A 123,091-nucleotide genomic window follows, 5' to 3' on the forward strand; every position below is an offset into this window, starting at 1 on the left:
ACAACAGCTGCCCATTGCATATACAGACTGGAAGGTCAGGATTTTTAGGGACCTTGTGACCCTAATGGCAGATTTAGAACATGACCTTTCTAATTCCCCTAAAGTGAATGCCATCCAAACTATTCCAGGGGAACAGGTCAATGCTAAAGAAGGGTAAAACTGCAGCACAATCCTATGTTCAAAAGGGCCACTGTTATTATTGTGGGGGAATAGGACACTGGCAGAAAGATTGCCATAAAAAGAAGCGTGGTCAGAACCTTTGTCAAAAGAAGAAAGTTTAGCTTCTGGAGTTACAGGTCAGGCTTGGTTACACTTGTCTGAACCATTAGAGATACACTGTGGCCCTCATACATTGTTAGTGCCTTTGTGGGTGGGTGCAGATATCCACATCTCCTATTTTAGGTATAGATATAATTACTTGGTTTGCATCTAATCTTACAATTTTACCAAATTCTGTGACATGGTTATTAGCTACCATTACTTTGTCTACCAGTAAAGAATGAATCAAAAGTTCCAGCAACTCACCTATATGGCCAATTCCAAAAGGGGATTCATTTCATCTGGTTGTACATTATCATGAAGCCAACAATTCCCAGCAATAACAATGATCAAGACTGCCACAAGGCCTTCATAATTCACCTACTGTTTATCATCAAATCCTATGTAGACAATTAGCCTCAGCTGATGCTTCAACACTGACTAGTACGGTACTACAATATCCATCCATCCATCCATCCATTATCTTCCGCTTCTCCAGGGATCGGGTCACGGGGGCAGCATCCTAAGCAATAAGGCCCAGACCTCCCTTTCCGCAGCCACTTCCACTAGCTCTCCAAGGGGGATTCTGAGGCGCTCCCAGGCCAGCTGGGTGATATAGTCACGCCAGCGTGTCCTGGGTCTTCCCCGGGGTCTCCTCCCAGGTCGACTTGCCTGTGTCACCTCCCGAGGGAGGCATCCAGGAGGCATCCTAATCAGATGCCCGAACCACCTCAGCTGGCTCCTCTCGACGTGAAGAAACAGCTGACAAAGGGCAGCCCTGACGGAGTCCAACTCTCAATAGGAACGAGTCTGACTTACTGCCGGCTATGCAAACCAAACTCCAGCTTTGTTTGTACAGGGCCTGAATGGCTCGTAGCAAAGAGCCATGAACCCCGTACTCCCGAAGCACCTCCCACAGAATACCTTGGCGAACACAGTCGAATGCCTTCTCCAGATCTACAAAGCACATGTGGACTGGTTGGGCAAACTCCCATGAACCCTCCAGAATTCAGGAGAGAGTGAAGAGTTGGTCCAGTGTTCCACAACCAGGGCGGAACCCGCACTGCTCCTCCTGGATCCGAGGTTCGACTATAAGCTGGACTCTCTTCTCCAGTACCCCTGCATAGACCTTACCAGGGAGGCTGAGGAGTGTGATTCCCCTGTAGTTGGAACACACCCTCTGGTCCCCCTTTTTAAAAAGAGGCACCACCACCCCAGTCTGCCAACCCAGTGGCACTGCCCCCGATGCCCACGCAATGTTGAAAAGGCGTGTCAGCCAAGACAGCCCCACAACATCCAGAGCCTTGAGGAACTCAAGCCAGATCTCATCCACCCCTGGAGCCTTGCCACCAAGGAGCTTCTTAACTACCTTAGCGACTTCGGCCTCAGTAATGGACAAGCCTATTCCCATGTCCCCAGACTCTGCCTCCTCACTGGAGAATGTGTCGGTGGGATTGAGAAGGTCCTCAAAGTATTTCTTACACTGCCCAATGACGTCTTCAGTTGAAGTCAGCAACACACCATCTCCACTATATACAGTGCATAGTGGCACACTGCTTTCCCCTTCTGAGTCGCCTGACAGTTTGCCAGAATCTTTTCGGAGCTGACTTAAAGTCACTTTCCAAGGCCTCACCAAACTCCTCCCACATATGGGTTTTTGCCTTGGCAACGACTGAAGCCACAGATCGCTTGGCCTGTCGATACCTGCCAGCTGCCTCTGGTGTCCCACAGGCCAACCATGCCCGGTAGGACTCCTTCTTCAGCTTGACGGCATCTCTCACCTGGGGTGTCCACCACTGGATTCGAGGATTACCGCCCCGACAGGCACCAACTACCTTACGGCCACAACTACAGTAAGCCACTTCAACTATGGAGGAATGAAACATTGTTTGTAATTCTGAGTCAATGTCCCCCACCTCCCCCGACCCCCTGATCTGGGCCTAGAGTGTCCTGGTTCCATGTGCACTTATGGACATCCTTGTGTTCAAAGATGGTGTTCGTGATGGACAAACTGGTTTGCACAGAAGTCCAAAAACTGAACACCACTCGGGTTCAGATCAGAGAGGCCATTCCTCCCAATCACACCCCTCCAGGTCTCGCTATCATTGCCCACGTGAGTCTCCAGGAGGAGCACTTTCAAGCACCCTTCCCAAGGACTCTAGGAAGGCCGGGTACTCTGAACTGCTGTTCGGTACATAAGCACAGACAGCTGTCAGGACCCGTTCCCCAACCCGAAGGCGTGGGGAAGCTACCCTCTCGTCCACCGGAGAAAACCCCAACATACAGGCACCAGGTCGAGGGGCTATGAGAAAGCCCACACCTGCCCACCGCCTCTCACCATGGGCAACTCCAGAAAAGTCCAGCCCCTCTCAAGGAGATTGGACCCAGAACCCAAGCTGTATGTTGAGGTGAGCCCGACTATATCTATATCTCGCGCACCAACTCAGGCTCCTTCCCCACCAGTGAGGTAACATTCCAAGTTCCAAAAGCCAGTTTCAGCAACCGAGGATCAGAACGTCAGGGCAGGGTACACAAGTCCTGTTTTTGTCTTTTCATAGGGGTTATTATGGATATTATTGTCTGACCTGTCACCTAGGACCAGTTTGCCATGGGAGACCCTACCAGGAGCTTTTGCTTCAGACAACATAGCTCCTAGGATCATTCAAGCATGCAAACCCCTCCACCACGATAAGGTGGTGATCCATGGAGAGGGGTACTACAATATACTGATGACATTTTGATAGCTTCCCAAATACACATGAACATGAATGTGATTTGCTAGTTTTGATAGATTACATTCAATAGGACACAAAACCTCTTTTAAAAAAGCCCAGATTAATCAATCCTCTGTACAGTATATGGGACAACTGGTTTTACAGGCTCAGAGGTTTGCCTGACCAGTTTGTTGCTGTGCGTGCCATCTCAACACCTCTCACTCTAGCACAGTTGCGCTCCTTTCTGTGACTGTGCAATTACTGACGGCCTTGAATTGAACATTATGCATACACCACTCAGCCACTATATGATCTTACAAAATTAGAACATCAGAAGTGTGTATTTCAGCTAAATGATGATCAGTTGCATGCTTTTCATTCTCTTAAAACTGTTCTTTGCAAGGCTGCAGCACTAGGCCTAGTGAAAATGTGTAACGGGGAGCAAGGAGGCAGACGCACATGCTGAGATAAGCGAGATTTATTATGGGCAAATCCAGAGTCATCCAGAGTCTAAATGGTGCAGGTTCAAATAGCCATTATGGAGAGCAGGAGAGACATCCATCCATTTTCCAAGCCGCTTCTCCGACATGGTCGCGGGGGGGTGCTGGAGCCTATCCCAGCAGTCATCGGGCGGAAGGCAGGATACACCCTGGACAGGTTGCCAGTCCATTGCAGGGCAGACAGATACATACAGTCACTCACACCTAGGGGCAATTTAGCATGTCCAGTTGGCCTGACTGCATGTCTTTGGACTGTGGGAGGAAACCGGAGAACCCAGAGGAAACCCACACAGACACTGGGAGAACATGCAAACTCCACACAGAGAGGACCCGGTCACCCGGCCGGGGAATCAAACCCAGGCGAGGGGGCGCTGTGAGGCAACAGCGCTACCCACCACACCACCATGCTGCCCCGCAGGAGAGTCAGACATGACAAAATGAACACAGGCATAAACATTCAAACAACCAACACAGCATATAACACCAACAAAGCAAACATAGACCAGTGAAAACAAAGGGCAAACACAGGGCTTAAATACAACACCGGGAAGATGAGGGACAGGCGAAAACAATCAGGGGTGGAGTCACAAAACAAGGGGCAGGACTAGGCATACCAAAACAAAGAAGCACGTGTACTATATCAAAACACAAACATGTACAGGACTGGGAGGGGCCAATCATGACAACATGGAACTACCATTCACCTTGTATGTTTCAGAATCACTAGGATTTGTGTCCAGCTGTTTAACTGAAATTCATGGAGAGAGACCTGTGTTTTATTATTCTGCTAAAATAGACACAGCAGCTCTTGGTATGTCACCTTGCTTGAGAGCGATCCAGGCTACTTATCTGTCTGTTTTAGCTGTTGCTCCAAATGTTTTGGATCAGGTTCTCACTGTTAAATGTCCATATGCAGTTTCTTCTTTGTTCTTAAATGGCAGGATTGTTTCAGTGACGGCACAAAGGTGGGGTAACTGTCTTGCAGTTTTAACTACCAAACAGTAATTAAACTGGCACCTGTGAATGCTATTTCAGATCATTTGGTGGGACTGAATTATGATTCAGATGATCATGATTGTGAAATTCTGGTGTCTAGTGAGGTGCAAAGTATGTATGCTGAAACAACTTTTGCCAAATGCTGATGTTGTGTTATTCACAGGTGGCTCTTCCCGCATCCTTGATGACGGACGATGCACAGGGTGGGCTGTTACAACACAGTATGAAGAAATAGCTACTGGCAGATTGCTGGATCATTATTCTGCACAACAGGCAGAACTGGTAGCACTAACTCATGCCTGCGTGCTTGCTAAAGATTTAAAAGCAAATGTATTTATCGATTCAAAGTATGTTCATGGCATATGCCACGATTTTGGCTACTTATGGAAGCAGAAACATTTTCTGACAGCAAATGGAACCCCATTGAAACATGCCCAGCAGGTGGCAGACCTAATGAAGCACTCACACTTCCAAAACAGATCGCTATTATTCAAATAAAAGCCCATTTTCTGCTATGTCTTTTGAACACCAAGGCAACTGTTTAGCTGATAATGCAGCTAAAAGGGCTTGTTTTTTACCATTGAATATGTCCTGTTATCCTGTGAACAACCTGTAGTTAAAAATTTAGCTGATTTACTCGCGTTTGGGGTTTGGAAGTTTGGTCTTGGGTTGAGAGGGGTCTCTTCGTGATGACACCCTGCTTCCCTATTTTCCACATACATAGCTTAGTTCACCCGGGGTTAACCCAGATGGTCCATCGTTTAAACCAAGCATGGTGGAATCCTAAATTCTGCAAGTGCAGAGAGCCATTGTCTGACTTGCCCCACCTGTCTTAAGGCAAATCTAGGACCTGCAGTCCCGCTCCCCTACCAAACTGTAACACCACTAAATGGCCCGTTCCAAGAATTGCAGGTAGATTACATCACATTGCCAAGATGTCAGGGAAAACAGGACTGTTTAATGATAATTTGCAAGTTCTCAAGGTGGATTGAGGGATATGCGACCATTAAAGGCACTGCCCTACATACTGCAAATGCCTGGTGAAAGATTTTATCCCAATGTTCCAAGGGTCATTGAGAGTGATCAAGGAACTTACTTTACTGGGAAGGTTTGTCAAGAAGTAGCAAGGTTGTTGGAGGTAAAGTGGCATCTCCACAGCCCTTATTGAGCTCAAGCATCAGAACAGGTTGAAAGGATGAACAGAACTGTAAAGTCCAGACTGACCAAGCTACATCATGAAGGGGTTTCCTGGGTGGAAGCGTTGCCTGCTGTTATTTGCAGTATCAGAGCTTCAACCAACAGAAATACCCAACTGTCACCATATGAGATTATTGGTCAGTTTATGTCACTTCCAGGAACTATTGATTAAGGGGCAGACATACATGTCATGTCCGATAGTCTGTTGCAATATTTCCAGTCTTAGGCATCTGAGGCAGTTGCGACCACTCAGAATCTGGTGTTGGATACATGGAAAGAACCTACTAATGTGGGACACCCTATTGTTTCCGTTATGTGGGTAATGGTTAAGGTGCATAACACTCAGCCATTAGGGCCAAAGTGGGAAGGTCCATATCAGGTCCTCCTTACTACACCCTCTGCTCTCAAATGTCAAGGAAAACCTAAATGGATACATGTGAACCATACCAAGGTTGTACCACCACCTGATGGTAATGGCTAGCACAGGGATAAATGGGTGACTCTGAGGAAGAACTATGATATGTAGAAATTTGAATGTAGTAAATGTAGTAGGTTTGTGCTCAAGCCAACCTGTGGGCACAAAATCATACCTTAGGAGGTGATGGTTGTTTTGTTTGTCACGACTGTTAGGTGATTATTATATTATGTGTACTGCTATTATGTGATTCCAATGTTTCTGCACAAGCTTTATATATAGACCTTTCTGCATTTGAAACCATGAGAATAATAGTGCAAATGATGATAGATGGTATAAGTGAAGATTACTGGCCATTATCTATTGTCAAATGTCTTGGGTCAAATAGAGCTGCCTGTGTAACGCGGAGCGAGGAGGCGGACGCACACGCTGAGATAAGCGAGATTTATTACGGGCAAATCCAGGGTCGTGGTCAGAACAGTCCAGGGTCAATGAGCCGACACGTACAGAGTTAGGGTAGGACATAACAAAGACTAGAATCAACACAACCAAAGACCAGGTACAATGAAACAAAGATACAAAGGAACAATGATACAAAGATACAGATACAAAGACTGGCAAACGGAAGGGGCAAACACAGGGCTTAAATACACGGAACAATGAGGGACAGGTGATAACAATCAGGGGCGGAGTTACAAGACCAAAACCTGAGCACATGGACAGGACTGGGAGGAGCCAACCGTGACAGCCTGTTACAATCCAAACACTGATAGTTCCCGGATTGTTGGCTGGCAGTATACTATTAAAATTGGCAGTACTTATTACAACTATATGATTTATCCAAATGTAACTATAGCACATGATTATCGGGATAAAACAAGCTGGAATTATGGATGAGCAGATCCCATTCCTGTGAGGGCTTCCCCAGGCTGGGTATGTATTAACAAGCCTTGTTCTCCATGGGACATTTTTCTGGGAAACAGTACATGTTCTGTTTCAATCTCTGCCTTCTCTATGAATGGCACATTTTGGTGTAAACATTCTACCACCACAAATACCAACCCATGCAATGTTTGGATGAGTGAACCTCTTCCTTTGGGTTTTTATTGAGTTTGTGGAAATAAGTGCTTTACAGAAGTACTGCTGGAAAATAGGAAGGTATTAGACCTGCTGACTTTATAAAAAGAGGGGTATGTCACATTGTCAAGACCTCTTGCTCTATCCATGTCCCAGATAACTATGAAAATATTGATAAATATGTAGCAGATCTACATAGACTCATTCCAAATCCTGCTCCTGAAGGAGCTTTTGATAAGACCTTTAACTGGGTTGGCAACCTTTTCGGAGGTGTGTTTTCTGAGATCTTACAGATGCTGCTCCATTTTATATTACCCTTTGTAGCACCAGTAATAGTTCCTATTGTGATCTATGTTTGCCTCAAATTACTTTGGTGCTTAATGACTAAACTTCACTGGCATAGACGTTCGTTATATACATGGAACCACTTCATTTCCCCAATTTGTCTGTATGTGAACTGAAGGGAAATAGACCCATCTTTAGGATGTGAAGAAAGAGGGAAATACTGGCCATATTTCTCTAGAAATTAAAAGAATAGATATAATAATCATGTTAGCCCAATGCCTTACGGGCTAGCTGGGTGTCTGTGGATGATTTTATCACCTTTAATTGTGTGCAATATAATCAACACTCCATGTGCAATGTTTTTCAGCCTTTTATTTATAATGGTTTATATTAGAACTCATCACCATCCCATGTGTGATATAAATCAGTACCTCATGTGCAATATTCCATGTGAATTTCAGGCAAAATATCCTTACAGTGTACATATTAGTTTTTAATTTATTTATAATTCTTTATACTGTTATTTTTTGTGAAGGATAGTTATATTTTTATCTTATTTTTACTTTTAGTATTATATACATTGTTGATATAATAGCAAGTAACAAACTGTAAAAAAGCCTTGTTAAATGCTTAGTTTATTACTTGCTTTATAATTCTCTTTTTGTTACTTCTTTTCTATTTTTGAGTGCCTTGCTCACCCTTTCCTGCTGTAACACTGATAATTTCCCCATGATTGTGTTGAATGCTCAAATCATTTCATAACTGTTAATGTCAGTGCAACAGGGCAGCAGTCATTCAGGCAGATAATTGCAAATTTTTTGGGAACTGGAACAATTATTGTTTCCTTAAAGCATGTGGGAATCATTGGCAGACTTACGAAGATGTTAAAGATGTCAGTGAAGACCTCAGCCAGCTGGTTGTCATATGTACCAAGTATACAACTGTGGATGCCATCAGGAGCAGGTGCTTTGTGTTGGTTAACTGCCTTGAAGGATGTGACCATCTCTCTTCATCTGCTGGGAGTTTTTCAGCAGGGGAGATGTTATTTGCCTCAAAATGAGCATAATGTGCATTTAGCTCATCTGCAAGTGAAGATGAAGAGCCCTTTCACAGATCATAACTCCTTTGTGCACAGTCTACTACACATATGTATGAGATCAGAGCTGAAGTATTTAGTGTATTCATTGATGTCTGTGCCTGCCTGCATGGAACATCTTCTACTCTGTGGATTCAAGCAGGCCTGACGTGTGAAGATGGCCTTCTCATTCCATTGATAGACTAATCTGAGAACTGATCTGAGGTGTTGCCTGTTAAAGTCTTAGTTTGTATGCAGGCTACAGAAGAATGGAGGTGTGGTCAGCTTGCTGAAGGCAGGGTGGGGGAAGGGTTGTAGCTGTTCTTGAGTGCAGTGTAGCAGTGGTCAAGAGTCTGTTCTCTTCGTGTGGGAAGTTTAATGTGCTTAATGTGTTTAATGTGTAATGTGTTTAATGTGTATTTGCACAGAATTTTCTTTAAGTTGTCCAGAGCTTTGTCTTGACGGTAGATGGTGAAGCTGGCTGGTCTGATGCCTTTGTTTGGTATTGCTGTGGATAGCCATATCTCTGTGAGCATTAAGATGCAGCAGCTCTGGACATTTGCAAGCAGAATACTAGGAAGCGGAAGACGGAGGGTTGAAGCACCTTTTCCTTGTCCTGCATAATGCTAAACACAAAGAAATGGCACAATTAAACACAAAAATCGTTTACTCTGAGCTCTCAATAATGTAGCCATTCTATGGTGCACTGGTACCAGAACCAGCAACACTTTACAATACTGTTCCATAGTTAATAAGTAACTAATCAGGAACTAAGCGGGAGTGAATGAGTAGCTCTGCATTAATGCATAACACTAGCATGACTGAGATTTCAGGATCCTCAGGACATCACCCCTCCCTCTTGCCAGCAATTAGCAGGACTATAAGTCAACTTTTATTATGTCAATTCACAGAGAATCACTGAGGCAGCAGCTCTGTGGTGCATCCAGAAAGCCTACTAGTGTTTGATTTTCTACAATAAATTTAAATTAAAAATGTATGTATTTAAATGTAATGCATGTATTTGTTATATATATATATAACATATATATACCATTTCTGGATACAGTTATACAGTACTACTAAATTTGCCAAAATCAGGTCAACAATATTAGCATAACCTTGCTAAGTGAGTTAAGTGATACTTTTTTTAATCCCACAAACGGGGAAATTCCACCTCCACATTTAACCCATCTGTGAAGTGAAACACCACATACACACTAGTGAATACACACACACTAGGGGTCAGTGAGCACACTTGCCCGGAGCAGTGGGCAGCCCTATCCACGGTGCCCGGGGAGCAGTTGGGGGTTAGGTGTCTTGCTCAAGGACACCTCAGTCATAGACTCTCAGCTCTGGGGATCAAACCGGCAACCTTCCGGCCACAAGGCCAGTTCCCTAACCTCCAGCCCACGACTGCCCAAAGCTGGCTAGTTCACTGAGCCAACAGTGAACGACTGACTGAACGAACTAACGGAATGAAATTAAACTCACACAAGGAAATGTTGAAATGATGTTAAACTGAAACAGGGAAATACTGTGAGTGTGTTTTATTTACACTGTGAAATGCACAAGTAATTTCACCCAGAAACGGGCTGCAGTTTGTCTTTTGATGTAAATAGATCAAAATAGCTGTCAATCAAAACAGGATTCAGCCTTTCGACTGATCCTCCAATCATCTTGCAGAAGCTCCGTGTCCTGACCCGCCCACCCACAGCTCCATTCACCCCCAGAGATGCTCAGCATCTGGGGGCGGGACAAACTCATGGCGTTTATCCAATGAGCAGCGAGTTTCGGAGCAGTGATAAACCCGCTCCATGCGGGCCGGTGAAGTGAATAGACTCTCAGCTTCTACGAGCGGTTGCACTGACGCTACGGGATATGTAGCTGATTCTGAACGAACTCGTATTCGAGATTAACGTGTTCTGACGCATTTGTAGTGAATGAAATGTTAACACAGCTGAACATATTTGACCATTTAATGTTTGACATTTTAGGGGGAGCTGAGCTTCCCCTTCAGTCTTGGAGAAATCGCCAATGCATGCTAGCTAGATAGAGCTAAGCTCATAGGCAGTAAAACTTTGTGCCTCAGCTATGAAACAAATGTACTAAAGTACGAGCAGAATATATTGTGATCAGCCTCAGCTCTCAGACTTTCTCCTATAATATACAATATCCTATACCATATCAGTTTTTGATTTAATTTTGTTTGGGTATATTATTTTCAGTGATATAGCTAGTTAACCCAGTCATGTTTTCACATTTGGACTGTTCACAAATAAAAAAGCACTCAATAAACAACTTATTTCTTTTATCTCTTATATCTTATATCTCTTTGTTAATACTTTTTTTTACGACAGTACATAATTTATGTACGTTGTTCTAATTCTAATGTAGTTCAATTTATAATACTGTTCCTGATCACCATTAACTTCTAATTATTAATGATCAGTTACCATGTTTTTCACTTTAAAATACTGTTCCAGGTCATAATTAACTCCTAGGTCATTAATACTGAGTTACCACGTGCTTTACTTTATAGTACGTTTCCTGATCATCATTAACTCCTAGTTCATTAGTAATGAGTTAACATGTTTCACTTTCTTCTGTTCCTGATCATCAATATTTCATAGTCCATTAATAATGAGTTACCATTGTTACATTCGATATTGTTCCTGATCATCAATAGCTCCTAATGAAGAACAGCAACACCTCAATCATTATCTAACAGACAGTAATTACATAATCACTTGGTAATATGTAGAACCAAGTGAACGTGAAGGCAGGACTCATACACATTCACACAACTGACCCTGCCCTCAAGAGGATATTAAAGGTTCAGATGAAACACGGGCACGCGTGCTCCTGCAGAAAAGAATGGTGTCTTTCTTTTCTAAAGATGAGAGGTAAGCAGACTGGTCTACTGAATACTGTAGTATTTTAGCAGTTTAGCAGCCATTTTAGGTGATGTGCAAATTGGTTTACACTCCCAAATATGAAGATGTACATTAGTCTTTTAAGGTGTCTGATCACCAACCCCCCCCCATCCCCCCACCATGCCCACAGAAAGCTCCTACAGCTCCTAAACCACCTAACATGACACAACTTGAAGGTGAACTTGAAATTCAGTGAATTGCATTGGCGATTTCTCCAAGACTGCAGGGGAAATGTGAAAAAAAATTAAATGGTCAAATATGTTCAGCTGCATTAACATTTCATTGACTACAAATGCGTCAGAAGCTGAGCGTTTATTCACTTCAACGGGACTGCATGGGACTTTTTTTTTCATTGCTTTGAAACTCGCCAGTCGAAAGGCTGAATCCCGTTTTGATTGACATCTATTTTGACCTGTTTATGTCGAAAGACAAACTGCAGCCCGTTCCTTGGTGAAATTACTTGTGCATTTCCATTGTTCATTCTGTAAATAAAACACACTCACAGTATTTCCCTGTTTCAGTTTAACATCATTTCAACATTTCCTTGTTGGAGTTTAATTTCATTTCGTTAGTTTGTTCAGTCAGTCGTTCACACTGATGGCTAGGTCGGAGTGAACTAGCCAGCTAGCGAGGTTCACACGATGGCAGAGAATGCTAATATTGTCGAGCTGATTTTGGCAAAGCCATTTGATTGTCTTCCTAACGAGGAGAAGGTTAGAATTAAACAGCAGGGCACATCAACACCTAAGATTGATTTGGTGCAAAATGATCAGCTCTCCTGGTGTTACGCAGTTAGCTGTCAGTAATATGGTTAAGGATGTGACTTGGAGCAGTATTTGTGGCATTTGTGTGTTTGCTATAAATAAAGTTGTAGATTTCCATTTATTGTCTTTTTTCATTTTAACATTATCTTCCTTTTCCCACTCACCATGTCTAGTGAATTCTTAATGAAGATGTTAAGAAAGGAAAATGTGTTACTACTTTAGTTTGAGGGCCTTAAACTCATTCATAGAACAGATACGCATAGTTCATAAATAGCCACCTGTATTATAAACTCTAGATCTTGTGGGAATCACACTTGACATATCCATCACTTTAGTTTAAGGGTATCAAATTCCTTCATGAAGCCGACAAACATACTTCTTAACAGGTAAGCACTGTCCTGGGGACACTACTGCAAGACCAAGACTTCATATATGTGGTTTAAGAGAGAACCGACATAAGCACTTAATAAATGTTCAAGTAGTGCTTCATAAACACATTATTCTCTGCTTATGAATACGTTATGAAGCCTTTATGTAGGTAGCTTTCAAATAAAATGTTACCAGATCTTCTTACTGGAGGAAACAGTCCATCCTCTAGAGCCCATTCAAAACCCAGCAGCACAGATCCTCACAGCACTAACACAGACTCTTTAACTCTGAGCTTCAGTAAAACTCTCCTCCTCTTTAACTCTGAGCTTCAGTAAAACTCTCCGTCTCTTTAACTCTGAGCTTCAGTAAAACTCTCCTCCTCTTTAACTCTGAGCTTCAGTAAAACTCTCCTCCTCTTTAACTCTGAGCTTCAGTAAAACTCTCCTCCTCTTTAACTCTGAGCTTCAGTAAAACTCTCTGTCTCTTTAACTCTGAGCTTCAGTAAAACTCTCCTCCTCTTTAACTCTGAGCTTCAGTAAAACTCTCCTCCTCTTTAACTCTGAGCTTCAGTAAAACTCTCCTCCTCTTTAACTCTGAGGTTCTGTAAAACTCTCCTCCTCTTTAACTCTGAGCTTCAGTAAAACTCTCCTCCTCTTTAACTCTGAGCTTCAGTCAAACTCTCCTCCTCTTTAACTCTGACCTACAGTAAAACTCTCCTCCTCTTTAACTCTGAGGTTCTGTAAAACTCTCCTCCTCTTTAACTCTGACCTACAGTAAAACTCTCCTCCTCTTTAACTCTGAGCTTCAGTAAAACTCTCCTCCTCTTTAACTCTGAGCTTCAGTAAAACTCTCCTCCTTTTTAACTCTGAGCTTCAGTAAAACTCTCCTCCTCTTTAACTCTGAGCTTCTGTAAAACTCTCCTCCTCTTTAACTCTGAGCTTCAGTAAAACTCTCCTCCTCTTTAACTCTGAGCTTCAGTAAAACTCTCCTCCTTTTTAACTCTGAGCTTCAGTAAAACTCTCCTCCTCTTTAACTCTGAGGTTCTGTAAAACTCTCCTCCTCTTTAACTCTGAGCTTCAGTCAAACTCTCCTCCTCTTTAACTCTGAGCTTCAGTAAAACTCTCCTCCTCTTTAACTCTGAGCTTCAGTAAAACTCTCCTCCTCTTTAACTCTGAGCTTCAGTAAAACTCTCCGTCTCTTTAACTCTGAGCTTCAGTAAAACTCTCCTCCTCTTTAACTCTGAGCTTCAGTAAAACTCTCCTCCTCTTTAACTCTGAGCTTCAGTAAAACTCTCCTCCTCTTTAACTCTGAGCTTCAGTAAAACTCTCCTCCTCTTTAACTCTGAGCTTCAGTAAAACTCTCCTCCTTTTTAACTCTGAGCTTCAGTAAAACTCTCCTCCTCTTTAACTCTGAGCTTCAGTCAAACTCTCCTCCTCTTTAACTCTGAGCTTCAGTAAAACTCTCATCCTCTTTAACTCTGAGCTTCAGTAAAACTCTCCTCCTCTTTAACTCTGAGCTTCAGTAAAACTCTCCTCCTCTTTAACTCTGAGCTTCAGTAAAACTCTCCTCCTCTTTAACTCTGAGCTTCAGTAAAACTCTCCTCATCTTTAACTCTGAGCTTCAGTAAAACTCTCCTCCTTTTTAACTCTGAGCTTCAGTCAAACTCTCCTCCTCTTTAACTCTGAGCTTCAGTAAAACTCTCTGTCTCTTTAACTCTGAGCTTCAGTAAAACTCTCCTCCTCTTTAACTCTGAGCTTCAGTAAAACTCTCCTCCTCTTTAACTCTGAGCTTCAGTAAAACTCTCCTCCTCTTTAACTCTGAGCTTCAGTCAAACTCTCCTCCTCTTTAACTCTGAGTTTCAGTAAAACTCTCCTCCTCTTTAACTCTGAGCTTCAGTAAAACTCTCCTCCTCTTTAACTCTGAGCTTCAGTAAAACTCTCCTCCTCTTTAACTCTGAGCTTCAGTAAAACTCTCCGTCTCTTTAACTCTGAGCTTCAGTAAAACTCTCCTCCTCTTTAACTCTGAGCTTCAGTAAAACTCTCCTCCTCTTTAACTCTGAGCTTCAGTAAAACTCTCCTCCTCTTTAACTCTGAGCTTCAGTAAAACTCTCCTCCTCTTTAACATCTGAGCTTCAGTAAAACTCTCCTCCTCTTTAACTCTGAGCTTCAGTAAAACTCTCCTCCTCTTTAACTCTGAGCTTCAGTAAAACTCTCCTCCTCTTTAACTCTGAGCTTCAGTAAAACTCTCCTCCTCTTTAACTCTGAGGCTTCATGTAAAACTCTCCTCCTCTTTAACTCTGAGCTTCAGTAAAACTCTCCTCCTCTTTAACTCTGAGCTTCAGTCAAACTCTCCTCCTCTTTAACTCTGAGCTTCAGTAAAACTCTCCTCCTCTTTAACTCTGAGCTTCAGTAAAACTCTCCTCCTCTTTAACTCTGAGCTTACAGTAAAACTCTCCTCCTCTTTAACTCTGAGCTTCAGTAAAACTCTCCTCCTCTTTAACTCTGAGCTTCAGTAAAACTCTCCTCCTCTTTAACTCTGAGCTTCAGTAAAACTCTCCTCCTCTTTAACTCTGAGCTTCAGTAAAACTCTCCTCCTCTTTAACTCTGAGCTTCAGTAAAACTCTCCTCCTCTTTAACTCTGAGCTTCAGTAAAACTCTCCTCCTCTTTAACTCTGAGCTTCAGTAAAACTCTCCTCCTCTTTAACTCTGAGCTTCAGTAAAACTCTCCTCCTCTTTAACTCTGAGCTTCAGTAAAACTCTCCTCCTCTTTAACTCTGAGCTTCAGTAAAACTCTCCTCCTCTTTAACTCTGAGCTTCAGTAAAACTCTCCTCCTCTTTAACTCTGAGCTTCAGTCAAACTCTCCTCCTCTTTAACTCTGAGCTTCAGTAAAACTCTCCTCCTCTTTAACTCTGAGCTTCAGTAAAACTCTCCTCCTCTTTAACTCTGAGCTTCAGTAAAACTCTCCGTCTCTTTAACTCTGAGCTTCAGTAAAACTCTCCTCCTCTTTAACTCTGAGCTTCAGTAAAACTCTCCTCCTCTTTAACTCTGAGCTTCAGTAAAACTCTCCTCCTCTTTAACTCTGAGCTTCAGTAAAACTCTCCTCCTCTTTAACTCTGAGCTTCAGTAAAACTCTCCTCCTTTTAACTCTGAGCTTCAGTAAAACTCTCCTCCTCTTTAACTCTGAGCTTCAGTAAAACTCTCCTCCTCTTTAACTCTGAGCTTCAGTAAAACTCTCCTCCTCTTTAACTCTGAGCTTCAGTAAAACTCTCCTCCTCTTTAACTCTGAGCTTCAGTAAAACTCTCCTCCTCTTTAACTCTGAGCTTCAGTAAAACTCTCCTCCTCTTTAACTCTGAGCTTCAGTAAAACTCTCCTCATCTTTAACTCTGAGCTTCAGTAAAACTCTCCTCCTATTTAACTCTGAGCTTCAGTCAAACTCTCCTCCTCTTTAACTCTGAGCTTCAGTAAAACTCTCTGTCTCTTTAACTCTGAGCTTCAGTAAAACTCTCCTCCTCTTTAACTCTGAGCTTCAGTAAAACTCTCCTCCTCTTTAACTCTGAGCTTCAGTAAAACTCTCCTCCTCTTTAACTCTGAGCTTCAGTAAAACTCTCCTCCTCTTTAACTCTGAGCTTCAGTAAAACTCTCCTCCTCTTTAACTCTGAGCTTCAGTAAAACTCTCCTCCTCTTTAACTCTGAGCTTCAGTAAAACTCTCCTCCTCTTTAACTCTGAGCTTCAGTAAAACTCTCCTCCTCTTTAACTCTGAGCTTCAGTAAAACTCTCCTCCTCTTTAACTCTGAGCTTCAGTAAAACTCTCCTCCTCTTTAACTCTGAGCTTCAGTAAAACTCTCCTCCTCTTTAACTCTGAGCTTCAGTAAAACTCTCCTCCTCTTTAACTCTGAGCTTCAGTAAAACTCTCCTCTCTTTAACTCTGAGCTTCAGTAAAACTCTCCTCCTCTTTAACTCTGAGCTTCAGTAAAACTCTCCTCCTCTTTAACTCTGAGCTTCAGTAAAACTCTCCTCCTCTTTAACTCTGAGCTTCAGTAAAACTCTCCTCCTCTTTAACTCTGAGCTTCAGTAAAACTCTCCTCCTCTTTAACTCTGAGCTTCAGTAAAACTCTCCTCCTCTTTAACTCTGAGCTTCAGTAAAACTCTCCTCCTCTTTAACTCTGAGCTTCAGTAAAACTCTCCTCCTCTTTAACTCTGAGCTTCAGTAAAACTCTCCTCCTCTTTAACTCTGAGCTTCAGTAAAACTCTCCTCCTCTTTAACTCTGAGCTTCAGTAAAACTCTCCTCCTCTTTAACTCTGAGCTTCAGTAAAACTCTCCTCCTCTTTAACTCTGAGCTTCAGTAAAACTCTCCTCCTCTTTAACTCTGAGCTTCAGTAAAACTCTCCTCCTCTTTAACTCTGAGCTTCAGTAAAACTCTCCTCCTCTTTAACTCTGAGCTTCAGTAAAACTCTCCTCCTCTTTAACTCTGAGCTTCAGTAAAACTCTCCTCCTCTTTAACTCTGAGCTTCAGTAAAACTATCCTCCTCTTTAACTCTGAGCTTCAGTAAAACTCTCCTCCTCTTTAACTCTGAGCTTCAGTAAAACTCTCCTCCTCTTTAACTCTGAGCTTCAGTAAAACTCTCCTCCTCTTTAACTCTGAGCTTCAGTAAAACTCTCCTCCTCTTTAACTCTGAGCTTCAGTAAAACTCTCCTCCTCTTTAACTCTGAGCTTCAGTAAAACTCTCCTCCTCTTTAACTCTGAGCTTCAGTAAAACTCTCCTCCTCTTTAACTCTGAGCTTCAGTAAAACTCTCCTCCTCTTTAACTCTGAGCTTCAGTAAAACTCTCCTCCTCTTTAACTCTGAGCTTCAGTAAAACTCTCCTCCTCTTTAACTCTGAGCTTCAGTAAAACTCTCCTCCTCTTTAACTCTGAGCTTCAGTAAAACTCTCCTCCTCTTTAACTCTGAGCTTCAGTAAAACTCTCCTCCTCTTTAACTCTGAGCTTCAGTAAAACTCTCCTCCTCTTTAACTCTGAGCTTCAGTAAAACTCTCCTCCTCTTTAACTCTGAGCTTCAGTAAAACTCTCCTCCTCTTTAACTCTGAGCTTCAGTAAAACTCTCCTCCTCTTTAACTCTGAGCTTCAGTAAAACTCTCCTCCTCTTTAACTCTGAGCTTCAGTAAAACTCTCCTCCTCTTTAACTCTGAGCTTCAGTAAAACTCTCCTCCTCTTTAACTCTGAGCTTCAGTAAAACTCTCCTCCTCTTTAACTCTGAGCTTCAGTAAAACTCTCCTCCTCTTTAACTCTGAGCTTCAGTAAAACTCTCCTCCTCTTTAACTCTGAGCTTCAGTAAAACTCTCCTCCTCTTTAACTCTGAGCTTCAGTAAAACTCTCCTCCTCTTTAACTCTGAGCTTCAGTAAAACTCTCCTCCTCTTTAACTCTGAGCTTCAGTAAAACTCTCCTCCTCTTTAACTCTGAGCTTCAGTAAAACTCTCCTCCTCTTTAACTCTGAGCTTCAGTAAAACTCTCCTCCTCTTTAACTCTGAGCTTCAGTAAAACTCTCCTCCTCTTTAACTCTGAGCTTCAGTAAAACTCTCCTCCTCTTTAACTCTGAGCTTCAGTAAAACTCTCCTCCTCTTTAACTCTGAGCTTCAGTAAAACTCTCCTCCTCTTTAACTCTGAGCTTCAGTAAAACTCTCCTCCTCTTTAACTCTGAGCTTCAGTAAAACTCTCCTCCTCTTTAACTCTGAGCTTCAGTAAAACTCTCCTCCTCTTTAACTCTGAGCTTCAGTAAAACTCTCCTCCTCTTTAACTCTGAGCTTCAGTAAAACTCTCCTCCTCTTTAACTCTGAGCTTCAGTAAAACTCTCCTCCTCTTTAACTCTGAGCTTCAGTAAAACTCTCCTCCTCTTTAACTCTGAGCTTCAGTAAAACTCTCCTCCTCTTTAACTCTGAGCTTCAGTAAAACTCTCCTCCTCTTTAACTCTGAGCTTCAGTAAAACTCTCCTCCTCTTTAACTCTGAGCTTCAGTAAAACTCTCCTCCTCTTTAACTCTGAGCTTCAGTAAAACTCTCCTCCTCTTTAACTCTGAGCTTCAGTAAAACTCTCCTCCTCTTTAACTCTGAGCTTCAGTAAAACTCTCCTCCTCTTTAACTCTGAGCTTCAGTAAAACTCTCCTCCTCTTTAACTCTGAGCTTCAGTAAAACTCTCCTCCTCTTTAACTCTGAGCTTCAGTAAAACTCTCCTCCTCTTTAACTCTGAGCTTCAGTAAAACTCTCCTCCTCTTTAACTCTGAGCTTCAGTAAAACTCTCCTCCTCTTTAACTCTGAGCTTCAGTAAAACTCTCCTCCTCTTTAACTCTGAGCTTCAGTAAAACTCTCCTCCTCTTTAACTCTGAGCTTCAGTAAAACTCTCCTCCTCTTTAACTCTGAGCTTCAGTAAAACTCTCCTCCTCTTTAACTCTGAGCTTCAGTAAAACTCTCCTCCTCTTTAACTCTGAGCTTCAGTAAAACTCTCCTCCTCTTTAACTCTGAGCTTCAGTAAAACTCTCCTCCTCTTTAACTCTGAGCTTCAGTAAAACTCTCCTCCTCTTTAACTCTGAGCTTCAGTAAAACTCTCCTCCTCTTTAACTCTGAGCTTCAGTAAAACTCTCCTCCTCTTTAACTCTGAGCTTCAGTAAAACTCTCCTCCTCTTTAACTCTGAGCTTCAGTAAAACTCTCCTCCTCTTTAACTCTGAGCTTCAGTAAAACTCTCCTCCTCTTTAACTCTGAGCTTCAGTAAAACTCTCCTCCTCTTTAACTCTGAGCTTCAGTAAAACTCTCCTCCTCTTTAACTCTGAGCTTCAGTAAAACTCTCCTCCTCTTTAACTCTGAGCTTCAGTAAAACTCTCCTCCTCTTTAACTCTGAGCTTCAGTAAAACTCTCCTCCTCTTTAACTCTGAGCTTCAGTAAAACTCTCCTCTTTAACTCTGAGCTTCAGTAAAACTCTCCTCCTCTTTAACTCTGAGCTTCAGTAAAACTCTCCTCCTCTTTAACTCTGAGCTTCAGTAAAACTCTCCTCCTCTTTAACTCTGAGCTTCAGTAAAACTCTCCTCCTCTTTAACTCTGAGCTTCAGTAAAACTCTCCTCCTCTTTAACTCTGAGCTTCAGTAAAACTCTCCTCCTCTTTAACTCTGAGCTTCAGTAAAACTCTCCTCCTCTTTAACTCTGAGCTTCAGTAAAACTCTCCTCCTCTTTAACTCTGAGCTTCAGTAAAACTCTCCTCCTCTTTAACTCTGAGCTTCAGTAAAACTCTCCGTCTCTTTAACTCTGAGCTTCAGTCAAACTCTCCTCCTCTTTAACTCTGAGCTTCAGTAAAACTCTCCTCCTCTTTAACTCTGAGCTTCAGTAAAACTCTCCTCCTCTTTAACTCTGAGCTTCAGTAAAACTCTCCTCCTCTTTAACTCTGAGCTTCAGTAAAACTCTCCGTCTCTTTAACTCTGAGCTTCAGTAAAACTCTCCTCCTCTTTAACTCTGAGCTTCAGTAAAACTCTCCTCCTCTTTAACTCTGAGCTTCAGTAAAACTCTCCTTCTCTTTAACTCTGAGCTTCAGTAAAACTCTCCTCCTCTTTAACTCTGAGCTTCAGTAAAACTCTCCGTCTCTTTAACTCTGAGCTTCAGTAAAACTCTCCTCCTCTTTAACTCTGAGCTTCAGTAAAACTCTCCTCCTCTTTAACTCTGAGCTTCAGTAAAACTCTCCTCCTCTTTAACTCTGAGCTTCAGTAAAACTCTCCTCCTCTTTAACTCTGAGCTTCAGTAAAACTCTCCGTCTCTTTAACTCTGAGCTTCAGTAAAACTCTCCTCCTCTTTAACTCTGAGCTTCAGTAAAACTCTCCGTCTCTTTAACTCTGAGCTTCAGTAAAACTCTCCTCCTTTTTAACTCTGAGCTTCAGTAAAACTCTCCTCCTCTTTAACTCTGAGCTTCAGTAAAACTCTCCGTCTCTTTAACTCTGAGCTTCAGTAAAACGCTCCTCCTCTTTAACTCTGAGCTTCAGTAAAACTCTCCTCCTCTTTAACTCTGAGCTTCAGTAAAACTCTCCTCCTCTTTAACTCTGAGGTTCTGTAAAACTCTCCTCCTCTTTAACTCTGAGCTTCAGTAAAACTCTCCTCCTCTTTAACTCTGAGCTTCAGTCAAACTCTCCTCCTCTTTAACTCTGAGCTTCAGTAAAACTCTCCTCCTCTTTAACTCTGAGCTTCAGTAAAACTCTCCTCATCTTTAACTCTGAGCTTCAGTAAAACTCTCCTCCTTTTTAACTCTGAGCTTCAGTCAAACTCTCCTCCTCTTTAACTCTGAGCTTCAGTAAAACTCTCTGTCTCTTTAACTCTGAGCTTCAGTAAAACTCTCCTCCTCTTTAACTCTGAGCTTCAGTAAAACTCTCCTCCTCTTTAACTCTGAGCTTCAGTAAAACTCTCCTCCTCTTTAACTCTGAGCTTCAGTCAAACTCTCCTCCTCTTTAACTCTGAGCTTCAGTCAAACTCTCCTCCTCTTTAACTCTGAGCTTCAGTAAAACTCTCCTCCTCTTTAACTCTGAGCTTCAGTAAAACTCTCCTCCTCTTTAACTCTGAGCTTCAGTAAAACTCTCCTCCTCTTTAACTCTGAGCTTCAGTAAAACTCTCCGTCTCTTTAACTCTGAGCTTCAGTAAAACTCTCCTCCTCTTTAACTCTGAGCTTCAGTAAAACTCTCCTCCTCTTTAACTCTGAGCTTCAGTAAAACTCTCCTCCTCTTTAACTCTGAGCTTCAGTAAAACTCTCCTTCTTTTTAACTCTGAGCTTCAGTAAAACTCTCCTCCTCTTTAACTCTGAGCTTCAGTAAAACTCTCCTCCTCTTTAACTCTGAGCTTCAGTAAAACTCTCCTCCTCTTTAACTCTGAGCTTCAGTAAAACTCTCCTCCTCTTTAACTCTGAGCTTCAGTAAAACTCTCCTCCTCTTTAACTCTGAGCTTCAGTAAAACTCTCCGTCTCTTTAACTCTGAGCTTCAGTAAAACTCTCCTCCTCTTTAACTCTGAGCTTCAGTAAAACTCTACTCCTCTTTAACTCTGAGCTTCAGTAAAACTCTCCTCCTCTTTAACTCTGAGCTTCAGTAAAACTCTCCGTCTCTTTAACTCTGAGCTTCAGTAAAACTCTCCTCCTCTTTAACTCTGAGCTTCAGTAAAACTCTCCGTCTCTTTAACTCTGAGCTTCAGTAAAACTCTCCTCCTCTTTAACTCTGAGCTTCAGTAAAACTCTCCTCCTCTTTAACTCTGAGCTTCAGTAAAACTCTCCTCCTCTTTAACTCTGAGCTTCAGTAAAACTCTCCGCCTCTTTAACTCTGAGCTTCAGTAAAACTCTCCTCCTCTTTAACTCTGAGCTTCAGTAAAACTCTCCTCCTCTTTAACTCTGAGCTTCAGTAAAACACTCCTCCTCTTTAACTCTGAGCTTCAGTAAAACAGTGGCCTGGAGACTTTTTGCGTTTTTTTTGGTCTTAAATAAACTTTGGTATTGTTGCCCTCTACTTTGTTTGCCGTCTCTACTCATGCAGTTGAGACCCCTGTGAGTGGGGAAGGGTCACCCAAGTGTTTGATGGTGTATGCAGGTGTGAGGTGGTTTTGCCAGTGTTGATGTAATTGTCTTTGGGCTAAATTCGTACACCCCATCGCCTGTTACATTCAGTAAAACTCTCCGCCTTGAAGTAAAAGTAAAAAGTTTACAATTTCTATTTTGTTTCCAATTGGTAAAAGTTTAATTACAAATGTTTGAACTGTTCATTTTTATTTCTTGAACTGAAGTGAAATAAACTGTTACCTGCACAAATGTAATTATTATATGTAAGGTTTTATTATTTATTTTTTTACTTAACTACATTTTTCCAAGAAAAATTCTTTTTTTTTTTTTTTTTTTTCCCCACGACCCTGACGGAGAAGCGGCTTAGAAAATGGATGGATGGATGGATGGATGGATGGAATTCTTTTTTTTTTCTGTTCTAAGCCGCTTCTCCCACAGGGTCACGGGGGGTGCTGGAGCCTAACCCAGCGGTCATCGGTCGGTAGGCAGGATACACCCTGGACAGGTCGCCAGTCCATCGCCAGACAGACAGACACAGACAGTCACTCACACCTAGGGGTGATTTAGCATGTCCAATTGGCCAGACTGCATGTTTTTGGACTGTGGGAGGAAACCGGAGAACCCGGAGGAAACCCACGCAGACACGCGGAGAACATGCAAACTCCACAGAGAGAGGATCCCGGTCGCCTGGCCGGGGAATTGAACCCAGGCCCTCCTCGCTGTGAGGCTTTTTTTTAAGCCTCGCTTTTTAGTTAAAGCCCAAAAAATCAATTCAAACATGTAAAAATGAAAATTTCATCATGTCAAGGAATGTTCATATATTCTTAATGGGGGGTGCTATATACATGCTTTAATACAGTGTTATTTGGTCTTTCGTAGTGGTGGAAAGTGATACGTGGGGGGGGGGGGAGACAAACACATGAACACAAACCAGTAGTTGCATGCTAAGTTTATTGAGCACAAATTAGGAAGTTAACACTGAGGTTTTTGTTAATCAAGATTAAAAACAATTCATAATTAAGAATGATTAAATTAAGAATTTCAAAATTGATTTTAGTCCCATCCCAGTTCAAATCAAAATAAAAGTAATCTTATATGCTAAAACATTAATAAACATCTACAGAAATTACATAAATATTACTGGATTGATTTTTCTGTATAATTATAAACAAGTGAAACAAATATTAAGTGTTTTAAAGTGAAACTGTATAGTGAGTTAAATTAGAGTGCAGTGCATTAGAAGTGTGTGAGGGTTATTTGGGCTGATGGTTATCATAGTGTGTGCAGTGTGATGGTCAGAAGTCCTACACACAGAGAGATGAGCCACAGTCCTGAACCATGATGGACAACAGCTGAACCTGAAACAGATACACACTGTCAGTTACAGGACTCCAAGCATTCAATAAGCATTTCACTTCTGCTCAATGTAAAAAAAAATGTCATTTTAACTTTAAATTCAGTGCCTTAAAAATTTTGAGTTAACAGAATTTGAATGGTAAGTTTCACTGAACAGGAATCTGTGTTTTAGTATGCCAATATACATTATATTATAAATTATACATTAAATACTTATATATAGAATATGAGTATATAAGAATTTTAGACCGTATATAAAGTAAAAGGCATAAAATGTAGGACAGCATGGACAGTTACTTTAAGTTAAAACCCATTTTCTTAGTGTGTAATAATAAAATGTGTTGGTGTTACAGTTTAATCTGATGTTATGCTACATTACAAAACACAGCGGCATGTAACCGTGTTTTCTCGTGATGTGAATTACATTTTTAGCTAAAACTATATATTTAAATTATTTCCTTCTGTTGTAGTATAAATACTGAAGCTGAATCATGAACTACACTCATTAAAAAGAATGAACTTCTAAAGGTACTTTAGTTAAGACAGCAGTTCTATGTAGAACCACATACTCTCAAAGAACCTGCATGATTAAATTGTTCACAGCATGATGAAATGGTTCTTCAGACTGACAAAGAATGTGATATCTACAGTTCTGTATGTGGTCTCTTTGGAAAAGGTTTTATTGGGAAAGCACCAAAAAGGGTTGTTCTATTGTTATGATGTCAAGCATGTAACAGTAGCAGAATCCTTTGTGGTGCAACATAGAACCATAAACAACTTATTCTCCATCAATCTGATGAATGATTACACCACGTAGAGAACCATTTATTTATGCAAATGGTTCTACATCAATTTCAGAATGAAAGCCATTAAAGAAAAATGATGAGCCAAACTGAAATGCAATGCTGCAAGAAGTTGAAAACTTCTTACTGTAGATGCCAAGAAACAGGTTTTCAGCAAAGCAGTAATGCTACTAAATTATGGTGTCTGGTTTGTGCTATTAATCTTTTTGATATTAAATATATTTATGTTTATGTTTATGGTTTCATTTTTGTCTCTCTTTAAAAGTACAAAGCCAAAGACATTGTGTGTGTAAATGTAAAGTGGACATATACACAGGAGGCATCAAAACTGTCTAAATTCCTGTTTCCTCCTCACTGTAGCTCAGTGCTGGGTTCTTCTATGAATGACTGCTTTTGATAAACAGTGTCTTACCCGTTGTGTTGACGGTCTGGTTGGTCTGTGTGATGGTGATGCTAGTTAATACTGTTGTGAACGTAGTGGCGGGTGCAGCCGTAGAGCTGACGGGGTCCGCTTTGCCTCCTGAAAGTCCGAGTACAGCCAACTCAGAATTGTACTGCTGAGCCGCCCACATCCTGACCGTTGTGGTGTTCTCAAACAGTTTCAGGTCAGCCTTGTTCTGTCCCATCAGGCTGATAACTGTGTTTACATTCAGGGCCTGAAACACAAACATGAAAAAAATCACAGAGTTAGAGCTTTTCTGGAAATTTGATCATTCAATGTATAAAAATTGTATACATTTTTAATAGGTTTATAGTTTTTTTTTCTTAGTAAATAAAGAGCGACTATGTTACAGAAACTTTTTCTTTTTGATCTTAACTTCTCTGACAGATAAAAACAAGATTCTCACAAATTTGTATTACATAATCAAATCTGATCTTAATTTAGGAATTTTATCTGATCTTACAGCATCTTGTCTCCAGTTAGGAAACCTCCTTGACCTCCTTGATCAAAACCAATCATCATCAATATTGACAAATATTGGCCAAAACCAAACTAAAAGTGTGGCCATTTAAGTTCTGAATATTGTGAGCGCGCCCCCTGCTATTTATGGAAGCATCACTGCTCCCCAGTTTCAGTCTCCATTTCCTAAATGGAGAAAAGCCGCATGGTGAGGAAAGCTGCTAGCCTGGAGATTCACATTTTACAGTGGATGAAGCTGCGGAAATGCAAAAATTCCCACAGACACATCAAAATATTGCAGAAAGCTTCGCAGAAGAGTGAAAGCTGTTATAACTGCAAAGGTATGCAGCTCCATATTAATGCCCACAGATTTGGAATGGGATGTCCAACAAACTCATTTAGGTGCACACATTAATTTATTTTAGTGATTTTACCATAGAATTTTGCTGCACATTCAGAATAATTTGAGAAGTAATTGATGTTATGAATGTCCTGATACTTTTGGCAATTTAGTGCAGCTCCAGCAAACTGAGCAGATGAAGTCCAACACATCTTCAGAAAAAGTACAACATTATATGTCCAAGTGAGTTTAGCAGATTCTCTTGTTGGCAAGAACAGCTCTACCCTGCATTGTGGAACAGTATCAGTGGACTAAAGAAGCCAGGCCTGGTAGAGCCATTCTGTTCTAGTCAACTAGATGACTGTTTCATACCTTGATCACATCTGGGTTCAGATTCAAGAAGGTGGTGATGTCCATGCTGACGTTCAGAGCAGAAAGAGCAATTATGTCCTCCACAGGAGCTCCACCTAAACATACAGACAAAATAAATTAAATTTAGCAAGACTGAATTACATGAAATATGGACAGTAAACATTCTCAGACATCAACATCATTCCTGGGAAAACATGGCAGTGATTTTACCACAGAAACTCAAGCCAATATTAACTGGTAGTTACTTGCCATCTTTGCAATTGACATTTTTTTTAACTATTGAATTATTATGCAGTTACAAGCATAAACAGCCTGAAGCCATCTTGCTTCCTAGATGTTGATACTTATTACTTCCCAACGGAAGGTGGGCAGCGCAAGTTCAATAGAACTTCTGAATTGGTATTTCCTATGACGTGTGTTGGGCAAGTAAGGGGTTAATGCTGGGGAACGCATTGTATTCTGGGAGGTGGAATGAGTGAAGTGGTCGTCTAGCTGCTGTGGCGGGAGCGCCACGCTCTTTTTCTCTCTCTGCCTCGTTTACTTTATTTTAGCACGGCCACCAGTTGTTAGTTCTGTTTTGTTTTTATGCTCAAGTCAGCCACAATAAATGCCGGTACTGCATCGCACTCAGTTTCTACTCATCTTTCCCGCTGGAGCAAGCCAAAAGTTGGGTATTACCCCAGAACGGGTGGAAAGTAAAACTACAGCCCGCTCTGGCCCACGGAGCTGCGGTGAGGTAGCTCCCCTGGCTTCGCGACTACGGTCGGGAGGCGGTAACAGGCAAAAGGTAACACGTGTCTCAATATATACATTTTCTGGAGTCATTTCTTTATATGTTTTTGCTTCAACCCAATTAATAAAAGAACAGCCAGTTAAATTCTAAATAAATTCAATAACTGAAATTAACAATTGTGATAGGCCTAGTGCTACAGATGTGCTCTGGACTCAGTGAGCAGTATCAAGTGTGCTGCAATGCAGTGTGCAGTAGCCTTTAGAAGGCTGCAGTAGTCTGTAGACAGAGTGGAGTGGCCTTTAGACAGCTTCATTAGTCTGTAGACAGGGTGTAGCGGCCTTTAGACAGCTTCATTAGTCTATAGACAGTGTGTAGTGGCGTTTAGACAGCTTCATTAATCTATAGACTGTGTGTTGTGGCCTTTAGACAGTTACATTAGTCTATAGACAGTGTGAAGCGGCCTTTAGACAGCTTCATTAGTCTATAGACAGTGTGTAGTGGCCTTTAGACAGCTTCATTAGTCTATAGACAGTGTGTAGTGGCGTTTAGACAGCTTCATTAATCTATAGACTGTGTGTTGTGGCCTTTAGACAGTTACATTAGTCTATAGACAGTGTGTAGTGGCCTTCAGACAGCTTCATTAGTCTATAGACAGTGTGTAGTGGCCTTTAGACAGCTTCATTAATCTATAGACTGTGTGTTGTGGCCTTTAGACAGTTACATTAGTATACAGACAGTGTGTAGTGGCCTTTAGACAGCTACATTAGTCTATAGACAGTGTGTAGTGGCCTTTAGACAGCTACATTAGTCTATAGACAGTGTGTGGATGCCTTTAGACAGCTACATTAGTCTATAGACAGTGTGTGGATGCCTTTAGACAGCTACATTAGTCTATAGACAGTGTGTGGATGCCTTTAGACAGCTTCATTAGTATACAGACAGTGTGTAGTGGCCTTTAGACAGCTACATTAGTCTATAGACAGTGTGTGGATGCCTTTAGACAGTTACATTAGTATACAGACAGTGTGTAGTGGCCTTTAGACAGCTACATTAGTCTATAGACAGTGTGTGGATGCCTTTAGACAGCTACATTAGTCTATAGACAGTGTGTGGATGCCTTTAGACAGCTTCATTAGTCTATAGACAGTGTGTAGTGGCCTTTAGACAGCTACATTAGTCTATAGACAGTGTGTAGTGGCCTTTAGACAGTTACATTAGTCTATAGATAGTGTGTAGATGCCATTAGACAGCTACATTAGTCTGTAGACCGTATGTAGTGGCATTTAGACAGTTACATTAGTCTGTAGAGAGTGTGTAGTGGCATTTAGACAGCAAAATTAGTCTATAGACAGTGTGTAGATGCCTTTAGACAACTACATTAGTCTATACACACTGTGTAGTAGCCTTTAGAAGGCTGCAGTAGTCTTTAGACGATGTGCAGGACCTTTATGTAATAATATGTAAATGTCAAAACTCCTGATGTAATAACACTACGGTATGATATTTCCTTGAACTCTGAAAGCTGCACATGCCTACTTACTATTGCTAAGCAGAAATTAGATATTCTGCATTTATGGAAGTGGTTTAGTGAGGTGGGCTTTATTCATGAAAATGCATAATTTTCTGTCTTTGCATTATGGAAAATCTGTTTTTTACTTGACAACATTTTGCAGAGATTAAAGACTAAGATGAAATGAGAACTTGTTCATAGCATTTTTGTGGATGTTACCCAGGTAAGAGCTGATGAGTTGGTAGAACACTGTTGGGTCGCTGCGTTGAGTGCTGAACGAGGAGTTGGCGATGCTGTACAGAGCTGATTTCTGATCAATGGAACATGAGGATACATTCACAGGGTTCACTGACCTGCAGAAAGGAAGAAAGAAAACAACTCAGGAGTTTTTACGAGAGATTTAAACATAAAACACTAGTTAATCTACACCTTTTGTTGTTATCTGTAAGACACAAACAGCTACAGATGAGAAAGCACTAAAATATGCAGTTCAATGAAACCAAACAACAAATCCATAAAATTCTTCCATTCACTTCTCCCAGAACAGGTGGGTCAATGGGTATGAATGTTATTCCTTCAAATTTACTACTTCCAGTAGATTTAACTGGACTGCCAGTTCCTACAGAAGCTCTACACCAGGCATGTGAAGATAGCGAGACACTGTACTGTAGTTAAAGGGTGGGTACTGCTTGAATATCTTACTCAGTTAAAAGTGTGGAGCCAAAAATATCATTGAGTAAAAGTCAGATAGCATCTACATTTTAAACATACTCAAGTACATAAAATTAAAAATAACAAAAGTAAATGTAATGCATACTGTCTACTGAAAAGTGTACTTACTTCAGGCTTTGAGCAGTGATGGATTTGAGGACACTGGAATCCAAAGAACAGAGGTTGGAGCCGATTGCGTTTATCTCAGCAGTTCCCAGAGTGTTAACAGCCACGCTCAGATACTTCATGATGATCGCTTTACTCTACAACACACAAACACAATATTCAAGCTTCACACAAACTCATATGACAAAACCGGGTGACTGAGAAACAGACTTCTCAAAAGCGCCCCCTAGAAGCCCTTACTGCAGCCTTTGATGAGGACTAGATCACTGCAGACTCGCAAGTTTCAAAACTACTTCAGATATAGACTGTATTTCCAAAAGTATTCACTTGTCTGGCTTCACATGCATATGAACTTGAGTGGCATCCCATTCTTAATCCATAAGGTTTAATATTTGCGACTATAACAGCTTCAACCCTTCTGGGAAGGCTTTCCACAAGGTTAGGAGTGTGTTTATGGGAATTTTTGACCGTTCTTCCAGAAGCTCATTTGTGAGGTCAGACACTGATGTTGGACGAGAAGGCCTGGCTCACAGTCTCCGCTCTAATTCATCCCAAAGGTGTTCTATGGGGTTGAGGTCAGGACTCTGTGCAGGCCAGTCAAGTTCTTCCACACAAAACTGGCTCATCCATGACTTTGTGGACCTGCTTTGTGCACTGGTGTGCAGTCATGTTGGAACAGGAAGGGACCGTCCCCAAACTGTTCCCACAAATTTGGGAGCATGAAATTGTCCAGAATCTCTTGGTGCTGAAGCTTTAAGATTTCCTTTCACTGGAACTAAGGGGCCGAGCCCAACTCCTGAAAAAAAAAACCCACACCATGATCCATGAACCGCCAAACCCAGACTCATCCATCGGATTTCCAGACAGTGAAGCGTGATTGGTCACTCCAGAGAACAAGTCTCCACTGCTCTAGAGTCCAGTGGCGGCACTTTACACCACTGCATTCCACGCTTTGCATTGCGCTTGGTGATGTAAAGCTTGGATGCAGCTGCTCGGCCATGTAAACCCATTCCATGAAGCTCTCTACGCTGTTCTTGAGCTGATCTGAAGGCCACATGAAGTTTGGAGGTCTGTAGTGATTGACTCTGCAGAAAGTCGGTGACCTCTGCGCACTATGCCCCTCAGCATCCGCTGACCCCGCTCTGTCATTTTACGTGACCGACCACTTCGTGGCTGAGTTGCTGTCGTTCCCAATCGCTTCCACTTTGTTATAATCCCACTGACAGTTGACTGTGGAATATTTAGTAGTGAGGAAATTTCACGACTGGACTTGCTGCACAGGTGGCGTCCGATCACGGTACCACGCTGGAATTCACTGAGCTCCTGAGAGCGACCCATTCTTTCACTAATGTCTGTAGAAGCAGTCTGCAGGCCTAGGGGCTCGGCTTTATACACCTGTGGCCATGGAAGTGACTGGAACACCTGAATTCTATGTTATGGATGGGTGACTGAATACTTTTGGCAACATAGTGTATGTGACCAATCAGAGCAGAGTGGACACTAGAATTTACAGATTTCAGATATTCAGATGTATTACAATTTTAATCTACATTGATCTGTTGTAGATAAATTAACACCTTTTAAAAAACGAATATGACCGCTACGATAATTTTGCCAGAATTTTACCCTCAAAATCTCTTGCCATCTATTTGGGCATATTGCATATTGTAGGTATCATGTCCGTGGATGGCCTGATTGGGATGATATTTGGGACAGGGCTATAGACTTGCTGAGCTGGTTTGTCCATGTTACAAGCTCTACCTAGTGGATGCCTGTGAATTCATAACCAGCAGTGACCATCAGCTGGTTCCTGTAGTAAAGTTCTAGCCACAACTAAAATCCATTACATCCCACAAACAGGCACACATAGACATGCTACCTGGTCTGAGGTCCAGTCTCCATTAATCACATTCATCAGAGAGGACAGTGTGTCAGTTGTGGTGATGTTCCACTTGCTGATGTCACTAACAGTGGCCACACGAGACATAGCATTCAGAATCTGCACCACACTGTCAGAAAGGCCTGATGGGAACAACTGCAACAACACACAAACACAAACCATCAAAAAATTCTCATAACCACATGATCCAAAATGCTGTAAGAGGAACACATGCATGCTGCATCACAGTAGGTCATAAACAGAAATTCTCATCATCCATTTCAGACGGTCTGAAGAAATGCTGACCTGGTTTAATTTGCTCAGAATGATTGTCAGGAAGCTGGAGTCTATGACTTTCTCAGTGATGGCTGCTATGTTGTCCTTCAGGAATGTGTTGTCCAAACATGCATCAAACTGGGTGGAGTCGTAGCCAAGAGGGAATGAGGGATCTGCAATTGTTGCCTCTGTGATGTTGCCTGTTGTGCATGCTGTCAGGCACAAAGAGAAAATAGAAATTTGATCAAGGAACCAGGAGTTTGTCACATAATAGCCACTTAAAGTGGGCAATGTGGCGTCCCACAAAGCTCCATTTAAGGCCCTTTCAAACACCATAATCACTTTTTCTCAGAGTTGGTGAAGCAGATACACATGAAAGGGGAGATCATGTTAAAGACATAAAAGCCTGGATGACCAGGAACTTCCTTCTGATAAATAGTAATGGAACACTAATACTGCAAATTTGAAGGCCGTAGCGCCTCGCCACGCCACTCCATACAGGGAGGCAAAACTGACTCCATTCAAACTGAATGTATGGGACACATTCCAAACCTTTTTGCCACAATAATGTGAAAGTAACTTCAGTCCAATAGATGTGTCCCATCTTTAAAACTACTGAACTCTTTTTTCATGTGGTAAAGCTTTAAGAATCTATGGGATCAGTTTATGCTCTCATAGTGGCTAGATTAGCCTAATGTAAGGTGTTATTCGCTCTACTTGCTCTACTGTCTCTCTAAATGTGCTGTGCCTCGAAAATTGAGAGTTTACATCCAAGGAACTTAACAAAAACCAGCAAAGACATTTGGCAGACCTGCACATGGAAAAGTGACATGAGGAATTGTGAGATCAATCCACAGTTTGGATGGACTCCTTTTGTGTGAAAGCAAACTTGCGACAATGAGTCCCTCCCAAAATTGGTGCTTTGTGCAGGCGAAGGTATTCAGGACCAGCTCACAAACATCTTATATTGGCTCTAACTAGTTTGGAATGCAGCAGCCAGAGTGCTAACCAGGAAAAGAGCATATTGCTCTGCTTTCACTCATCTCACACTGGCTTCCTATTAAGCTCCACGTTGACTACAAGGTCTTGCTTATGATATTATACGCAATCTCAATGGCTGATCAGTTAAAATGTCACCACATTTTTGTGATGGAATTAAAAAGTCTTCTGCAAATTAAATATTATTAATAATTATTATTTCTTTATCATTATTATTACTACTGACACAACTGACACAGTCACAGCACATATATACTTCTGTTAAATTACTTCTGAAAACCTTAAAATCTCCCAGGTGCTCCTCGAGGAAAAGGTTTTGGATTTTGGTGCTAGTGAGCACCAGAAAAGGGGACCCAGTAGATCTTTTATTTATAATTACTACACTTGTGAAGATACATAAGCAACAGAGGACACAATCAAATCCTATAGTCCCTCTGTGATAAATATGTAATGTGGTTGTACCTGCTCTTGTGAGCGCTCTGGCTTTGGTGTTAATGCTTTTTGCTGTAAAACTGTTGGCTGCTGTAAACAATGTCCTGAGTTTCCATTTCTGGACTTTCTGTTTCCTCAGGGATGGAAAGAATGACCTCAGGAAGGTTGTTGTTGTCGTCTTCAGGAGACACACAGGAAAAACATTTACATGGCACACCCAACCATCAGATCAACACAGATAAAAAAGCAGATTACACAGGAGAATAAGTGAATGAAGTGAAAAAGACAAACATCACCAATGGAACTGCTTTACGTACAGAGCTAAATTTGCCCCAGAAGCTTTGGTCGAGGTAGAGGGGCAAGATGCCCAGCTGGTCCAGAGTCTGCTGTGTCCATTTTGAGGGATTACTGAAGACAAACAATGTGTATGAAACTTTATATTCACATACACATGAGTACAAGTACACAATGATGAAAACCTAAATGATTATCCAGTGACTATTAGTACTGGACATTCTCTGGACATTTAACAAACCTCTACACTGACCAATCAAGTCCAACTGTAATAAAGGCCAGTCTCTTTGAATTCTGATCTCCTCTGAATCCAAAAAGTCACCCCAATAAAACACATAATAGCCCAGCACTTTGTTTAGGTAAATGATTTTGATATTATCGATGTTGAAAAAGAACATACATGCACCCATGTTTGCGTTTTAGGGTGCTTCTATGTTTCATAAAAATATAAAATGGAATCCTGTCTATAACTGTCTAAACTATAGAATGGACTTCTAGAGCAACTATCTAGATTCCGTAAATTCTTTGGGAGTCTTTGTGTCCTAATGATGGGCTAATGTTTACAGTTTATCTGTGCCATTGTCTGCCACTTTGTTTTACGTGGGTCTGTTTTTGTTGCAGAGGTCAACTACCCTTACATATCGTGGTCTGTGGTCATAATGGTCTGTGGTCAGCCAGTCTGCACATCAATCACATTGTCTCTCCCTGTTCAAATAAGTAATACTTAGGAACCGATTATATCTTTGCTGCTTATTTATTTATTAGTTTTAATGCTGATTAGAAAATTAGCACAAAATGTTGTTCACCTTCATAAAAGTGAACACAAAACATTTTGAAGCTTCTTCTACAGCTGTTCACCATAAGCACATAAGCTAATGTCTTTCTTACCCATAAGAAGTGTTGCCAGAGAAGAGCAGTGTCTGTATTGCGGTGACCTGAGAGACAGAAAGATCTCCACAGTTCTTCAGTTTCTCCAGGATGAGTGGGTCAGAGTTCTGGATGTAGGTGGGGTCCAGTGTGCAGGCCATATTACCCAGAATCTCCACCTGAGTCCTGTTCAGACTCACACCAGATATACCCTACAAGAGCACAGATGATGTGTGAGTGTGACAACGTCCATGTAGAAGTGGATCACCTGCCAGTCATATGTACTTTTGAAAAGGACAGTCACATTATGGGTGCGCTAGAGTGGAATTATGTGCATTGTGCTGAACATTTAATTGGCACTGTGTTGCAGCATGGGGGGAGGTGTGGTGGAACCAAATGCAGCCAGAATTTTTATCTTTACAGTCATTTTGTGACACTGGGGCATCAGCCCATACCAGATTCGAAGTGTCTGCCTACGTATTGGCAGACCAACAGTTTACCACGTCTTCGCTGGCTCAAGAAGGGAAAAGCTTTCTTGTTGTTTCTGATAAAAACAGAGCTCTGTGAATTAGACCACAGATCTAAGCTGGGCTCCTGATGGTCCATCTCAGCTTTCTTCTCAGATCTGTTGGCTCCTGACTGAATTTCTTGTTTCTTCTTCCTTTTCTTTTCTTGCCTTTTTCTCAAATACAAACCTTTTTCTACTGTAATGTTCGGCCCTTTAGGAAGGCATGACAGAGAACTTTTGCTGCTGTGGGCATTTAAGCTGAGCCCAGCAGGTGTGACTGCTCAGTGATATTTAGTCCTGGGCATTCTGGGACTTGAAGTTCCTTGACCCAGATCCACCAGCTCTTCTACTGCACTGCCTTGGCCTCCTACCTGCGACCACCAGCACAGGCTAACCCCTGACATGGTGCTCTTCTACCATTCCATAATCTCAAACACATGGGTGGTCTATTTTTGCTTCAAGGCCCTGTAGAGACCCTTCTGAAATGTAATAGAAAGCAAAGCCTAGAAACGAGACTCTTACTGACATTTTCGGTTGGATGCCTTTCTAGGAGTGTCCAAAGACCAAAGTCAGACAGTCACTTCTCCCCGCAGTTAAGACGCTTATGATCTGGTTAAAGCTGATTTAGGACCAAAGGAAAATAAGCTTTGTGGAAAGCAGACACATCTGTGTTTCTATGCCAGAGGACACTTATTGCTGTCAGACTCTATTCAGTTGTACTGGTTCAGCTGTGATGTCATAAACCACAAAGCTCAGCCGGCCTGTGTGTGTAACAGAAATGGACGAAGTACAATGAGTTGTTATCCTTTTAACTGTCACCCCATGAAACAGCATCCCTGAAGTAAAAGGGGGTGCTGTTCCCATACACTTTGCTCTACAGTCATGATCTGACAATAAGCATAACCGGCCCCTCTTTAGTCTTTCACTACCAGTAACCATGCAACAGACACTTTCTTGCTTTTGTGTCCATTTCTGCATAGGTACTGTGTGGCCACAGGTGAGCGGTTTACCAGGCAGTCCTTTGCTTTCGTGAACAAGGCAGACTGTCTGTTGAGGACGCTGGAGAGAACCGAGAAATCCGCTCCACCCAGAGCTTTGAAATACGACCCGCAGTTCACCTTCGTCAGTGTCTGAAGGCTACAACACACACAAAGACATGAATCAGCTAATTAAGCAAATTACAATGAAATCATTTTTTCAGATTTTTAGATAAATTGCATCTGTATCATCTCGTAAACTGCAATCTCAAGAATATAGAAACTGGACAGATGTTTGTTTATTTCGGCGTGTTTAGTCAGTTCTCTTCCACTCGTGGATAACTGCACTGTCTAAAAGTTTACAGAAACTTTAACAAAGGCTTAGCTCCACCCCTCTCTGGACAATTTAGTCATGCCATATATTAATTTCTAAACTTGTTCTGAGGGACGTTACAGACGATACACTGCTCATGTGAATTTATGCTGGTCTATAAACTACAGAATTACCTGAAATTGTTTATAATAATAGTAAACTGTGTTTTCTTGATTTAACAATAAAACACTAATAATCAGTTCTATTTTTAATTTATTTCATTTCTCTGGAATGAAACATGTTTTTTTTATCAAATGCTAGATTTTTTTAACATCTCAAATCTAAATAAACAATGGGCAATGATAGTCATATCTGTTGTTTTAAAGTAAAATATTCTTTATGGTGTTAGGCCACAAATAGATAATAATAATAATAATAATAACAATGTTTTTTTATATAGAGCACTTTTCACTCCGGCAGCTCACTGTGCTTAACACACAGCGCAAAGTGCCTTATAGAGAGGTGATCATATAAAAAGAAATATTGAATTCATTCAGAGCCGTCAGCCAACAACATTCATGAACACTAGTGAACATACACACTAGGCGCAGTAAGCATACTTGCACACTAGTGAACACACACATTAGGGGCAGTGAGTACATGTGCCCAGGGTGGTGGGCAGCCCTATCTGCAGCACCCAGGGAGCAGCTGGTTAGGCTCTTGCTCAAGGGCACCTCAGTCACAGACTGTAAGGCAAAGGGATCAAGCCAGTGACCTTCTGGACCTCACCCCTCGACTGCCCCCAAAGAGACGTACTATTTTACTTTGAAGAATAATTTAGAAACATAATAACAGCCCCTCCAAATAAAGAGTGCACTAATAGTTAATAATGTGTTGACTACAATCTTCACCACAGCTTCAACGTTTGACTACTTTTGGTTTGTATTTAAATTTACAATTTCTTATTAGGAAGCAGGTGAAATGTTACTTGTGAATCTGTTACCCACTTGTAGTACAGAAGCATGTCAGCAGGAAGGTCAGTGAAGGTCAGATTTGATCCATCTTTCACGTAGTTGTACATACAGGTCAGCTGCAAAAGAGAATACTCTGCATTAGATGACGTCACCACTGACCACTGAACACTGTGTACCACTGGTGCATAACATTTATCTTGAAAATAATAACATATCTCCATGTTGCATCTAAACTGCTCTAAATCCAAACAGACTTAATGTAATTTCTTTATAATGAAACTTGGTCCAAACTTTAATTATACACTTCTATAATCTGACAACAGTGTAGCCACTTTGCAAGTCCCTGTAGTTACTGAATAATAAGCCTTTTGTAATAAGCCTGGGATTTTAAGGGGTTCAGCACAGATAATCTACTTGATATATTCTCAGATAAATATATTTTTATGTCATTTATTACAGTAACAATAAATGTCATCACACTGCCTTCCTACAGCCGAGTATGGCGCAGGCTTTGGTATGTGAGTGGCTGAAAACCTTGATGATATAGAATTAGATCTTCAGGATAAGCACTGTGTTTTACTTGCTGTGGTAATTCCTGAATGACCCGCTAATATGACCTGATTGAGTAATGCTGTATGTACCTGAGGCTCTTTCAGGACGACCTTGTTCCTGCCAGCACGTGCTCTGCAGGCTCTCACCAGCTGTGTGACTTTTGAGCGTGGTAGATTCTGAACTGCACTGCAGGTGAATCCCTGCAGTATTGATTCAGACAGCCTGCAGGGGGAGACACATGCACATTTTAACACCTACCAACCTGTATGTCTTAGTACTGAAAATGGCATGTAAACATCCAGTGTGGTTGGATAATGGAAGGATTAAATGTATTTTCTGCTTGGCTTGCGTTAACTCACTCTTCTGTGTTGTCACTGGCGCTGGCCACTGAGCTGAACAACACCACCGCCTAGTAAAAAGAAAACAGAGAGAAAAACATTTAAATGTTTGAAAGATTAAAAGACTTTTTTAATTGTATGTGAACCTACTTACATCAACACTACAAAGATGCATCACAAATATGTTCTGTTACCTGTTCTGGTCTCCAGCTCTTCTTGTTAATGAGTGTAATATTAACAGAGGTGGGAGACGACAGCAGCACTGGTGGGATAAACCCTGCCAAAGCATCTGGGACATTCTCCACCACTTTAGTCTGATCTATAGTGACAATCTGGAAGAGAAGGCGGGAAAAGAACTGAATAAATTTCAGGAAAAGTGGTCAGAGTGCCCTCTAGGCTTGAGCCTTGATGATCGCCACTTCTCATCTATCACAATTATCAATCACGTTGCACAATGTAAGTGTCTGAAAACAAGTCATTTGTGGATTTAAGTTTCATGAGTAAGAGCTACCAAACCATACTCAGAACTAATAAACCATATCAAGAACAAATTAACTGTACACAGAGCTACTAAATCATATCGCAAACTACCAAACTAAGAACAACCAAAAAACAAAAATTACATTATAACATTATATCAGTGTTACAAATGATTAACTGTCAGAGAAAGACTGAAATAAAGTTATTATAAGACAATTTGATGACGCTGATGACATCACTATCACCCATCCAAAGGGTCACTGACAGTGAGCCATGGGTTTTGTAGTTTAATTTTGAATTTAATCTTTATTGTTGTTTCTCATAAAATATTCTGCTAGTACAGTGTATTTGTGCTGGTCTGATTGCATAATAATTGTTTTAAAAAGGATTTAGCTGTAAGAAATTTTTCAGGCACTTTCCCTACCAATGTTTCTCTCAATCACTGGGGCTAAAAATGCATGATGCAGCTGTGTCATTTTTGGCTGTGGTAGATTCTGAACTGAGGTGCAGGTCAATCCCTGCAGTATTGATTCCGACAGTGTGTGTATGTGTGTATATGAGTACCTTCAGTACGTATGTTTCTTGAAAGATCACTGGGGCTGTCAGAATGTTGGTGATGAATGTTGGATTCTGGGAAACGGTGAGAAGCTCAGTGGATGGAATTTTAGAGATGGCTGCTGAGGGAACACCTCCAATGAGCGTACCCAGTATCACCAGGGCGGAGCCACTGTTGATCTGTCAAGAGTTAAACAAGAAGAAATCCTCAAAACCCAAAATCAAAACCAAAGTCATGATGCATTATGGTATGTAAGCTTAAACAGAATATACAACTCAGATTCTTTGGCTCAAAACACTGAACTTGAAATTTGTAATGTCTGGGAAAACTGCTAGGCCACTTCTGGCTGCTAAGAGGGGCCAGAGAGCCAGGACTGAGTAATTAGGGCTGAACGGTAGCAGTTGTGGGCACGCTACTTAAGGGGAGCTTACACGCTGCTCGGCGCTCAGTCTTGAGTTCACAGTGCCACGCGGCTGTTGCTTTGACAAAGCCAATAACCTTGGTAGCCATTTCAAATTTCAAGTCTTTGCTTTTCTCAAATTGTCGAGCATTGGGGCAGTGGTGGGCTGGAGGTTAGGGAACTGGCCCTGTGACCGTGACTGTGGACAGGGCTGCCCACCGCTCCGGGCAAGTGTGCTCACTGCCCCCTACTGTGTGTGTGTATCCATTAGTGTGTATGTGGTGTTTCACTTCATGAATGGGTTAAATGCAGAGGTGGAATTTCCCTTTTTGTGGGATTAAAAAAGTATCACTTAATTAAACCTAATAAATATGTACATATATATTTAACAAAAAAGGTTGAGGTGAGGGAGAGATTATAGGAGGTTTTTGTAATTCAATGTTATGGAGCCCTCAGTTTGAGTCATTCTACTAAGTCACTGCCATTGATTGTCATCCCTTGGGGTCAGTCTTCAGATATGACAGCACTGTGAATTGGGTTTCTTTCTGCTTATTCAGGCACTTGCGTTCCAGCAAGTCTTAGAGTTCCCCTGGCTGCAGCTACATAATCCACACCTCTACTGGCTGACTTAGTCTGTGGCAGGCTGGGACCTTCAATGTAAGGGGTCTTGCATCAAGATTCTCGCAGCAGACCCAACACCATCTAAGGCTTTCTCTACTGATGCTGACATGACCAAAGCCCCACTGGGTGACAAGATTTGTCAGAGGTATTTAGCAAAGGCAACAAGGTTCAGAACCCTCCAAATACCTCAGCCATTGAGTCACTGCAGCAGGCATCCATCCATCCATCCAAGTTGGACCTGCACAGTGTCTCTAATGTTTTTTTGAGTTTGCCAGGGAGACAAGCGGAAAACAGCTTTTATCATGCCCTCTGGCAATTATGAGTTCAATCCTTACTCAGGGCGGACCCTCTCACACTTTATAAAATTGAACACAGATGTTGCAGTTCAATTACTAGAATGTCACCCAATATCTGCTGTCTGGCTTCCCTTCTGCTTTCCAGTCATTAGCTAATGAGTTTTCCCCCTTGTAGTACATACATAATGTCAATGCTACAGCATCTCTTGGAGAACTGCATGTTATAGTATTGGTTCCACCAAACAGTGTCTTTTCTCAGGTACGTAACTGAGAAGGGGCATATTTAGAACCCAGTCTCTTTTACTACAGAGTGATGATGCTGCAATATGTGTAAAATGTGGTTTGGCATTACTCTGATTAAATGAGCAAGGACTGTGTAATGTACACTCACACTGAAGCCAGCGTTAGTGATGCTCTGGATGATGCTGTTGACCTGACCCTGGTTCCAGCCTGTGATGACGCTCAGTACTGGCAGAGTATTGTTAATGATATCGGGTTTAGCATTGCTGATCTGTCCCTCTGACAGACCAATGCTCTGGTTGCCAAGTGACTTGATGGTATCCGAGGACAAAGTGGGGAAGTTTGCCACAAGAGCCGCAGTAGCCTGAGTGAAGAGCAGGATTATGGGTCACTAATACTATTACAGAATGACTGATAAGAAAATTAGCATAACTGATGATTTACCTCTGGACTAATTTGTTGGCAGGATTTCTTGAGGCTGTCCAGGATGCTCTGGCTGTCTGCAGTTGTCAGAGACACAAATGCAGAGCCAGGAGCTCCACACAGGAGGACACCTGGCAAACTACACACAAACATAAACTGGTAAACAATTGAAAAAGTAGATAAAAAGATAATGTGTGGCAATAAACATGAGAATCGAAGGACAGGTTCTGTGTTTATAAGTGGTCTGAAAAAGTTTGTTGTATATTATGAGTCCTGAGAGGGTTCACATTATGATTCTGGATGTATAGCTGTAGTATTTAGAGTGTAGTGTGGTACCTGTGGGGACTGAAGTTAGGATTCTGGATGTATAACTGTAATATTTAGTGTGTAGTGTGGTACCTGAACGGACTGAATTTAGGGTTCTGGATGGATAGCTGTAGTATTTAGTGTGTAGTGCGGTACCTGAGGGGACTGAAGTAAGGATTCTAGATGTATAACTGTAGTATTTAGTGTGCAGTGTGGTACCTGAGGGGACTGAAGTAAGGATTCTGGATGTATAACTGTAGTATTCAGACGGTAATGTGGTACCTGAGGGGACTGAAGTTAGGATTCTGGATGTATAACTGTAGTATTTAGTGTGTAGTGTGGTACCTGAGGGGACTAAAGTTTGGATTCTGGATATATAACTGTACTATTAGGATTCTGGATGTATAACTGTAGTATTTAGTGTGTAGTGTGGTACCTGAGGGGACTGAGGTTAGGATTCTGGATGTATAACTGTAGTGTTTAGTGTGGTACCTGAGGGGGTTGTATTTTGGATTCTTCATATATAGCTGCGTGCCGTAGTATGTGGTGACATTGGATGAAATCCCTGAGTTGTTAAACAGCTGAATATTCTGTGAGTTTTCCAGGAACACACCGATCTACAGAAGACAATCAGACTCAGTAAGTTATAAGTAGTATTACACCAGTAAAATGATCATATTGGCATCTGTTCTGAGACTGGCTTTTAAACGTGGTCTTTCTATTAGCAATAGAGAGTACAGATATAATGAAGCATTTTCCGACACACGTGTTTAACTGGGTGAATGTAGATGGCCCTTAATTAAAGCATTGGTGTGCTGGTGGTGTGGGATGGCAAGCAGTAGTAAAAATGTTCATAATAAATATTGCCAGTATTTTGAGTGAGACACTAGTAGTTACAGCTTTTCTCAATGAATAAGTTTTACCAGATTCCCAAAAATGAGACAGATGATACAGTATTCATACAGTACAAATCCCTCTAATGTTATTCCCTATAGCTGAACTTCCATCAGGGATGTTAGCTGAATGTCAGTCAGAGATCTTTCAGTAGCCCCTCATCTGCTGCAGTGTAGTCACTTACACTCTGAATTAAAGTTAGTCCAGGCTGTTTTTGAGAGAGTGAACATTAGAGAGATGTTTGAAAGAACCTGTCAGTCTCTTTGAGTAATGATAGTGTGATGTGGCAAAATCTGCCCTCACCATGAAGACATCACTGCCATCTCCTTGAAGCCGCTGGTGTTCTCATCTCTGGAGTATTTTTTTACATAATGACTATTGGTGCTTGAGATGTTTAAATGCAGTGGTTTATTTTTAAGCATATGTGAGGCTTTGAGCCATAATCAGGCTTAATGTGCTGATTGACCTCTAGTTAGGGCTGAACAAATTGGGGAACATATCTAATTGCGATTCTTCTGACCATTATTACAACTTCGAATTACATTGTGATTATTTTCTATTTAATAAAAATCAGACCTGTTTTTTTACAAGATGAGAATACTGACTTTTTCTGGCTTGAGGTTTTACCCATGAATACAGCGTGTCAGACAGCCAGTAATGACTGTAGTGTTGACTGAACTATAGCAGTCTAAACAGTTGTACATAACACAAAACTTACCCATACCACTACCATTACTGAGTCAGAGATGCTGCTGTATTCATTGCTTAATTTAGTTTTTATATTTTACATGCCATTCTTTCAAGCTTAGTATTTGCCATAAAAAATTAAACGGTGGAATGGTGTAAATATCAGGATGTAGAATTAGGCTAATCAGGTTTGACAGAGTTAGTATCAGTGTTGGTAGATACTTGATGATCAGGTCTCGGCATATTCATGCAATTATGTCTGTGTGTTACCTGGCTGTCTGATACAAAGGACTGGAGATCAGTGAGGGAGATGAAGGTGATGAAGAATCCAATGTTGTTGGCAAACCAGGCAGTGGAGTTCAGAAGAGGATTGGAGGAGTTATAGCAGCGTGGAGAGCCATCTAGAAGATACCACAAAAATACACATATAGACACATATATGAACATAAATATACGCAAATTAAAACACAGAGCAATGTAGCTGTGCTTACCACTGCTGTTCAGATAAGCCTTCATAGAGCTGTACACAACAGCTGGAGTGAAATCCGTGGCTGAGTAATTATAGCTGTTCCCCAGGACTGAAACCCTGCTCAGAGAAATACAATCATCAGTAATTTCTGAACTATTTTAGATAATAAAGTTATTTTATTTGTGCTCCGAGAACAGTTTAGCGCTACACCAAACAAAGACTCACAGTTTCCTGTATGACAGGCAGGAGGCGCCACTGAGCTGGGTGGGGCTGATGAGCTGAGAGCTGAGGAGGGGCAGGTACTGAGCCAGTCTGACATTAAACCACTGATCCACCTCATCCTGAGACGCGCTGAGAGCACGAGACCAAACGCACCCCAACGTCTGTCTGCCCACAGCTGCAGATACAACTGGCTGCTGCACAGAGAAACAGAGGGAGGAAAAAGAGAGAAAGAGGCAGAAAAGAGAGATTTACATATGGACCACTGCAGTAAACGAGTCTCAGAGAGTGAAACTGGGAGAAAACCTGCAGAAATGAATGAATGAAAGAGGACACAGCTGTACCGTCTGCAGGTACTGGTTGGTGCTGTTGTAGTTGTTGAGGAGCGTGCAGAGGTCTGACCCGTTCCTGACTGTGTTCGGCCCATTCAGAAACACGCTCAGTTCTGCTGGAGAGATGGAGCCCAACAGCTACAGAGCACAGAGGAGAGCAACTCAGTCAACTCAGTCTCACCACTGCTGACAGGCCTTATGGGCACATTAGTGACAGTATCATCAGTGAGTCCTACACTGTATTACTGACTAGCAGCATCACTCAGTGGCCCATTATTTGTTTTATTGATTACCAATATAACAGAACTACTGGCAGACTGTATTACTGGATGACTTTATTATGTCAGTAATTAGCAGTTTAACTGATTCTTTGGCTATATTAGTGATGGACTCACAGTCTAAAGTACATTAAAGTAAAGCTTAATGTGGCCAGATTTGCTGTCTTGCTAGCTGTCAATATTTAGTACCTCCTAACTAACGACAGAAGAACATTACTCATTGCTGCCCTCTAAAGGTGGTTCTGCATCTGTCAGAAGTTAGAACTTATCCTTTCTTATTTACATGCATTTCCACCAACCTAACAACAACAGCTCAGTCCACTGCCACTCTGTTTGTCCTGAAATGTAAACATTTTGAAAGCTAAGAGCTGTCAGACAAAAAAAATGACAGCAATCAGGCAATTACGAAATAACTGACAGGCCTGCTCATCTGCTGTACTTCCGGCTGATACCTAGACGTAAGTACCTCTTGCTGTCGGCTGGCTGGGATGAGGGACAAAAAGGTACTCAGGTCAGGAAACCCAAAACTGAGGAAGGAGTTCTTGAGGAAGGCATAGAAGCTCCCGCCACTGTAGCAGTCCAAACCATTCAGCCCTGTGGAGCAGAAAACAGCCACAAAACAGTCAAAACATTGTTTTTAAATATTTAATGTGCACTCTATGAGCATGAGAGTGAGCATGTTATACCAGTGAGGAGCTGCTGGATGTTGCTGTAGATTTGGGTCTGTGTGTCGCTGTTGAAAGACGATCTCACAGAGTCCAAACTGCTCACTCTGTTACAGCACAGATAAACATTAATCACAGTCATGCTACACAACGCTGAACACCTGAGCCCGCTCTAAACAATCAGCAGAAATGAAGCACTGCGATAAAATCTGCTCATGTCCAAATATGCTATTTGAAGAATTTCTCACGCTGTCTGTCTGGTGTTGCAGCTCCTGCCTCTGATGATGCTGAAGTATGGTGTTACATCTGCAGAGGAGAGGCTGGAGAGGAGCGGCCTGAGCCGAACGGTCACCCACTGCAGCACTTCTGAATCAGCAACTGCTGCAGAGGACAGTCCACCTCTCACCAGAGCCGCCTGGAGGAAAGCTTCCTTCACCACAGTGGAGTACAGCGAGGCATTCCGCTGAGACCAAACATACCAGGAGACGAGGTTAGAGATACAAGCACCACACAGCATTAGCTAAAGCACAGTCTGCACCACCTGTCTGGGAACATCCAGGCTTCACATTGTATGTGCTTGCTGAACATCTCATTCCAAAACCATGTGCATTCATACGAAGTTTTATATATATATATGTGTGTGTGTGTGTGTGTGTGTGTGTGTGTGTGTGTGTGTGTGTGCATATGCCCCATTCAAAAAGTCAAGAATCAGAGACAGATAAAGTCCCTGGTTTACGGGTGAGGTTTCCTCATTGTTTACGGCCAGAAATAAAGCTTGGTCAACTGCTAGACGCTCAGGGGAGAGCGACCATTGGCTTACCTTTAGACAGCTGAGAAATAAAAACTTCTGCTGTTAGAAAAGCTAAATCAGAATATCACCTCAGCTTAATCACCAGCACTAGAAACCCTCAAAACTTCTGGGAAAATAATAAATTCTCTAAAAAATAATTCCCCCCTTTTTCGAACTGCCCAGAAGGAAATATGTCAAGCTTTGAACTCACATTTTGCTGCAGCCGGCCACATTTTTGATAAGAATAGCACAAACCCATTGAATAAAACTGATCTCAGCTCTACTGTTTCTAGAACGCATGGTCTCTTCTCACTCCAGCCATTTTCTCCATATTTAGTTGCTATTGCCCTGGCTAAAATCAATCCATGAAAAGCCACTGGAGAAGACGGGCTGGACCCCTTTCTATTGCGTCTCGCAGCCCCGATTATTTTTGTATACATTTTATATATTTTTAATCTTTCAGTTTTATCTTGCAGAATTCCCAGGGTCTGGAAAACAGCTCATGTAATTCCTCTGCATAAAAGTGGTGAGACAACAGATCTGAATAATTATAGGCCAATCTCAAAACTGTCGTGTTTAGCAAAAATGTTAGAATCTCTAGTAAACCAGCAGTTGAAATCATTTCTTCATGAAAATTCTGTTTTATCTAAATATCAGTCTGGTTTCAGAGAAGGTCACAGCACTATCTCTGCTACGACACTGGTTTTAAACAATCTTTATTCAGACATAGACAAGAGGAAACATTGTGTAGCTGTTTTTATTGACTTAGCAAAAGCATTCAACACAGTTGATCACACTCTTCTTTTACAGAACTTAGAAAAGATTGGCTTTGATGCAGCTGCGCTGGACTGGACCCAAAACTACCTCACTGACAGAAATCAATGCATGGCATTGAATAATTATAAATCAGAGCTGGTATCTGTATGTAAAGGTGTACCACAAGGTTCAATTTTGGGTCCAGTCTTATTTAATATCTACATAAATGATATTGCTACCTCTGCTTCATCCTCAGACTGCAAAATTCACCTTTATGCAGATGATACGATTTTATATTGCTCAGCTGACTCTATTCATGCTGCAACAAGAAAATTACAGAGCTCATTTAATGCTCTACAGGTGGCGTTATATAAACACAAACTAGTTTTAAATGCCACGAAAACTAAGTTCATACTGTTTTCCAGATCTTTTAATACTGATTTTAGTACTGTAAATATTACTACCCTGGCAGGATCCACTATTGAGAGAGTCATGGAATATAAATACCTTGGCATATGGCTGGATGATAAACTCAGTTTTAAACCACACATAAATAAACTAGTCAGTAAATGCCGACAGAAGCTGGGTTATTTTTATAGACAGTCCTGTTTCCCCATGCACACCAGAAAAAGACTAGTTGAAGCAACTTTACTATCAGTGCTGGACTATGGCCACGATATCTATAAATATGCTCCTCCAGCTCTCTCAAATTACTGGCCCCAGTGTATCGCTCTGCCCTGAGGGTCATCACTGGAGATCCGTACAGAACTCACCACTGTGAGCTGTATGGGAAAGTTGGGTGGCCCTCTTTAACGGTACGAAGGGAAACACACTGGTTGATCTCCGGTCATTTGCCAGAATATATCACTTCATTGATGAATACAAATAACAGTAATTATCAGACTCGCTCTAGTAATTGGATCAGCTGCCAGGTACCAAGAGTTTTTACTGAACTGGGAAAATCTGCTTTTAGTCACAGCACCAGCTGGAATTCACTACAGGACACACTAAAACTCGGCTCACTGGTGTCACTCAGTCATTTTAAACTTTTAATATCAAAGCACCTACAGACAGCCTGCACCTGTTTTACTTAATCATATTTATTCGTAACTTTTATTTTTGTGTTAGTTCTCCTTAGTTCTTTATCTCTTTTTATTTATTTATTTCCTCTCATTTTATTTTAAGTTTTTTTTTATCATTACTTTTTTAATTTGTGATATTGTACTATTACCTTACTAATTTCTTATCTGCTTTTGATCTTAATTTCTTACCATTTAAATCTCAAGTTCTATTTTTTATCTACTTTTATCTTTTATTCACTGTTATTTTAAATTTTCTTTTAATTTAAAATTATTAAATGTAGTTATTATTTTCTTTGTCATGTCAATCCCTGTTTTTGTAAATGCTCGGCTACATTGAAAATGAGGGTTGCCCTCAATGTACTTCTGAGTCAAAATAAAGGTTGATTGATTGATATATATATATATATATATATATATATATATATATATATATATATATATATATATATATGAACATGAATTGTGATGGTATTTGCTTGGTTGTGACTCATCTCTTTACATATAATCATTGCTATGAACCTCTACACCAAGTTTGAATTAACCACATTAAATTAACCACAAGCTCTTGATGCATCAATAAGTGAGTGTCTGCCTATCAAGAGAACTATGAATGCGTGATCTAACACAGAGAAGTTTTAAGTACCTGGATGCTGGAAGTGAGGCTGTCAAAGAAGGAGGTGAATTGGTTCAGGTTGACAGCCGCCATCACAGTGTTTACATCCTGGGGACCAGTAAGTCGAGTGGGGTCGGAGCAAAGTTCTGCCAACTGGGATGAAGTTAGAACCTTTGCTGCATTTACCTGAGAGAAAGAGAGAATGTGTGAGAGGAGGGAGAACCAGTTACAGAGTTTATGAGAAAGAGATAAAAGTAAGGGAAGAGTGGGAAGGAGTGAACAACTGGTCACCAGCTAAATCAGCTTGTGTTTTGCTGTGGACGCTGGTAGGCTGGTGAAACTGCATGACCACGCTGGGTTAACCAGCTAAAGAAGAACCAGACCAGCACTAGACCAGCATAAACCAGCACTAGACCAGCTGAGACAAGCATGACATGATTATTATGGTGGTTCCAATTGTGTAGGAGGAAAATGAACTGGAAATAGAACTGTATGTTTTGATACTTCCCATAAATGCTAGCAGTTCTTGCTTTTGAAGCTGCAATGGGAAAAAAACACCTCATGAATACACCACTGTATAGGAAATGCACACTTCAGAATGCTTTGTAACTCACTCCATTGAAGTCACTCTTCAGGCTGATGAAGTCAGAAAATGAAGCAGAACTCCTGAATTGGCCAAAATTCTTCACCAGCCAGTCTGAGTCGTTGCTCCCGGGCAGCACACAGGACTGACCTGAAACACCACATTGTGTTACACAGACTGAATATCATCACATATAACCATTAGATTCAGTCATTTACTGCTGCCAGGAGTCTTGGAAACACAGCCATGTTCACAGTGCAGAAGGGGACCTAATCAGAATAGAACCTGTTTTCTATTATTCCACTGAACAACTAACTATTGTTTCACAATCTAAGACAGAAAGAAAGAAATGTTAATATGCCATTCATTTTAATTACCTTTGAGGAAGGGCTTGATTAAATTACTGATGACGGACAATTTTTGCTTATCTTGCATGGCCGGTTCTTGTGAGCTAAATGCTTGTACCCTAGGTTGGATAAGAAGAGATCAGATGTTGTGAAGGATTGTTTGCTTTTTCTTTAAAATGTTCATGCTTTAAATACCATCTGTAATGTTCAACATTTCCACTGCCCATACTTACACAACTTGGTAGGTCTCACAGCTGAAGGTCCTGGAACTGAGAATGGAAAGGAAGTTTGCAGGCACTGATGATAAAAATGGTTTGAGCCGAATCTGGAACCACTGGGTGATGAAAACGGCATCCCTTAGCTGTGCAGTACTGAAGCTGCTGACTATCACGTCTCCGATGGCATTAAGAAAAGATGTGTCAGGCAGAGTGATGCTGGGGGTCTGTAAGAGTCAGTGGATATTTCAATGTACAATTCAGACCAAATGTTTAGTTTTACTGCAACACAAGTGAACATCCCATACCACGCTGGAGTACTTATCCAGAGCTGCCGGGAGAGGTGCTGCAAACTTTTGGAGGAAAAGCACCCAAATGTCTTTAGAGTAGACCACGTTGCTTGGCAGTTTGCAAGTCAGTAGTTTGAAGAGATCATCAGAGGACAGAGCAGCAACCTTAGAGGACTGGAACATACAAGTAAAGACAGAAACAGAGACAAGACTTTAAGAAATTGTATGACTAAAAACCTGCTGTCTAAGAAGTTCATTGCCATAAATTTATATTTTTTATTTGCTTTGTTGAAAAACTCACAGATGAACAGGCATATTCAGAGATGTTGAAGTTGCAGAGAACAGCAGATACACTTCCAGACGAAAGCTGATTCTCAAGTGTATAACTGTGATATAAAAAATATATAATATTAAACTTTTATTCCTGGAATATTGTCTTACTTTTAATTTCAACAACCATAACTTACCTATTTACACCTTGACAAATGATCTGTGGTGCTATGATAGTGGTAGTTGTGGCCATGATACTGGTGCTACTGGCAGAGGAGGTGATTCCAGCAGTGGTGGTGATGATGGTAATTGCACCAGTGCTGAAACTAGGGCTGGTAGTGGCACTGCTGGCTGCTGTGGCACTGTTAGTTCTGATGGTGGAAATTCCAGTGGTAGGTGCATCAGTGGGAGCAGACGTAATTTTCCCTGGTAGTGTAGTGTTGAGAGTCCCATTTGTGGTGCTGATAATGGTCTTGTCATTAGTGCTGGTGTTGACTCTGGCATTGGGTGTGACAGTGGTGTTGAGGCTTGCAGTGGTGGCACTGATGGTGGTGTTGTCGATATAGCCATTTGTGTTATTGACAGTGGCAGTGTTGACACTTGCAAAGGTGATTGTTGTGTTGTCACTGGAAGTGGGTGTGGCAGTGGTGTTGAGGTTTGCAGTGGTGGCACTGGTGGTATTGTCAACATGACCAGTTGTGGTATTGACTGTCGCAGTGTTGACACTGGCAATGGTGGTGTTGACACTGGGAGTGGGTGTAACAGTGGTGTTAAGGCTTGCAGTGGTGGCACTGATGGTGTTGTTGTCGACATGGCCAGTAGTGGTATTGACAGATGCAGTGCTAACATTAACAATGGCAATGGTGGTGTTGACACTGGAAGTGGGTGTGGCAGTGGTGTTGAGGATTGCAGTGGTGGCACTGGTGGTATTGTCAACATGACCAGTTGTGGTATTGACTGTCGCAGTGCTGACACTGGCAATGGTGGTGTTGACACTGGGAGTGTGTGTAACAGTGGTGTTAAGGCTTGCAGTGGTGGCACTGATGGTCTTGTTGTCGACATGGCCAATTGTGGTATTGACAGACGCAGTGCTAACATTAGCAATGGCAGTGGTGGTGTTGACACTGGAAGTGGGTGTGGCAGTGGTGTTGAGGTTTGCAGTGGTGGCACTGGTGGTGGTGTTGTCGACATGGCCAGTTGTGGTTTTGACAGACGCAGTGCTGACACTAGCAAAGGTAATGGTGGTGTTGACACTGGGAGTGGGTGTAACAGTGGTGTTGAGGTTTGCAGTGGTGGCACTGATGGTGTTGTTGTTGACATGGCCAATTGTGGTATTGACTGTCGCAGTGCTAACATTAACAATGGCAATGGTGGTGTTGACACTGGAAGTGGGTGTGGCAGTGGTGTTGAGGGTTGCAGTGGTGGCACTGGTGGTATTGTCAACATGACCAGTTGTGGTATTGACTGTTGCAGTGCTGACAATGGCAATGGTGGTGTTGACACTGGGAGTGGGTGTAACAGCGTTGTTGAGGTTTGCAGTGGTGGCACTGGTGGTGGTGTTGTCGACATGGCCAGTAGTGGTATTGACAGTGGCAGTGCTAACATTAACAATGGCAATGGTGGTGTTGACACTGGAAGTGGGTGTGGCAGTGGTGTTGAGGGTTGCAGTGGTGGCACTGGTGGTATTGTCAACATGAACAATGGTGGTATTGACTGTCGCAGTGCTGACACTGACAATGGTGGTGTTGACACTGGGAGTGGGTGTAACAGTGGTGTTAAGGCTTGCAGTGGTGGCACTGATGGTGCTGTTGTCGACATGGCCAACTGTGGTATTGACAGATGCAGTGCTAACATTAGCAAAGGCAATGGTGGTGTTGACACTGGAAGTGGGTGTGGCAGTGGTGTTGAGGTTTGCAGTGGTGGCACTGGTGGTGTTGTCGACATGGCCAGTAGTGGTATTGACAGATGCAGTGCTAACATTAACAATGGCAATGGTGGGGTTGACACCGGAAGTGGGTGTGGCAGTGGTGTTGAGGGTTGCAGTGGTGGCACTGGTGGTATTGTCAACATGACCAGTTGTGGTATTGACTGTTGCAGTGCTGACACTGGCAATGGTGGTGTTGACACTGGGAGTGGGTGTAACAGTGGTGTTGAGGTTTGCAGTGGTGGCACTGATGGTGTTGTTGTCGACATGGCCAATTGTGGTATTGACAGACGCAGTGCTAACATTAACAATGGCAATGGTGGTGTTGACACTGGGAGTGGGTGTGGCAGTGTTGTTGATGGTTGCAGTGGTGGCACTGGTGGTATTGTCAACATGACCAGTTGTGGTATTGACTGTCGCAGTGCTGACACTGGCAATGGTGGTGTTGACACTGGGAGTGGGTGTAACAGTGGTGTTGAGGTTTGCAGTGGTGGCACTGGTGGTGGTGTTGTCGACATGGCCAGTAGTGGTATTGACAGATGCAGTGCTAACATTAACAATGGCAATGGTGGTGTTGACACTGGAAGTGGGTGTGGCAGTGGTGTTGAGGGTTGCAGTGGTGGCACTGGTGGTATTGTCAACATGACCAGTTGTGGTATTGACTGTCGCAGTGCTGACACTGGCAATGGTGATGTTGACACTGGGAGTGGGTGTAACAGTGGTGTTAAGGCTTGCAGTGGTGGCACTGATGGTGTTGTTTTCGACATGGCCAGTAGTGGTATTGACAGACGCAGTGCTAACATTAACAATGGCAATGGTGGTGTTGACACTGGAAGTGGGTGTGGCAGTGGTGTTGATGGTTGCAGTGGTGGCACTGGTGGTATTGTCAACATGACCAATGGTGGTATTGACAGACGCAGTGCTGACACTGGCAATGGTGGTGTTGACACTGGGAGTGGGTGTAACAGTGGTGTTGAGGTTTGCAGTGGTGGCACTGATGGTGTTGTTGTCGACATGGCCAATTGTGGTATTGACAGATGCAGTGCTAACATTAACAATGGCAATGGTGGTGTTGACACTGGAAGTGGCTGTGGCAGTGGTGTTGAGGGTTGCAGTGGTGGCACTGGTGGTATTATCAACATGACCAGTTGTGGTATTGACTGTCGCAGTGCTGACACTGGCAATGGTGGTGTTGACACTGGGAGTGGGTGTGGCAGTGGTGTTGAGGTTTGCAGTGGTGGCACTGGTGGTGGTGTTGTCGACATGGCCAGTAGTGGTATTGACAGTGGCATTGCTAACATTAACAATGGTGGTGTTGACACTGGAAGTGGGTGTGGCAGTGGTGTTGAGGTTTGCAGTGGTGGCACTGGTGGTATTGTCAACATGACCAGTTGTGGTATTGACTGTCGCAGTGTTGACACTGGCAATGGTGGTGTTGACACTGGGAGTGGGTGTAACAGTGGTGTTAAGGCTTGCAGTGGTGGCACTGATGGTGTTGTTGTCGACATGGCCAGTAGTGGTATTGACAGATGCAGTGCTAACATTAACAATGGCAATGGTGGTGTTGACACTGGAAGTGGGTGTGGCAGTGGTGTTGAGGATTGCAGTGGTGGCACTGGTGGTATTGTCAACATGACCAGTTGTGGTATTGACTGTCGCAGTGCTGACACTGGCAATGGTGGTGTTGACACTGGGAGTGGGTGTAACAGTGGTGTTAAGGCTTGCAGTGGTGGCACTGATGGTGTTGTTGTCGACATGGCCAATTGTGGTATTGACAGACGCAGTGCTAACATTAGCAATGGCAGTGGTGGTGTTGACACTGGAAGTGGGTGTGGCAGTGGTGTTGAGGATTGCAGTGGTGGCACTGGTGGTGGTGTTGTCGACATGGCCAGTAGTGGTATTGACAGATGCAGTGCTAACATTAACAATGGCAATGGTGGTGTTGACACTGGAAGTGGGTGTGGCAGTGGTGTTGAGGATTGCAGTGGTGGCACTGGTGGTATTGTCAACATGACCAGTTGTGGTATTGACTGTCGCAGTGCTGACACTGGCAATGGTGGTGTTGACACTGGGAGTGGGTGTAACAGTGGTGTTAAGGCTTGCAGTGGTGGCACTGATGGTGTTGTTGTCGACATGGCCAATTGTGGTATTGACAGACGCAGTGCTAACATTAGCAATGGCAGTGGTGGTGTTGACACTGGAAGTGGGTGTGGCAGTGGTGTTGAGGTTTGCAGTGGTGGCACTGGTGGTGGTGTTGTCGACATGGCCAGTAGTGGTATTGACAGTGGCATTGCTAACATTAACAATGGCAATGGTGGTGTTGACACTGGAAGTGGGTGTGGCAGTGGTGTTGATGGTTGCAGTGGTGGCACTGGTGGTATTGTCAACATGACCAGTTGTGGTATTGACTGTCGCAGTGCTGACACTGGCAATGGTGGTGTTGACACTGGGAGTGGGTGTAACAGTGGTGTTAAGGCTTGCAGTGGTGGCACTGATGGTGTTGTTGTCGACATGGCCAATTGTGGTATTGACAGATGCAGTGCTAACATTAGCAATGGCAGTGATGGTGTTGACACTGGAAGTGGGTGTGGCAGTGGTGTTGAGGGTTGCAGTGGTGGCACTGGTGGTATTGTCAACATGACCAGTTGTGGTATTGACTGTCGCAGTGCTGACACTGACAATGGTGGTGTTGACACTGGGAGTGGGTGTAACAGTGGTGTTAAAGCTTGCAGTGGTGGCACTGGTGGTATTGTCAACATGACCAGTTGTGGTATTGACTGTCGCAGTGCTGACACTGGCAATGGTGGTGTTGACACTGGGAGTGGGTGTAACAGTGGTGTTAAGGCTTGCAGTGGTGGCACTGGTGGTGGTGTTGTCGACATGGCCAACTGTGGTATTGACAGTGGCATTGCTAACATTAACAATGGCAATGGTGGTGCTTACACTGGAAGTGGGTGTGGCAGTGGTGTTGATGGTTGCAGTGGTGGCACTGGTGGTATTGTCAACATGACCAGTTGTGGTATTGACTGTCGCAGTGCTCACACTGGCAATGGTGGTGTTGACACTGGGAGTGGGTGTAACAGTGGTGTTAAGGCTTGCAGTGGTGGCACTGATGGTGTTGTTGTCGACATGGCCAATTGTGGTATTGACAGACGCAGTGCTAACATTAGCAATGGCAGTGATGGTGTTGACACTGGAAGTGGGTGTGGCAGTGGTGTTGAGGTTTGCAGTGGTGGCACTGGTGGTGGTGTTGTCGACATGGCCAGTAGTGGTATTGACAGTGGCATTGCTAACATTAACAATGGCAATGGTGGTGTTGACACTGGAAGTGGGTGTGGCAGTGGTGTTGATGGTTGCAGTGGTGGCACTGGTGGTATTGTCAACATGACTAATGGTGGTATTGACTGTCGCAGTGCTGACACTAGCTATGATCATGGTCGTATTAGCAGTAGCTGTAAAAATGGCAGTGGTATTTAGGATTGCAGTGGTGGCACCGATGGTGGTGTTGCCAACATTGCCAGTTGTGCTGTTGAATGTCGTAGGGATAACACCAGCCATGGTCATGGTGGTGTTGGCACTAGCAGTGGGTATGACAGTGGTGTTGAGGATTGCAGTGGAGGCACCGATGGTGGTGTTGTCAACATTGCCACTTGTGCTGTTGAATGTCGTAGGGATAACACCAGCCATGGTCATGGTGGTGTTGGCACTAGCAGTGGGTATGACAGTGGTGTTGAGGATTGTAGTGGTGGCACTGATGTTGGTGTTGTTAACATTGGCAGTTGTGCTGTTGAATGTGGTAGTGCCGATACTGGCCATGGTCATGGTGGTGTTTTCACTGGCAGTTGGAGTGACAGTGGTGTTGAGGATTGCAGTGGTGGCACTGATGGTGGTGTTGTCAACATGGCCAGTTGTACTGTTGAATGATGTAGTACCAACACTAGCTATGATCACAGTGGTATTAGCACTAGCAGTAAAAATGGCAGTGGTGTTACTGATTGTGGTGTTGTCAACATTGGCAGTTGTGCTGTTGAATCTCGTCATACCAACACTAGTTATGATCATGGTCGTATTAGCACTAGCTGTAAAAATGGCAGTGGCATTTAGGATTGCAGTGGTGGCACCGATGGTGGTGTTGTTGACATTGCCAGTTGTGCTGTTGAATGTCGTCGGGATAACGCCAGCCATGGTCATGGTGGTGTTGGCACTAGCAGTGGGAGTGACAGTGGTGTTGAGGATTGCAGTGGTGGCACCGATGGTGGTGTTGTCAACATTGCCAGTTGTGCTGTTGAATGACGTAGTACCAACACTAGCTATGATCACAGTGGTATTAGCACTAGCAGTAAAAATGGCAGTGGTATTGAGGATTGCAGTGTTGGCACTGATGGTCGTGTTGTCGACATTGGCAGTTGTGCTGTTGAATGTTGTAGGGATAACACCAGGCATGGCCATGGTGGCGTTGGCACTAGCAGTGGGAGTGACAGTGGTGCTGAGGATTGAAGTGGTGGTAGGTATTGTTGTGATGTCAGGAATACCCCCCTGCAGGTTAAGGTTCAGAGTATTTAAATCAGACTGTTTCTGGTTAGCCTCCCAGGCCTGAATCACAGAGGAGTTCTCATAGTCCTTCAGATAGATAGTGTTCACTCCCAGTAGATCACGCACTGTACTCACACTCAAGGCCTGAAACACATTTTAATTTTTTTAGTTAAAAGCTTAGTTCTTAGTCTATTTTATCTTATGTCTTGCTCCTTAATATGTACAGTTTAGTTTGTTATTTAGCTGATATGTACCTTAACAACAGCAAGGTTCAGACTGATGAAGGTGGGGATCTCCATGCTTATGTTCTGAGTAGAAAGAGCTTGTATATCTTCTAAAGGAGCTCCACCTTAATACACACAAATACGTGGTCATAAACAGAAAATTCATACACTGAATGTATTCTCTCAGTTTCAAAGCTGAGAAAATATCACAGTGAATAACATGTCACTTGAATTGACCAAAAAAGAAAAAGGTAATAAATTAATAAACTGAACAGTATATGTTTATCCCTTTTTTACAGTAGCCATAAAATGCTTTTGTTATGCAAGTGTCTTTTTTGCCCTTGTTGTCTCCTATAATATACCACTGACTTGTTTTCAGATGTTCATCTTTATTATTTGCTAATGTGTTTCTTTGGTGATGTTTTTGTTGTGTTAGAAAAAAAATGCTGCTAGTTCATTGTACTCTCTGCAATGGACTTGCAACTGGCAATCATAAGAGTATATGGTATTATCCACAGCAACCTACAAATGGCAGGCAAATTTAGCATTATGAGCCTTGCCCAATGATTCCGGTTGGCATCACAGGAGAATCAATCCTTTGTGTGTCGGGCAATGGTGTTATCCACTAACCTGTTTGAATTTTATGCAGGCACTCACCCCAGACAATCTATAACAGCAATTCCAGCTCATTCATTTGTTGAGACACAAAATTCAGAAACTCTGTTGATACAATGTACTACCACCTACCCAGCAGCATTTACAAAGCTGATATTGGTAATTGCTGTTTGTGATAATGAGGACATGGTGCCACAGGCATGACCAGCACAATCTTTGTTGAAATGAGAGTGGTTGCCATCAGGAGACCAAAGGCCCTGACAAGACAATCCCTGTTACTGCTGTGGGAGTCTTGGCACATGGCACACCAATGCCCAGAAGTTTGGTCTACTGTAAAAGGAGAAGAAAGACCCAGATGCCGAAGTAAGGTGAACACCACATAGTGAGGTCACATCATGATCTCTAAACAGACCAGACTTTAGTTGAACTGAGGAATATTGGGCGTGTTCCCTAGCATTATACTTTCCCTGCCTCCCCAGGCCAACTGCATGATGAAATGAAGAGAAACAGACTGTTCAGACAACCCTGGGGACCAAGCGATGAGGTTAATCATCTCTAGCCTGGACAAACCAGATTTGAGGGAGTAAAAAAATTCCTGATGTAGTACACAGAGTGAGAAATCTTTCAAACTAACTACAATATACATCATAAGTTTGCTAAACTGCCTAACAATATTCCAGAACAACTGCCACTAATTCAAATGCCACTAAATCCCTTGATTAGCAAGATTGGGGGTCCTTAATGAGGCCTGAAACTTGGTGGTATTTTTTAATTAGAGCTAGGCAATTGTGTTTCTTACCCAGGTAAGGGCGGATGAACTGGTAGTATGTTGCAGGATTGCTGCGTTGGGTGCTGAATGATATGTTGGCAATGAAGTACAGAGCTGATTTCTGATCAAAAGAGCAGGAGGATACAGTCAAAGCTTTCGCATTCCTGCATTGAGAAAAGAGAAACAGGTGCACATGATTGCATAGATCACAGTGCATACAACTTGAAGATATATCTTAGGTAAAGAAAGCTCTTTATTAGCATGTCCACAAAGTGCAATGAAATTCTTACTTGCATGTCGCTTCCTGCAGACCTCAACAATATAACACAACAGTAATACAATAAAATGACTACCAAACAGGATTAAACCCAAGACAGGACAGTATTACATACAAAAATAATGCAGTGCGAGTTGTTAAAGAGAAAAATGCTTTGTTTGTTGTACCACATGGTTTTTTGGTCCTTTATTTTGGTTCATCCTTCATGAAATTCACAAATATAAACGCCAACACGTATTTCAAAACTATGTAAAAAAATTAAAATTGACAAAAATAGACATACAAGGTTTTATTCCAGCGATAAACGCAAAGGCCTTCAAGATGGATTATTATTACATGTGAATGTGCTGTAATTTGAGTGATTACCGACAAGCTCCATGATTTTAACCTCCATCACATTGACCTGAGAACGAGGCTAACAACTAAAATGTTAATGAGCTGCTCACACAAGCAGTGCATGTTCTGTCTTGTTGGGTTACATTTGGTAAATTAAATGAATCCATTTTACTGGCCTAATTCTGGTCTGTTTGACATTCAGCTGTACAGCATGTTGTCATTGTTGGGAAGCATAGTTCCTTTCGCATAATGCTGATGTGAAATGTCCACGAGATGATGTTTTGATAAGGGCTTTTTGGGGTAATTTGGGGACATGAGGAAGATCCTTCATATATGATATGAACTGGCCAGTCAAATCATGCACAGATTGCAGATTGTAAAACTAATCCAGCTCCAATAGGGCTTAAGTGGACACTGCTGGGTTGAGTCTGATGGGGCAGTGTGTTGGGTTATTTCAACAGTTCTAGTAGTTTTCAGGGAGCTGACATTGGCATGCTTTTATGTTTCCTTCCAATTTCTTACTAGACAGTTTCTGGTAGCTGTATCCCTTTATATGCCACAACAATATTTGTAGCTGAATATTAAGTCATTTAATGTAAACATTATAATTCATCTGTGTAGTAATGCTTTGTATCTGGTGTTTTTCGGTGCTAAAAGTTTTTCCTGATTGTTGTGTATCTGCAGCAAACTGAAAATAAGCTTCCCTATTAAGAAAGATGAAATAAAGCTTAATCTTTTGACCTTTAAATGTATAGAGTTAAATTCAATACCTTGACATTACTGAGACACGTTGGTATTTTAATGTTGATGGTATTAAAAAGAAGGTAATAATATAAAACGTAAAAAAAAAGTAATATGTCAGACTGTAACCCAACAAATCGAGTGCTGGGTCAAATGAACCCAGGGAGTGTTCTGTTGTGTAGTGACCATGTGTTGGCTTAAAGATATGAACCAAATTGGGTTGTTTTTAGCCAAGCATTAGTTTGGTTCTGTGACAGACGTGTACAACACATTCAAGCAGGATGATAACAATACAAATTACAGTTGTATGTACAGTGCTTATGGATGCCTAGAGCAGCAGTACATGCAAGTGAACAATGTTCCAAGCATATACACTTGTGTGCTTATGTACTTACATTAGGCTGTCAGCAGTGATGGTTTTGAGGACACTGACGTCCAAAGAACAGAGGTAGGAGCCAATTGCATTTAGTTCAGCAGTTCTCAGAGTGTTTCTAGACATGTTCAGATACTTCATAATCACTGCAGCACTCTACAACACATGAACACAAACATATTTTTCATTTTAACATATTTAAAGAAAAACAGTAATTCTATCCAGGTTCCAAAAGCTAGGCTGGAGACCAGGGGAGCTGCATTTCTAGACCACAAGCCTGGGTCATTTACTTATAGCTACATATGGACTGGACAGTCTGATCTGAAAAAAAGTTCAAATCAACTACTGCATATTAGTTCTAAGGGTCAGTAAGATTGTATAGTAAAACATATGGCATGCCATTTCTTTACTTCTCTATCTGTCTAAGTTGATAACAGAATTCAGGGTATGTAATTCACTGGCCTTCAGTGGGTTGAGCAGCATTTAGCTTGTAGGATGGCATTTGGTTGCGAACAACTTACTGCTTTGCCTGCCAGTTTACTTTCATTAGCTAAGTTTCTATTGAATTTCTATGCAAAATACAAGCGATAAAATGAAAATTCGATTTTTGCATCTTTTACGTTTCTGCTTCAATCCATACACCTACATCATGGAACTTTTGATGGAACTTTTTTGCCTTTGAATGGAAACATAGCCGTTCACATCAATAGTAGTTTCACAGTAAAATTTGACATCTTTCTTTTTAATGAATTCTTTCCTGTGAAGTGACAAAGTCCTCCAGACTGCTGAAGAGATCTGCCTGATAGACGTTTAAATGTTCTCTCACTGCTCCCTCACCCACACCACTCATTTGATCTGTTCTCAACCACTCCACTGTGAAGAATCATTTATTGTATAGTTTATGGGTATTTATTTCATTTATGTGATGAAGTGCCGTGGGCTGACTTTGACAAAAACCATCAAAAAAGCAGCTTCGATAGATTATAGAAGACATTTTTTGCCTTATACTATGTAGAACAACAAGCATTTATAGAACAGTGCAACAGAGACACAGATTTCTTTGCTGCGGAATCAGAATCAGTATTAGAATCTGTATTCACCAACTACCAGATGCACAAGGAATTTCTAGAAGCCAAACTTTTGGAATGCAGTTACTTGTTAAGCTGGTTTCTCTAGGCCAGGGGTGTCAAACTCAACCAGTAAAAGGGCCACATTAAAAAAAATCTCCTCAAATCTGTGGGTCAGAGGAAAAAATGTTTTTATTTCTTTTTTTATTAATGTTCTGCTATAACCAAAACTGGCCATTGTTTATTCAAAATTCACAAAAACTTCAACAGTAAAATACAAACACTTGTAGTAGACTATGAGATATAACATGGACACTTGAAATATTCAAAATTTAAATGTACCCAGGTGCTATTTGCTTGAACTAAATGTTTGGCATCTTTTCACTGCTCCAGGTTCATTAATAGTTTGGCTCAGTTTCTGACTTCAATTGTTTATGTTGGTTGGACAGCAGCTGAAATGCATTTTGGTGATATGAATGTGTAGAATTGAGGTGCAACTGCTGTCCCTTAGACTGTTGTTGGGGTAGGAGGCTCAGAGCACATTGTGTTGCAGTGCATGCTGGGGACTGTAGTGCAGTGCACTGTAAAATGGGCTAACACTAATAGAAAACTGGCCTGATCTAGTGGTTGACGAATAAGCTCTAGGCTGTTTGTCTGTGAAATCACAGCCATTACTAATCATCAGCTGGTTCCTTTAGTAATGTTTTAACCCACGCTGCAACACCAAATATCCAGTACATTCCACACAGATACACTTGTAGCGCACTACCTGGGTTGTGTTCCAGTCTCCATTAGTTGAGTTCATCAGAGAGGATAGCGTGTCGATTGTGGTGATGTTCCACTTGCTGATGTCACTAACACTGGCCACACGAGATGTAGGGCCTAGTAGATGCAATACATTTTCTGGAAGGCCTGATGGGTAGAACTGCAACAACACAGAAACACCATCAACAAACCAAATACAAACCAACACATACAAAACCTGTGCTGTTACTACAGGAGGTCTGCAGTAATGCTGACCTGGTTTAATTTGTTCAGAATGACAATCTGCATGTTGGTGTCCACAACTTTCTCAGTGACGGCTCCCAGGTTGTCATTCAGGACAGTGATGTCCAGGCACATATCCAACTGGGTGGCATCATAGGTAGCAGGAAATCCGGGATTTGCGATTTCTGTTGCTGTGATGTTGCCGACAGTGCACAGTTCTTCAGACACAGAATGAAATCAGGAATAATTATTTTTTTGTTTACACCATGTATGAACATATGTCTGCACAATTCTGCACAGGAACATGCTTCACACAACAAGGTGCAAACTATGTAAGGTTTTATGGACCAGCTGTGTACCTGGAATAAGTTATCCACAGTAAAAGTAATGAGATAAAAAGCATGAAGATGAGAGGGTGTGTAGAGTCAAAACAACTAAAAAAAACGATTTCAACAGATTACGGTACAATTATATTTTCTAACTAGATATACTGAGATGTATACTTGGGGGTTCTGCAAGAGGGATATCACCCCAGTGACAGTTTAGAACCTTTTTTCTGAGAGTGTATGGAGATCTAGTCAGAAGTGGATGAAGCTAAATGCAGTTGTGAATGGAGATGTATTGTTTATACCATCACTCTGACCATCTTCTCATTGGGCTGTGTGTAAACTTTTTAAGCAGGTAGCACTGGTGCTATGTAAGTAATATGAAGATAAAGTGAAGTTGTCATTTTACCTCTGAAGAAAAGTTTGTATTTTAAGTGCTTAATATTGGCAGAATGACTCAACCATAAGTGAACATTACTCCTTGTTGTGAGGGGACAGCGCTACGCACCACATCACTCGGCCCTTTCGGCAGTAGCTAAGCCTGAGTAACACGCTCTTGCACTGTCTCAATTGATGTTTCGCCAGCTGATCTTAGCGGAAACATAAGCTAAAACCGCACGGGGTTTCACAACTGGGTCGAGAAAAATAAGAGGCGAAATTACCACAGCACAATGTCACATTTGACATTAAATATACTCCCTGCATGTTTTTGCATGACAGTGTAATTGGGGATCAGGTACACTTTAGGTGTCGCTTTATGAATAGTGCACTGAGTAAAAGTCTGCATACAGTTTCATACTTTATTCTGAATTACATTAAAAATGGCAAAAATGAGAAAAAGGCTTGTTTTTCTCCAGTTCATGCAGAGAAAGTGGGGCTCTTCTGTGCTGGCTGTGTATGTGAAGTCATCAGATTGCAGAAATTCTCAGATTTTGAATTCTTACTTAGTCTAATTGATGCTGCCTTCTTGACAATGCTGTGCAAGACAAAGGAAACGGTTTAAAAACTGCTGTATATAGTTTCCAATTCAGCTGCTGAATAATTTGAGGGGTATACCATGTACAGCATTTATACATATTCATACACACATCAACAACAACATGAACACATACGTTTCCACGTTTTCAAGTTCTAATTAACTAATAATTTGTTAATTAATGGTTAGTGTCATGCATCTGGCGAACTCTCAGAAGGAGATGGACTTCGTTTCCCAGACTCCACTGGGAGATCATGTGACAGAACAACTTCCTTCTGACTCAGAATCCGAGACGGACTCCACTGCCCACAATACAATGGGGAATCAAATGAGTTCTCACGCTCGCTCGTGCACCCATCAGCGCTCACAGTCTCTCGAGTACTAAATGGTTTCATGTGTGTATGATTGTGATATGACTAGAGCAGTTTAGTGTATAAGCCCAGGCTTTAGTTAGGAATATTAGTTCTTAGAGGTATTGCTTCCTAGAGGACGTACTGAGCGTTTACTCTGACTGCATCTTCCTATTTTTTTGACCACTGCTTTGTTTCCCTGACTTTTGCCTTTTGCTCAACCCTTTTGTAGTATTGCCCTTCGTATCTGATCCGTGTTTTTGAACCTTTTTGCCTTCTTTCTCGACCACGTCTTTTGCCTTGTCCCTTTGCAGTAGTTTGCCTGGTGTTATGATCACCCTTGTGTTCTGTTTTTTGGATTTGACCCACACATAAAACCAAAATTGTCCTTTTAATCCGCGAGTGTCTGGATTCTTTTGAGTCGTCACAGTCTGGTAATGATCCTTTAAACAAAGTTTTTCTAACACCCTTTATCCAGTAATGAAATCTCATCATAAACGTTCGATGGAGATGCATTTGAAGCTCATAGAAATAGAGACCTGTGAGAAACGAAATTTAGTAGGGATTTTTTAGACCCGCTTCTGAAAGATGTCATCCTGAAAAACAGCACCGCCGTGACTGTTTTGTCCCATTCACGCCTGCAGTCCAATGCAGCACATGGCTTTCCTTAATGTGTAATTGAAGGCATTAATCCTTACATAAACAATATTAATGATAATTATAAAATAGTGGATTTCACAACTTAAGCTACCAACTCCTCCATGCTCACTGCTTCATTGTTGCAGCCCAGTTTCAAGTGATCTATGGCCTGATACCAGTCTGTGGCCTGGTGGTCAGAAATGTCTGGAGTAACACGCTGATACCTGCTCCACGCTTGCTTCTGGAGTTGAAGTTGCACTCTGTAAAGAATCTCTTCTGCTTGTACATCTTTATCTTCTGCCCTCTAATGAATGGATTGAATGTCTTTTGAAATTCCTTCTTAACAGTCTGCGATGGACAAACACAAAAGAAAAGGAATTGCACACCTTACCGCCAGACAATGACCCTTAAAAAGTTAAAAAATATTAACTAACATAGGAGAAGGATAAAGCAAAAAAAAAAAAAGAACACAAAATATGTGAAAATTAAACATTTTTACGTACAGAATATAATTTTCCCCAGAAAACATGGTTGAAGTAAAGGGGCAGGATGCCCAACTTTTCCAGGGTCTCCTGATTCCATGTTGAGGGATTACTGAAGAAAACATACAATGTTTACTACACCAACATACACAGCCTACATAACAGTACAGTGCAGGTATACATCATATACATCGATAACAGACAATGTTTCTTTTATCCAACACTATACAAATTAGTTATTGCACAAACAGGTTTGAAACACTAACTTCAGTAGCTACCTTAATAACTGACCTATCGTTTATCTGATATACTGGGACGAAATGTTTTCATTGCCTTGTTTAGCATGTTCCCCAAACCACCCACTTTGGGATATGTGGAGGTAGATTTTGTTTCTATGGCCACTCTCCTTGCTAGGAAACTGCTATCCCCCCTTCTCACTCGATGTGAATCTTAGAATTGTGTAATGTGGTGAAAATGGAGAAGATTAGAAGTGTTAAAATGGGTTCCATCCAAAGATTTTTTTTTATTATTTAGACACATTGTCTTCATTGGATCTCCCTTAAAATGGTCTTGTTTTGTCAATAAGGGTTGGAGTCTGCAGGGAGGTGATTCTTCAGGAGCAAAGTTGGTGACTATTGGTCTATATCATATCAAACATTTCTGTGAGAGTGCTCAGATCCAAACAACAATTGCTATAGGTCCGTGGTCACTAACCTTACTAGAAAAGAATTTGTGGGTGGAAAATTATGTACCACATTGTCCATTAAGTTTAAGGTCTTCCTCACCCATAAGGAGTGTTGCCGGTGAGGAGCAGATCCTGGACGGCAGCGGCCTGTGAGTCAGAAAGATCTCCACAGTTCTTCAGCTTCTCCAGGATGAGTGGGTGAGAGTTCTTGATGTAGGGGGCGTCCAGTGTGCAGGCCATATTACCCAGAACCTCCACTTGATCTTTGGTCAGACCTGCACTAGATATACTCTACAAGAGCACAGACGATGTATAAGCATTTTCAGATGTTGCATTAATTGTTGTTGCTAGTGGATTGTTGTGGTAGTATATCTTTATACCCAACACAGTGACAATTACAATTACTGGTGTGTACTGCACATGGAAAAGTTAATCAGGCTTATCATATTGTTTTTCTTTACAAGCTTTATTATTTCTTCTCTTGTGCTCTGAGAAAGAGTTTAACTAAAAACCTGCCTCTGTTCGCTAATGCTTCTGACTGCTATCAACAGTAAGTATCCATGAAAGCTCTTTCTTTTGTATATAGACAGTTAGTAGGTCCAGGCATGCGAAAGCTTTACCAGGCAGTTCTGTGCATTCTGAAACAAGATGGACTGTCTGTTGAGGACACTGGAAAGAACTGAGAAATCTGCTCCACCCAAAGCACTGAAGTACGACCTGCAGTTCACCTTCTGGACCTCCTCATACCTACAACATAAAAAAATAATGGATAATGGGAATTTTATACATATATTGCTGCTGTATGAAGAAAACCTCACATCTCCATTTTTGTTGATTTTCAATTTTTGACATAATTTGAAAATGTCTGTTGGCCTTTAAATTGTGTCAAAGTTTCATGATGAATGGACTAAAAGAAACAGCCCAAAGCTACTTGGAAAATATTATGGTTCTATTGACTTACATTAAAAGTAAAGTTACAATTTTTGAGATACAAGGTTTTCTTATGATAACAGTTATAGTTATTAGTCCCACAAATGGGGAAAATTCACCTCCACATTTAACCCATCCATGAAGTGAAACATCGCATACACACACACACACACACACACACACACACACACACACACACACACACACACACACACACACTATGGGCAGTGAGCGCACTTGCCCAGAGTGGTGGGTAACCCTATCTATGGTGCCCGGGGAGCAGTTAGGGGTTAGGTGTCTTGCTCAAAGACACCACAGTCATGTACTGTCAGCTCTGGGGATCTAACCGGGGTTCTTCTGGCCACAGGGCCAGTTCCCTAACCTCCAGCCCACGACTGCCCCAACAATATATGTACATAAAAAGACAAGATCGATTTAAATTCATCTGAGCTGTAAGCTACTATGGTTAGTAAGTGTGAAAATCTGCCAAACAGCTCATTTTTGCTTTGTCAAGCAAATTTCACAAAGTCTGCCCATCTAGGGAATAACTACACATCCAACTGTTTAAGCTAAACTACAGTGAAAACTGTAAAGGTGTTACACACCTGTAGTAGAGAAGCATGTCAGCAGGGAAATCACTAAAGCTCAAGGATGAATCGTCTTTCACGTAGTTGTACATGCAGGTCAGCTGCAACACAGAACACACTAAGTTACATCACTATTATGCGGTCATCTTCTTTCATTTGCTCTCGTGTTGTGCAAGCAAACTATCCTGATAACAGATTGTATTAGACACAGGAGTTTTATATGCCATCCCAGTGATACGTTTTGGGTACACTCATTGGAAATCTGTTGGGAACCTCATAGATCCTTCCTTAAATGCTTGAAAATAAAGACCATACTAGAGCAATTTCATGAAAACCATATACAGTCAGGTTACAAGGTAAAGGAAAATTCTATGAAACGTAAGGTCTTGGTAAAGCCACCACAAGATCAGCTTCAGAGTACCTTTGCATAGGCTCTACAAGTGTCTGGAACTGCCCTCATGGGATGAAACAGTGTTTTCCAAAATATATTCCCTCAGTTCGTGTTTTGTCAGTGGTGGTGGAGAATGTGGGCTAATACATTGCTCCAAAATCTCCAGTAGGTTCAATTGGGTTGAGATCTGGTGACTCTGAAGGCCATGGCATATGATCTGATGACCACTCGTGCCCAGTGGATGGGGGCTATCTCAGCATAATAGAGCCACTGGACCCCTTCACTGTCGGGATCAAATATTCAGGTCCATAATGCTCTCTTGTTGTACAGTGAACATGTAGATAACTCATCTGATCATATGACTTCTTTCCACATCTCTGTAAACCAGTACTGAACTCTCTGATAGTCACTCACTTTTATTATGAAAGGTTCATGCAGCACCTTAATATCCCTTCTATGTAGTTGTCAGCAAACTGTTATAGCAAACACAGCCTGATCAGGTCCTGCATTGGTGTTCTTAGTCACCCTAGGAACAGCTATTTTCCTGCATTTTGCTCACTGAGTAGGCGCTTTCCACCACAATTTCCAGCCCTGTTTCCTGATGTCACTTCCACAGATCTAATGGCAGAGCTCACTTTAGTCATTGTTCCTAATCCATTAACCAGTCTTTGTGACTGGAGCTCCTGTCATTAATGTTCCAATAACAAACCCTCTTTTAACCCTCTGGGCTCTAGGGACTTTTCTCAATGTGTTCCTCTCTCCTTAAACACTCCTTTAAAGACTCTTCATAGAACACGATCCTCATGTGTTTCATATCAAAATGCTCAGTTATCTTCATTACTACTTTCCAAACCTGCTGTAGCAGCTTCAGCAGCTGTAAACTCTCTGACGCCATTTCACACGAGTCTCCGATGTGAACTGAATGAAGAATGAAGGGTTTCCGGCATGACGGTCAGTCCTTAGTGATTTCCTGAGTGTCCGTTGGTCAGTTTCACACAGAATATAGACAGACACACGAATCCAGCAGCTCCACACAGTGAGAGGCAGATGATGTGTCTCTCAGCCCCTCTTCATAGGCTCATAACTCCGGTGTGAGTCTTGCATGATCTCGTGATGAGATGGAATGGAAAGGGTGGCTCTACAGATTCAGGAAGGGTTTGAACTGGATTTCTGAGCTGGATCATCACAAAGCCACAGAACCAGATACAGAAACAGAGAATTTGGCAGCCAGTTCGTGGACCCCAGAGGTTTAAAGTCTCCATCTTTTCCTCTTGACATTTTGATAAAAAAAAAATCTGGGCCTGCTCAGCATTTTAGGTTACTTAGGCTTTTACTTTAATTTATGACCCATCTGTACATCTATTAGTCCATAAAAAATCCACTCCTTTGTGTATTCTGTGCAAGCAAAAGCTACAATTGCACCAGACATTTGCAGTTCATACAATTACCAGCAAAAACACTGATGCAATAAGCAAGCTAGGCAAGTCAATAACCATAAACAGCAAATACACAAAGTGAAGATACTTAAATCACGATTTTCTCATGAGAGTATAGTGCTGTACTGGCCTGTAGCAACAAAAAATGTAGATAACTGCTTTGTTTTATATGAACTTTTTATGTACCTGAGACTCTTGCAGGACAACCTTGTTCCTGTCTGTTCGTGGTCTGCAGGCTCTCACCAGTTGTTTGACCTTCAGCTGTGACAAAGTCTGAACAGATGTGCAGGTGAATCCCTGCAGCATTGACACTGACAGCCTGCAGGGGAGACACACGCACGCACACACGCACACACACACACACATTAAACACCTGAATATCGGTATTTTCAAAATGACAAGGACCCGCAAATATCCCGTGTGATGTAACTCACTCTTCTGTATTGTTGCTGTGACTGGCCACTGTTTCGAACAACACCACAGCCTAGTAAAAAATAAAAGAATAATATAAGTATGTAAACATTTACATTTTACATATTATTCATTACACAGCGTCATTAGACCATCCGTTAGTGTGTGAATACAATGATCACTAAAACTGCTTTGTGAGTGAGTGGGCTCTCTTGCCTGTTCTTGGCTCCAACTCTTCTTGTTGATGAGTGATACATCAACAGTGGCTGACGACGTCAGCAGCACAGGTGGTATGTGCACCGCTAATGCATCCGGAACATTCTCCACCACTTTAGTTTTGTCTACAGAAACAATCTGGAAGACAGAGTGAAAACAGAACTACAGATTTGACAAAATTCTCAATAAAATCGGATTTCGTTTCTCTTGGAGGACCTTTATTTTCATATAGACATGTTTTGTACCATGTAAGAGTGGTCAGGTGCTCTAGAACGTGTTACCTTCTGGACATATGTCTCTTGCACAACCTCTGGTGCTGACTTGATGTTGCTGATAAATGTTGGGTTCTTGGACACAGACAGAAGCTCAGAGGAAGAGATGTTGGAGATGGTTGCTGAGGGAACACCTCCGACAAGTGTACCCAGTGCCACCAGGGAAGAACCACTGTTGAACTGTCAATCAAGACATCATCTAATTAGAACACAAATTTAAAAATGCATACATAAAATGTGTACACAGATGTATGTATATTTATGAGTATACAATACAATCTAAATACCAAGACTTTTTGTCTTCACTTGTTTTGTTCTCCCGCTATGCATGAGTGTTTTTACTGATGTCTTTTTTTATTACACAGACTTAAAATCTCAATTTAGGTACTGTTTCTGTTGAAACACTCAGCAGTCTAACGCTGTGACACATCATACAGCTAAAGTTCCTACGTCCTGTTTCCTAGTAATGACCCATACAGGACTTTGTAAAGCAACTGCCAAGAAGCCAAACTAAATCTAAACGCATTTCTAATAATAAAATGGAGTGAAAGTTTATGTAGAGGAGAAAACATCTACATTCAGATTTCTTGCTAACACCAATCTCTTGTTTCTAAGCTCTCACTGGAAGTAACTAAATACACCGTCATCAGCATCTGATCCCACATTTTCTCTTTTCTGTTAAACCTTCTTTCTTATCTCCACCCTCTTTGTTTTACCCCAGAAGATTGTGTCACCTTCTGTGAAGAGAAGCAACAGATCTCCTGCCTTTCATCATGAACAGCTTCTTTTCATTAGGTAACACTTTACAATACTTTTTTGTGGTTAAATCACTTAACTATTTAGGAATTAGGCAGGAAAAAAATTAGTAGTGCAGAGAACTTGTAGAGAGGAGAAGTCCCAATCTGCAATGTCTTCTGGAATTCTCTAATGCTAGGGGGAGCTCCCGAGTGAGTCCAAAATAAATGCTTTGATATGGAGCATTTGATAAAAATCATAGTTTATAAATGCTTCAACATATTTAATTTAAAAGAATTCCTTAATTTCCTGAACAGCATAAAATATTTTAACACTGTTAAAACACTGCTTTTAAACTCGAGTTATAGGAGTTTAAAACGGAGCCTCATGTACGTTCATGACGTCAGTGAGTGCGAACAGCCAATGAGCTGCTCTGCTCACCAAACAATCAGCTCTCAGTAGCAATAATGCTGACCAATCAGCTCTCAGTAGCAGTAACGCTAATCAATCACCTCTCAGTAGCAGTAACGCTAACCAATCAGCTCTCAGTAGCAGTAACGCTAACCAATCAGCTCTCAGTAGCAGTAATGCTGACCAATCAGCACTAAGTAGAAGTAACCTTAACCAATAAGCTCTAAGTAGCAGTAACACTAACCAATAAGCTCTAAGTAGTAGTAACTCTGACCAATCAGCTCTCAGTAGCAGTAATGCCAATGAATCAGCTCTCAGTAGCAGTGATGCCAATCAATCAGCTCTCAGTAGCAGTAACGATAACCAATCAGCTCTCAGTAGCAGTGATGCCAACCAATCAGCATTCAGTAGCAGTAATGCCAAGCAATCAGCTCTCAGTAGCAGTAACTCTAACCAATCAGCTCTCAGTAGCAGTGATGCCAACCAATCAGCACTCAGTAGGAGTAATGCCAACCAGTCAGTACTTAGAAGCAGTAATGCCAACCAATCAGCTCTCAGTAGGAGTAATGCCAACCAATCAATACTCAGTAGGAGTAATGCCAACCAATCAATACTCAGTAGCAGTAATGCCAACCAAGACATAGGTAACTTCTATTAACTACAAAGAACTACTAGTAGTTCACTATTAGCTAAACCATAACTACAGTCATAGAGAATTACCTGTTAATTATGGGTTCTTAGAATAACTATGTATGAAGTCCGGATCAATTCAACATTAATTGCTCAATAGCTGAGTCTTACAAGGTGTATTCCAATGCTAAAAGTACTGAAATACTCTATACAGCGCACAGTTGTTTTGATTAACAACCTTAAAAGTTGAATGCACATCTTCATATTCGGCAGTGTGAACCAATTAGCATATCAGCCACCAAATGGGACACCTGCTAAAATACCACAGTATTCAAGGGACAGTCTGATTACCTCTCATCTTTGATCTTCTGTATCTTCTGTAATTACTCAGGTAATTTGAAGTTAGGACTCCTGCTCTACGTTTTATTTTGATGAATGCGTAATTGATCTTTCCATGACGTCTTAACTGAGCAGACTGGATTGTTTTCATTTCATGATAAAAACACATGTATGTTATTTGGTTAATATTTGGTTGACTTGAGGAAAATGATTCTGAATATGTTTTAGAGAAGAATAGACAAGAGAATAATCTTACCTTCAATTATGTCATTAAATTGGACTGAAACTGTAATATAATAACAACTCAAAATGTTTCCAAACTTTATATTATTCAATGTCATATTCCACAATAATATAATATAATCGCAAGGTTATTTATTAGTTAGTACACTGAATGATAAGGAACCACAAATGTTAGTGTTTATTTTCTTTTTTTTCTTTTTTGTTTTAAGTTCAGGAGGAAAAAAAATACCATTGGAAATCATTGGGATTAAAACCTAATTGTTTTGCTTTCATATGTGAATTGGTGCTCAATAGAGATCCAATTCACATCCTGGATCCTTTATACTGTGATATTAGCCCATTAAGAAAAGCCAATGTATATGACAAAACCACCAGGAACCAATAGAAACACTTAATGGTGTCTATGGGTTTTTTGCCTTGGTCTCACCACTCATATTAATATTATTATTATTATTATTGTTATTATTGTTATTATTATTACTGCTATCATTGTTGTTATTATTGTTAGTTATTATTATTGTTACGGTTATTGTTATTATTATTATTATTATAATTACGGTTATTATTATTATTATTATTATTATTATTATTATTATTATTTAAGCAGTGAAAGTACATTAATAAACATCTTGTGTTCTGTTCAATTAAATATGTCTACATTTAACCGTGGAATTGCACGGGACTCATTACATTTACATTACAAAACCAGGAACACTTAATGGTTCTATGGGTTTTTTGTCTTGGTCTCACCACTCATAATAATAATAATAATAATAATAATAATAATAATAATAATAATAGTACACCAGTATAAGTACATTCATAAACATTTTGTATTCTATTAAATTAAATATGTTTACATTTGTCCGTAGAATTGCACGGGACTCTTATTATGAAAGCAGTGCCGTTTCATTGAGAGAGCGGTTTTTGTGAGCGCTGCGAGGGAAGAGCGGTTAATTCTGAGTCCTCAGTGGATGAATTTTTTATTTCTGTTCGTTTTTTCGTTCATCCCGCTGTGTGGCGAGTGAACGAGACCCCCGGGCCGCTGCTGCGAGACCCCTGATGCAGAGACCGAGCTGTTTTGTTCGGACTCCGGCGCCGCAGCGCAAGTTAGCTGCCTCGCTAACTCGTCTGAGGTAAATACGGCGTTTTCCCGCTTCCCGCGCTAGCTAGCTAAGCTAACGAGCGGGAAAGCTTTGCGCCTCGGATCTGAAACGGAACGAGGTGTGATGGATGCACCAGCGCTGGGGTCGCTACCCAGATGTTCACAACAGCCATTTTTGTCCTTTCAAAGAAACCAAACCTCCTCGAGAGCCTCAACGTTTTACGCACACGTGAACATCTGGGCTGGAAACACGTCTCCGTGTGCACTAATGTGCTACAGGCTAAAAACATAATATAAACGACTCATGTTCGTTTCGTGGAGCAGAAGTGGAGCAGTGTCTTGTAAAGTGGCTCTCATGGTTCGACTTTTCGTCGCTTCTCGTCAGCCAGCTTCTCGTTCGAAGTCGCGGAGATTAAATCAGATTCTCGTTCGAGCTTTCCCGTTCTGCCTTAAATGGTGCTACACTTGCTGCACAATTTAAGGTGGAACTGGAAAATTCAAATGAGAATCTGACATTAATCGTTAATATTAATGATAATAATAATAATTTGAGTGGTGAGAGCAAGACAAAAAACAAACAAACAAAAAAACCCATAGAAACCATTAAGTTTCGTAGCTACTAGCTGGGCGAGATTGCTGTTGTCTGTGTTGCTATGGTGACCAGCCATCTGCTGATCTTCAGGGTTAAAGGGTGAATCAGCAGTTCTACATTAACTCCAGCGTTTAAGACCATTTACTGTTAAACTGTGTTGAAGGATCAGCAGAGCTTTATTTTACTGTAGAGGAGGATTATTTTATTATTACCTACTGATCTGATTCAGCTGTGGAGCCACGACAGGGCAGGAAAAGAGCTGCGTACGACAGCGGAGCCGCTCGTTGCCGAGCCTGGACTAGCAGAACATATTGCGGTCATTCTCAGCCCTCAGACATCTCTTTTAGCGGTCAGATTGTCATTTTGACTCATGTTGTTTGCGTTATTATTAATAAGTTAATGTGCTTCACTTTATAGCGTTCCAGAAGATCTTTAACTCCTAGCAAAGTCTAACAACACCTCATTCGTTATTTTGGTGTGGTATGTTATATATGATTTATTTAATTATATTTAGAACCAAGTGAATTTGAAGGTACAGCGCATACACAACCATATATACACATATATTTTGTGCACCATCTCTTCAGTTAACCCTGCCTTAAGGAGGACTTTAAAGGAGAACTACTGTTCAGAAGAAACAACACATGCTCGTCTTGAAAGCATGATGGGAGGTAAGCAGACTGATCTGCTGTTGTCCCATTTGTAGATGCATTAGCCTTTTTTTAGATTGCTGTTGAAAGTAAGCACACGAGGGACACCAGTGGGTAAGGTGTGGTGCGTTGCCTTCCACCTTCTGTGAGGACACGTTTTTGTGGATAATAAGGGAGGATATAATCCTATATATTTCAGAGACTGCACACTGTGTAGCGTGTCATGTAAGATTCAGCAGTTAATGTTTTTGAGTAATTATTCTAAGAAGCCGTATTTAATAAGTAATTTTACTTTTATTCGAGAACTAAGCAGGGACAAATTGGAAGTGCTGCATTAACACTTAAGTAACTGTTAAGTTAAATGTAGTTACTTAAGTGTTAATGCAGCACTTCCAATTTGTCCCTGCTTAGTTCCTGAATAACTTTGATGCAAGGTGTTTCCTTCAAGACTGCCAAGGTGACACACATCCCAAAGAAGCCCATGATGGATGGCTTAACACCAGCAGCTACTGACCATGATCACTCCTCTTTTTCCTATCTAAAATTGTCAACCATGCTGTGTATGTTCAGTTGTCTCTCTTTTTCACTCAGAGCCAACTCCAGAATTCCAACCAGTCCAACTTCAAACTCACCCACTCTACAGAAACTGCCCTTGTAGCAGTGATGGAGAAGTTCCATGCAGGCAAGATCAGCAGACTGTCTCAGGTCCTGATTCTTCTTGATCTCTCTAAGCTTTTAACATAGTCAGCAATAAGGTTTTCCTTTTCTGTCATCATTAACTTTTGAAATTAATGGCTCTGCATGGTTCTAGTCCTGTCTGTAGGGGTGCTCTTGGCAGGTATAATAAAAAAAAAAAGAAAAGAGGATCCACATCTGTAATAGCTGCTCATGGCATCCCCATATCACTGCTATGCTAACATTCAACAAAGCCCCTTTTTTGCAAGGTTTATTGGTGGTTTATTGATTTTAAGTGGAGACGGGGAATATATGTGAACATTTTCATTGCAGTCAAATTTTCTAAAGCAGAACCCCCAGACCTCCCACTTTGTTTGTGCTCTGATTAATCATGAACTCTTATAGCCTGATGCTCTAGTCAGTGTTCCAGGACCTGTTCTCCTTCATCATAAACAGCCCCTGAACCGTACGCCTGACTCTTCCAACATCAGCTGGTACATTTTAGTATCTCTCCTTATTAAATTCATTAAAACGTTTAAATCTGCAGTCTTTTTTCTCAAAGAGAACCAGAGAATCCACTATCCCAGACAATCTGCCTCTGAAATCAATGCATTATAACTGCCCCAGTTTAGCCATCACTCAGCTGTTGCCTTTCATTCACTGGCTTCTTGTTGCTGCCAAAATCAGATTTAAAACCCTGATTCTTGTCAATCAAGACAAAAAAATGGCCAGCCCTTCATTACGTGAGGTCAGATTCCACATCAGATCCATTTGAGCCTGTGGTCTATTTGCACTGGCTTAGGGGCATACTTACATTTCACTTTTGTAATCACAGCAAATCACTTTGGTAACTATAAATGTAAATGGAATTACATAACTAGTGTGTAGTGTACACTCACATTATAGCCCCCACTAATGAGGTTCTTGACAATATTGTTGACCTGACCCTGGTTCCACCCTGTGATGGCGCTGAGAACGGGCAATGTACTGTTAATAACATCAGGAGAAGCAGAGCTTAACTGGCCCTCAGTCAGACCAATGCTCTGTTTGCCAAGTGTCTGGATTGTATTTTTGGATATAGTGGGAAATTTTGACGCTAACACTGCTGCAACCTGAGAGAAAAAGTGAAAAAATCATAGGGTTATGAATGGCATGGGAACTGAAATTTCATATTGTCATTTGAATTATAATAATTTGATTTAGTGCCTGTGGATCAATTCTGCTGCAGAATTTGTTGATGCTCTCCAGGATGGCCTTGCTGTCGTTAACCCCAACAGACCCAAATGCAGAGGCAGGAGCTCCACACAAGAGGACAATTGGCAGTCTACGCACAAAATCACATTCAGATAATTCCCGTTACAGATAGATAGACAGACAGATAGATAGACAGACAGATTTGTGTAGTATGTTACCTGAGGGGGTTGTAGCTCGGATTTTGGATGTATATCTGTGTGCTGTAGTATGTAATTACATTGGCTGCTATTTGTGAGTTGTTAAACAGCTGCATATTCTCTGTGTTTTCCAGGAACACACCGATCTACAGGACACAAACAGACTCAGTAATTTTTAAGATGAAAATCAAAGTAATTTAAGGTTTCTGAAACCCCTGTCACACATGCACTTTTATCCAGGTAGTTAAAGAGATTCAGAATGCAAGCCAGAGTGGAAATTCTAGAAATGTTGACCTGGCAGGTCATCTACATAAGACCCAATACAAGGCTTGATCAGCTCATGTGTGAGCACGATCTGATATATTACCAGGAAATAGAGTGATATCTAGGTTACAGCAGACAAAGGGTGACATTTTCCTTACGTAGTTTAACTATCTAAATCTGTTTTCATTCTGCTGGTGGAATGGCCACTAGGGGGCATGCAGAAAGAGGTTAAAAGTTTCTGTTATTTTGAGATGTTTCACTGAAAACATCGTGGGATTGGACAGGTCTGTAGAGTTTTCCATTTTTTGAAAAAGTCATGGGATTGCAGTTTTGTATATGGTTTAAAAATGAAAGGTAATTTCACTGTATGCTCGAACAGGTGCATTCCCTTAAAATTACTGGTAAAACATGAGGTTACTTTCACAAGTAATGTCTTCAGTTGAAGAGTCAAAAAGTTCTTATTTGAGTGTGTTACCTGGCTGTCCGATACAAAGGACTGGAGATCAGTGAGGGTGATAAAGGTGATGAAGAATCCAATGTTGTTGGAAAACCAGGCAGTGGAGTTCAGGAGAGGATCGGAGGAGTTATAGCAGTGGGGAGAGCCACCTGGAAGATCACAGAAACACAGATGTATTCTCTAGCAGTACAGAAGACATATGGTGAACGGCAGAAAGAAAAAGAGAGATGTTGCTGTGCTTACCGCTACTGTTCAGATAAACCTTTATAGAGCTGTACACATCAGCTGGGGTGAAATTAGTGGCTGAGTAATTATAGTTGTTCCCCAGGACTGAAATCCTAATCATACATTGGTATCAGATTAGTATGTTTCACTGCAGACATGAACAATTTTAGATGATAAAAATGTATTATTAATTTTGCAGACAGATTGGTCTAACAATTTACCAAACCAAGACTCACAGTTTCTTGTATGACGGGCAGGAGGCGCCACTGAGCTGGGTGGGGCTGATGAGCTGAAAGCTGAGGAGGGGCAGGTACTGAGCCAGTCTGACATTAAACCACTGATCCACCTCATCCTGAGACGACGCACTGAGAGCACGAGACCAAACGCACCCCAACGTCTGTCTGCCCACAGCTGCAGATACAACTGGCTGCTGCACAACGTAACGGAGGAAAAAAATCAAGCAAAGTCACATTTTTGCTCCAAAAATAATTGATTACTAAACAGTATTCCTGTGATTGGCTTCATTTACTGCATCCTTTGTTATGAGACCTTCCCCTGATTGTGATGGGTATTAATTATTGTCTCACTTGTTCGAGACCTGCCCCTGTCTGCGATGCTGAGATGTCAAATGAGTTCTCTTTAAGTATATTTTTAAAAATAGTAGTAAATGTAATGTATGTTAAGTTCTTTCACAGTTAAAACCATATTACTGGCTGTAAAACTATGTCAGTATCTGATACAAGAAGTAACTAATGTTTCCCTTTTGTCTAATGTTCTTTCTCCTAGGACAATAAGGCAATTCACCACTAAACTTCTGAGCCATCAAATGTCAATTTGAGCAATAAAATTTTCCTCAGAGAAGAGATACAAAGAGGAATGGAAAAAAAGACAGGTGACTTGATTGTTGCATCAAGTATTGAATGTTGCATAAAACAAACCAAGTGAGGAACAGCAGAAAGAAATAAGGAAAAAAGGCAGAGTGAGATGGGTGAGATGAACAGAGGTGTACCATCTGCAGGTACTGGTTGGTGCTGTTGTAGTTGTTGAGGAGCGTGCAGAGATCTGGCTCATTCCTGACTGTGGTCGACCCATTCAGAAACTCACTCAGTTCTCCTGGAGAGATGGAGCCCAACAGCTACAGACCACAGGGGAGAGCAGAGAGTGGGACACATGGATAAGTTCTCGCCATTATTGACTGACTGGTTGACTTATTACTAACAGTATTATTGAGTACTTATTTTTTAATTGACTGGCGCATTGACTATTACTGACCAGCAGTATTAGTGAATTGACTGATTATGAATAACTTGATCTGTGTCACTTTACTATAAGTGATACCACTTATTTAATCGAATGGTTTCCATCGTCAAACACATGGTTAGTTTTATGAGCCGAGGTTCTGCATGGTTGAAAGGAAAACTTGTGGCCACCTATACTTTTTATGGATAATATTAGTGATCTCTTGACAACAGTAATGACAAGCGTTGGGGTAATTACTCAAATAAATCCATTACAATGTATTACACATTATTCACTTTCCTCAAACTGCAATGGGTTTACACTGTAAAAATAATCTCACCACTCTACACCTCTTGGTCGCACTAAAACCCATACAAATGTGTAACTTTAAATTATAATCCGTTGTGGGTGTTTAATATTTTTGCCTTAGATACATGTAACTAAAGCAGCAAATATCTAGCAAGTCGGGAACTGTAAAATTATTAAAAGAATTTAAGCTATTTGTTATATGAAAAAGTATTTACATTACTGAAACACTTCACATATGTTAGCCCCAGCATTGTTAGTGACGGAGCTGACTCTAAATCCTTTTCCTCTCAGCTTTAAAGGCAGCAGTACCTCTCGCTGTCGGCTGGCTGGGATGAGGGACAAAAAGGCACTCAGGTCAGGAAACCCAAAACTGAGGAAGGAGTTCTTGAGGAAGGCATAGAAGCTCCCGCCGTTGTAGCAGCCCAAACCATTCGGCCCTGTGGAGCATAAAACGGCCACAAAACAGTCAAAAATGTAAAAAATTTAAATATTTAATGTGCTCTCTATGAGCACGAGAGTGAGCATGTTATACCAGTGAGGAGCTGCTGGATGTTGCTGTAGATTTGGGTCTGTGTGTCGCTGTTGAAAGACGATCTCATAGAGTCCAAACTGCTCACTCTGTTACAGCACAGATAAACATTAATCACAGTCGTGCTACACAACGCTGAACACCTTAGCCCACTCTAAACAGTCAGCAGAAAAGAAACACTGTATTTAAATCTACTCCAAATATGGTATTTTAAGATTTTCTCACACTGTCTGTCTGGTGTTGCAGCTCCTTCCTTTTATGATGTTGAAATATGATGTTACATTCGCAGATGAGAGGCTTGAGAGGAGCGGCCTGAGTCGAACATTTACCCACTGCAACACTTCTGAATCAGGCACTGCTGCAGAGGAAAGTCCACCTCTCACCAGAACAGCCTGGAGGAAAGCTTCCTTCACCTCACTTGAGTACAGTGATGCATTACGCTGAGATAAAGAGATCAGATTTACATGATAGACAGCATTAACTGAAGCCCAATCTACAACGAGTTGATAGTTTCTTAACTATACATCTTATAGTGTGTCACCCCTTTGGCACACAGCACACATGAATTTGCCTGGGCGTGGACACTACAATACAGGATATGTTGTGAGAGTATGTTGCACCACATGGAAATGATTGTGTTGAGCAGTGGCTGCAAATAAGACAGCTGTGAAGCACCCCTACATCTGAGTTCTGGGGACTACATGCCACTGGAATATCTGGAATGTGCATTTGGTAAGGATACGTGTCTTGTGATGTGGTGCATCATCATGCTTTCAAGTTTTGTCAAGTTATCATGTGATCAAGTTTTGATAAAATGTTGCCATGAAGGCATAAACTTGGCCAGCCAAATGATCTGATGCACTGCTACTCATCTGCTGTAGCTAATTCAAGAAGTTCTCCTGCAGTAATTTCTGAGATGACAGTCTGAGATGCACACCAGGGCTGGAATTTGACTGGTTATGACTCATCTGTTTCCTTGCATGATTCTTGCCATTCTCATTTGACCCATCTGTCCCACCAGGGTCCATCCACCAGATCTCTTATCACTGGTAGTTCTTTGCCTTTTACAGCATTCTTGTCAAACTCTTAATTGGGTTGTGCGCAAAAAAAAACAGGATGATATCATAATGAATGAGTGAAGGTGTACTGCTGAGTGTGCTTTATCCATAGGTATTAATATGACTTCCAGGGGTGGGAAAAGTAGAATACTTGCGTATTTTATGGCAGAAATACTCTTGACAAAATACTACTTGAGAAAACATACAAATATTTTATCTATACTGCTACATGAGTAAAATTAGTGATACTTCTTCTTGAATATACTTAATCAGCAAAAGTACAAGAAGGCTAAATTTTAGTTATATTATACTGATGAATAAGATTTATTAAGAAAATGGGACTGCAGATATGACTTAGTTGTCTTTTGTTCAGCATTTTGTAATAATAAAATTATGAACGTGATTTCTAACACAACAAAGGCAGAAGTACCTGGATGTTGGGAGTGAGGATGTCAAAGAAGGCGGCAAACTGGTCCGGCTTGACAGCCGCCATCACAGTGTTTACATCCTGAGGGCCTTGGAGACTAGAAGGAGTAGAGCAAAGTTCTGCTAGTTGTGACAGAGTTAGAACCTCTGCTGCATTCACCTGAAAAAATAAGAAAGAAAAAGTGGAAAACAGTGAAAAAGAGAGAGTGAGACTGAGGCACAATCCCATTTCTTCTTTTTACACCTACCCCTTGTTTTTTTTTTTTTAACCCAATTTTCTCCCCAATTTAGATGTTTCCAATTTCACCCGTTACTTAGGACTCCCCCAGTCACATGATACTACCAATGCTAGGGGGGTGAAGGCAGCACAGGCTTCCTCTGAGACCTGTGAAACCAGCCACCGCTTCTTTTCAAACTGCCGCTCACGCAACGTCACTTATTTTTGTCGCTCTAACCCCTTGGAACAGAGTTACAGGGCAGTGGTTGAAATCTTGTCCTATGATATGGGACTCTCAAATAAACAGAGCATCACTTCATTAACAGCTACTAGCACCTCTCTGTAGGCGACCCAGCTGGTCTGCAGTTACAGTAGAGGAGGGTAAAGTTCAGCTCCTCACTGCTGGGCTTTAGTTACATTTAGGGCGTCATATGCCTTCAAAAGGTGGGGGGGTGGGGGATAATAAATAATCACCCACCCCTAATTCTTTGGTGAGATGAAGCTAAAGTCAGATATTCGCCAGCTTCAAATGTTTGAATTTTCCCATTCCACCTTAAATAGTGCAGCAGTTACGTTCAGGCGCTTCAGGCGTCAGAACTGATGGTCTATTTAAGGTGGAACGGTAAGCTAGCTACCGATACATACTATTAGCAATTTTTTGTTTGTTATGAAGAAAATGACCAAAGTACACTGAAACGACATAAACAGTGGTTATCATTTTTTACCAGGAAATTCTCACATTTGTGGGTTTTTTAGTTACTTGTGCAGCCATCTTTCTGGGTTTTTTTTTCCCCTCAAAACACTGTTTGGAGTGAGTCTCTGAAAAACATCCGTTTTGAGGGCCGTGTAGCCCTAACACTTCACCTTACCCCTCTATTTCAACACAAATGGGGGGACCCTTCCCTAGAAGAGACTAGCTATAGTCAGTTACTGTCAATAACAATCCAGATATTTTCCCTCTAATTATGTGTATATGCTACTGTATTTGTATCTGTCCTTTCAATACTGTGTTTACTTATGTCTTGTCATTATGTTACCTATTTATGTATTACATGTGTTTCACTTAATTGATTGGTTATTGCTATGTACTTTTATGGCTAGTTTCCAACTTCTTAGTGCATTTTTGTAGTTTTATTTTGCAAGGCAAGATCGCTGTTGCTTAACTTGTTACCTTTAAATTTTATTTGGTTTCACTAAGCTATTCTATAAACAAAATGGGATCTCAACAATTATATAAATGGAGACTGAGAAAACAAATGTCAGAGAGGGGGACTTACCCCAGAAAAGTTAAATTGTGTTAGCTGAGATAAGGACACATAGCTGGAGAAGTGGCCAAGGTTAACGGTGAGCCAGTCCGCATCTGTCTGGTTGCTCACTCTGCATGCTGTATGATATCAAGAATACAAATTAATACTGTTTCAAAAAAAGCAAGAAAATGAAGAAATAACACATGAAAAATAAGTTAATTATTGACCGTGTAGAAGCATGACTGTACTGACAACAAATGTACCTGGCTGGTTAATTTGTTGTATGGCTTTCTGTAGATGTGCCACCAGAACAGCTGCAAGTTCCTGTTTTCTATTCTCTGGTAAGCTCACAGAAACATTGCTTAATGCCTCAACACTGAAAAGGAATGTGAAAGTGCATTTAGGTTTTTATTTTTTTGTTGGGCAAGACTGAAGTGTAGGGTTGAACGTGATCTTTCTTAGCTGATATCCACAGAAAGACAACTTAATAACCATCTAATTGAGACCCATAGAGGGATTCAGTGACTTAACATATAACTTGTATATACTACAGAAAGTTTAACTAAGTCAGTCTTTTACTGTTTTGTCTTAGAAGAATCTGAATCCTGTTCGTGATGTTTAATCACTTCACTCCCTGATCCTGATCGAGACTTTATGTCTGATCTTGTCCAGGCTCCGTTATTCACCCATAATGATGATATACTCTTTTCTCTGATACAGTTCAGAATTGCTTTTCCAGAACGTCACTGGCTTCTGACCTTGACCTAAGCATTTTATTAAGTTTAAATTAAGCATCATTGCGGATCCTAAACCATGCAATTACCTGACTTCAGATTGAATCCTAACCTTAAGTGGTTGTTGTTCCTGACCTTGACCCAAGATAAATACTTGGTCCTGACCCAATTAACCTGAGCCTACTTTTTAATTTCAACTCGTCATTATCCTTGATCATTTCCCAACTCACTTAGGCTGCAGTTATTTATGTACCAGACTGACATTAACTTGAATTCTATTTTGTAAGTCCCCAAATATCTATGTTTCTGTGTTATTTAGTGTACAGTTCAGTTTATTGTTTGGGTTTTGGTCTTGAAATATGTTCATAGGATGAGAGAGATATTTTTAAAAATTTGTATTTAAAATACAAGTAACTTACATCACTTGATAGTTGGTACAGCTGATGCCTGACATTGACTTAGTAAGCATCTCCGCAGTGAAACTGGGCAAGAGAGTGATGAGATTGAACTTAAACCAGTGCATCCAGTCAGATGTTTGAAACTGTGAAAACTTAATGCTGATTATTGTGAAGGTTCGATTCAGCATCACATCTCTGACTGCAGGATTGATATCATGAATCTGTTAAGAAGAAACCCAAGAAGACAAAATAGTTTGTGAAGGTCAGATCAGATCAGTGTTTTCTGTAATTGTCATGATTTGTGTACCAAAGATTTGAGTATCACATACCTTCTGACCAGAGAGGACTGAGAAAAAGTCATCCACGTTTGTGAAAGCATCGCCTTTCTCTAGTCGATTGAACACCAGGTCAATCTGGCTTGTGCTGTTCAGTACACCAGAGCTCACGGTGAGTTCAGCTGCTTGGCTAGGGGTCAGCAGGTCCAAAGATCCAAACTGCAATTTGAAACAGTGACCAGCTGTTAGCGGTTTCACTCAGCTATTGTGTAAATAAAACGTGGTCTCAACAATTATATATATGGACTTTGAGAAAGTTGTTGTCTGAGAGAGGAACGTACCAAAGAAATGTTGAATTTTGTGAGCTGAGAGAATGACACGTAGCTGGAGAAGTGGCCGAGGTTAGCACTGAGCCAGTCTGCATCTGTCTGGTTGATCCCTCTGCATGCTGTATGGTGACAAGAGGATTAATTAGGACTGTGGTATGAAAGTCAGAAATTCAGGGTTACCTTTTGACTATGTCGGAGCATGACTGTTCTGACAAGAAACGTACCTGTTTGATTTATTTGTTGTGTGGATTGCTTTAGGTACGCCAACAGAACTGCCCCAAGTGCCTGATTTCTATTTACTGGCATGTTCACAGAAACGTTGCTCAGTGCTTCAACGCTGAAAAGATGTCAGAGAGTAGATTGAAGTTAATATTTGCCACTAGTTAAGCCTGAAGTACAGGGTTAAATGTGATGCTGCTCTGAAGATACATAAAGTAAAATGTACAGGTCCTGTTGAATTGGGTTTAAAGCTATATTTACAGCATAGCCATCATTTCAGAGGGAAATCCAGGCTGAGATTCCATGCATCAGTCTAAAAGATGTAATTAATATACACAATCTGCAACAAATTCAACATTCTCCTCTGTAAATAAGTGATTTTACAACCCTGTCCTAGAAGATCTATTCTAAACACAATGAAGAATTTTGGTCTGTGGTTCAACTGCTTTCCTGTCCTAAGCCCCATGATCCCAACTTTTTTCCTGTGCTTGACGATTAACCACGTCCCTCCACGATACTGATCAAGGCTTCATTTCTGATCTTTTCTAGGTCCCATTTCTTTTGATTACTGACCACATGCTCACCATTCTTCAACACTGTTCCCACCTGCTGACCAAGTATTTCAGTCTTTTTGTTATCCAGCCCTATGCAGGTTACTTTCCTAAGCTAAGATTCATCGCTGGTATTTAATGACGCCTTTTCCTAACTTCGACTTTCATCAGGAAATGACCGTGACTTTTGCTTTTAACCTTGCTCCAGGCTCCGTTTATGATGTTGAATAAGTTGCTATTCCGTGCCCTGGCCAAGCAGATTATTGACTCTTACCAAGGACTATTCCTTTCCCTGATCCAGGCTCTGTGTTTGCTGCTGATCAAAATTTCATCCTTGAGCTTTGCTGAGACTCCATTCTGGACCATTATTTTGATTTCAATTCCAGTATTTGACCTGGTTCCTTTCCCTGTACTAGACATGACTTTGAACCCTGACTCAGGCTTCATACTCGCATAAACACTAGAATGTCTTCCTGACCCAGAGCAGGTTCCAGTTCTGTTCACACTTCAGCTCCTGATTCAGTGCTAAATACTTAAATGTATAAGTATGTTTTGCAGAAATGTAAATCCAAAGGAAACGTCCCAATTCACTTACATCACTTGATAGTTGGTACAGCTGATGCCAGACATTGCCTTAGTGAGCATCTCCACAGTGAAACTGGGCAAGAGAGTGATGAGATTGACCTTAAACCAGTGCATCCAGTCAGATGTTTGAAACTGTGAAAACTTAACGCTGATGATTGTGAAGGTTCGATTCAGCATCACATCTCTGACTGCAGGGTTGATATCATGAATCTGTTAAGAAGCAACCAAAGCAGACAAAATAGTTTGTGAAGGTCAGATCAGATCAGTGTTTTCTGTAATTGTCATGATTTGTGTACCAAAGATTTGAGTGTGTATCACATACCTTCTGACCAGAGAGGACTGAGAAAAAGTCATCCATGTTTGTGAAAGCATCGCCTTTCTCTAGTCGATTGAACACCAGGTCAATCTGGCTTGTGCTGTTCAGTACACCAGAGCTCACGGTGAGTTCAGCTGCTTGGCTAGGGGTCAGCAGGTCCAAAGATCCAAACTGCAATTTGAAACAGTGACCAGCTGTTAGCGGTTTCACTCAGCTATTGTGTAAATAAAACGTGGTCTCAACAATTATATATATGGACTTTGAGAAAGTTGTTGTCTGAGAGAGGAACGTACCAAAGAAATGTTGAATTGTGTGAGCTGAGAGAATGACACGTAGCTGGAGAAGTGGCCGAGGTTAGCACTGAGCCAGTCTGCATCTGTCTGGTTGATCCCTCTGCATGCTGTATGGTGACAAGAGGATTAATTAGGACTGTGGTATGAAAGTCAGAAATTCAGGGTTACCTTTTGACTATGTCGGAGCATGACTGTTCTGACAAGAAACATACCTGTTTGATTTATTTGTTGTGTGGATTGCTTTAGGTACGCCAACAGAACTGCCCCAAGTGCCTGATTTCTATTTACTGGCATGTTCACAGAAACGTTGCTCAGTGCCTCAACGCTGAAAAGATGTCAGAGAGTAGATTGAAGTTAATATTTGCGACTAGTAATGCCTGAAGTACAGGATTAAATATGATGTTGCTCTGAAGATACATAAAGTAAAATGTACATGTCCTGTTGAATTGGGTTTAAAGCTATATTTACAGCATAGCCATCATTTCAGAAGGAAATCTAGGCTGAGATTCCATGCATCAGTCTAAAAGATGTAATTAATATACACAACCTGCAACAAAGTCAACATTCTCCTCTGTAAATAAGTGATTTTACAACCCTGTCCTACAAGATCTATTCTAAACACAATGAAGAATTTTGGTCTGTGGTTCAACTGCTTTCCTGTCCTAAGCCCCAGGATCCCAACTTTTTTCCTGTGCTTGACGATTAACCACGTCCCTCCACGATACTGATCAAGGCTTCATTTCTGATCTTTTCTAGGTCCCATTCCTTTTCAATACTGACTACATGCTCAACATTCTTCAACACTGTTCCCACCTGCTGACCAAGGATTTCAATCTTTTTGTTATCCAGCCCTATGCAGGTTACTTTCCTAAGCTATGATTCATCGCTCGTATTTAATGACGCCTTTTCCTAACTTAGACTTTCATCCGGAAATGACCGTGACTTTTGCTTTTAACCCTGCTCCAGGCTCCGTTTGTGATGTTGAATAAGTTGCTATTCCGTGCCCTGGCCAAGCAGATTATTGACTCTGACCAAGGACTATTCCTTTCCCTGATCCAGGCTCTGTGTTTGCTGCTGATCAAAATTTCATCCTTGAGCTTTGCTGAGACTCCATTCTGGACCATTATTTTGATTTCAATTCCAGTATTTGACCTGGTTCCTTTCCCTGTACTAGACATGACTTTGAACCCTGACTCAGGCTTCATACTCGCATAAACACTAGAATGTCTTCCTGACCCAGAGCAGGTTCCAGTTCTGTTCACACTTCAGCTCCTGATTCAGTGCTAAATACTTAAATGTATAAGTATGTTTTGCAGAAATGTAAATCCAAAGGAAACGTCCCAATTCACTTACATCACTTGATAGTTGGTACAGCTGATGCCAGACATTGCCTTAGTGAGCATCTCCACAGTGAAACTGGGCAAGAGAGTGATGAGATTGACCTTAAACCAGTGCATCCAGTCAGATGTTTGAAACTGTGAAAACTTAACGCTGATGATTGTGAAGGTTCGATTCAGCATCACATCTCTGACTGCAGGGTTGATATCATGAATCTGTTAAGAAGCAACCAAAGCAGATAAAATAGTTTGTGAAGGTCAGATCAGTGTTTTCTGTAAATGTCATGATTTGTGTACCAAAGATTTGAGTGTGTATCACATACCTTCTGACCAGAGAGGACTGAGAAAAAGTCATCCACGTTTGTGAAAGCATCGCCTTTCTCTAGTCGATTGAACACCAGGTCAATCTGGCTTGTGCTGTTCAGTACACCAGAGCTCACGGTGAGTTCAGCTGCTTGGCTAGGGGTCAGCAGGTCCAAAGATCCAAACTGCAATTTGAAACAGTGACCAGCTGTTAGCGGTTTCACTCAGCTATTGTGTAAATGAAACGTGGTCTCAACAACTATATACATGGACTTTGAGGAAGTTGTTGTCTGAGAGAGGAACGTACCCAAGAAATGTTGAATTGTGTGAGCTGAGAGAATGACATGTAGCTGGAGAAGTGGCCGAGGTTAGCACTGAGCCAGTCTGCATCTGTCTGGTTGATCCCTCTGCATGCTGTATGGTGACAAGAGGATTAATTAGGACTGTGGTATGAAAGTAAGAAATTCAGGGTTACCTTTTGACTATGTCGGAGCATGACTGTTCTGACAAGAAACATACCTGTTTGATTTATTTGTTGTGTGGATTGCTTTAGGTACGCCAACAGAACTGCCCCAAGTGCCTGATTTCTATTTACTGGCATGTTCACAGAAACGTTGCTCAGTGCTTCAACGCTGAAAAGATGTCAGAGAGTAGATTGAAGTTAATATTTGCCACTAGTTAAGCCTGAAGTACAGGGTTAAATGTGATGCTGCTCTGAAGATACATAAAGTAAAATGTACAGGTCCTGTTGAATTGGGTTTAAAGCTATATTTACAGCATAGCCATCATTTCAGAGGGAAATCTAGGCTGAGATTCCATGCATCAGTCTAAAAGATGTAATTAATATACACAATCTGCAACAAATTCAACATTCTCCTCTGTAAATAAGTGATTTTACAACCCTGTCCTAGAAGATCTATTCTAAACACAATGAAGAATTTTGGTCTGTGGTTCAACTGCTTTCCTGTCCTAAGCCCCATGATCCCAACTTTTTTCCTGTGCTTGACGATTAACCACGTCCCTCCACGATACTGATCAAGGCTTCATTTCTGATCTTTTCTAGGTCCCATTTCTTTTGATTACTGACCACATGCTCACCATTCTTCAACACTGTTCCCACCTGCTGACCAAGTATTTATGTCTTTTTGTTATCCAGCCCTATGCAGGTTACTTTCCTAAGCTAAGATTCATCGCTGGTATTTAATGACGCCTTTTCCTAACTTCGACTTTCATCAGGAAATGACCGTGACTTTTGCTTTTAACCCTGCTCCAGGCTCCGTTTGTGATGTTGAATAAGTTGTCATTTCTGACCCTGGCCAAGCAGATTATTGACTCTGAGCAAGAACTATTCCTTTCCCTGATCCAGGCTCTGTGTTTGTTGCTGATCAAAATTTCATCCTTGAGCTTTGCTGAGACTCCATTCTGGACCATTATTTTGATTTCAATTCCAGTATTTGACCTGGTTCCTTTCCCTGTACTAGACATGAATATGAACCCTGACTCAGGCTTCATACTCGCATCAACACTAGAATGTCTTCTTGACCCAGAGCAATTTCCAGTACTGGTCACAATTCAGCTCCTGATTCAGTTCTAAATACTTAAATGTATAAGTATGTTGTGCAGAAATGTAAATCCAAAGGAAACGTCCCAATTCACTTACATCACTTGATAGTTGGTACAGCTGATGCCAGACATTGCCTTAGTGAGCATCTCCGCAGTGAAACTGGGCAAGAGAGTGATGAGATTGACCTTAAACCAGTGCATCCAGTCAGATGTTTGAAACTGTGAAAACTTAACGCTGATGATTGTGAAGGTTCGATTCAGCATCACATCTCTGACTGCAGGGATGATATCATGAATCTGTTAAGAAGCAACCAAAGCAGACAAAATAGTTTGTGAAGGTCAGATCAGATCAGTGTTTTCTGTAATTGTCATGATTTGTGTACCAAAGATTTGAGTGTGTATCACATACCTTCTGACCAGAGAGGACTGAGAAAAAGTCATCCACGTTTGTGAAAGCATCGCCTTTCTCTAGTCGATTGAACACCAGGTCAATCTGGCTTGTGCTGTTCAGTACACCAGAGCTCACGGTGAGTTCAGCTGCTTGGCTAGGGGTCAGCAGGTCCAAAGATCCAAACTGCAATTTGAAACAGTGACCAGCTGTTAGCGGTTTCACTCAGCTATTGTGTAAATGAAACGTGGTCTCAACAATTATATACATGGACTTTGAGAAAGTTGTTGTCTGAGAGAGGAACGTACCAAAGAAATGTTGAATTGTGTGAGCTGAGAGAATGACACGTAGCTGGAGAAGTGGCCGAGGTTAGCACTGAGCCAGTCTGCATCTGTCTGGTTGATCCCTCTGCATGCTGTATGGTGACAAGAGGATTAATTAGGACTGTGGTATGAAAGTCAGAAATTCAGGGTTACCTTTTGACTATGTCGGAGCATGACTGTTCTGACAAGAAACATACCTGTTTGATTTATTTGTTGTGTGGATTGCTTTAGGTACGCCAACAGAACTGCCCCAAGTGCCTGATTTCTATTTACTGGCATGTTCACAGAAACGTTGCTCAGTGCCTCAACGCTGAAAAGATGTCAGAGAGTAGATTGAAGTTAATATTTGCGACTAGTAAAGCCTGAAGTACAGGATTAAATGTGATGTTGCTCTGAAGATACATAAAGTAAAATGTACATGTCCTGTTCAATTGGGTTTAAAGCTATATCTACAGCATAGCCATCATTTCAGAAGGAAATCTAGGCTGAGATTCCATGCATCAGTCTAAAAGATGTAATTAATATACACAATCTGCAACAAATTCAACATTCTCCTCTGTAAATAAGTGATTTTACAACCCTGTCCTAGAAGATCTATTCTAAACACAATGAAGAATTTTGGTCTGTGGTTCAACTGCTTTCCTGTCCTAAGCCCCATGATCCCAACTTTTTTCCTGTGCTTGACGATTAACCACGTCCCTCCACGATACTGATCAAGGCTTCATTTCTGATCTTTTCTAGGTCCCATTCCTTTTCAATACTGACTACATGCTCAACATTCTTCAACACTGTTCCCACCTGCTGACCAAGGATTTTAATCTTTTTGTTATCCAGCCCTATGCAGGTTACTTTCCTAAGCTATGATTCATTGCTCGTATTTAATGACGCCTTTTCCTAACTTAGACTTTCATCCGGAAATGACCGTGACTTTTGCTTTTAACCCTGCTCCAGGCTCCGTTTGTGATGTTGAATAAGTTGTCATTCCTTGCCCTGGACAAGCAGATTATTGACTCTGACCAGGGACTATTCCTTTCCCTGATCCAGGCTCTGTGTTTGTTGCTGATCAAAATTTCATCCTTGAGCTTTGCTGAAGCACTTTTTCACTTTTTGACCCAGAACTACACTGGTTTCTGTACCTGAACTAAGCAGGTCCCTTAACTTAATCTCAGCTTCATTACTGATCCTATACTAGGCCATTTTCATGTCTAAGGTTCCATTCCTGACCCTGATGTGGTTTTTGTTCCTGAATTTGACCCAGGCTCTGTCAATGATCCCTACATATTTCTTAATCATCACCCTGTTTTTGCTGATCGCTTACCTTGTCCAATTATCGTTCTTGTCTATAACCCATGCTCTGTTAATGTTTTAGACCCCTTTCTCTTTTCTGAACCTGACTTTGGCTTCATGCCTGGCTCTTGCTTTCATTTCGTCTCTTTGACCCCGTTCTTTTTCCTGACCCAAACATCCGTATGGACCCTGACTCCATACTTGCCCCTGCACTTAATTGTCCTCCCTTCCAGAGCAACTTCCATTTCTTTTCTCAATTTAGCTCCCAGCTCATCTCTTTATTTTGTGGTGTTTTCTGACCTTGTACTGCTACAGATTAAGGCATGCCAATTTTTTTGTGATGCACTTCATAAGATGGAATCAATACATTTTTAGCTACATTTTTGTTTTGCAACACTATTTAAATATGCAAGTGTTAAAGTACTTTATGGGGCAAAAATCCAATTGAAATGTAAATGAAATATTTAATTAACTTACATCACTTGGTAGTTGGTACAGCTGATATTTGATACTGCATCAATAAGCATCTCTGCGGTGAAACTGGGCAGGAGGGAGATGAGTTTAACCTTAAACCAGTCAGTCCAGTTAGATGTCTGAAACTGTGCAAACTCAGTGCTGATGATCTTGATGGTTCGATTCATCATCACATCTCTCACTGCTGGATTAATGTCTTTAACCTGTTGAGACGGAACCCAATAAGACAGAATAGTTTGTGAAGATCGGATCAACATTTTATGTAACTGTAAAGATTTCTGTACTAAACCTTTCAGTGTGTCTCCATTACCTGATCAGCGAGGCCTGTAAGAAACTCATCCACATTCGTGAAAGTATCGTTTTCCTCTAGTCGATTGAACACCAGGTCAATCTGGCTTGTGCTATTTAGTACACCAGAGATCAGGGTGAGTTCAGCTGCTTGGCTAGGGGTCAGCAGGTCCAGCAGCTGCACCAGGTCCAAAAACTGCAACAGGTCCAAATACTGCAACAATATATTTCATAACTTTTAGTTCTGATGGCATATAGCTGAAGTAAATCCAATATTTAAATTACTAATTTTTTATTACATATATATATATATATATATATATATATATATATATATATATATATTATTACAGCTGGTCTAAGTGTCATGTTACTCACTCTGGAGATATTTGCGTTTAATGTTGGCAGGTCATTCAAGGTGGCGTACATGGAGAAGTTGCCAAAATTCTTTATTAGCCAGTTACTTTTGTCAGAAATGTTGGAAAAACATATAGCATCTAAAATGATAGCAGATCAACAGAGAATATAGGAAAATTAGACACAGACATTATTCTAATGGAAAAAGTCAATATTTTGGTAAGATATCCTTAGAACTGGAAGCAAGACAAATTAGGTTATGGGTTAAGTTCTTCTAAGTACCTGATAAGTCGGGTCTTGAGAGGAAAGGTTTGATGAAGTGAGCAATGACAGATATTCTTTGCGTCTTTTCCATTGACGGTTCTTCTGTACTAAAGGCCTTCACCCTAAGTTAGATGAGAATGTATTAGATATTGTCATGTATTGTTTGTTGTTAATTCACAAACGTCCTGCCATAAATACTGTTAATGTTCTGAAATTCACTTGTCAATACTTACACAACTTGGTAGGTTTGACAGCTGAAGTTCTTAGAACTGAGACTAGAAAGGAAGTCTGTGGATGCTGATGCTAAAAATGGCCTCAGTCTTATCTGGAACCACGTGGTGATGAAAGTGACATTCTCCAGTTCTGCATCACTAAATTTGTTGACTTTGATGACACCGATCCCATCGAGAATAGATGGGCTTGGCAGCCTGATGAGTGGGGTCTAGAAGAGAAAGCAGGTATTGCAAGTACACTTCCATAGGACTGATTATTTCTTAATGCAGTACTAATTGATAGTCCATACCTCATTAGAATACTTATCCAGAGCTTCTTCAAGAGATGCTGAATATTTTTGGACAAAAAGCTCCCAAATTGTTTTGGAGTAGTTCCCACCACTTGGCAGTTTGCATGCCAACAGTGTAACCAGATCATTGGAGGACAGATTAGCAACCTTGAGATGCAAAGATGTAAACAAAGATAGAAAAAATGTTTACAAGGTTGGCTTGATGACATTCTGCTATGTAAAAGAGTTAAACCTGTAGAGAGAGATTCAGGATCTGGTTCATAGAAAACTCACTAATACACAGGCAAATTCAGGGATGCTGAAGTTGCAGAGAACTGTAGACACATTTCCAGGCCAGAGCTGAGCCAAGTCACGTTGTCTGGAACTGAAACAGCATTTAACATCATAAATCTCTAATGCCTTAGTCACCGGGACTGCACAGTGTACTTTTTTCATTATAAATGCCTTACCTGTTTACACCTTGACAAGAGTTAATTGGTACTGTGGCGTTGGCAATAGTGGTATTATCACTGTTGTGGGTGGCAGTGGTGGGAATCATTGAAATTATAAACAAATATGAAAAAATTATTATGCAATACCACTAAATATTTCAAAAATATTAAATATTACTGAATGCCTTGGGAATAAAGATCACACACCTGTTCACCGAACTGCATGTGTCTGATCCTGAGGTGGCTGTAAATATTTTTTTTTCAAGTATTACAAGCACATTCCATTATTTGAACTACTTGAGCTGTAAGTACTTCACAATACACACACACACACACACATTATATATATATATATATATATAGGGCCACAATAATGTAATAATAACTATTGTTGATCAATCTACTTCATGTTTGATGTCTCTGAGATTTAGGGCAAATTAAATTGTAGTGACCTAAAAGTTAAACAAGCTGTCCTTAAGGTTATAACTACCCTGTTGTACAGAAACTATGCAGTTTTTTTTTTCTCTGTCATCTATGTAGATTGATTATGACTTTATTGCTATGGTGAGAGATCACAGCCTTCAGCATGGCACACCCGGCTCAAAGTTTGTCAGACATAGTAAAGGGTAAGTCCTCAATGCTGAAACACGATCTGTACACCAGAAAATAGGGTGAAATGCCCATTAAGATAAAAGAAATTTCAACAAAGCTTTCTATGAATACCATAGTGCTCATAACATGTTATATTGTTACCAAAAAAGTAAGTCCCAGCATTTTGTGAAGTGAGACAAATACATTTATTTACACCATGGCATTTCCAGTATTTTATTTCTCATGACAGCTGTTATTAGGGCAGGACTTTCCTAAATCAGCTCTCTCACTTTAAAAATTACCTGACAACAATCCAGGTACTCATCAGGCCCCTCCCCTGAAGCCCCTTCTGGCATCACACTCCTTCACTGGTTCTAACTTCAACCACTAGAAAACTTGCACTTTCTAACATCACCACACTACTCTACAGTAATGCTATTTGTAATTTGTACTAGCATTATATTGGATGTAAAGTGTTAAGTTACCCAAGCTAATGGGCTGGAGGTTAGGGAACCGGCCTTGTGGCCGGAAGATCACCGGTTCGATCCCCAGAGCCGACAGCACATGACTGAGGTGTCCTTGAGCAAGACACCTAACCCCCAACAGCTCCCAGGGCGCTGCAGATTGGGCTGCCCACTGCTCTGGGCAAGTGTGCTCACTGCCCCCTAGTGTGTGTGCTTACTAGAGTGTATGTGGTGTTTCACTTCACGGATGGGTTAAATGCGGAGGTGAAATTTCCCCGTTGTGGGACTAATAAGGGTCTCATAATCTTAATCAAACACTGGTGTACATTTACTTTCCCATGTTATGTAAAATGCTATTGATGGCAGCACTAGATTAACATCTAATGTTTGAAGTTTGTAATGTGGTTTAACCCATATGTTTTAATGTTGCAGTTAATCCTTCAGTACCTAATTCAGTTTGCATAATTTCTGCAGTTTCCCTTTGGGATCAGTTAAGTTCTGTCTGTCTATTGAAGCCTCTCTATTAATTCTGGAGGAGACTTTAGTATAAAACATGCCTCACGTTTCTTACAGCTGACATACAGTTTACAAGCTCTTATAACTTTTTGTATAATGAACATTACCTAAAATGCACTATATAAATAAATATGCATGGCTGTAAAGTGTAATTGTTTTTTATAAATTTATGTTTATGCATTATAACATGTTATGAATGTGTTTATAGGTTTTTATAGACTTGATATTCATAGAAAGAGTTACTGAAATATCTTAAAACCCACTTGCGCAGTTTTCACAAAGATTCTGGCTCATGTTTGCTAATTTTGGATTTGTTCTAAGGTAAGAATAGAATCTACACATACTCAAGAGTGCAAAGGTGAGAACAGTTCTGCACTTTAAGAACATGACATGAATTTGACATAGACTTTTTCTAAGGACCTTTCTCAAAAATTCATTTTAAAAGGCCCAATGTCCATTTGCTAAAAAGCTAAACCATTTCTGTGGAAAACTAACAGGTATGGGATGATGGTGGGAAAAAAAATCTGTACACAGTTAAACTGGAGTAGCAGTCAATTCGGGTTTTGTAGTAAAAAAAAAAACAAAAAAACAGAAAGATGCCCCTCTACCTGGGGGAAAAAGCCTACCACCCCCACCCCAAATAAATCTAGAATTAATTTGTCATCTAGATTTTACAGAATGTAACTTAGGTCAAATATTGCCAAATTTGGGGAAAATGTTTTCACGCATCCCTCACACATTATTAATCATCAGTAACCCAAAATGCAGGGCTTCTAAGAGTTTCAGCAGTATTAGTAACTTTAATAAATGTTTAGCTACTCTTACCATTGCCAGTGGTTGAATTGCACTGAAAGAAATTACCACAAAAATATGAGGCTTATTCAGTTACTCCTTATGTCAAGTATATGAACTTGTAATAAGAGCATTTATATGTAAAGTGCGAAAGAGAGATTCAGTCTTACCTGTGCACCGACTAGAACTGACCAGCATCCTAGGCAGAAATAAACATCATTACCATTCATGATAATTCAGTGTGTCTCAACATTCTTAATTTTACATCTAAGACATTTAAGACAAATATCCTTGAATGACTTTCCCTTGCTCTGCTGATTTCTACCCCTGGGGCAGCTTTAGTGCAAATTCAGTTCACATTTTCATATTTGTCCCTGTTTGATGAAGTGGAAATGTTGGCTGATGTATCTCACCTATCCAGAGAGCAGAAAGGATGAGTGCTCTGCTGCTGAAGCTGTTTCCTCTCATTTTGTTTCACTACTTTCACCAGCTCATTTTTAACTAAGCCTGAAGGAAACAGCAGAGAAAACGAAAACATAAGCCAGATCTACTTCATTTACCACAAAAACCAAAACCTTAAAAAGAAAGATACAAAAAAGCCCTTTGGGGACATTTCACATTAATGTGTCATCTAAATTTTGCAGAATTAATAAATTAATTAAGATGAAATTGACGCCTTGATCAATTTAGATGCTTCCGCTTCGTTTGAATCATTTTAGTTACATTAAGTTAGTCACTGAGTTGGCTTCACCAGCAGGGAATAAGCCTAGGCCTGGACCTCGCAGCATTGTGAATAGAGATTCTACATTAAAATTAAAAGTACTACCTAGGACTAAGCCTAGTCCCTGTCTGGGAAGCATTAATCATAAACCATCATTGACAATGCAGTGTAGTTCAAGCATGTTAAAGTGAGTTTCTTTAAGGAAACTCTGTAAGGTCTGGATTACACTCTTGAAGACCACACTAATTCAATGCTGAATTCAGTCACGTGTGTTTAATGGGGCTGAAGACCTCTCAACGTAACTTGGAACCTTCTACAGTTCTATGACCACAAATTCCAGCTAAGCCACAATCAGAGTTACTGAGAAATGTTTAAAAATCAGATTATAAACAGTGGAATTAATGGGAACATGCATTTGATTGATATATTCAATTGTATGTAGTTTTAACAAAGGTTACAGATGTAATTAAATAGACATGGATTGAATGAATGGTACTTCACACTATGCACCACAGGAGGACGCAAGTGAGAAGTGCACATGCGTTGGGAATGGGGAAATGACAATGCTAGAAACGTGAGGACAACGCTGTGTGTCTGAGTACTGGAAAATTGCCACCAACTCCTAATTTGGTGTCTTTTGTCATTTAATGAGAGTGCAAACACCACATTGGCAACGAGGATTAAAACGGCAGAGTGACCGTGAAAGTGCATGAGGTGAGAGTTCAGTGCTGACGAGCTGAGTACCCGCCAGCTAACGCTAACTCCAGGAGCCACAGTGAACCATGTCGCTCACAACTACGCCTGTTCTCCCGGTTTTCGATACAGAAATTGTCCCCAGTTCAGTCGGACCACGCTGGACAAAATGGATACAGAGGTTTGAGAATTACACAGCTGCTTTCAACATTTCAGGAGATGGACGGTTAAAAGCTCTACTGTTGTATCTGGCTGGCGAACGTGTATACAACATTTATGACATGCTAGCAGCACACCATGACAAATATGCAGATGTAAAAACGAAGCTTGAAATGTACTTTTCACCAAAGAAAAATGTCCTTTGTATATGCTTGCTAAACATTGTGAGTTCACGGATGTGGACCTAGAGATTAAAGCACAGTTAATTCTAAGTTGCACGTCATCCAGACTTTGCAGATGAGCACTGAGAGAGCCCAACATGAACTTAGACAATCTTCTCAGCTATGGGAGATCAATGGAACTCAGAGCAACAAGCAACAGGCATAGAACAAGGAGCGGCTGCAGCAATGAATGCAGTACAACAGAAAGGACAACCAAACAAAAGGTATCAAGTCACGAATGCCAACAAATCAAACAACCAGTGCAGAAATTGTTGTGGAAAATATCCACATGAAGGGGATTCCCCTGCTCAAGGAAAGGACTGCAAAGCTTGTGGTAAGATGAATCATTTCGCCAGACAATGTAGGTCAAAACAAAAGCAACCTGCCAAAAGCTATGATGCAAAGCCCAAAGTGTACAACAAGCAGCACAAGAAAGTATTCACGATCAGCAGCACACAATGAATCCAAGAAGGATTCATCTAGCAGTAGTGATGAATATGTTTGTGACAACGCAGCCAAAAAGCTCTCCAATGTCCAAACTCCAATGTCATGTATTAAACTTGGAGGTGTAGATATCTCAGTGATGCTGGATTCAGGTGCCACAGTAAATATTATCACCACAGCCACAGATAGTTACAGCTGACACTGACGTTTTTCCCTATGGCAGTACCACCCTTTTACCACTAGCTGGCATATTCATGTGCGAGGCAGAAGCAAACAACAAAAAAACTGAATGCAAGTTCTATTTGAAAACAGGCAAAGGCTGTTCCCTTCTAGGCTACGACACAGCTGCAGTTAGGCCTCATCAAAGTGGTCAATAGTGTGTCATCTCCGCCAAGCCCCACAGTGGCAGATCAACTTGTGGACAGCCACCCAGAGCTCTTTCAAGGCATTGGCAAGTTAAAAGACTTTCAAGTTAAGCTCCACATAGACACCAGTGTTCAGCTAACTTGTCAGCCACACTGGCGTGTCCCGTTTCATGTCCGCCAAAAAGTAGAAAAAGAGCTACAAAAGCTAAGGGAGAATGATGTCATAGAAACAGTGAGTGGCGCTACATCATGGGTCTCCCCAATCGTGACCCCACCCAAAGCCAAGAACCCAGACGAGGTCAGTATCTGCGTTGATATGAGACAGGCTAATACTGCCATACAACGCGAGTGACATCTCACTCCCACTATGGACGACGTTATCCACGAGCTAAATGGAGCAACAGTCTTCTCCAAGCTCGATTTAAGGGCTGGATATCACCAGTTAGAGCTTCAACCTGACAGCAGGTTCATCACAACCTTCTGCACTCAAAGGTCTGAGGAGATACAAATGTCTGAATTTTGGCATATCATCTGCGGCAGAGGTATTTCAGAACGCTATCTGCCAAGCTTTGCAAGGGATTGAGGATGTAAAGAATCTCAGTGATGATATCATAGTACATGGAAAAACACAAGCAGACCATGACAAAAGCCTTATAGCAGTGTTCCAATGGCTCAAAGAGAAAGGCCTTACCCTCAATAGAGATAAGTGTGAGTTCAACAAATCCACACTGGAATTCTTTGGATTCATTTTCCAGGCTGGTGGCATATCTGCAGACCCAAAAAAGGTCACCGCCATCAAGAAAGCAAGTGCCCCAGACAACCCCACCGAGGTAAGGAGCCTGCTCGGTATGGCAACCTACTGCTCACATTTTATCAAAGATTTTGCATCTATCTCAGCACCACTGTGGCAACTGACTGAAAAGGGCACACATTGGCACTGGGGTCCAGAGCAAGCAAAAGCACTGCAGACACTTTAAGGACAGTTTAACCAACAGGACTGTAATGTCATACTTTGCTCCAGACAAACAGACAGAACTTGTGGTGGACGCAAGCCCTGTTGGCCTGGGGGCCATTCTTTATCAACTTGGAAAAGATGAGGTGAAACACACTATAGCATATGCCAGCCATGCTCTTAGTGATGTAGAGAGACGTTAATCACAGACAGAATGATAAGCTCTAGCTATAGTGTGGAGCTGCGATCATTTTCATCTCTATCTGTACGGACACCCTTTCACTCCGGTAACTGACCACAAAGCGCTAGAAGTGATATGGAATAACCCTCGCTCAAAGCCACCTGCAAGGATTGAACGCTGGGACCTAAGACTTCAGCCATAAGACCTCCGAGAAGTCTACAGAAAAGGAGTGGAAAACCTAGCCGACTACATGTCCCAGCATCCAATCAAAGTACAGACTGGGAAACACACAAGAGCAAAAAAGGTGGCTCAAGTGTATGTCAACTTTCTGGCACAACATGCCACACCTAAAGCTATGACTCTAATCGAAATCAAAGAGGAAACTCTCACAGACCAAATCTTGCAAAAGGTCAGTGCCCACATAAGAGACCACACATGGCACATGACCAAAAATGACTCGTGGGATGTCAAAACACTACAAAAGTACAAAGAAATCTGTAACAAACTGACTGTAACACACCTGGGTGACATTCTGCTACGCAGCACCAGAATTGTTATCCCCTCAGCCCTGGAGAACAGAGTGCTACAGTTAGCCCACAAGGGACATCAAGGCACTGTTAAAACAAAGACACTGCTCAGGTCAATGGTATGGTTCCCCAACATGGACCAGAAAGCAGAGCTCATGGTCAAGAACTGTTTAGCATGCCAAGCCAACACCTCAGCGACACAGATGGAGAATGTCAGAACTACCCGAGACCCCTTGGCACACAGTAAGTGCTGACTTCTATGCCCCCCTTCCAACTAGCGAATACCTGCTAGCTATCGTAGATAAGTACACACATTACCCCATAGTTGAGGCTGTCAGATCCACTTCAGCTAATACTGTGATCCCTGTTCTAGAAAAGATATTTTCAATGTTTGGGATCCCCAGAGCCCTCAAGACAGACAGTGGACCTCCTTTCAACAGTGATCAGCTTTCCAAGTTTCTGACACACATGGGCTGCACAACACAGAAAGATACCACCCTTATGGCTACAAGCAAACGCAACAGCAGAAAGGTTCATGCGCACTCTTGGAAAGGCAGTCAGAGTATCAGACAGTCAAGGCCTTCCATGGAAGCAGACGCTCAATACATTCCTCTTTGAGTACCGCTCTACTCCACACAGCACCACACAGCACAGAGGCATCTCCAGCAGAGCTTATGTTCCAGCGTAAAAGCCACACAAAGATTCCATCCATCTCCAATGCTATGGAAAACAAGCGTGACCATGTCATCAAAGAGCGAGATCAGATGGCAAAAGCAAGAATGGAACTCAATGCAGACATTCGCCATCATGCCAAGCCCAGCACTCTCAAATTTGGTGACACAGTACTGTATCAACAGCCGAAGCACAGTAAGCTGACAACACCCTATAACAGTGATCCCCACATTATAACTCACATTAATGGTTCCATGATCACCGCTCGTAGCAATGGACTTTCAATCACGAGGAACTCCTCTTTCCTCAAAAAAATCTATACCCGTGCACAGCACTCCGCACCCAATTCTGGCAGTGAGGTTGAGAACATCACTATTTCAGCACCAAGGTACCCTTGCAGGCGGAACAGGCGACGCCCAGCGTACCTAACTGACTATAATGAGTCCGGTTCAAAGGGATAGAAGACTCCACATTCCCAAATGCATTACTTTAGCTATTTGTGTTCCAGATCACATAGGATACAGTATCAAATGCTGATGTGTTTATTAGTCACTGATACCAGTACCAATATCATTCTGATACAAATGTCAGTTTTTGTTTTGAAAAAAAAAAAAAAAACAATACTGTTACACTTATTCTGAAGGGTTTGCTTTGCTGCAGATGACACTTTGTTCATTACAGAAATGTTGTGAAATTTTGTTTGTTCCATATAACCAAAGTCTGTTCTAGGAGGATATATGTTTTGTTAAAAAAAAAAGGAGTGATGTAATGTCTCAGTGATGTTTAAAACACTGAAATGGAATGATATTGAACGCACCACGAGAGGACGCAAGAGAGAGGTGCGCATGCGTTGGGAATGGGGTAATGACAACGCTAGAAACGTGAGGGCAACGCTGTGTGTCTGAGAACTGTAAAAGCTGATTGTAACAAGTAAATTACCACCAACTCCTTTAATGAGAGTACAAACACCACAATACTGATATCTGTGATCTGCAATGTACTTTACATTAACCGTGTACGTCTGCAATCAGGCTCTCACACACAATGCACTTCACATAAAGAAGATATCAGATCAAAGCTGCATTTGACAGAGTATCAATACTTACAGCCCTCACTTCTGTCCTGTTAAATGACCATTTGATCAGATTTAAAATGAAGAGACTGGAAAACAAACTCATTTCTAAATGTATCCAAACAGTAAAGTGCCGTTTTCATACATTTTTAAATGTAATTGTTGAACACGTTACATTTATTTTTGCTTGTTAAATGTCTCTGTTTAATATTTTCTCATACATTTAGAATGGAATGTATTTTGGCATGGGTTGCAGTGTATTTTCTGTGTATTTTAAATATACAGAAAAGAATGTGTGTGTGTGTGTGTGTGTGTGTATATATATATATATATATATATATATATATATATATATATATATATATACACATACATATATATATAGGGGACTCTTGTCAACACATTCAGACAAGCTGTTCTGTGTTCTGATAGAGGAAACATTTCTGAAATGAAAAGAATGTGGTTTGAATACACAGCGTATTGAAGTGATCATCACTTGATGAGTTCACACCCATCTGAGGGCTGGAAATTTTCATTTCCTTAAAGTAAGGAGGAACTGTATGACTGTATATATGACTATATATTTATATATACATATGCAATCATAAATACAGGCATACAGTTCCTCCTCGCTTTCAAGAAATTAAAATTTCCAGCCCTCAGACTCCAAAACATCATTTCAACACAATGTGTTCTGATGTGTGACAGAAGGATAGCAGCAAGAGTGAAAGGGAAGGTTTACAAGACAGTAGTGCGTCCTGCTATGATGTTTGGTTTGGAGACTGTGGCTCTGTCTAAAAGGCTGAGCTGGAGGTGGCGGAGATGATGATGGGGATGTTTGTAATTTTGTTTAATTGATATATCATTTCTAGACCATACAGGCACTGTAATTACAGATATCTCAGCTATGGCAAAGGCATTTGACTTCGACTGCAATGTCTTAAGTGTGAGGTGCTACATAGTTCTCATATTTTACATGAAACTGGTTCAGTCTAAGCCCTCAACTGAACACCTGTCCAGTAATTCTCATAAATGTCACAGGCTCGGCTCCTCTGGATTCCATTTACCCCAGCACTTCAGTGATGACAGCTTACTTCACATACATATGTGGTGTAGTACATAGACAAAATACATTAGATTGAGATTAAAAGATAAAATTCTGATGATAAGAATCAGTGATGATAATATAATATAATGAATCTGCCTACTGGAAAATTGACTTTTTTTGCTATGCACCTGCATCTCTACTTAGGCATTGTGACCCATTAACTAATTTTGATCTTTAGCTATTCCTAAACCTTTTTTCATTCCTAAAATTATAGTGCCACTATTTTATCCTTGCTAACATTATGAAAACGCAAATTCTTTCAGGATTTAAAAAGTGGAAAATAGAAGGTTTGGGGCATTTGCTTTGCATTTCGTTGCCATATGCCAACAATGTGTGAGAATGAAATACTCTAATATTTTGTACAATATAATAAGGCACTCTCAACATCCAGACCCAACAAAGCTTGTAGAACACCTGTGTATGTAGAAATATTTAAAGAATACAAAGAAGTAAAAATATCAACTTTGAATGTAAAAAAGTGAGGGGCTATAGTAATATTTTAATTTACTTTTCAATTTCCTTTTCCAACAATAATATTTAAGCACTTTATATAAAAAAACTATATCAACTATATTAAATTTTATTTATGTGTAATTTATGTAGATCACATTTAAACTTTGTTCTTAATTTATTGGGCATAATTATTACATTACACATAACAAATTGAGAAATCAGTTGAACCTCAATCTGTGATTTGACCATTTTTAAATAAAAAAAAATCATGTATAGTTACACATGAAGCCCCCTGTTGCTCAACACAATTGAAAAAATGTATATTTTTATATTGTGGTCCTGAAAAGAATTTGAAAAAGAGAATTTGTTGCTGTATGGAAAAAGTAGAAAAAGGTTAAAGACCTCACAATGTCTATGTATCATTCATTTTCAGTATTTGCATCAGTCGTTTTCCAGGTACATCAAAACTAAAATTTTGTTTGCATTTGTTGTAACACCTGCAATTATCACTTCCAACATTGAACACCTTTAAAAATGGTTAAGTAAATACAAAGTAGCAAAACACAATATAAAGCTGGTTTATTAACAGTTAGTTATGTTTAATTATATTTGAATTATACTAAATGATGAAGAATTGAATATGTAACATGTAGAATAAAATTGTGCACAAAGAAGGATGAGAGATGTGCTTACCTGTGGTAACGTAAGGTGTGAATGAAGCAGGAGACAGGTGGTAGATGCTGAAGTGTGCAGGGAGGGGCAGGGCTGCAGTGGGATTTTTGCAGTACCAGTCAGTCCTCCCTGCTGGATCTGCTAACCCCTCAGGCGTTTTCCTTCAACAGCACCAACCACTCTTTCACTTACAGGTATGCATACTTTTAAATAACCATTTTATGTAGCTGTCAGTGTGCCTTTTTCAATATTTACAACAAACAATGTTTTCTTGTGCACTAAAAACGTATCCCTTTATTAACTAAGAAGTGAACTATACTTAATATATGCAAATCATTTCCTGGTTCCAGTGATTCAGTGAAATTTAATGCACTTTCATATAATGACGTAGGTTTTCTGTTTTATCAGTGTGAATATGAAGCAAATTGCACAGACTACAAAATAAACCACAAATAAACTGTACTGAGACTAGAAGAGGAGTTTTAAGTTTGGTTTATTTTTGGGTTCTTAGGAACATTTCCTAAGAACCTGAGGAAGAACTAAGAGAAACCATGATATAAAAGAGTAACCTCCCTTAATCTATAAGGAACAATCACTGAGAGGAATCCAGTCTCAAAAGGAGAACCTCCCTAAGACTCTAAGACTTTTGTGAGGATGCAAATTTAAACATTAATTACAATGTATTTTATTGTATTAATTATTATTATTAATTATTATTAGTATTATTCTATTATTATTGTATTAATATTAATAAGATGCATTCATTTTATGGAATAGAACCTGATCGGAAGATTCAAAAGTTAATTTTTTTTAAAATTATTTTATCCCATTGGTAAAAATGCATGCAATCAATAACTATCAAATGGTAAAATAAAAAAATCTACACATCAAACGTGACCCCAATACACAACAAGGAAGATTCACCTTTCTACATTGCTGTGACACTTTTTTGCGACACATTCTTTTGTCTTGTAAAGTGCTACAGTGCACCAAACGGGGCCATAAAATGCTAATACAAACAGAAAAATGTGATAAGTACATTCTGCTTGATTTGAATCAAAAAGATTTCAGTTTTATCACACACAATATCGCCAAAAGTATTCACTTCCCCCATCCAAATAATTGAATTCAGGTGTTCCAATCACTTCCATGGCCACAGGTGTATAAAACCAAGCACCTACGAATCTGGGTTTGGCTGTTGCCAGGAGACGGTACTTGTCTGACTGCCTTGTGCCGAGTGTAAAGTTTGGTGGAGGGGGGATCATGGTGTGGGGTTATTTTTCAGAAGTTGGGCTCGGCCCCTTAGTTCCAGTGAAAGGAACTCTTAAAGCTTCGGCTCCAAGAGATTCTGGACAATTTCACGCTCCCAACTTTGTGGGAACAGTTTGGGGACGGCCCCTTCCTGCTCCAACATGACTGCACACCAGTGCACAAAGCAGGTCCATAAAGACGTGGATGAGCCAGTTTGGTGTGGAAGAACTTGACTGGCCTGCAGAGTTCTGACCTCAACCCCATAGAACCCCTTTGGGATGAATTAGAGCGGAGACTGTGAGCCAGGCCTTCTCGTCCAACATCAGCATCTGACCTCACAAATGTGCTTCTGGAAGAACGGTCAGAAATTCCCATAAACACTCCTAACCCTTGTGGAAAGCCTTCCCAGCAGAGCTGAAGCTGTTATAGCTGCAAAGGGTGGGCCGACATTATATTAAACCCTATGGATTAAGAATGGGATGTCACTCAAGTTCATATGTGTGTGAAGGCAGATGACTGAATACTTTTGGCAGTGTAGTTTATGAGCTTTATTGTATTTTATAAACCTGCACTCGTTCTAAATTTGATGTCTGCAAGACATCCAAAAAAAACGGAACAGGAGCATGTTTATGACTGTGTTATATCACCTTTCCTTTAACAGCACTTAATCTTTTGGGTATTGGAAACTGATTTGCTGTTGAAAGCAGTGTTTTTTAACTGTACATTGTCATGTTTGAGCTTAATAATGCTGCACACATTTTTGTAAATGGGAGACAGACAGGCCACTCTCTGATTATGCAGCCATGCTGTTACAGCACATGCAAAATGTTTCTTGGTGTTGTCTGGTTGAAATAGTCATGGACATCCATGAAAAAGACAGCATATGGGCAGCATATGTTCCTCCAAAATGTGTTCAGTGTTAATGGTGCTTCCACAGGTTATCCACTAAATACCCCTCCACATAATAACAGGTGCTGGATTTAGACCTTTACACTGGTAACAAGCTGGATGGTCCTATTCTTCTTTGGCTCAGAGAACATGACATCCATTATTTACATAACAATGTGAAAGGTTGACTCATCAGACCACACTTCATGTTCCCTGTGTATCAGTCTATTTCAGATAAGTTCAAGTAGGCATCTGGAGTCAACTGTGCTTCTGGGTATTGTTGACATATGGCTTCCAATGTACATAGTACAGCCTTAACTTGCATTTGTGGTTGCAGCATGGAACAGTGTTTATTGACAATGTTTTGTCAAAGTATTATGTGATGACATTCATTACAGAAGTATGCTGGTTTTAATGCAGTGTTATCTGAGGGATCATGTCGCAGGCATTCATAATTGTTTTTTTTAGCAGTGATTTCTATCTTTTTAAGATATTATGCATTGTAGAGGATTAAATACCTAAATTAGAAACTAGAGGATTAAATATTTGCATCCATGCATCCAATCAATCCTTCACTTCAAAATATTTGTTTTAAATAGCCTCTGTCCCAACTTTGTGTAATGTGTATATTTACAAAAATAAAAAAAACATTACATTTGATAAAATAAAAACTGCTTTTTGTTAAATACAGGTCAAAATAGATTTATAAATCACTGCTTTTATAACAGGACAGACAAAGTCAGACACAGGTAGAACAAAGCTTTGAGGCTTTGATAGAAGAAGGGCAATCCAAGCTCATGGTCAAAACAAACTGGAATGAGACAATTGCCAGAGAAGGACAGCCTAAAAAAACATGCCTGATTCAATTCATGAGTTAATTAGTGAGGTATTCATGAGTGGAATCAAAAGCTTTGGTCCAGAATGAGCCTACTTTAACATGCCTGCACTAAATTGCGTCGTCTATGGCATAGTAAAGCCTAAGCTAAGATAATAAAAAAGCACAAATTACAGCAAACATAACCAAGAGGGGGAAAAGCCAAAAATCATAGTTAAAAAGGGTCACAAAAAGGGGTCATAAACATGCAAAAGCAACAAGAAAAACACTCAATATTTTCTGGTGGAACTTGGGGCAATACCTTGCAAAGTGTGAGTGGGAACAAACAGTCCTTATAGAGGTGTAAATGAACTCAAGTACAACAGTTCAGTACTCAGGTGAGGATGACCTTGAGAATGATTCATGATTAGAGGATGGCTATGGGTTCATTGTCACATGATCCCTCAGGAGAACCTGGGAGTTGGAATTTGGGGATGGACCAGTGTGCTGAGCATTGTGAAATACAGGGCCAGAAGCAGGCGTGACAGTACCCCTTCCCAAGCAGTCTGGGCAGCTAAGGAATAAGGGTGTTCATGACAGCTGCCACCCTTGCAACCAGAGGCAATAAGAGGTCTCCATCAGTCCTCTTATGATGACCATAGGAATGACCACCTGCATGACCAGGACATGGACTAGAGTTTTGCTTCCTGTGACATGACCTACAGCAAGGAGCAGGCTTGTCCGGGTATCATTTATGTAAACTGGCCACCAAACCTGGATCCAGGACATCACAGGCAAGAACCTAGATTTGTTCCTCCAGTCCATAACCTTCCCAGTCCATGAGAAACTAAAGCACACCTCCACACCTTCTTGAGTCCAGCAGCTGACATACGGCATAGACCAGGCTGCTGTGCACCTCCACTGGAGGGGGCAGCATCACATCTGGTGTGCCCTCATCCAACAGTCCAAGAACCACAGGTTTGAAAAGGGATACATGGAATGAATGAGAGACACAATACTGAGGATGTAAGTCTAACTGGTGAGTAACATTGTTTTCTTTTTTAGGATTTCAAACGAGCCAGTGTATTTAGAGGCAAGCTTTCTGCACCTTGTTGCAAATCTGAAGTCCCTAGTCAATAGCCAACCTGGTCTTCAAGCTGGCAGGAGTGTGCCACCTACTGCGGTGATCAGCAAGCACTGTGTTCCACTTTAACACTAATACGGCATGCTGAGTTTCCACCCAGGTGCACCGCATCCACTCATCCACAACTAGAACATCAGGGTCCATGGGTTCCAGTGCGTGCTATTAGCCTAAAACACACTGGAAAGGAGTCAGCCCTATGGCTGAACTGATCACGTCAGTTTTCCACTCAATAAGTGGAAACATGACCAGTTCGAAGAGGTGTTGTGACAAAATATTATAATACAGTAAATACAGTCTCCGTAGTCTGCAAGCTCTTTTTTCAAAGTGGGTATAACCCTGGGAAATGGGGAGGTTAGTGACAAAATCTACTGCAACGTGGGATCAGGGAGGAAAGGGCACACTTGTTCACAGGCACTTACACTCACCTGGTACCCAGGTGAGGATAACTTTGAGAATGGTTCATGTTTGGAGGATGGCTGTGGGTTGAGTGTCACATGATCCCAAAGGAACTCTGGGAGTTGAAGTTTGAGGATGGACCAGTGCACTGAGCGTTGTGAACTACAGGGCCAGAGGAAGATTTCTGGCTATATTTACAGTTTACCTTTTATCCCAACTTTCTTGGAATTGGGTATGTATTTGAATCAAGTGAAGGTTTACACCTGGTTTACATAACAGCAGCAAACTGGAAGTAAAATCGTATTTTCATTTTTCCCACATAAAATTCTATAGTTTGAGTAGCTTCAAGTCTTTGCCATGTTAAAATGTAAATTTGCCAGATTTGAATGCAAAAGTATCAATGTTAACTAACAAATGGCATTAAATACTAGTATGATTCTTTGATCCATATAACCGCATATAACTTGGCACACCATTGTCAAAAAACACCACCTGTTCACAAACGCAAGACTGCACTATGCACAGTGTAACTTATGTCAACATCAATTATTTTCATATTTTTCATGCAAGTGAACAGTCAATAACTGAAATGGTACCATTTATTAATGTATATGTAGCTATTCTGTAGTTATTAAAGTACTATTGTTAGGTGAGTAAGTTGCTGTTTATTAGGGTGTGTTGTTATAAACATGTAACAAACATTCTTCTGCATTTCTTTTCATGCTAAACTACGTCTAGTCGTATGACGACAACAGAGGCTGAAATGTTTATACCTTGTAAAATAGCGAGCTACACTGATTTTTGGCATCCAGAATGAGATTTTTTTAGCCGTGTACATTTTGGCATTTACCTACCTGGGTGGCATGTTTATGCACATTCTGTCACTCTGAGATTCTCTAGAACACTCCTAGGAGGAAATCACAGGCACATCAAACAAACAAAGTACTGGGTTTAATACAGCTCCACACAGGGAGGAGGGGGAATTTAATTATACTGAAGGACGTCAGCAATGTTCATGACCAGTTAAAAAATTACAGTGATGGGAGGGGATACTTGATTTATTCTTTGATTCAATTAAAAGTTTTGGTTAACATTTATTTCAGTATTTCAGTTTAGATTTACATTCAATGAAATATATATTAAACTCATCTTAATGTACTCTAACCCTAACCTTATCCTCAACCCAAAACCTAAATCTAGCCCTACACTACTGTATTCATGCGCACACACACACACACAGATTAGATTAGATTAGATTAAATTAGATTAGATTAAGTGACACTTATTAGTCTGACAAAAGGAAAATTTCACCTCTGCATTTTAACCTGTCCGTACAGTGAAACACCACATAGCACACTTGCCCGGAGCAGTGAGCAGCCCTATCCGCAGCACCCAGGGAGCAGTTATATATATATATATATATATATATATATGTATATTTACATGAAGACATATGATTTGGGACCAATTAAAAAAATTGTAATGCTTTACTATAGGTAAGTGTTCATAAGGCTAAGTCACTCTTACACAAGCCTTCTAACAGATCTAAACATTTATAAAGGCTTATTCCAGCAAATGTTGCCAGTCATAAAGGCTGCATGTGCTATCCCCGAAATAAAGTTAACAGAACACCATTATTAGGGATCATTTTCTTTCTGAGAGTTTTGTCGTAGCACTTTCTGGGGTGGTGTTGTTGGTTGCTAATGTGGGGCTTATTATTTATTATAATGTGGGTTGGTTTAGAAATAACTATATAAATAAATCGATACATTGATGGTGAATCCATTCAGCATTCAATTTGAAAGTGTTTTGTAACATGCATATCAATGTCACCGGTCGGCGATCATTTGTTAAAGGATGTAACAGCAGCAAATTCTTTGAATATTTACGTTGGCTTCTCTCAAGAATGCCTGGTTGCGAGGTGACGGTGGCTCTGTAACTTGAGACAAATGTCAGTTTGTGATTTCTGCGTCATTTGTAGACTGACAAAAAAGCTGTTGACCCGTTTAATACCTGCTCTTTCACTGTGCATACCTTCACTAACTGAACATTCACTATCCACATGTTTAACAACCAAAGGTTTGCTTTCCACACATTCACTGTCCGTCCATTCACGGCAAAATGTTCACTGTGAACATGTCACTTTCCACAAGTTCATCTTCCACACATTTAATTGTACACACATTCACTATCCACACAATCTTATAAACATTCACCATCCACGTGTTCACCAATCAGTTCCGCTTTCCCCTTTCCCCTTCACACACTCAGTATTCGCACATTTACCATTCACGTGTTCATCATCCAGTCACTATATTTATATGTTCACTATCACTTTCTCTTTTTGCACAATGACCACCCACACCTCAACTTTGTTTACTGACCACATATTCACCATCCAGTTGTTCACCATTCACACGTTCTTTGTTTTTATGTTCACTATCCATGCATTTTTCATCCATTCACTTATTAATTAACCGTTCATATCTTAATTCTCCACATGTTCATTCACATGCTTACTGAAATTCAGTCTGTATTAAAGGCCTGAAAGTGTAGCTCTATTCACAAACTTAAAACCAAATGTGAGGCTAGGATTATACACTAGCATCCCTTTGCCTTTGTTTTTTCCTTCAATCTCTGCCCCCGTCCTCCTTAATATTTCTGCATTAGTACTTGTGGACATTTTTCTTATTTATTCATTAACTTTAATTAAGCACATGCATCAATTTAGAAAACATGTTTTCTGTAAAAGCATAAATGACTAGGTCTCACCATCGTCCAGTTAGTTTGAACAACTTTTGCTTTAATGACAAATTCAGTGGTTTCTAATCTCACACTAATCTCCCTCACTCAAACTATATCCCTTAACCTGGAGCTACTCGCTGAGCAGGTTTTGCCTCGTGACATCTTTCAAACTCAGTTACCAGAAAAGAACTGACATTTGGGTATTTAATCACAGCCCTTACTTCCTTGTCATGCAGAAAATACAGAGACATGTTTTATATAAACTAGATGTTAACTCGCAACACAGACGCCCTGTATAATAACTGTTCTGTAATAGAAGCCTTGTTCTATTTTTAAACATTGTCTCACATGTTCACTCTGCACCTGTTCTTGCATTATTTGTTGTGGGCATTTTCCTTATTCCTTCATTACCTTCATTTAACCACTTACATTCATTTAGAATGCATATTATTTATAACATAAATATCCAGGTGTCACAACCATCCAGTTAGTTTGAACGACTTTTGTTTCTAAATTATGGTTTCTAACCTCACACTAAGTTCTTCCCACTCAAACACTGTTGCTTAACCTGCTTCTGTTTGTCATGAAGCAAAACTTGCTCAGCGAGTAGCTGCTTTGAACAAACTAAATTCCCAGACTAGAACTGACATTCAGGTATTTAATCACACCCTTAACTTCCTTGTCATGCGGAAAATGTACGGGCACATCTAGTAAATACTAGATTTTCAAGCCACAAAACTGAATCATAACTAATTTTTAATAGAAGCCATATCATATTCATAAACATGATCTTAAATCAGATTTTATGTGCAAATGATAAAATTATACTGTTCCACACCTTTTTTTTTTATCCGTTACTCCATCAAGAGGTCAAAGATCTTCAAACCAGTTTGGATTTCACTTACAGAAAAATAAACGATTTACAAGGAGAAAACAAGGATCTTAAAAAGAGAGAATCTCATCTTTCCTGGGATTCCAGAAAGTGACACAGACAACCCAGAAACTTTGATCCAAAACTTCATACAAACCAACCTGAAACTACCGGCAAACACTGTTAAAAATATTTAAAGCCATCCCAGTTGAAGCCGTCCCAGACCCATTATTGCCTAATTTGAACATTTTAAACAAAAAGATCTTGTTAAAAGCTAAGGACAAGAGATAAAAGGAACACCATTCGGTCTTAAAGACCAGTTCCTTTGGGAGATCAGCACACACCCCATAAAGAAGTTATATATATATCTTATATATATAAGATATTATACCCCATAAAGAAGTAACACAGAATGTCTGGAAACTGGGTCTCTGTGGTTGTTGACATTTTGATTTTAATTTAGTCTTAAATGCATGTATGGATCGCTCATCATCAGCACAAAACGAGTGCAATCAGTCACTTCTTTGCTCAAACAATATATGTTAGATTACAGACTGGTGGCCATTTGGAGATCACAGAACCCTAACAGCAAATCATATACATATTACTCCCCACACCTTATATCATATTCTCGCATAGACTATTTCCTAACTAATAACTCCAGCTCACACAGAATAATTACTGTTCTGGTAAAAAGAAGGAAGAGCTTAAGAAAGAACAGCATTTACAGAATGAGGTGAAGAGATTGGATCAGCTCGTATCTGGGTTGCCTACCGAAGCAATTCTTAAGGAACTTCTCAAAACTAGACATGAACTTAACAACATACTGGATAAAAAGACTGAACATACCATGCTTAGACTTAGACAGCAGCACTTTGAATTTGGAAATAGAGCCAGGAATTTTTATTTGCAAATTAATTAAAGAAAAAAAGAGAAATCACTTCAATTCAAGACACCTCCAGTAATCTCATTCAAGATCCTTTAACAATTAATGATTCATTTAGATCATTCTTTGCAAATCTCTTCCTCCAACAAGAAAACATCATCAGAAGACATAGTTTTTTGAGCAGTGTCTCTTTTCCTAAATTAACCAAAAAAATGGCAAAATCATTAGACAAGCCCCTCTCCTCTGCAGAACTTACTAAAGCTCTCTGTCAAATGCCAAATCAGACGTCACCTGGACCAGATGGATTCCCAGCAGAATTTTATAAACATTTTTGGATGCTTATCTCGCCACTGTTTCCCAAACTAATTTCAGAAATTTATCAGAAAGCAGTTATACCCCAACACATGAATACAGCCCTCTTTACTTCTAATCGGCAATTTTTATTAATTAATTCTGACATAAAAATAATCAGTAAAGCTGGAGTCTGTTATCTCCTCACTAATAAGTACAGATCAGACTGGATTTGTCAAGGGGAGACAGTCCTCAGAGAACAAAAGAAGGCTTTTTAATATCATAAACAGACCCCATTCATAATAGCTTCCTTGGATGCAGAGAAGGCTTTTGATAGAGTGGAGTGGTCCTTTCTCTTCGCCTCCCTCAAACACTTTGGTTTCGGTCCACATTTCATAAACTGAATAAAACGTCTGTAGAATTCACCAACTGCTTCTATCTTGACCATTGGACATGTATCCAAACCACTTATTTTACAACAAGGAACGAGGCAAGGATGTTGCTTATCTCCTTTATTGTTCACACTTTTTACTGAACCCCTGGCTGCCTCCATTCGACAATGTGATAATATCTTCATTCAATCCAAAGCATAAAATATGTATGGCCAGTGGATAGTGGCCCAGGGTTTAAAAAAAAAAAACTAAAATTATCTGCATACGAGATGGACACAATGGAGCAGGAGAGGAGCCGTTGTCAAACCGCACAAAGAACTGGCTTAACTCATTCGCCCATTCACGCTTTCCCTCTGCTGGAATAGGGCTGCGTTGGTTAAAGCCAGTGATGTCTTTTATGCCTCTCCAGACATCACGAGTAATATTCAGCTCTAATTTGTTTTCCAGCTTGGACTTGTACTCCTCTTTGGCCTTCTTAATTGAGATTTTAAGCTCCTTTTGTACCCTCTTCAGTTCATCCCTATCTCCTGCCATGAATTCTCTTTTCTTCTGGTTCAACAGGGACTTTAAGTCACTGGTGACCCAGGGTGTGTTGTTGGGAAAGCAGTCCTAGAGGGAACAACACAGTTCACACAGAAGTTAATGTAGTCAGTGATGCATGATGTTACTGCATCAATGTCCTCAACACGTGGTTCACACAGGACATCCCATTGTGTAGCCTCCAGACAGCCCCTCAGCGATTCTACAGCCTCAGGTGACCACTTCCTCACTGTCCTTGTGGTCACTGCCTCTCTCTGAAGCAGGGGTTTATACCATGAGTTTAGGTGAACCAGGTTATGGTCTGAACAGCCCAGTGGAGGGAGAGCTGTGGATTTATATGCTTCCTTGACATTGGCACACAGCAGGTCCAGAGTGCGTTAGCAGAACGTGGGATGTACACAGTACACAGAATGGTGTGAGAGATAATACGGACGCATAGCTACAACACGCAGTTCACTGTCTGGCTTACAGATTACTTCTTTAACTGACCACAAAAATATTGAGTACCTTTGGTCAGTTGAAAGACTAAATCTGTATCAGGCTTGTTGTTCTTGTAGGTGATATTCACAACTTTGTAGGCTCATTCTCCACATGTTCACAATTTAAGGTTCCAAAGTCCCTACCCACAGATAAACTCATGCCTGTTGCAGCCTGTCCCTGGTCACATTTAGCTGTAGACTTTGTTACAGACCTTCTTCCTTCAAACAACTCTAGCACTTTCCTAACTGCAGTAGATTGCTTTTAAGAGGAGTCAGGATTATTCCTTTGTTAGTATACCTAATGCTTTTTAAACTGCTCAGGCTCTCCTTCAGTATGTGTTTCACCAGTTTGTTATCCCAGTGGGGATACATCAGTGGGGTCTGGAAAAGTCTAAAAACATCTCTGGGCACAAGAAACCCGAACCCCAGGCTGTAGAAGACCAAAACTGGGTAAATGATCTTAATCTGTTTTTCAAGAGATTTGATCACTCACCCTCCCTACACAATTACCCCTGCTGCAACCCCCCTCTTCTGGACTCTCACCTCACAGCCGCCCACCACTGGTCTCTCTCCTGTCAGCTCAACCTGCGTAAATGCACACTCCAGCACCCAGCCTCCCTTCGCCAATCTGTGCCTTACAAGAGCTCAGGTGAGAAAGAAGCTCAGAAAGATCAAAGTGAGGAAAGCTGCGGGTCCGGATGGCATCAGTGCCAGGCTCCTTAAGTCCTGCAGTGATCAGCTGTGTGGGATAGCTGAACACATGTTCAACATGAACCTAAAGCTTGGGAGGGAACCACAACCGTGGAAAACATCTTATGTGGTACCGGTGCCAAAGACGCAGCAACCAAAGGACCTCAGCAGCTACAGGCCGGTGGCACTGACGGCACATCTGATGAAGACGCTAGCGAGGCTGGTCCTTATATATCTCCACGCTTTGGTTAGCTCATCTATGGACCCACTCCAGTTTGCCTATCAACCTGGCATGGGAATGGATTATGTGGCCATCTACTTGCTACACAGAGCTTTTTCTCACCTGGAGAAACCTGGGAGCACTGTTAGAATCATGTTTCTCCAGTGCTTTTAACACCATACAGCCTAGGCTCTTGACAAGTTCCCTCCACCAGTGAATATCCTGGCTGACTGTACAACCAGCTCTGCTCCCAGAGTTTTGCGAAGTTTTAAAAATTCCAAAATGTTCTGTTTGTTTCCAGGTTTAAACCCGGAAAACATCTCAGTTTTTGAAAGCATCCTCAGACTTTTGGCCCTCAGGTGACATCCTAACGACGCCCGGATTTTCACCTGTGCGTTAATGTGCTTTCTGAACACTTCATATATTAAACATGTATGCATGGTGAAACGTATGGGACTCATCTGTAACAATCTGTAACTGAAGTCCAATCACACATTTTCTCATCCAGTCCAAACAAACCAATAAGTGCATCTTTCACTGATGTGAAATGTGACAGATGTGTGGAATGTGATGGAATGCACAAGCAGCATTCTTGCTCCACCCAGCTGACCAGAAACGAAAGTAAAAAAGCGTTTTGAAGGTTTAAAACACGTCATCGCCTGCACTATTGCACAAAAGACTAGAATCTATGCTGTGAAATATAAATAAATTAATAAACTCCACTCTGTTTACTCTTCATGTGCTTACATATAATGAGCATGAAGGACAAGTAGAGCTGCAGATGTTTCTAAAGTGTCTACCAAAGCTGTACACAATAAGAATAAAGTCAACATAACATTTTATTTATAAATTTTAGTTTGATTCATTTGTTTGCATATAAATTGGTGTATAAAATCAATATCCAGAATGCCTCATATCTATATCTATTTAGCTTTCTTCATGTCTCCAGCAAGTATTCCTGAGATCAAGGCATCTCATTTAAATAGAAGACCTGGCCAAGACAGCAGCCATAATGACTAATGACTAATACGGCAACGTATTAAAATACAGCATCGTGTGACATGAAATATGACATGTGCAACGTCACACAACTCAAAGGCCTCGCAAGGAAAACAATCAAGTTCAAGAGCTTTATTGCTGTTTCAGTTACATACAAGCACACAGTGAAACAAAACAATGTTCCTCTAATACCACCACAGGAACACAAGTGCAAAACAGTACAATATACACAGTGCAATAAATATGAGAGATGTACAGTAGAAACAAAACAGAGCACAGGTAGCACACGGTACTGAGTATGTACATTGTACAAAGCAAGATGTAACATACTATGCCATATTAGCAGCTTATCAGTGGTGGACAGTAACTGAGTAACTGAGTAAATGTAATTAGTTTCTGTACTTTAGTATTTTTGGTGTATCTGTACTGAAGTTTCTCCATTCTGGGCGACTTTCTCCTTTCACTCCACTACATTTCAGAGTCTAATATCCGACTTTTTCCTCCTACATTTTGAGAAATCTGTCGTTCCTTTTGGTTTCTGTGTGTATAAAAACGTAACATGTCAAAATGAAAGAAGCGCAAAGCCAGAGCACCAATCGGGGCCCAGCGGTCACTTTGTTTAGAGCTGGTTTTGACCTGTTGTTCAGACCGACCCAGTGCAGCACGCGGTTCAACGTCAGCGCAGCAGCGTAAAACTTTGGGAGAGTCTGTTCAACATAAATGATGAACTAACCTAACTTTGTGTAAATAGAGCTCAATATAGAAATATGTCCACATATGCAGTCGAGACTGACGCGGCTTTTTTCTGAATTTCTACAAACACCATTTCATTTTATAGTAAATGAGTTTGGGCTGGTTTATGTTTATGAACAGAGGCCTACAGATCAACATAGTAAAGAAGCTCATCTGTGATCCTGAGTTTAAAGCCAGTTTTTATTCAACTTAAACTTGGAACTAAGTTGTAAATAAATCTGAAACTGAAACTTTGCTTGTGTGTAAAAAGTGATTTCAGAGCCACTCGGTTCTCCCTGATGGAAACTGTTTACCTTCAGTGTTTTGTGCTTCTGATCATTTTAATAGACGTCAGCGTCACTAATTAATGACGTTCTATTAAAAGACTGGTTTACCAAGAGAGACGCTGGAGGACTTTCACCTGAAATGAGTTCATGAAGCCAGTCTGGTTATAAAAATGATAACAGGACATCAGAGCCAGAATTACTCTTTTAGTACTTTTACTTTATACTGAAGTACATTTGAAGGGAAATACTTTAGTACTTTTACTCAAGTGGAGGTCTAAAGGGAGGAACTTCTACTTTTACTGGAGGAATATTTTACCTTGGGTGTCTTTACTTTAACTCAAGCACATGATTTGTGTACTTCGTCCACCACTGGCAGCAAGCCTAGCATATATAAGCACAGCAGTCTGATCATACTGATCATATCCATCTTAGGAACCTTTATGTGTAGGCCTGATGCCCATTCTACTTTTAAAATATGAGGGAGGAGGTCCAAGATTGGGCTGAAAGTTTCTAGACAACATTATACAAGCATAACCATAAATTCCAATTTTAGTTTAACAGGGAATGATTTGTCAAAAACTTTGTTACCTACAAACCGTGAGAAAGAGTTCCCTGAAACAATGAAGCAGTCATTTAGTATCGCTAGCTTCTGAAGATACAGGATCTCCTTGACTTGTACTTGAGAACTGATGACTTGGACCAACTGACTGATAATCTTCTTCTTTCGGCTGCTCCCTTTAGGGGTCGCCACAGCAGATCATCTGCCTCCATCTTGCTCTATCCACTGCCTCCTCTACTTTTACACCAACCATCTCCATGTCCACCTTCACTACATCCATAAACCTTCTCTGAGGTCTACCTCTTCTCCTTCTACCCGGCAGCTCCATCTACAACATTCTTTGCCCAATATATCCACAATTCCTCCTCAACACATGTACAAACCATCTCAACCTGGCCTCTCTGGCTTTATCTCCAAACTGCTTCACCTTCACTGTCCCTCTAATCTTGTCCATCCTTGTCACTCCCAACAAAAATCTCAGCATCTTCATCTCCGCCACGTCCAGCTCAGCCTCCTGTCTTTTAGACAGAGCCACAGTCTCCAAACCACACATCATAGCAGGACGCACTGCTGTCTTGTAGACCTTCCCTTTCACTCTTGCTGTTATCCTTCTGTCACACATCAGCCCTGACACCCGTCTCCACCCACTCCATCCTGCCTGCACCCTCTTCTTCACCTCTTTTCTACACTGTCCATTGCTCTGGATGGTTGACCCAAGATATTTGAAGTCATCCACCTTTACGACCTCTACTCCTTGCATCTTCACCTTTCCACCTGCCTCCCTCTCATTCACACACATGTATTCCGTCTTGTCTCTACTGACCTTCATTCCTCTCCTCTCCAGTGCAAACCTCCACCTCTCCAGATTCTCTTCCACCTGCTCTCTACTCTCCACAGATTACAATGTCATCTGCAAACATCATGGTCCATGGAGCCTCCTGCCTGACCTCATCTGTCAACCTTTCCATCACCATTGCAAACAAGAAAGGGCTCAAAGCTGATCCCTGATGTAACCCCACCTTCACCTTGAAACCATTTGTCACTCCAACTGCACACCTCACCACTGTCTCACTATCCTCATACATGTCCTGCACCACCCTAACATACTTTTCAGCTACACCTGACTTCCTCATACAGTACCACAGTTCCTGTCTTGGCACCCTATCATATGCCTTCTCTAGATCCACAAAGACACAATGTAGCTCCTTCTGACCTTCTCTGTACTTCTCTACCAACACTCTCAACACAAAAATTGCATCTGTGGTGCTCTTTCTGGGCATGAAACCAAGCTACTGCTCACTGATCTGGACCTCTCGCCTTAGCCTTGCTTCAACAACTCTTTCCCATGGTGGGCTCATCAACTTTATACCTCTGTAGTTACTGCAGCTCTGCACATCACCGTTGTTCTTATAAATGGGGACCAGTACACTGCTTCTCCACTCATCAGGCATCCTCTCACTCTCCAGGATTTTGTTCAACAACCTGGTTAAAAAGTCCACTGACATCAGCCTAACCTGCTGTACATCCTTTCCAGCTCTATCTCTCTGTTTAGCCAAGCGATACAAGTCCTTCACTCCTTCTTTACTGTCCAGCCTCTCATACAGCTCATCATAGACCTGAGCCTTTGAGCCTTTGCCACCATTCTTTTCGCTGGCGACTAGCCTCACAGCACTCCTGCCTACTTCCTTCATCTCTCTGGTTATACCACTTTTTCTTAGCTGCCTTCTTCTTCTGAATACTCTCCTGGACTTCCTCATTCCACCACCAACTTTCCTTGTCTTCTTTCCTCTGACCAGACAAAACACCCAACACATTTTTGCCAGTTTCTCTCACCACCTTAGCTGTAGTTTCCCAGTCCTCAGGTAGCTGCTCACTGCCCCCAAGGGCCCGTTGCAATTTTTCCCTGAACTGCCTGCAACCATCCTCCTCCTTCAGCTTCCACCATCTAATCTCTGGCTCTGTCTTCACTCTCTTCCTCTTCTTTGTTTCTAATCTCATTCTACAGACATCCACCCTATGCTGCCTTGCTACACTTTCCCCTGGTACCACTTTACAATCTCCAATCTCCTTTAGGTGGCATCTCCTGCTAAGGATAAAATCCACCTGTGTGCACCTCCCTCCACTCTTGTATGTCACCCTGTGTTCTTCCCTCTTCTGAAAATACGTGTTCACCACAGCCATTTCCATTCTCTCTGCAAAATCTACAACCATCTGACCTTCCGCATTTGTCTTTCACACCATACATACCCAGCACCTCTTCATCCCCTCTGTTCCCTTCACCAACATGTCCATTGAAGTCTGCACCAATCACTAATCTCTCCTCTCTAGGGACTCTTCCTTTCCATCTGGTCTCCTGGACACACAGAATATCTACCTTCCTTCTCTCCATCATGTCTGCAAGCTCTCTTTACCAGTCATTGTCCCTATGTTCAGAGTTCCCTACTCTAACCTCCACACTCCTGCCTTTCCTTCTCTCTCGCTGCCTTCTAACCCGTCTTCCTCCTCTCCTCTTTGATGGTCTTCAACCTACAGTAGTCCAATTTCCACCAACACCCTGCTGGTCAACAGCACCGGAGGTGATCGTTGTTAACCCGGGCCTCGACCGATCCGGTATGGCAATCATATTTGTGATCCGCATGATAGTTTTGGCACAACTTTTACGCCGGATGCCCTTCCTGACGCAACCCTCACCATTTATCCGGGCTTGGGACCGGCACCAGAAGTACTCAAAGTACACCCCTAATGGCTGGTTTGGACCAACTGACTGATAATATAATTTGATAATTCTTGCTGAAAAAGTTGAGAGTTGTACTCATTTACTTCAGTTAATCCAGAGTTACATCAAATAGGTACCAAAAATATTAAAAAAAAAATACATGATGCCAACTTGAATACCATACTGCCAAGGATGGGCTTTGTAGCAGTGTAGGGTCTCACACTGAGCAGTGGAGATGGTCAGACCTGCAGACCAGGAGAAATACATGTCCACAGCTATGTCACTATCCATGTGCACTATAAGGTTGGATTCCAGACAGGCCAAGGCCTCAAGCAGTCCAGAGTTAGAGCTCCGTAAAATCCAATTACATCTGAACAAAGACGTAACATCCAGAAATCCAAACTGAGGGGGTGATGTTATCCACAGCTAAGAGTGCTGCTCCGTACCCTTTAAGTGCGGACTCCAGATAAGCCTCGGCCTCAAACAGTCCAGCGTTCAGTCTAGAGTTAACTAGCATCCACAGACCCATACTGAAGGGAACATGTTTTCATTGAGGAGCACCAATCAGGCCAACATAACTTAAAATATCACACATAGAAAGATAAAATAAAAATTGGTACATTTTATTGTGGGGATGTTGTAAACAGTTTATTACAATATCATTTACAATATCTAATCATTCAAAAGTCTTTAAATATTTTAAATTATTTAAAACTTTTAAGAAAATACTTTTTAGTGTTTAGATTATGAGATTGAAATGTACATTATACATAAGAACGATTAGAATCATTTATATAATGTAATGCAAATGAACAGAACTGATTCTAAACATGTGAATGGTAACAATCCAAGCTATTTCAGATTCAAGAGTCTGTGTACACACTACAAGCTACTGTACAAACACTACATAAATACTAAGCACTAAGTACAAAAAAAACATTATATATATGAATATTGTTGCAGACAGACATAAAAGCAACAATGTAAATACTGTGCAACAGCAGTATTTTCATAACATCAACAAGCAACTGCAGAATTAAAAACTTACTTTGCGTGGGTACAGATATTTTACAGTGTCTTTGCCCCACACTTTTCTTTATTAAAAGCCCTGGCTTTTTTCTAGAAGCCATTAGAGTTTAATGCAGTTCAGTGTGTTGGAAGAGTGCCAGACAAAACCAAAGCAGTGAATAATCACTCAGCGCGTCATTCACACACCCAGCAGTGTCTGAAAATGAAACTACACAAATGTTCTAATAATAAACACAATCAAATAGATATGAAAAGTTCAGTATCGAGTATAACCATGACAATTACTCAATTTATTACAAAATACATTTGAATTCAATTGGGACTTGAATTGTCAAGTCATTTAAGTTTTTTTTATATGGTGCTTTTTACAGCAGGTGTTGTCACAAAGCAGCTTTGCAGAGCAATCGGGGTCCAAGCCCCCATGAGCGTTGCCAGTGGCGACAGTGGCGAGGAAAAACAACCTAAGAGCAAGAGGAGGAAACCTTGAGAGGAACCAAAACTCAGAAGGGGAACCCATCCTACTCTGATCCACACCTGACAGCAGACAGTGTTAGAATGAAATACTGTAAGAAGAATTTTAACTAAACTTGTATTCATGGAATTCATTTCTTTAAAAAGCTACCACAACAAAGAAGTGATAATGTTTGGCCCTCATTAGATAATCAGAAATGTCCAAATAATAATGGTCATTCCAGTCTGTGTTTAACATATTTGTAATAGCTGAACACAGAGTTGTTCCATCCTGTAAAACATAGCTAAGCTGTTTGAGGCTTTATGAAGCTTTATAATAAACGCTCTGTGTGAGGAACGCAGCAGATGGAACCAAGCAGTAAATTATACTGTCATTTTTTGTGGTTCTTAAAGAACAGGTTTAGTCGGATTGAAAAAAAATGTACCAACTCAAGATGCCTTTACAGTAGCGGTGATAGGAACTAGGCGCGGCCATGACTACAACACAGATATAGACATTTTATTTACCATCCAGAACCACCGGAGAACCTACACGAGTCTTCTGAGTTTATCTGGAATGATGATGGGAAATAGTAGAAAATCTGCAATAATCAGTTTTCTTTGGGGACTATTTTGCCGCACAGCACCCTGCATGTCTCCCTCCACCATGAATGAGTTTTGAAAAATATATTTTAGGCCGAAACCTTCTAAAAGCTTTTGGGGACACTAAGCCCTTTAGACATCTGGTTTCTGTTGCCACCACTGTGAGCATATTCATCTTAAATGGACTATTTTACATCTAACCACTTGAATGTAAAACAAAGCAGGAATCTGCCTTGTAAAGTTCAGGTTGTTAGATAGTTCTATATACTAACAGATAGAGGACAGATAATTACAAGTATATAAATACAATGGAATTTGGGACTTTAGAGCTACAAAATGACTGCATGTTTATGATCCATTGTACATTGACAGGAAAACTCTGTAAGAGCAAGAACACAAAGAGGAAGAAGAAAACAAAATTGTTCGTCATTGAAAGGTTGGATTTTCCTCACATTGCCAGTATAAGCAAGCTGTTAAACAACAAAGAGAATACTTTCACTGTCGTCAAGAAGTCTTCGCCCTGGGGCACACTCTATTGTGGAACATTCTGGCCCTACTCTCAGCCTGTCTGGAACCTTTGGGCTCCACCCTCTGCCCTGTCTGCAAATTTAAGGCCGAATGTATCCATGCTAATCTTGTCTGCCTGAGTTCTGGCTCTATGAATGCATCCTCTTGCACTTTGCTCTTCCATTCATTACAACAGCCTTTTGGCATTTTACTAACAATTCAGTGTATTTAGCACTTTTGACAAACGCAGCCA

General features: G+C 41.0%; 3 protein-coding genes and 1 long non-coding RNA gene across 4 annotated transcripts; 1 reads left to right on the forward strand and 3 right to left on the reverse strand.

Moving 5' to 3' along the window:
- Nucleotides 1-23,291: 23,291 nt before the first annotated feature.
- LOC108414847 lies at nt 23,292-48,759 on the reverse strand. The gene is made up of 30 exons (XM_037543399.1): nt 48,678-48,759; nt 48,475-48,563; nt 48,129-48,247; nt 47,545-47,700; nt 44,522-44,736; nt 44,295-44,380; nt 44,075-44,202; nt 43,343-43,468; nt 43,005-43,195; nt 42,802-42,896; nt 42,581-42,711; nt 41,222-41,346; nt 40,445-40,562; nt 40,152-40,364; nt 38,452-38,622; nt 37,602-37,739; nt 37,429-37,478; nt 37,159-37,291; nt 36,551-36,633; nt 35,264-35,390; nt 33,767-33,957; nt 32,902-32,992; nt 32,615-32,762; nt 31,184-31,365; nt 30,878-31,033; nt 29,002-29,135; nt 28,381-28,514; nt 25,919-26,013; nt 24,718-24,961; nt 23,292-23,504 (listed from the first exon to the last, which is right to left on the reverse strand). The coding sequence occupies exons 2-30, from the start codon at nt 48,530-48,532 to the stop codon at nt 23,419-23,421; spliced, it is 3,924 nt and encodes a 1,307-aa protein (XP_037399296.1). The 5' UTR covers nt 48,533-48,563; nt 48,678-48,759; the 3' UTR covers nt 23,292-23,418.
- On the reverse strand, nt 48,674-72,402 carry LOC108414849 (serine-rich adhesin for platelets-like). Its single transcript, XM_037543366.1, has 20 exons — nt 72,382-72,402; nt 68,776-68,946; nt 68,495-68,632; nt 68,302-68,351; nt 68,054-68,186; nt 66,059-66,141; nt 65,144-65,270; nt 64,624-64,814; nt 63,860-63,950; nt 63,581-63,704; nt 61,099-61,283; nt 60,848-61,003; nt 59,034-59,167; nt 57,315-57,448; nt 55,931-56,025; nt 55,684-55,820; nt 49,417-53,958; nt 49,251-49,335; nt 48,968-49,123; nt 48,674-48,886 (listed from the first exon to the last, which is right to left on the reverse strand). The coding sequence occupies exons 1-20, from the start codon at nt 72,400-72,402 to the stop codon at nt 48,674-48,676; spliced, it is 6,966 nt and encodes a 2,321-aa protein (XP_037399263.1).
- A 1,012-nt stretch (nt 72,403-73,414) lies between these two features.
- Nucleotides 73,415-76,923, forward strand: LOC108414850. Its single transcript, XR_001856931.1, has 3 exons — nt 73,415-73,492; nt 74,063-74,176; nt 76,741-76,923. It is a non-coding gene; the product is annotated as an uncharacterized LOC108414850 (long non-coding RNA).
- Nucleotides 76,924-77,066: 143 nt separating this feature from the next.
- Nucleotides 77,067-97,884, reverse strand: LOC119264717. Its single transcript, XM_037543367.1, has 28 exons — nt 97,854-97,884; nt 95,523-95,616; nt 95,280-95,308; nt 91,550-91,668; nt 91,194-91,367; nt 90,887-91,086; nt 89,320-89,432; nt 89,108-89,214; nt 88,821-88,985; nt 88,509-88,708; nt 87,368-87,480; nt 87,156-87,262; nt 86,869-87,033; nt 86,562-86,761; nt 85,421-85,533; nt 85,209-85,315; nt 84,922-85,086; nt 84,610-84,809; nt 83,469-83,581; nt 83,257-83,363; nt 82,970-83,134; nt 82,667-82,861; nt 80,049-80,204; nt 78,894-79,000; nt 78,564-78,649; nt 78,341-78,468; nt 77,493-77,618; nt 77,067-77,099 (listed from the first exon to the last, which is right to left on the reverse strand). Exons 1-28 carry the CDS (start codon nt 97,882-97,884, stop codon nt 77,067-77,069), a joined length of 3,618 nt encoding a protein of 1,205 aa, XP_037399264.1.
- Nucleotides 97,885-123,091: the final 25,207 nt, after the last annotated feature.

This window comes from Pygocentrus nattereri, chromosome 12 (assembly GCF_015220715.1).
Source record: "Pygocentrus nattereri isolate fPygNat1 chromosome 12, fPygNat1.pri, whole genome shotgun sequence".
Taxonomy (NCBI): Eukaryota; Metazoa; Chordata; class Actinopteri; order Characiformes; family Serrasalmidae; genus Pygocentrus; species Pygocentrus nattereri.

Coding starts and splice junctions, on each gene's coding strand:
- LOC108414847 (XM_037543399.1), bottom strand. CDS start 48,532: ATGCAAGATAAGCAAAAATTGTCCGTCATCAGTAATTTAATCAAGCCC. Junction 47,701..48,128: donor TGAAGAGTGACTTCAATGGA/GTGAGTTACAAA, acceptor TCTTTCTCTCAG/GTAAATGCAGCAAAGGTTCT. Junction 35,391..36,550: donor GACATGCTTCTGTACTACAA/GTGGGTAACAGA, acceptor TGTGTGTTGTAG/CCTTCAGACACTGACGAAGG.
- LOC119264717 (XM_037543367.1), bottom strand. CDS start 97,884: ATGAAACGGGACACGCCAGTGTGGCTGACAA. Junction 83,135..83,256: donor CAAAATTCAACATTTCTTTG/GTACGTTCCTCT, acceptor TTCAAATTGCAG/TTTGGATCTTTGGACCTGCT. Junction 79,001..80,048: donor TCCTCACTCCCAACATCCAG/GTACTTCTGCCT, acceptor TCTTTATCTCAG/CGTAATGCATCACTGTACTC.
- LOC108414849 (XM_037543366.1), bottom strand. CDS start 72,402: ATGGCTGTTGTGAACATCTGG. Junction 61,284..63,580: donor CAGAAGCAAGCGTGGAGCAG/GTATCAGCGTGT, acceptor CTGTGTCTGAAG/AACTGTGCACTGTCGGCAAC. Junction 49,336..49,416: donor ATTTGTCAAGGTGTAAATAG/GTAAGTTATGGT, acceptor TTTATATCACAG/TTATACACTTGAGAATCAGC.